Consider the following 144,179-nt stretch of genomic DNA (forward strand, 5'->3'; position numbering starts at 1 on the left):
TCGTCTCCTTTCAGCTCAATTTGATCCAAGGCATCCTTCTGGGTCAATTTCAGTAAAGGCTTTGCTAGAGTCGAGAAGTTGGGGATCCACTGGCGACAATAGCCCACCATTCCCAAAAACTTCCTCACCTCCCTCCTTGTCTTTGGTGGACTCATTTGAAGTACACTTGTTATTCTTTCCTTCATTATTCTCCGTGACCCTTTCTCTATCTGGTGACCCAAGTATTTCACTTTCTTCTGACAGAACTGCAATTTGGAAGGAGACACCTTATGTCCATTCCTTCCCAAATGGTTCAACAGAGCAATGGTATCGGCTGTGCAGCCACTTTCTGTCTTTGATGCAACCAGTAAGTCATCAATGTACTGTACTAGGGTTGACTCGAATGGCAATTCTAATGCTTCCAAATCTTTCTTTAGAATCTGATTGAAGATTGACGGTGTGAGAAACTGGGGCTGATTGCAGAGGCCCCATAACTTTTTGCCCCCATTTTCCACTTTATGCTGGTGTTTTCCTGACTCTGATGGTGCCCTGGGTACTGCTAACCAGTCCCAGGGCCTGTGCTCTGTGTAAAATGGATATGCAAATTAGGCTAATTATAATTGGCTAAGTAAACCTACCTATAAGTCCCTAGTATATGGTAGGGCATGTAGGTTTAGGGACCACAGCATAGGTGGTGCACACCTAGGTGCATTGCTGAGGTGCCCAGTGTCATTTTAAAAGCAAGCCTGCCTTGCTGGCTGCTTTTAAATTAAAGTTATATGCAAATTCGACTTTGGAATTAAAGGTACTTCCAAAGTCTTAAACTACCTTATTTTTACATATAAGTCACCCCTAAGGTGTGCCCTATGTGCCCCTAGGGCTGGGTGCCATGTAACTATAAGCAGGGACTTTATAAAAATAGATTTATAAGCCCTGGTGAGGTAAAAACAGCCAAATTTGTTTTTCCCTCATTGAAGTAAATGGCCTTCATAGGCTAGAATGGGCAGACTTTATTTAAAATTTTAAAGTCTCCTTAAGTGTTACATACCAAGAATTTGGTATCAAATTGATTGTTATAATAAATCCCACAACTTCCAGTTGTTGGATTTAATATAACTAGTGCAGGTAAAAAGTTTAGACTTTACCTAAAAAGTTGCCAATTTCAGCTCTGCATTGTTTTTGCTGCTGTGCTCTGATTGGCCAGCCTGCAGCAGCTTCTGCCAGGCTACTTTAATGAGGTGTGAAGTGGCCTGACTTCACACAAAGGAATGTGCTTGGGGGAGAGAATCTCCCCTCAGCAGATGGGGAAGCAGGAAGGGGGAGGGCTGCCAAACTGGTCTTCAAAGGCAGAGAAGGACATCTGGAGCACCCAGCAACACCCCCACATCCTGCAACCCCAGACAGCTAGGTGCCCCCTTGATTAGATTAGGAGAGGGCAGGAGAGGGGTGTGTTTATGATTTTTAGCCACACCAGTGGGTGGGCTCAGCCAGATCTCTCCTCTAAAAATCAGATTCATCCATTTTGGATTTTTAGAGACTGTTGCCTTCTGGGATGGATTTTTGCCACACTTCCCAGGAAGTGGTCATCACAGGGGGACGACCCTGTCCCTGATTGGAGGACCAGGGCCCCCCTGCTTTTCACCCAGGAGCAAGGATAAAACTGGCAGACCTGCACCCACGCCTCAGATCCCCACCATATTTCAAGAAGAAGGAACTACAAGGAGAAGAAGGACTGCCCTGCTGGACCCCTGGCCTGCACCTGGACCCTGCACTCAGAAAGACTGCACCAGCTGCACACTTGGGCTTCACCACAAGAAGGACTTTGCCTGGCTTCCACTGGTTCAAGGAGGGACTCCCTGTTTGCTACAGGTGAAAAATTGCTAACCAGAGTCCCCTGCACCAACTCCTGAAAAAGTGACCAGCTGACCACTGCCCAGTGGCCAAAAAGGAGTTTGCGCCAGGTGCACTCTGGGAGTTGAAGTCCGCACTTCCCAAGGACCATCACAGAACTTCTGGACCCTTGGGGTGAGCTGTGGACCCCAAAAGAACCTTAAAAGAACATCTGGGTGAAGCCCCAGAAGTTTGGAAAAGATTGGAGAAATTTTAGAAAAAAGCTCCATAAAGTGACCGACTCGACGCGGAAATTCTAGCCGGCTTGCCTCAACCGCGACCCGGCCTGACTTCGTGGTTCGTCCCGGTCAAGAAAAACATCCGAAAAAGAGACTAAGTCCGAACGTAAAAAGTTGACCGGGACCTTCCAGCCATCGTATCCGAGAAGGGCTCCACGGACGTCGGATCAAGATCCAGGTTTACCCCGGTCGAAGGATTTTCATCTCGAAAAAACGACTAAGTCCGAAGGTAGAAATCACCACCGAGGAAACCGACTTCGCGTATCCGGACAAGGGCTCCAGGAGGTCGGATCCAACTGGCAGGTTCGTCCCGGTGAAGAAAAACTTCAAAATAAAGACTAAGTCAGAAGGTAACTTTTTAACCGAGGCCTCCCGCGACCTGTAGCCGAGCAGGGCTCCATCGCGGTCGGCCTGAAAGTTTGACTTTGTCCCGGTCCTGGTGCAACCAGATGACCCGATTGGCGCTTTTTGTTTCTATGCGCTAGAAAAAATAATACTTTAAAAATTCATATCTCCGGTTCCCCTGAACCGATTTTAATCGTTTTTGTGTCATTTTAAAGATAAAAATATAAGCTATTTTTATAAATTGGTTTTGGATTTTTAAACTGTTTCCTGTGTTTTATTTAATTACTGTTTTGTGATATTTGAATGCTTTACACTTTGTCTCCTAAGTTAAGCCTTGACGCTCGATGCCAAGCTACCAAGGGTAGAGCTGGGATTAATTTACTGAGACCTAACTGTACTTTTGTGGAGGTTTGTGGCTTGTTGCTAGGTGTAGGTACCTACCTGCCCTATCAATAACCCATTTTCCAACATAATTGGAAGCAGCGACGGGATCCTGTACTTGTGTTCAATATCACGTTACAGTTTTAGATAAAACAAATTAAAAATCCTTTAAATTGTCCTAGTGCAAAAATTGTTTTTAATTTTTAATTTTAATTTTTTTTTTTAATTAATTTGGATTAATTTCAATTATTGAATTTTTGTAATTTTTCTAAATTCTTGTTTCCAATTTTTGCAAAAAGTTTTTGTTGACACAAAACTAGGGAACCATGGAGCTTGATCTGGCTAGCCTACCCACACTGACAGTAGTCCAGCTTAGGGGGTTGTGTATTGAGAGGGGGTTGCCTGCAACCACTAATCTCAGGAAGGAAATCCTGATTAAATCCCTGACAGCATGGGCTGAGGCCCAAGAGGTAGAGACAGAGGAAGCTCCAGAGGAGGAACCAAAAGAGGATGATGCTAACTCTAACCACTCAGGGGAGGAAAGGCATCAGACCCCAAGTGAGGAAGAGGAGGAACGGTCCTCACTGGACACAGTCACTAGGGGCAGACCCAAAGCTAGTGGTAGGAAGAGGGTCCTTTCAGGAGGAGAGAACCCATCCATCAGGGAAAGAGAGCTGGAAGCCCAGCTAGCCTACATAGCTTTGGAGGCAGAGAAGCTTGCCCTAGAAAAGAAAAAATGGGCAAGCAAAGAAAAAAAAGATGGAAGCAGCGAGAAAGAAACTGAGGTGTCCCTGGGTGGGGGTTTTGCCCCCAGATTACCCAAAGGGGTGGTTCCTGCCTATGTGGAGGGGGATGACATAGATAAGTGGCTGGGGGCCTTTGAGAGGGCCCTCCAGATGAGGAAAGTCAAGCCTCAGTACTGGGGTTCACTCCTTTGGGAGTTAGTTCCCAACTCTGGGAGGGATAGGCTCCTAACCATGAGTGGGGAGGATGCAGACTCATACCCCAGTATGAAGAGTTGCTTGACTAAAAAGTTTGGTCTAACCCCAGAGCAGTATAGGCTTAAGTTTAGGGACACACAAAAGACAAGCACCCAGTCCTGGGTGGACTTTGTGGACATTTCAGTAAAAGCACTGGAGGGCTGGATACAGGGCAACAGGGTAAGTACCTTTGAGGGACTGTACAATCTGATTATGAGGGAGCACCTTCTAACTAATTGTGTCCAAGAGAGGCTCCGCCAGCATCTAGTGGACTCTAAGCTGACCAACCCTAGAGAGCTAGGGGAGGCAGCTGATGAGTGGTTGAGAACCAGGGTGGTTGTCAAGTCCCAGGGGGGAGACTCCAAGAAGGGGGGGACAGGTCCCCAAAAACCTAAGGAGGGAGGTGGTAAGCCCACCACAGAGACTCCCTCTGTACCCCAGAACCCTAAGAAGGAGGAGAGTAAATCCCACTCCCACTCTGACATGCAGAGACAGGGAGACCCAGGGTTAAAAAAGCTCTTGGACAGTAGGGCTTGCTTTGACTGTCAGCAGACAGGTCACTTCAGAGGAGATGCAGCCTGTCCAAAGAAGGTGGTTAGCACTGGGCTGTCCAGTGTAGCCATAGAGGAGGATTCCTCAGATGATGAAGTCCTCCTAGCATTGTGCTGGGAGACAGGACCAGATGGTAAGCTGGTGATCCCTGAGGGTGGGAGTAGGCACTTCCACCACATTCAAGTGAATGGGATCCCTACCACTGGCCTGAGAGACACCTGTGCCAGTCACACTGTAGTGAGTGACCGGTTAGTGACCCCAGACATGTATGTCCCAGGAAAGACAAAGAAAGTCAGGATAGCCACAGGGGAGGTCACCTCCAAACCTGTAGCCATAGTGCCCCTAGAGAGGGAGGGTATCCTTGACTGGATTAGGGTGGTAGTCAGTGCTGACCTTCCCCTAGATTGTATCCTGGGCAATGACCTCCCAGAGGTGAGTCTGGTCACAGATGGGGTGGTCGCCCAGGGCGCCCCCCCAACCCAAAGTCCTGGGGAGTCAGTCCCTACAGTTAGGAGACAGGGGTCCCCAAGAAAAGGAAAGAAGAAAAGGAAGGGTAGGCCACTCTTAAAGAGAGTTCCAGGGAGCCAAAGGCCTTCTGCCCCAGTAGGGGGGGAGCCCAGAGTTGGCACTGGTGAGGCCTCACCTGACCCCAAGGAAGTCCTGAGTAGTCAGGCAGCTGTCCAGATGCAGGGTGTTGCCCCTGCACTGACAGAAGGGAGAGTGGAAGGAGGGTGTCTGCCACAGGAGGTGGTAGCCCCCCACTCTAGACAGCAAGAGGGGTGCCAGGACCCCAAAGATGCCCCTAAAGCAGCTCAGCCACCTGTCAGTGGAGAGCTTAGGGTGTGGTTCTGGGTACTGACAGCTGTCAGTAGCCTCTGCTGGGTGCTAGCCTTCCTGGCAGCACTGTACTTGGCCTGGGAGGCAGACCCCAAGGCCAATAGCAAAGTAGGCCCCCTGACCCTGTTGGTCATGGTGGGGTTGCTCAAGTGTTGGGTGACCTCTTTGGGTAAGCTAGGTCTTGCCCTAGCAAAGTTAGGAGTAGGGGAGGTGGGCACCTCACTACCCAAGTTGGCAGAGAGAGAGGAGGAAGACCCCCTAGAGGGAAGTTTCAGTTTGAGTTGGGTCCTTTTACTGTTGGGATGGCTTCACTACCCAGAGGGAGTGACCCTGACAGGGGGATATAAGGCAGAGTAGGCCCTGCAAAAGGGACAGCCAGTTTTCTTCACTGTCTTCCTCGCCTAACAAGCCAGGAAGACTCTCCCAGGGTTGGGCTGAGTCTCCTGGGCGTGTGGGCTGGGGGGGGGTTGTGTGAGAAACTGGGGCTGATTGCAGAGGCCCCATAACTTTTTGCCCCCATTTTCCACTTTATGCTGGTGTTTTCCTGACTCTGATGGTGCCCTGGGTACTGCTAACCAGTCCCAGGGCCTGTGCTCTGTGTAAAATGGATATGCAAATTAGGCTAATTATAATTGGCTAAGTAAACCTACCTATAAGTCCCTAGTATATGGTAGGGCATGTAGGTTTAGGGACCACAGCATAGGTGGTGCACACCTAGGTGCATTGCTGAGGTGCCCAGTGTCATTTTAAAAGCAAGCCTGCCTTGCTGGCTGCTTTTAAATTAAAGTTATATGCAAATTCGACTTTGGAATTAAAGGTACTTCCAAAGTCTTAAACTACCTTATTTTTACATATAAGTCACCCCTAAGGTGTGCCCTATGTGCCCCTAGGGCTGGGTGCCATGTAACTATAAGCAGGGACTTTATAAAAATTGATTTATAAGCCCTGGTGAGGTAAAAACAGCCAAATTCGTTTTTCCCTCATTGAAGTAAATGGCCTTCATAGGCTAGAATGGGCAGACTTTATTTAAAATTTTAAAGTCTCCTTAAGTGTTACATACCAAGAATTTGGTATCAAATTGATTGTTATAATAAATCCCACAACTTCCAGTTGTTGGATTTAATATAACTAGTGCAGGTAAAAAGTTTAGACTTTACCTAAAAAGTTGCCAATTTCAGCTCTGCATTGTTTTTGCTGCTGTGCTCTGATTGGCCAGCCTGCAGCAGCTTCTGCCAGGCTACTTTAATGAGGTGTGAAGTGGCCTGACTTCACACAAAGGAATGTGCTTGGGGGAGAGAATCTCCCCTCAGCAGATGGGGAAGCAGGAAGGGGGAGGGCTGCCAAACTGGTCTTCAAAGGCAGAGAAGGACATCTGGAGCACCCAGCAACACCCCCACATCCTGCAACCCCAGACAGCTAGGTGCCCCCTTGATTAGATTAGGAGAGGGCAGGAGAGGGGTGTGTTTATGATTTTTAGCCACACCAGTGGGTGGGCTCAGCCAGATCTCTCCTCTAAAAATCAGATTCATCCATTTTGGATTTTTAGAGACTGTTGCCTTCTGGGATGGATTTTTGCCACACTTCCCAGGAAGTGGTCATCACAGGGGGACGACCCTGTCCCTGATTGGAGGACCAGGGCCCCCCTGCTTTTCACCCAGGAGCAAGGATAAAACTGGCAGACCTGCACCCACGCCTCAGATCCCCACCAAATTTCAAGAAGAAGGAACTACAAGGAGAAGAAGGACTGCCCTGCTGGACCCCTGGCCTGCTCCTGGACCCTGCACTCAGAAAGACTGCACCAGCTGCACACTTGGGCTTCACCACAAGAAGGACTTTGCCTGGCTTCCACTGGTTCAAGGAGGGACTCCCTGTTTGCTACAGGTGAAAAATTGCTAACCAGAGTCCCCTGCACCAACTCCTGAAAAAGTGACCAGCTGACCACTGCCCAGTGGCCAAAAAGGAGTTTGCGCCAGGTGCACTCTGGGAGTTGAAGTCCGCACTTCCCAAGGACCATCACAGAACTTCTGGACCCTTGGGGTGAGCTGTGGACCCCAAAAGAACCTTAAAAGAACATCTGGGTGAAGCCCCAGAAGTTTGGAAAAGATTGGAGAAATTTTAGAAAAAAGCTCCATAAAGTGACCGACTCGACGCGGAAATTCTAGCCGGCTTGCCTCAACCGCGACCCGGCCTGACTTCGTGGTTCGTCCCGGTCAAGAAAAACATCCAAAAAAGAGACTAAGTCCGAACGTAAAAAGTTGACCGGGACCTTCCAGCCATCGTATCCGAGAAGGGCTCCACGGACGTCGGATCAAGATCCAGGTTTACCCCGGTCGAAGGATTTTCATCTCGAAAAAACGACTAAGTCCGAAGGTAGAAATCACCACCGAGGAAACCGACTTCGCGTATCCGGACAAGGGCTCCAGGAGGTCGGATCCAACTGGCAGGTTCATCCCGGTGAAGAAAAACTTCAAAATAAAGACTAAGTCAGAAGGTAACTTTTTAACCGAGGCCTCCCGCGACCTGTAGCCGAGCAGGGCTCCATCGCGGTCGGCCTGAAAGTTTGACTTTGTCCCGGTCCTGGTGCAACCAGATGACCCGATTGGCGCTTTTTGTTTCTATGCGCTAGAAAATAATAATACTTTAAAAATTCATATCTCCGGTTTCCCTGAACCGATTTTAATCGTTTTTGTGTCATTTTAAAGATAAAAATATAAGCTATTTTTATAAATTGGTTTTGGATTTTTAAACTGTTTCCTGTGTTTTATTTAATTACTGTTTTGTGATATTTGAATGCTTTACACTTTGTCTCCTAAGTTAAGCCTTGACGCTCGATGCCAAGCTACCAAGGGTAGAGCTGGGATTAATTTACTGAGACCTAACTGTACTTTTGTGGAGGTTTGTGGCTTGTTGCTAGGTGTAGGTACCTACCTGCCCTATCAATAACCCATTTTCCAACAGACGGTGACTCAGAAAACCCTTGAGGAATTTGACACCAACTGTATACTCTGTCTAGGAATTTGAAACAAAAGAGAAATCGGCTGTCCTCATGAAGAGGCACCGAAAAGAATGCTTGCGACAAATCGATGACTGAGAACCATTCGGCATTGCAAGGGACTTGAAACATTATCACAGCTGGATTTGGTACGACAGGGCAGCACTTGACTATGATGTCATTTATTTTCCTCAAGTCCTGCACGAGTCGGACCTTTCCACTCGGCTTTATTAGTCCCATTATTGGTGAATTACATGGACTGCTTAACACTTCTTTCAGTACTCCCTGTTTTACAAATTCGTCAATAAGTTGAGCAACTTTCATGAGGGTGTCTTGTGCCATGTGGTATTGTGGGGTCTGGGGAAAGATTGCATTGGGCTTTACAGTCACTTTCACTGGTTCCACTCCTTTCATCAATCCCACCTCTTTCCCTGTCATATCCCACACTTCCTTTCCGACTGTTTCCCGTAATTCGGCTGGAATATCTTCTTCAGTTATCATCGGGAAAAGACAAATCAGGGGATACTCTTCATCGACAGTTTCCATCTCATACCCCTCTACACTGTCCTCTTCTTCCCCATCACTGCTCGTCTGGATTGTTATTCCCTCGTTCGAACACATGATCGAACAACCCAATTTGCACAATAGGTCCCTCCCTAACAGTGCTATCGGGCTTGAGTCACATACCACAAACTGATGTACCCCTTGATAGTTACCGATGCTGACTGGTACCGGATCTGTTATCGGGTTCGTCAGGTGCCTGTTTGCTACTCCCACCACTTGAACTGTCCTCCCTGAGAGTGGCAAATTTGGTACTTCACTGCTCTTAACAGTTGAACGTGTGGCTCCCGTGTCAACCAAGAACGAGACACGATGACCCATTACTCTTCCCTCTACGTACGGACCCTTTTGATCAACTTCCAAGGATGCTGCAAGCACACAATCTCCTTCTTCTTCTGAACTTTCACTCTCCCATACATTGTTTATTCCACTCTCACTGTGTAGTGGGAACTGCTGTACGGTGCCATTTGTACTCATTACCTGACCCGAGACCTGTGGAGGAACCATCCCTTGCTGCTGACTCATTGGTGCCAAGGGTATTTGCATTTGCTGATTAGGTACCATGGGAAACTGCTGTTGCATTGGCTGCATTTGCGTCACCTGCATACGAGGCATCTGCATCTGCTGCGGCTGCATAGGTTGTAATCCCTGCAACTGATTTACGGTCTGAAAATTTGGGTTTGGACCTCTCATTTTCGGTCCCCTCATTGTCTGGAATGCATTGACATCATTGTTTTGCTGACCAACACCTGCACCTGCACCTGCACCTTCCTGCACCACCATCGGGCACTCGCGTTTCCAATGACCTACGATTCCGCACACGTGACATGGCATCACCTTCTTCATTGCCTGCACACCCGTCACAACAGTGTTTAAATCCGGACCATTATTCACAAAACCTCCTCTGCCTCTGCCTCTGGCCTGTGGCTGAAACGCCATATTTCCCTGCAACTGCGGCTGCGGTTGCGGTACCTGTTGTTGGAACCCTTGCAACCCTTGCAGACCTTGCAAACCTTGCAAACCTGTTTGAGCTGCCTTAAGCTGCATCATCATCACCTTCTCTTTCAGCCTTTTCTGTTTCACTTCAATTTCGTCACTACAGTATTTCGCATAATTCAACACCTCATCAATCGGTTTCGACTGCCAGCAAATCAAATGCGACTTTATCATCTGACTTATCTCCGGTCTCAGCCCTTCCACGAATCAAAACACAAAATGAAGCATGTCTTTCGCCTCTATTGTTTCCGTGCCGCTGTAGTTCTTAAACGCCTTCAACAACCTCTCATAATAACTATGAATCGACTCTTTAGCCTCTTGGGCAGTTCGATCGATCTTCTGCCAATCCACATTTTTCGCGGCTACCTTCGTCTTCAAATGCTCAATCACCTTATAGTACAGGCTCATCACCATAGGCGATGGTGCACCCGTCTCCCTGTCTCTTTCTGGTTCACTCGTCGGCCAACCTACAGCTCTTTTGCAATCCTCCCACAAATCTGCTGGAACCACAATCTCAAAGAGAGTATTCAGGTCTTCCCAGAGACATTTTGCAAGCTTTACAAACCTATCAGTCTGCTGATACCATTCAATCGGTTTCTCTCTCAGTTTGGGAAAATCATCCGTAAAAGACTGAATGTCGCTTCTGTGCCATGGTACATGTATTAACTTTCCCCCTGCTGTCTCCCTCATTGGCAACATTGTTACTGTATCACTACTCTGCGGTCTTTTCTCATTGTGCTCTGTAGCACTGTCCCTCCTCTTTTCCTTTCTCTTTACCCACCTGCTTTCCCACTTGTCTAAACACCTCCACACTTGTGCACTCTGCAGCAATTCTCTAAGGTGTGCCTTCATGCCTGCTGACCTCATGTGTTCAAAATCTGTGGCCCCAAAATCTACTTCTTGCAAGCTTTTGTGTACCTTGTTCACTTCTTTTGTTATCCTGGGACATAGATACCTCAGCTCTTCTTCCGTGTAGGACTCTAACCTATTCACACCCATAGTCCCTTCCACCAATTCTTGTGCTTCCATGTTCAACCTGACCCTATTCATATAGTCTTCTCCTTTCCCACTGGCTGAACTTTGTGTGGAATTTAGACTGTTGAACCATTGTGTCAGCTGTTGCGCATTCAACCCCATCAGTGTAGCATTCACATCGACTGCCATTGATGGTTGCGGCAACTTTTCAGTATTCGATGTTAGGGGTATTATCAGTGGGGGACTCGACCTCACCAGTGTCGACTGAGCACATATGGGACTAAACTCCATCAAGGATCCAGATCCATTTGGCTGAGCCGCTATAGGAGTTATCCCTGGAATGTTTTCTATGCACCTTCTTTCGGTCCCATTCTGCAGCACTGATCCCTGACCGCTCATACCCAAATTAGACTGACTGTACAGAGGTACCGGTGGACCTACAGTAATGGGTAGTGATATCGCATCTGGGTTTTGTCCATTCCCCATGTTCTGAGGCATGTTCATTCCCACACCATGGGTCATCATTGCCGGCATGCCCATCTGACTCCCCGTCATCTGAGCATGTGCTGTTCCCCCCTGCATCTGCTTTTGAGGCATCAAAAACTGGGTTGATTCAGCTTGTGCCAATGTTGGGTTGTGACCATTCTGTCCTCCCATTGTGGTTGGATCTAGAATCATTCCCGCACTGTTGTCACTGCTATAGTACCCTGGCATCTGCGGCTGATAATTTTCTGCTGGTTTCAACATGGGCACATCTGGATATATTCTCCTAACCTGCGGTATCTGCGGGGTGAACAGTAAACTCGGGTCCTTAGACCCCGATGATGTTCCTGAACTCTGAGTTTCACTGCTCTGTACCGGTGCCGGAGGGGCAGAACTGGTACTTGGACCTTGTCCACTCTCCGCATAAGGCTGTGGACGGTCGTTCAGCAGTTGCATGATTAACTCCTCATCCTCTAACTCCTCTTCTCTTCTCAACTTTTCCTCGTCCTCTCTATCCTTGGAACACCTCCTGTTTGTCTTACAGGTAGCTTTCTTACCTGTCTCCTCTTCTTCCTTAGTAATGGCGGGAAACAGTTTTATCCCCTGCAACACATCTGACCTCCACACCTTCTGTGCATTATCCCACCTAGCATCCGCTAGTGTCTTTTCTACCTTTCTCATCCTGGTCTCAAACTTCTTCTGCTGTTGCTTTCTGGCCATTAGTTCCCAAATCGCGAGAGCCTCAAACTGGGCTGGCCTTGGAGGTACCTTCATGTCGTACATTGTGAATCTGAAATTCTCCAGAATCCTTATATTGAATGTCCCATGTATCGGGAACGCTACGCTCCCATGTTTCTCTGTCAACTTGTGCCATTGCTTTAGCCAAAGGCACGGAGCTACCCCCTTGTCTTCCATTACAATGTAAGCTGGTGTACCTTCGGGTGGCGTCTCTTCTCCTACGCTCGCTTTAATATAAGACTCCCCCTTCATCGCACTCCTGAATGCTTTAAAGAATTTCATCTTCTCGTCTTTTATTTCACAAAGTTTGTAATCAATAGGTGACTTTAATTCCCGGAATACTCTTCGCTTGCCTTTCCCCTTCCAATCGAGCCCCACGGACTGCGTCCAATCCGTGCGCGACCCTTCCCTGCAACCAATCTATCCCAGCGCGGCTCCTAGTGACGTCACACTGACACACACTGCGGCTGACAAAGCCTCGCGGCTTGTCCTCCTTCACTCAGCTCCTCTCTTAACAACTTCTTGCATGTATCGCGAGCTACAAAAACTAAAACAGATCTGTCAGCTTACTACAGGAAGGGTAACACAATCGCTTCAGGACCTTAGGGACTTTTCACTAGCCTCGGCAGTTATTCCGTCTTTCTCGGTCCCCACGTTCGCAAGCAAATCTGACCCGCAGACCTACTCTCAACTTGTCAATGATCTATTCTAGTGCACTTAGAATCTTGTCAAAGCCCGAAGTCGAAGTTTCTTTCACTCCCTAACACACATACCGACCCGTTGACCACGCCCGATCAACCTACTAAACCGCCCAGACCACAACATAAAACAACATACTCCGGAGTCTCTTGACCTCGCAGGGCGCGTCTCAACAACAACAACCACGTGGACCTTTTTATGCACAAAGCGCCACACGCACATGAAGTTCGACGACTTCCCTACTCTCACACTCGGAGCCGCACCTCCGCTATTTCTATGAAGTTCGACGACTTCTCTACTTCTACACTCGGAGTCGCACCTCCGCTATCCTCTAGAAAAGAAAAAAATTCCTCGCAACCTTTTCACACACCCTGCGGCAATAAGCTGTGCAAGCGCAAAACCCTAACTTCACTCATACCATCACTAGTACCGCCAACGCTGATTCCACACCTCCATTCTCTTCATTCGCAAGCTCCGAGATCCCGGGAAAGTCGCGGTGGACCTAGCCCATCATCATTCTCCCAATCAGTTTTATCCAAGAAAAATCTAATTCAACTTCTCGAGTGGGGTCTCAAAATGTGTAACCGTTAATTCAACACCATGTACTCTAAGAGTACAGGGTCCCAAAAGACGAAACCGTCCTCTGCTACCATCTACTGATAGAGCGGTCCTTAGTAATAATTTACCTGTATTCGGACGCTCTTTAGGCCGATGAACCTTTTGACTAAGTGGGACTCTCCGTACTCTTAATCAATCAATTTCATTAAAATCAATAATCAATATCGAACATAAGCAATACCTTGATCAACATAACACTTAACAATTAATCCAGAATACATTTCGGCGGACCCTGACCTTTCAGTCAGGAATAAACACACCAGTTTATTGCAAAGTTAGTGAATTTATTTCCCTATATTAACAAAGCTAGCACAATATAAATGTGTCTCAACACCAAATGATAAACATAAATGAACATTAATAGCTGTCCATAGCGGCGAAACAGGTGCAATCTATGTAGCATTTGAATCACAAGGCATTCGATAATAGCAATGCAAATCACTAATACGATAATCTGTAACAAACTAATTGCATACATTTAGTCAGCATAACAAGGTCTCAAATTGCATCGTGCAACAAAAAGAATCCTCATCTAACCCAAATTAGCATCGGCATGTGGGACTTCATGCGAAAACAATTTAGCAACATTAATTTAGAAAAACTCCTAGCTAGGGATCTTATCAAAATCAGCAGTTGGTTACCTAAAAGAAACACAATGCAATTGTACAATTTCCTTTCATATTTACCAATTACGATCAGCAATCAAGGAAGTCTTCGTCTCACAGGTACCGTTTCTCGGTCTGCATGGGTACCGTCTTGGTCAGCATGGGACGGGGCTAAGGGGCAGGGGTGGACGGGGCAATTGCCTCACGGCGGCAAGGTAAAACTATTACTTCATGCAAAGGGACAGTTCAAAGTTAAAGTCTCTAGGGCCAGAATCATTTAAGTCTCTTTCTCTCGATTAGAGAAAGCAGCAAAGTCTCTTTCAAAATGGCGTTGCAGCAAAGTGGGCCATAATAGCTACGAAGTCTGCAAAATGGCGGGTATCGAGCTGGTAATGGCTGCAATGGCTGGTAATGGCTCTAATGGCAATAATGGCTACCTTCTTCTCGTGCACCTGGTTTTTATAGACAACAGTTCAAATCCAGTAGGGTCTTCCATTGGAGGGTTCATAGGTTGACTTCAAATTGTCCAATCAAAAACAACAGTTCTCAAGCTTTTACTTAAGCATACATTATCCTTGGAGATGGGTACGCAAGTTGCAACATTTTATACCAATTAGCTCACTTTCAGAGCCTCCATTGTCCGCACCTGCAGATCGACCTTGGAGTAAAGAGAAATATGCCAGGCTGGCACGGAACCTTAAGATAAGCATGTGAACGATCTCAGTGGAAAAGTACAGCTTCAAGCAAAAATACACGTTTAATAGCACAATGGAAAAATACGAGCATCTAAACCGTGAGACCAGGCAACTAGGCCAAAGCCTCCGCTAAAGTCATGCTAAGCTAAAACATTTCAAACAAGCAAATCGTAGCACACGTTCATGATTATGTCGGATTAGTGCAATTCTAGTACACCACGTTATATAAAGCACGCTTATAAATGTTGGCAAACTACTCTGAGGGCACATTTTGTCCCCGTACAATCTTTATTAGTTCGGTTAAAGTCACACATGATTATTTCACACTATGTTTATGCGCTAATAAATGTAAAACCTTCATTTTCTGCTTCATCAGTACCAACACTCCAAATGCAAGTCCATTTTGTTCATGACAATAAAAAGTAAACAGTATGGTTTAATCAGGGAGTCTTAGCGGGTGTGGTTAAAGAAGTTAGAGCTTCTTTAATTTTAACAAATGTGTTTTTGGTAGACCTGTGCTGAACTTTCAGTTCCGCTGGCTGAATCCGAGGAATTTTGGTATTTCCACATTAATCTTGTAATGCAGAATTACTGGTAAATTAAAATTCTGCCGATCTGCTGCCTTTTTAAAAAAAAATATGCAGTAGTTTCCAAAATTTACAAAGTACTGCATACCAATTGGCACGCATAATCTGCAGTGATTAAAACCTTTAAACACTGCAAATTATGGAAGAATGGCACTTTGTGATATTCAGTGGTTTCTAAAGTTTCAAACCACTCAGCACAAGTTTTCCATAATCTGCTGTGATTAAAGCTTTTAATCACTGCAGAGTATATAAGGGTGCAGAGAGATATGGAGTGGTTTCAAAGGGTTAGAAACTACTGCATACCATTCAACAACGTTACCCTTACATTCTCTGCAGAGCGTGCATGGTGCCGAGTGAATTTTGGCTGTGCTATTTCCTTAGTGCAAAATGCATTTGCTCATTCATTTTTGGTCACAAGGCTGCATTTTGAGCTAAGAAAATAGAGCCAAATGCCATCTCCACCCCTTTGTAGAATTCTGCAGAATATTGGGAATTCTAATGGAATTCCATAAAAATTCTGTGGAATCAAACCCCGCAATTTCTGCCCATCCCTAGTTTTATTGTTCAATAGACTACTGCGAGGCTTCAGAAGTATCCTTTCTAAGATACCTTTACAAATGTTTTACCTTTGCAGTGTATTTCAGTGTATCCCAGAAACCACTGTCTACAGTACCCAGCCATTGCCAAAAAGGTATTTTTCTGGGAGACAGTTACATGATGGGGCAAATTAGGGATGGCTCCAACTGTTCAGAATGCAAATGACACTTTTTTTATGGCTAGGTGCATTATTCTCCTAAAATCCTGCACCCACGTGCCATGTTTGGAAGCAAGACTGTGCTTCTTGGAAATGTGCAAATGTACAACTTGGAGTTACATAGCTTATGTCTCAACTTGAACCACGGAAATTAGCAAGGATATTCAAAGCTACTGAAAGCTCCAAACCACTACAAAACAATATCCATATTTCATTTCAAAACATTGGTATTATTTTCTTGATTGCATAAATAAACATGAATACTGTAATGTGTCGGAGCCTATGTGCATGATACAAATAGTATTTAGGTTTTCTCAGTGAGAAAGCTGGAGTGAAAGCCATGTGAATGGAAGTTGGATTGGTTTCGGGTAGAATCAGGCTTCATGTCTACTTACTTCCTCAGTGGAGGAAACGGCATTCAGTTGGGGAGAAAATAATGGTTTGGCAATGTCCATTAATTCTTGGACTTGAAAAATCTATTAGTTGAATACAGACATCTTTTCCCATCCATGACCACTCCTTCCACTCTTGAAAATGATCACCTATAGAAAATCATAAAGTGTGCTCCATGTACCCATTTAATTCCTGGCCCATTTGCCTAGTCATGAAGAATTAGCACTTACATTTACAATAGGACTAAAATATCTCATACTTGAGCTATCGATTACACAGAGCCGGATAAACAAAATATTGTGAGAGCAGGCATTGCATTTTGCAAACAGTAATCAACTGTGTTGGTCGAGCTGAGCTGAATGCATAAATTACCTGTGCCATGTTTTATTTTATTCAATAAAACATGCATTTGATGTATACTATAATAAAATTCACTGAAGTTGAACTTTGTATAATTCATTATTCTGGGCCACCAAGCATTTTTAATAGACTCGACTCAGGGTTTACTCTCAGGAGCACCGGGTGGTATGCTTTGGGGGAGGTCTGGGTGATGCGCTTTAGAAACAGAATAACATACTGTACTGGATGGCACTATTGGGAGCTGTGCATCGGAGTGGCAATTGGTGTTCTTCATGAGGTGAGCACTGTCTGTGGCACAGGAGAAGAGCAGTGAAAGATAAATAATGTCCCATGCAACATCTTTAACTAATCTTGGGATTCTGGCCAACAGCTTTGTGCATGCTTTGTAAGACTATATTTGTAAAGTTCTTGCAAAGTACTGTTGACTAAATCCTGAAGGTGTCACCCATGACATCAGCCACTTGACAGCAATGCACACAACACAATAGGTGAAAAATACAAAAATGCACAGCGCCTCTTTATGATGATAAGAACAATTGAACGTTTTACTATTTTCGCCAAAAGGTGAAATCTTAAATATTTTATAGACTGTGGCACAGATGTATTAATTATTTGTGCCACCAAACATTTCGGTAAAGCGGTAAAAAGTTTAGATAAAGATTTATATGCTTTCCAACATGAAACCTTTTAAGCTGGAAAGATGCTCTTAAAGCAGCACAAATGGTGATTTGCCCTGCTTTGGGCTACTTTGCTCCAAGGAGTGTTCTATAGGTGGTACTTCCGCATACCAATACTCCCACTACTAGTTTTTGGCACAATTCTATAAAATATTGAGTCCTGAGGCAGGTGCAAAGTCAAGAGAAATGTTTTAATTTCTCCAAACATTGGACATGTGCTTCACTGTACAACACTCATCCAATGTGTGAAATGTAAAAAAAATGTCTAACTATAGGAATTGGTTTCCAGTACAATACTATCAAAGAAGACACTGACACATTTGATTAAGGTATAAAAGTGTGTTTTGCAACAGGCAGCCTGTTTGTGTATTAGTGCCTGGGGTAAGAGAAAAGTAACACCATGACCCAAATTCTCAAAGGTTTAGCGTCGGTTTAGTGTTGCTTTTTTAACGTTAAACCGATGCTAAAATTTTTATGGCATTCACAAACCAATGCAAATAGGTATTTACTTTGGTTTATGTGGAAAAGTAACACAAAGCAGTGAGAAATGCTGCTTTACGTTACTTTTGTCAAAGGGGCGTTACATTGGTAGTACATGAGAGTACCCGTGCTACCACTCATTCTTTTTGATGCTAAACCCTATTCTGAATCATCAGAAGAAAGGGCTTAGCACCAAACATTTGTGCCTTTGAAAAGCAGGCGCTAAACAAAGAAATGTTTTCATTTCTCTCTGCTTTTCCAACTTTGTATGTGTGCTGCACTGTGCAGCACACATACAAAGCGGAAAAAAACATTTGCACTTGTCTAGCCATAGTGTTTTTTACAGGAAGGATATCCTTCCTGTACCAAACCTATGCTAGACTCATGCACACACCCTTGCACTATGGTGCTAAGGTCTGTGTGTGGCGCAAGGCAGCTGAAATCAGCCCCGGCGCAAGGGAGAGGGGAGGAGAGTGCCATTTCTATGAGAATATGGCGCTTTCCTACTCTCTCCTTGTCATGCAGTGCAGCACAGCATTTTTGGCTGCTTCGCTGGGTTGGATGACACGTATCAGAATCTGGGCCCAAATCTTGGTAAACATAATTCTGCCCTGGGCTCACTCCCAAGCACAATGCACTGCAGCAACTTTGTTTGCTGCTCTGCGATATGCCACTAATTTGCAATTCTGCATTGTGTGGAATGTGTGAGTCACTAAACTTTATTTTATTGCAAAGCAATACCTTGTGGTAATGGGAAGTGTGGTAAATAGTTTCCCTTCACAAATAGTTTCTGTAAGCTAAATGTATTTTCTAGCTGCTCCACCTCAATGAAAACATGACCCTCATAGTTCAAATAATCCAAGTACCAGGAGTTCCACGTGTGAATTCACAGCCAATGTTGGGCATATAGAAATTATACTTCATGATATTCACAAACTAGCTGTATGACTACACCTTTCTCTTGATGCTGTCACAATGCTTGATATAGTGGTAAGCATATCTGAGTGTTCTCTATAATGATTTATTTCTTTCAAAATAATATCCAACACATAATATGATGACAACTAATTGAAAGTGCTGCCATAATGGTAGAAATATGTGGTATCATTAATACCATACCCTTTAACAAATTCCTAAGTTTTAAGAAATGCAGCACTACCACATTGTTAACATGCTCGAATATTACTTTACATAACTCTTTTAATTTACCGGTTAACTCAAGTAAAAGGCTAGTGGTAAGCAAGTGGTAAAAAATGTGGAAAAACGTGGTAGTTTTACCACTGGAAATATTTCTAATACTAAGAGGAAAGTCCTGCATCACTTGTAGTAGTGTCCAAGAAACTTTGGCCCATATTTATACTTTTTGACGCAAAACTGCGCTAACGCAGTTTTGCGGCCAAAAAATTTGCGCCGGCTAACGCCATTCTGAAGCGCCATGCGGGCGCCGTATTTATTGAATGGCGTTAGCCGGCGTAAGGCGACCGGCGCTGCCTGGTGTGCGTGAAAAAAAACCACGTACACCAGGCAGCGCCGGCGTAGGGAAAAATGGCGTTTGGGCATCCACAAATGGGGCAAGTCAGGCTGAGGCAAAAAAATCGTCTTAACCCGATTTGCGCCATTTTTTTACGACGCCCATCCCCCATTGAAATGACTCCTGTCTTAGCAAAGACAGGAGTCATGCCCCCTTGCCCAATGGCCATGCCCAGGGGACTTCTGTCCCCTGGGCATGGTCATTGGGCATAGTGGCATGTACGGGGGCACAAATCAGGCCCCCCTATGCCACAAATAAAATTTAAAAAAATACTTACCTGGACTTACCTTAATGTCCCTGGGGTGGGTCCCTCCATCCTTGGGTGTCCTCCTGGGGTGGGCAAGGGTGACAGGGGGTGTCCCTGGGGGCTTGGGAGGGCACCTCTGGGCTCATTCTGAGCCCACAGGTCCCTTAACGCCTGCCCTGACCCAGGCGCTAAAATCCGGCGCAAATGCAGGTTTTTTAGTCCCGCCCACTCCCGGGCGTCATTTTTGCCCGGGAGTATAAATACGACGCATATGCAACGCAGTCATTTTTTAAGACGGGAACACCTACCTTGCATATCATTAACGCAAGGAAGGTGTTCACGCAAAAAAATGACGCTAACTCCATGAACTTTGGCGCTAGACGCGTCTAACGCCAAAGTATAAATATGGAGTTAGTTTTGCGTCGAATTTGCATCGAAAAAAACGACGCAAATTCGGCGCAAACGGAGTATAAATATGCCCCTTTAGGTCTATTGCTAATACCACACTTTCCCCCTAAAGTGATGTTATTGCAGTGTTGGACTGGGACAGAAAATAGGCCTGGATAGCAAAACAAAAGTGGCCTCATTAGCAGGTGAGACAGTTAAAAAAAAGTGGCCCAAATTAGCCTATTAGGGCACTTTTGAACGTGAAAAGATATTGCTTTACATGTTATAGAGGATTGGGTGCATTTTGCAAAGAATGGTGATGAGTGGTGATATCAAGGAAATCAAAGTAAAACATAAAACATGCCTGTCAAATGGCTCTTCTGACACAGCCAGTTTGCTTTATAATCCAGTCCTACAGTTTATCAAGGGGGACGGAAAATATTTTTCCCCAGCAAACGTTAAGCTATGTTACAGTATGTCATTAAATTCACTGTTAGTGCCTCCAACTACTTTAAAGAAAGACGCCTAATATGGACGTTATCAGATATGCAAGGTGCACACCCTAGAACAGAATCGCAGGTCAGCATCTGGCCTAACAGGCCCAGGCCGGTTCACGCGAATTGAGCATTTTTCTGCCATTTGAAGATTCAATCTGAAACTCGAAATGCGGAACTCAGTGCTCCTTTTACCTCAAATTGCTCTTGCAGCTGGTTCTAGTCCGGGTTGATCAGGATGTGACAGACACGTCACTACTCAAGCTGCCAGGAACAAAGTCATGTTCCATTCTGCCGAAGTGTGCAATTTGAACACAAGGAAATCCCCATGACAGGAAATCTGGACGGCACCGCAAGTCTGCAGGTTCTGGCAGATTAACCTAATTAAAGCCATATAGTGAATCGCCCGATTATCTCTTCTTATACCTACGTAGAAAATATTGTCAAATTTAGACTTAATCAACCAAAAAATGATTAAATCCAGGATTCTATTTTATTAATGTTTAAGTATTTGAAAGGGAGATATGCGAGAGCTTCTCAGGTGTTCTTCCGAAATAAAAACAGTAAAATCCTCAAACTTTTTTTGAACTTTTTAAGATTATTCAGTGGTATCTGAATGAGGCTCGTCTGAACCTTCAACTATGCAAAAGCAATTCGCCTTCTTTTCCTTACATTAGAGTTTTTTATTTTTATTTAAAAGGTGTGTTTTACAAACTACTTTGACCCTCAAGGAATAGAGAATTACTGCGTGGAAAGGGATTTGCCGGTTTGAAAACCACACAAAACCCCAAATTCTGATGCAATTTTAACTCATAGGGGGTCATTATGACCCCGGCAGTCGGTGGAAATATGGAGGAAAGTAATGCCAACAGGCTGGTGGTACTTTCCTCCATATTATGACACAGGTGGTTTGGCTTCAGCCAAACCGCCAATGTACCACACCGACCACCACAGCGGTAACGGCTGCCGGGCCGAAGACTTCAATCTCCAGCCTGGTGGCCGTCACTTGGCCATCTGCGGGATTATGACCCCGCCAACTGCCATGGTTTTCGTGGCTTCCTTACCGCTATGAAAACCATAGCGTTAGACACTATCAGTGACAGGGAATCCCTTCCCTTTCACTGATAGGGTTTTCCCAACACCCTCCCCCTCCACAGGTTCCCCCCTCTTCCACTTCCCCTCCAGACCCCCCTTCATACATGCCCCTCCCTTCACACACGTGCACACACATACACACACCCATTCCCACATTCATCCATGCATCCATGCATCCATTCACACACACATCTGCACACACTTACATACATACACGCACACATGCATTCACACAACTCAACATACACGCACTCACACCCCCAAATATGAAGAAACATACAAAACGCAACACACACCCACATTCATGCACGCACAGATATACACACACACACAACAACCCCCACCCTCCTCCCCTGTTGGAGCACCCGACTTACCTGTAGTCAAGGAGTCCTCCGGCAGGAGATGGGACGGGGCGCTGATGTCAGCAGTAGCATCTGCCAACAGAACACCGCCAGGCCATATTATTCTCATAATACGGCCGGTGGTGGTCTACAGGCGTGGCGCTGCTGCTGGCAGCAGCGCCACATTACCGCCATCCGCCTTCTTGCGGAAGTCCGGCTGTGGTCATAATCCGGCGGATGGCTGGTAGCTGCGGCCATGGTCTTTTGGCGGCTGTCGCCACAGCGGTAGGGAGTTTTTATCACCAGGGTCATAATGACCCCCATAGATTTACCACCTGCTCTGAGCCTAAATGTAGGACAGAAAATGAGGGCATGTGGGTAGTAAGATACGAAAGAGGCAGCTACGGTCAGAGAGAAAAACAATCAAGGGACGAGGCTTGGCTGCTTGCAGTGAAATGCTCATGAATTTTTATCGGGCTAAATTACCACTCCACAAAAAAGGAAGTTTGTTGTTCTAACAGCCTGAAAAATGGATACAAGAACACTGGCCCACTCAGGATCAGACAAATAGGAATTCCATATAGTAATTCAACTCTGCCTGACTCATAATCAGGGTCCAAGTAGTGAAATTACAAAACCTGTTGTCACTATTGCATGTGTCACTTTGACATGTAAAGTGTTATCTACTAGAGGGTGCTTAAATGGGGTGGATACATCAACTTTCCACAAGACTAGTTCACCTGTGTTGTGTGCCCAAGTCTCGTTCTCAATCCCATCAGCAGTATAACAGTTATGAAGTTCCTCCTCCTTGTGGTTTCACATGATACCAGTTACCTTCATTTACTTATAAGAATGTTGTCTGTTGTGTGTTGGTTTGTACATAAACAAAATGGATGTCTTTGCAAGAAGGTTTGACCTTGCAGCACTAATTCAACACACACTTTTGTAATTAAGGGGCACTGTTTTCAGAAAGAGGGTGGATGCCATTATTGTGTCGTCCCTTTGTGAATTGCAATGATTTCCATTCCTAATGCCCAAGTCCCACACACACACTTCACATGGGCCTCTGTGTAGACAGTCCCCATGCTTCAATTTCGAGGTAAGTGCTTTTCTTCCAGTCTTCACATTCTCCAAACCCAGCTGCATCCCCAGAGATCGACCCCCAGCATCTATGATCCTGCTCTCTCCACTGTCTATATTACTTGTTGTACCTTTCTGTGGTTGGGATATTATGCAGACAGAAATGAGACAAATTTGTTGCTGTGGGTGGAGTTGGCTGACTATCTGTTAAGTCAATAAGCCTCTTCTGCTTTCGCCAAAGAAAAAGGTCCTGACTTCACCCAACTTCAGCAGTGATAAGAAATCCTTTGACTGTCTCCTTTTATTTTTAGATAGGTGATCACCAAGGTCATGTAATAATTCATATTGACACTTACAGTGGTGTTATACAAAATAGCATTACTTACTTTCATACCTTAATTTTTCATCGCATCGACAAGCCTTGACCTATTGGCGGGTAGGGTGAGACTACTCAGCAAGTCAAGATTTCAGTCAGAAGTTCATGTGACCTCACAGTTGAGGTTCTACCTAGAAGACTATTACATTGAACAGGATTACCATATTGGGTTTCTCCCCCGCTGAAGCACCATGACAGTCCCTGTGGGCACACTGTGATTTATTCATGAACCATGACAACAGTGTCATTGCACTCTATTATTAGAGCTATCTTCAGCATTTGACATATTTTATAAGTCTCTTCTTCTTAAGACACCGCAGGATATAGTTTTTCCAATGAATGTAAGGCCAAAAATACCTTCCATCAACATATTTCATGAACATGAATCCAACATGTGGTATGCCTCAAATTTGTCCTATCCTGTAGCTCGCTTAACATCTGCATTCCACTTTTGGCCAAACCTTTTCAGTCCCTCTACCTTCTACTATATGTTGATGGTACTGAGATTATCCTCTAGCTGGCCAATGATGTGCATTAAATGGTGGATATATCTGGGGATGCATTCATGCAGTTTATAATTCTATTAGAAGTCAGCAGTGGAAATTTCAATCTTGGAAAAGAGAGATTATGGTAGTGAGTGAAGGGCAAAAGATATTCGGAAGACATTAGCTTAAGAGATCTTGGCCTCTGGTCTAAGCTTGTACAATGGCCTCTTTCTTTAAATTGTGGGTCTTTAATAATAAATATACTATCACACTTGTGAGCTTGACTGTTGTCCATGACAGCATTATTGGCCATCCTCTAGAAAATGGCAACACTCTCTGTTTGAATCTACTTGAGAGAATAATTTCTCCTATGCAGCTCATATAGAATGTGGTTGCAAGACTTCTGAGTGGAGTCCCCAAATGTATTCTGACGCAAGCACTCTTAAAGAAACTCTAAGGATATTCTTTTAAAGCAAGACTTGTAATCAAAGCCAAATGATAAACCTATCAATAAATTTGGAGGACCACCCCAGAGTTTCACAAAAAACAACGCTAGACACTGCTCTGCTACAGATCTGCGCTCCTACAATTTGGAGCTGTTATAGATACTTAGGATCAAAGAGAATGGCTGGTTCTTCTATGTGTTGGAATGTCTTGCAACTTCAGTTTGCCTCTACTTCGGACTGTTATCTTTTAGGAGGAAACTAAGAGCTAGATGTAGCAAATGATTTTGCATTTGCAAACAGTGCTTATTGGTAAAATCCACCGTTTGCGAATGCAAAACCGCCTTTCACGATGTATGAAAGGCATTTGTTGTGCAATTTTAAGTAATCACAAATTGCAAGTAGGTATTTCAAATCGCACACTACGATTCGCAAATACCGAATCTCAGTTCAATGCATCAAGCATTCACGAATTGCGATTACTCGCAAAAATAGGTTTTTGCATGTGCAAATTACCATGAATTGAAATCAGGTGGTAAACAGGTGCAAGCCTTTATAAAGAGGCCGAGAATGCATCAGCTCTTTTTGATAATGGCTGCACTCCACGCCATAGCGAGGAGGATGAGGATTCTAGCAGGTTTGAGGAAAGGGAGGAGGAGACAGGAGCACATTTTTAGAGTGCGCATTATCCTATTTGAGCAGAAAGAGGAGGAGAGTTTTGACAAGTACAGGTTGAACTCTGCCATAATACTTGACTTGATAGCTAATTTATAACCCCTACTGCAGCGACACATACACACAGAACCAATGCCATACCCACTCATGTGCATGTATTATGCTCCCTGCACCTCTTAGCTTCAGGAAACTATCAAGGGATCATAGCAGCAACTGGAGGTGTATCACAAAGTGTGCTTTCTGGCGTCTTTAATGTATTCCTAAACGTAATGTTAAACAAAATCCATCTGCACATAAAAGTCCCCTACACCGCACAGAATTAGCAGAACAACAAATTTGATTTCTACCAGGAAGCCCAATTTCCAAATATCATTGGCTGCATTGATGGGACACATGTAGCAATCTGTCCACCAACTGCCACAGACTATGTTTATCGGAATAGGAAGAGTACACATTCCATGAACATACAGGTCATATACAATGCCTCTAACTTATTAACAGATCTTGTGGCAAGATACCCAGGTACCACACATGATTCCTGCATCTTTAGGCACAGTGGAACACACACAAGACTTCTTGCTGGGGAGTTTGGCAAAAGATTCTTACTTGGTAATGTAACAGTGAACAATGTTGCATAACGTCAATGTGAATTCACAGATAACAATAACTCCTTTTACTCTCCTGTCATTCTAAGAGACAGTGCATATGCAGTGTGGCCTTCATCTTAACACCCTATCTCAATCCTGCCATGCCAAGTGAAAGGAGTTTCAATGCAGCACACAGAAGGACACAGCACGATTGAGAGGTCCTTCGGCCTGCTGAAGTGTCGTTTCAGAGTGGGGGCGCACTGCAATACAGTCTGGAAAACACCTGCAAAATCGTGGCCATGTGTGCTATGTTGCACAACATCACAACTATGAGTGGCATACCAGTGGAACTCACAGAGCCAGACTCCAATGAGGCAACACCACGTCTACTTTCATTTATTGCTGTAAGTATCACATTTATTGCCTTGTCTTCAGGTAAGACATGTGTGAATAGGACATAATTATAAAGAATACACAATCAGGTCCCAGTTACAGTGTGACACTATTGACATCAAAGTATCAATGAATTGCTACATGATATACAAGTCTCCTGTACTACTCCACATTACTTTTTACATCCACACACTCCATTTGAATGGAACTGCAATGCATAGGGACCATCACAGAACTGTGACACTGCTGAGGCTAAAGATTTCCTCACTATCCCCACCACCCAGTTCACTGTTTGTAGCACTTGGGGCTGTCTGCATTGTCTCCAATACAATGGTGATTTGCACCAATCCTCGTGCAACGTCCCGACTGCAATGTGCCATCTCCACTTGCATGCCCACAGCACGTCATGACACCAAAGCTGTTGTGGTAGTGAGCCGATTGACAGATCTGCTGAACCTATCCAACCTGCCCATTAATTGGTGATGGCGCCCACCGTAGGTGACATACTCCTGCTGCATTGCAGTGCAGAGTTCCCTAATGGCATTTGTCATCTCACTTATGTGTTCTGCTGTAGCTTGCTGTCCCTCATGCAACTTGCACATGTTGTGATTGAGAGACTCCAACTGCTTGTGCATTGATCCCATGTTGTGATCAATAGACTCCAACTGCCTGTGCATTGATCTTGTGGTTACATTGCAGGTGCTGTACTTTCAGCATGGATGTCTCAAGGCCACGAAACAGTGATGGGCCCTCACCTTCCTCTGTGCACTGTCTGCCTTCTTCTCGCGCCTCCTGAGGGGAGTGGACTGATGCTGGAACAGGGACTGCTGTCTGTTGGTTCTGCTAACCTCTGAAGGTGGTGTGGGTACTTCTTCTGGAAATTACTCAGAGTCCAGGGTAAACTCAGGGAGGGTTAGCACTCTTGTCCTGCGTCTAGTTGGCGCTTGTACAATGGACTTACTGGTGTTTGAATCGGACTGTGGCTGACTTTTGTCATTCCCCCATTTCCATTTCTGTGGCGCTAGGGCCCGGAACATCTGCAACAGCAATGTGCAGCCTGTCATTCATGATGTTTACCTTGGATTTGTAATCTCACAATTACTTTAATGGTAAACATTTCCCCTGGCATAGGGGGTCATTCCGACCCCGGCGGGTGGCGGAAGCCGCCCGCCTGGCGGGAACCGCCAGAAGACCGTTCCGCGGTCAAATGACCGCGGCGGTCATTCTGACTTTCCCGCTGGGCCGGTGGGCGACCGCCAGAAGGCCGCCCACCGGCCCAGCGGGAAAGCCCCTTAAACATTGAAGCCGGCTCCGAATGGAGCCGGCGGAGTTGAAGGGGTGCGACGGGTGCAGTGGCACCCGTCGCGATTTTCAGTGTCTGCTAAGCAGACACTGAAAATCATTATGGGGCCCTGTTAGGGGGCCCCACGACACCCGTTCCCGCCATCCTGTTCCTGGCGGTTTTTACCGCCAGGACCATGATGGCGGGAAGGGGGTCGGAATCCCCATGGCGGTGCTGCGAGCAGCGCCGCCATGGAGGATTCTTTGGGGCAGGGGTAAACCGGCGGGAAACCGCTGGTTGCCCTTTTCTGACCGCGGCTTTACCGCCGCGGTCAGAATTGCCCATGAAGCACTGCCAGCCTGTTGGCGGTGCTTCCGCGGCACTCTGCCCTGGCGGTTTTCAACCGCCAGGGTCAGAATGACCGCCATAGTGTCTCTACTTATTGGTTGTGTTATTTCTCTGTTTGATTTTACACTAACTTGCTATTTATGTAGTAGATGCACTTTAGGGGTATGGACTACCACTCCCATAAGGCTTTGTTGTGTTGAATGTAATATGTGGCATGGACTACTTATCACTGCGCATTGTGCCATTCTCATTTTCTAAGGGGCATTTGTACATGCACACATGGTGATTCTAATCATTACTATCCTTACCTTTGCTGGTGCCGGGTGTGCCTGAGGTGTCAATGTCAGTGACACCACTAACAGCTTCAGGCAGCAATATTGACTCCACCATGTCTTCCATGGGGGTGGACGGAGTCTGGGTGGGTGGTTCTCCTCTAGTGCTCCTTGCCTCCTTCAGCCTGCTTGCTACCCTCTCTTTGTCATGTGATCGCAAGCTGTACCAGCACTTGTGAATCTCCTCGATGGAACGCTGCACAACACCCACTGCGCATATTTTGGTCTGGATGTCAGTCCACATTTTCCTCTTCTCACTTTCTGGGACCTGTAGTGAGTGTTTGCCAAATAATTGGTCATGGTTCTTGACCACCTCTTCTGTGAGCACCTCCAATTCCGGCTCACTGAATTTCAGTTTACGCTTTCTCTCTGCTTTGTCCTTCCCATTCCATTCAGTGGACATAGTTTTTTCTGCTCCTGGCTGACTCTCCTGAGTGCTCTTCTGGTGCTGTGCTGGCTCTCTCTGCCTGCTCCTGTGGCTCAGGCTTCTGGAAACAGCATGCACTGACTCACTTCCTGGTTGTGATGTCATCAAGCTGCTTCAGAATACAAAAATGGCAATTTTCAATTTCAATATACTGATTCGCTATTTTAGTGAACTGCTATTTGCTACTCGCTATTTGCAATTGTGAATTTTAAGAAATCGCAAAAAAAGTTATAATGGTGTTGTTACTTTGCATTTTGAGAATCCCAGTTAGTGATTTGGTAAAATCGATATTTGTGCTAATTCGAACCTTGATACATCTGGCCCTAAAACCATATATTTTCTCGGAAATTCGTATAGTCCCTGCTTCTTTTGTCTCCTTCAGGCCTGAAGTCTGTTAAAAGTTGATAAATATAGTAACATAATGTGGTGCAGAGTTATTGTGATACTTGTTTTCCTGTTAGAGTGTCTGAATCACAAACTTTTCCTGTGAATAAGTGTTGCTTACACATGAAAATTCAGAAGTCATCACATTTAAGTCGAGAGTAAAGTGAACCTACTTACAGAAAAAAGTGGTTAGTTTTCTAACGTAAATTATAAATCTTGGAACCCAAAAACCCATTGAAAATGCAAAAACAGAACAAGGCCATGGGTACATGCTTCATAGGAAACTTATCAAAAACAGATTTCACACTGTGCTAACTCCATTTGAATGGATAGGAAAGAAGGTATTATGAGGCTCATTTACAGTTCATGGGCAGTCTAGTTGCCAAATGCATGAATCCTGTTTTCTTTAGAGTTGGGAGAACCACCATGTTTTAGGCAGCAGAGCCTATCATGACTGCTGGTGGAAACTTATAACCAAAGATCCGTTGATTATTGACTTATCAGCCAAAGTACCTCAGACCATCTGCTTTACCTATGGCAGATATTCTGAAGAACATCTTTCCTGTTCAGGACTTTCAGGGAAAGCTGGAAAACCATAAAATGAAATAAAAAAAATTACCCTGACACGCTGTGGGAAAAGTCTTAGCACGTCAGGTCAGAGAATATAATTTTTTCATTTGAATAGCAAAATCTGCTCTGAGAGTTTGCTATTAATAAAAAAAATATACTTTTGTGATCCGGTGCATTAAATATAGTGCGTTCTGAGCAAATCTTCAGTGGTCTTCAATAGACGTGATGCAACAGAGGCTTTGCTGAAGGCACAACGATTCCTGCTTGCCTGGTGAAGATCTCTAACTATGGTGGTGGGTCTTCTGCCAGGGCAGTGTAGTACATCCCCTCACTAGAGACCTATGGACAAATCGGCATACTAAAAGAGGGCCTATGTTTGAGTCAAAATCAGTTTGTTATATTTTTCATAAAATTAGTGGCTAAAATTGAGCATAATCAGTTTACACTTCTTCTAATCAAATGATTAGTGATATAATGTGATGTAGTAAACAAAGATGAGAACAATACATGCAATACCTAAGGTTTCAGTATGTGTTTCCTACATTGTTGGCTCAGTTCAGAAATCTTTCGGTACCATAGCCAGGTGCAACACGGGGTTGTCCCATATCACAATTTCCAAGCATTGAAAATGCTGCTAAATGTTTCCCAATTTGGCAGCAGTAAAGCATTTTAGTAATACTGACCATACATTTTATCCCTGGCTTTGATACTGTGAACACAAACCAGGTCATTCTGAGCAAATACCATCATCTTCCCATCAAAATTCAGGAATTCTGACACTATCGGCCCCTACCCTGCGCCATGGTGCGCTGTATTTTAAATACATGGGGCCTGATTTATACTTTTTTAGCACTGCATTTGCATCATTGTTTAACGCAAAAGCAACGCAAACTTACAAAATTAAATTATATTTTGTAAGATTGCGCCACTTTTGCGTAAAACAAATGACGCAATTGCAGCGATAAAAAAGTTGCACTTGGGGCTGGTAGGGGGGCACTAAGGGGCGCAAGCAAAGTGTTGCTGCACTGGGTGTAGTGCCACTTTTCTTAAATCAGTCCCATAATTTTTGTATTCTATTTAGAATTGTGAAATGTTTAAGGATGATACATATAATAATTATTACTTTATTTAGTGGTGTGCTTAGTCTATTTTTTTGTGTAATTTCTTTCATTAGCCACAAATATGTCACAACCTATGGGGGGCGTGGCCTGAGGTCGATGGAGCAGCACGCGTAAAGCGAAGCTTCCAACGGCCTCTAGCTTATAGGCAACTCATCCTGAGACCCGACCTCTGGCTCCCCACCCAAAAACGTCTAAGGATCCAGGGACACCCCCACAAAGATCGGAGCCCACTGAATGAACAGCAAAGCCTATACCGGAGGGGCAATCGGCCCGAATGGCACGGTGGCTTACACCAGCAAAATGGCAGCTCCAGTGGCACACAGCAAATAAAGCTGGGCCCTGTCGAACGGAACCGACACCTAGAAGCAGGAACATTGAGGGAGATGGGAGGCACTTTCTGCGCTGCATGCGAGAAACGATTGAAGGAGTGACGGACCCCGCACTTAGGTCGGGACGGACCCGGACTGTGAGGTGAAGCCGCGAGATGCGGTGACGGCCCTGGGATGTGGCACGGGATCAAGCGGGCTCGAGCTGCAAGGTAGGAGCCCCCTATAACGTGGCATGACGGCAAGAAACAGGAAGAACCTGGGCCCTGAGCGGTGAACACCAAAGACCAAACGAAGTGCTGGGAGCGGCGGGGTGGGCGCACATCCCAGGCAAGGAAGGAAGAGGCGGGGTGGACCGGAGGGTACCGGTGCTGCGGTTGGACACCAGGCGCGCTCCGGGCCCCAGGGAACCGGGGGGCCCGCCCCAGAGCCTGAATAAAACATTCACAACAAACGCATGGACAATATCTTGGCTGATAGATGCAGAAAGCCAGAACATGGGATTAGGCCCCAAACAGAAAGAGGCTGCAAAAACACATAGCATTTAAGTAGAGACTGAGGGCCGTAGGACCAATTTTGGGGCTCCTAAAGACGTAAACCATTTCCATCCCACAAACCACCACAACGTGTGGACCTCCAACCACAGACAGCGTAGAAACTAAAGCAACCAAAGCCCGCAGGGCAACAAACAGCCCAGGACCAAACTGAAAAGGGAGGAGAAGAAGGGGAAGGAAATATAAAAGAACCTAAGCACACCCAAACAAAACCATAGAAATATACAGCATGACAAGGGTGAAAACTTTTAAAGACCCAGCCTGGAAAAAATGGACAACTGAAAATGGGCAAATCAAGAAGGAAAGACGGGACTGTGGAAGAGAGCAATGCTCACAAAGAAGGAGGAACTGGGCAACCAGATAAAGATAAAGAGACCACCCTGGACACACTACTTCAAGCAATCCAAGCATCCAGAGAGAACTAAAAATAGACTCATTGTCAATAAACTTAACGCTTCTCAGGGATGACCACAGGCGACTAACAGATAGAGTAGTTGCCAACGAAAAATCACTGGAACACCTCACCCCTGAAAACGCGAAGATCTCCAAAACAGTAACCGAACTAGCAACACGGATCAAAACCCTCGAAGCACGTGCAGAAGATGCTGAAAACAGAGCGCGAAGGAGCAGCCTCCGCTTGGTGGGCCTACCAGAGAAAGCAGAACAAGAAGCCCCAGATATGGAAACTTACCTGGTACAATGGATATGCACAGAGATAGTCCCAGAAGGACTGTCACAGTTCTTTGCAATAGAAAGAGCTAAACTACTACACTTTAAGGACAAGACTTTATTTTAGCCAGGCAAGGAAAAAAGGGGAGATCAGGATGGGCGACCGGAAGGCCATTATCTTCCCAGACTTCACCAGAGATAAAGTTAAGAGCCACCTTCACAAAGATCAAAAAGCGACTCAGAACAATATCAATACACTACGCCATGCTGTTCTCGGCCAAGCTAAAAATCATCACCAATAACAATACGAACCCATGTTTGGCTTTTAGTTAATTTGATTAATACAGATGACCCTGCTCCGGGCTACACTATCCCCTTGACAGAGCCCTGGCCGTCGCATTACTAACAACATTTACCAGGAAGGGTCAGAACCCCCATTCCATCTACCCCTACATCTTATGGTTAGAGAGTCAAATTACAAGTTCCTCACCTGGAACGTTAGAGGACTGAACAACATACACAAGCGCTACAAAGTCTACAACCAACTTAAGAGACAGGGCATACATATAGCCATATTACAGGAAATGCATCTCATTCATAAAGAAGTTAATGCGGTGACGAAACGATGGAGAGGACAAGCATATGCCACTGAGTACTCAGCTTACGCACGGGGGGTCCTGCTATGGATCTGCCTGGGCGCCCCATTTCAGAAAGTAAACACATTTATTGATAGAGAGGGACACTATGTACTAGTGACTGGACGACTAGGAAGAAGAGACATCACACTAGGGGGCATTAACGCTCCCAACCATGACCAAATCACATTCCTAAACAAACTCTCAAATAAATGGGGATCGCATCTAACTCAGGCCATAATCATAGGGGGAGACTTCAACTGTATTGGAAACACCGAGATGGATAGATCACACCCACCTCTGTCGCACTTTCCCATACTTAGGACAGCCAGTGGCTTTGTGAAGTGGCAGAGAGATTGGGGCCTATTAGATTCCTGGAGACACCTTCACCCCCAAGAAAGGGACTACTCTTTCTACTCACACATGCACGACCTACACGTCCGACTGGACACTTTCTTGTCATCCCCTGAGGTGAATCGCACAGTCCACGGGGCAGAATACCTATGCCGAACCATATCCAACCACAACCCATTACTACTCACACTAGATTGGAAAAAAGAGAGCTCCCAAATACCTGACTGGAGGCTCAGGACCGAAACGCTAGAGGATAATGTCTTCCACCAAAACATAAGAGATACAATAAAAGAGTATTTTGAGCATAACCAAGACACTGCATCCACTCGAAGCCAAGAATGGGAAGCATTCAAAGTCCCAGGGAGCCCCCCACACATACCAGATGCCACAGCATATGCACAATCGGCGGAGATAAGAAAGTGATATCAACACTCTATAAATCACTACAAAAAGACACACTACATCCCCTAGTTAGACTAAAGACCTAATGGCAAGAGGACATCCAGGAAAACATAGACGACTCACTATGGGAGAAAATCATAGCACATATCTACAAAGTCTCCCGAAACGCCCGATTCAAACTGATCAATCTGTACATATTCCACAGAGCATATTTAAGCCCCGCAATGGTAGCCTCTATCTATCTAAATGCAAGCAGTAACTGTCCCCGCTGCGCGACACCAGAAGCTGATCTAATCCACATGGTATGGATGTGCAGAACAGTGAAACACTATTGGGAGGAGATATTAAATACCATCACAACAATATCAAATAGGAGACTCCTGCCCACCCCAACAGCGATAATACTAGGGGGTTTCCCCAGACCACATAGGAAAAAAAGTACGGATAAATTCATAGACCTAGCGCTGATACCAGATAAACGAGAGATCACAATGCACTGGAAAGACCCTAGTGGCCCACAGATACTAAGATGGAAAGAGGCACTAGTTAAATGGGCTGAAGCAGAAGGAGAGACGCTGCACCAAGAGGTGGCGAGAGGGGCGGGGAGTGTGGAGCGAGCCCAGTGATGGGATGACCTGCTCGATCGCTTAAAAAATCATCCACAAGATGATCTTGAAGATCGTAGTTCATCAGAGGACTAATCATAAAAACACAAGCATATACCATTTATATCAAAATAGCCTTGATGAGACTATGGCGGGCAGCGGCCAAAGGAGAAGCAGAACAATCTCAAAGAAAAGTCATCCCAGGGGGGAACACAGCTTAACAAAAGACCAGAGCAGGCACAAAGGGGGGTTGGGGGAGGGGAAAGTTGGGTCAAGTTATGTACTTTTCATTGGATAGTAGGAAAATCACAAAACATATTTAAAAAAGAAAAATAGGTCACAACCTATTGCTCGCGATTATTGACAAATTTGGCAAATTTTTGTAAAAATTTGAAATATATATATATACTCATGTTGTAGTAAATGTTTGAGGTCATTATTTTACTAATATGATGTATAAATATGTTTTTGTGTGAGTAATTGTATTCTAAAACACTTTTTTATTTCTTTTCCATATTCACAATAATGTGGTTATTCATGATGGCATCAGTGTTTGCGAATATCACATGACTTTGAAAAAAAAGGGTTTGGATTGGACAAGACTGTATTCAGTTAGCTTTGAGGAAGACCACACCCAGCTTTCTCTTTTGTTTAGTAGTAGTGCTCAGTTAGGAAGCATTTCATGCCTTCTGCTTTCACTACTGGTGCTAGTCTCTTTTGTGATAATTTTTTATCTAAATTTTATTAATATGGCATCTGGAGGTAGTCAGGATCCAGAACCACACCCTATTGAAGATAACTCTTCTGAAGATGAACCTGCACTAAAAAGCAATTCATTGCTTGGGATTTTTTTACAATCCCCTCTGGAGAGGTGAAGACAGTTGCAAGGTCATGAAATGCTCCCTATGTGAAAAAAAACCTTTCAAGTGGTACATCAAAGAAATATGCCTGCCCAGCATCCAGTATGTTGTCACATCTAAAGACCTTTTACCAAAGGAAGTATATGAGAGCACAGAGGGAACAAACATCCGGTGAACCTTCCACGTCTTCCACAGGAACACCTAGTGCAGGAGAAACTATTCCACCTGAAGTGGAGAGATGCCTACCAGAAATCCCTCCTGAATTAGGAATAGTGGGATCCTTCTTCTTGGACTGCAAAAACATTTTTGACAACAGAACAGTCTTTTTCTGTGCTGCTGAACAAATTGAGGTGGCATGGTGAGCAAAAGAACAATGAATTAAACCAAGATCTATGACTGGGGGGTGAGTGTTTTCTTTGTTCAGCACTCCGTCCATCATCCTTTTGTTTTGCTAAAGGTGCCCTAAGTGGGAAGGGTATGCCCAGATGTGGGTCCCATGCTCACTGTGCCACTGGATTCAAGCTAGCCTGGCTGATGCAGGGTGATACCCTAAAACTGGAGGACCTGACCTGGCTATTTGGGCTGGACTGTTCCCAAGAGGAACAGGAACAAGACTGATTTCCATATGGCTGGATCCAAACTGGGATGGCATGGAGAGCAAAAGAACGATCGATTAAACCCAGATCTGTGACTGGGGTGCATCTTTGCATTGTTCATCAGTCTGTCCATCATCCCTTTGTGTTGCTAAAGTTGCCCTATGTGGGAAGGGTATACCCAGACGTGGGTCCTGTGCTCACTGTGCCACTGGGTTCAAGCTAAACTAGCTGATGAAGGGTGATACCCTAAAACTGGTCCCAGAATGCTTGTTTCTGATCCAGGGAGGATCTGACCTGGCTATTTGGGCTGGACTGTTCCCAAGAGGAACAGGAACAAGACTGGTTTCCATATGGCTGGATCCAAACTGGGATGGCATGGAGAGCAAAAGAACGATAGATTAAACCCAGATCTGTGACTGGGGTGCATCTTTGCATTGTTCATCAGTCTGTCCATCATCCTTTTGTGTTGCTAAAGTTGCCCTAAGTGGGAAGGGTATACCCAGACGTGGGTCCTGTGCTCACTGTGCCACTGGGTTAAAGCTAACCTAGCTGATGAAGGGTGATACCCTGAAACTGGTCCCAGGATGCTTGTTTCTGTGACAGGGAGGACCTGGCCTGGCACTTCTGGATAGACCGTTCCCATGAGGAACAGAGTCAAAACTGATTAGCATATGCCTGGGTCCAAACTGGGGTGGCATGGTGAGCAAAAGAATGATGGATTAAACCCAGATCTGTGACTCAGTGAGTGTTTGCATTGTTCAGCACTCTGTCCATCATCCTTTTGTGTTGCTAGACAAAGCGAGACATCACAAGTGTTTATTTTGTTTCTCATTTTTTATTACCCTGTTTTTGTGGTTTTGAGCACTATATTTTGTTTTAGTCACCATTTTACTTAAGAAAAATGCCAAGAAAATTACAAAAGTTTAGAAAAGTTAAATAAATAAAAAATCAGTACCACACAAATAAAATCAGCTCTTGTTAGAACCACCTTTTTGGTTTAATAAAAGGTAAACTACATGTGTGTATGTGTAGGAAAGAAAGCCTGTATAAGTGAGACAGTGGCTCAGTGAGTGACAGTATGAGTGAGTTACTGGTAGTGTGAGTGTCTGCATGGGTGAGTGACTGAGTTTGAAAGTGTTTGGATAATTGAGTGAGTGGTTGTGTGAATGGCTGAGTGTGTGTGTCTGCATGATTGGATGAGTGATTGTTGAGTGGCTGTATGGGTGAGTGAGTGTGTAAGTATCTGCATGATTGATTGAGAGGTTGTCTGAGTAGCTGTATGAGTGAATGACTGAGTGTGTGAGTGGCTGTATGGGTGAGTGACTGAGTGGGCAACAGAATGTATAGGTAAGTTGCATTGTATGTGAGTGCCTGTGTTATTGAGTGAGTGGTTGTGTGAGTCGGTGTGATAGTGAGTGACGGAGTGTGTGTCTGTATTATTGAGTGAGTGGTTGTGCGAGTGGCTGTATGAGTGAGTGACTAATTGTGTGAGTTGCTGTATGGATAGGTGACAGAGTGTGTGAAAGGCTGTGTGGGTGAGTGGTGCAGTATGTGAGTGTCTGTGTTATTGTGTGAGTGGTTGTGTGAGTGGTTGAATGAGTGAGTGACTGAGTGTGTAAGTGCCTGTATGATTGAGGGACTGGGCGTGTGAATGTATGGGTGACTGAGTGAGTGTGTGAGTGTCTTGATGATTTAGTGGTTGTGTGAGTGGCTGTATGGGTGAGTGACTGAGGGTGTAAATGTTTGCATGAGTGACTGTGTAAGTGGTTGTATGTGTGAGTTACTGAGGGCCTCATTATGACCCTGGTGGTCACCAGACTGCCAGGGTCACGGTTGCAGCTGGACTGCTGCCAAACTGGTGGTCCGAACACAACATTACAACCATGGAGAAAGTGCCACGGTTGGAACGCTGGCACTGGCAGGGTGCCACCAGTCGAGCGCCTGGTGGTCTCAGTTGGGTGCACTTGACATGGGCAGTGCAGGAGCCCCCATGGACAGCCCTTTCACACTTTCCACTGCCGAATTATGGGCAGTGGAAAGCGTTACTGGCGCTGCTGCACTGGCCGCACAGCCACATTGGCGCCGACTCGATTTCGAGCCAATGTCGATGTTAAGGCCGTGTTCACCACAGGGCCGGTGGGTGGATATGGTGTGGTGAACTCCTAATTGGGCTGGTGGTGTTCTGGCCGCCCAGGAAGGCTGATGGTGGTACAAGTTTGGCGGGCAGCATCCACCGCCCGGCAAACTCGTAATGAGGGCCTGAGTGTGTGAGTGGTTGTATGGGTGAGTGACTGGGTGTGTGAGTTTATGTGAGGGAGTGATTTAGTGTGTGAGTGTCTGTATGGGTGAGTGAGTGGGTGTGTGAGGGTCTGCATGATTGAGGGACTCAGTGTGTGAGTAGCTGTATGGGTGAGTGACTGGGTATAGGAGACTGGCTCTCTATATAGAGTATGAAAATGACAGGCACTGGGCAGAGAGTCCAGGCAAACCCACTTTGGTATCCAGAGGTAAAAAGCAGACCACCTAGTGCTCTGCTTTTGAGGTAGTGAGGGCAAACAGTGACGCTTTTCTTGGAGATGTGCTAAGCAATTGTTGTACTCACATGATGCATTAATGTGGACACACACTCGAAAGAATAACTGGAGACTAATTTACAAAATTACTTCAGATTTTTCAAAAACGTTTAAGTCCAAGATCATCAATATAAGGTAAGTACTTTTTTAGTTATAATTTTCCAAAGTTAACAAAATATTTTCTTTTTGTGCGTAATTACGCACCATTAGAATGAAACAGAAAATCTTTAAAAATGCATATAAAACCAGGCAAGGCTTTCACAAGTATCACCTTCTCTTTTTAGGTTGAGGTCCTTGAGATGTCCTGTGGGCTAGCTAGAGAAGTTCTGGCACTTCCTGGTTCAAGCAGGAGCAACTACTGAAAGTCTTGGAGCTGGTGCACAACGGAGAGGGGGACCACTTGGAAACACACTGCACAGGTGGACTTAAAGGTAAGCCCTGTGGATCCCCTTGGAGGTTGAAAGGTGTTAGGGACCCCTAGAGCACTACTGGTTTGTTGATGCAGGGGTCAGGGGGACCGGGTGCAGTGCAGATAAGTCACCCAAGAGACATGCGTCTTGCTGTCCTTGGAGACAGGAGCAGGTCACTTGGAGGGTAGATTGCATGTGAGCAGGGCCACTCTGTGGTCGTTCTTAAGCATCCTGAAGTCCCTCAATTGGTGCTTGCTTCTGGGCTTTTGAGAGCTTGGAGTGGACTTTGCTTCTGGGTGTCCGATGTTGGGGGTGCAGCACCACAGGTAATAGTATGTCTCAGGCTCACGTCTCACTGACATGGTTGTGCCACAACTGTGATCCTATCTGGAGACTGGCAACTGCATTCACTGCAGGTGGACTAGAGGTGTTGTGCTTGCTTTTATAACAAGGGTCTCCAGTTTGTAGCCCTCTGTTTTTGTAATCATGGCATCAAGCCTTGTTGGGATCAACATTCCTACCTTTGTATACACACTTAGGCTGTGAGGAGTCTCGGGGCCCACCCGACTGAACTGGTTTTTGGGGGCCTGAAAAAGACTCTTTGTTTTTATTTTGGTTCCCATCTTTCCCTGGGAGAGGGATTTTTGGCCTCTCTCTTCTGGTCACCCAGTGGTCCGCCTTCTTCCCCAACTCTAGAGGAGAAAGTGGACCTATGTCTACCAGGAAATTATGTAGTTTCTCATTACAACAATTACTCAAAAGATGTTCTTTCATAATTAAATTATGAAGCTGATCAAAATCTTATACCTTTTTACCTTCAAGACAGCCACCCAGCATTTTACTGAATAGTCCATAAATTCTACATAGGACTGGCTCTGGGTTTTTCGAGTCTCCCCGACAGAACTTACTGCTGAGAAAGTTCCCAGGACAGAAAAGGCTTTTGAAACTCAGAAGGATGCCATCTGTTCTGCCCCAGTCCTGAAAGTTTGAGATTACTCCAGGCAGCTTATTGTCCACACAGACGCCTCAGAACTTGGGATAGGTGCCATCCTAGCCCAGATCAATGATGAGGGACATGACTAGACTGTTGCTTTTATAAGCAGAAGACTACTCCACAAGGAACGGAAATGGAGTGCCATAGAGAGGGAAGCCTTTGCTGTGGTCTGGGATCTGAAGAAGCTGAAGACATACATGTTTGGCTCTCACTTAATTGTTCAGGCAGACCACAGGCCTCTCTGGTGGCTTCAACAAATGAAAGGTAAAAAACCCAAACTGCTGAAGTGGTCCATAACTCTATAAGGAATGGACTTTAAAGAGGAGCACAGACGTGGGACTGCCCATGCCAATGCAGATGGATTTCCCAGGTTCTTCCACTCCTCAGAGGAAGGGTAGTTTCATTCCCCTTTGTTTGGGGTGAGGTAGTGTGAGAAAGGTTATCTTTTGAAATTTTAGCCCTCCACATTTTACCTGGAAAATGATTTGGTTTCATAAAGTAAGTGCCCTGGCCCCTATCTAAACAGGATCCCAGGGTCAGATCTCTTTTCCCAAAGCTGTACTATGTTTGGCACTTCATCCACCTTTATAAGTCCCTAGTAAATGGAACCCCTGGTAACTAAGGCATGGGTACTGAAGATGGACCCCAAAGAGCTGCAGCACCAATTGTGCCATTTTGAGAGGCCTCACACCACCCTCATGTAGACTGACATTGCAAGTGCATGACAAGGTGTATCCAAAGTTGCAAACCCGACATGGCACTCACCAAGATAGCCATGTCCACCAACATTGCATGCAATATGGGTAAGCTACCCCTTCTTAGACATAGTAAGGGTACAGGGAACCCATAGCAAATGCATGTGCTGGACACTGCTCATTATGAGTTCCCCAGTTACATAATGGCCTCTCTGAGTCCTGGGCTGTTTGGTGTCAAACAAATCACAATAGTAAGCCCACACTGATGCCAGTGTTGGCTTTTTTATAAAATGTACACAGAGGGCTCCTTAGAGCCCTGACGTGGTGGCTGACTGGTCCTAACCAGCCTGGCACCACCAGGCATTCTGGTTCTATTAGGGTGGGAGCCTTTTGCTCTCAGGAACCAGAACGCAAAGCCTTCCCTGTGTAGAGGTGTTACACCTCCTCCCCCAGGCAGGCACCCTGCACCAGTGGATAGATTAAAATGATTTATCACCTTTGAAATCTGACCTCTTCCTCTGCTGCTAGCAGCAGATGGATATCCAATGGTTTTTGCCCCCACTTTTTGCTGGAAAACTGGCAGGAAACCTAGCAAAGATAGTAGGAGTGGCCATCTCCAGCCTGCACCACCCCTCAGGAGTGACAGGCAAGGTGACCACTCTATTTCATTTTCCTCCATTTGGATTGCAGGAAAATAGCCAAACATTGTTTGGTATGTGACCCCTTTCCACTAAATTCCATTCAACAGCCTTAAGGACAAGGCCTGCCACTGTGCTCAATTTGTTTGTACTACAACTCTCTTGGGCTGTGGCATACTACTACCCGGGGTACCAGTACTCCAACGAAAGACACCTAGAAGGAAAGTCCACTTTGGACTCACAAAAATCCAGAAGGAAGCACCACTTGAGGGACTTGAGGACACACAAGAGCCATCCACCCTCAAAGATGCCTGCTCCTGACTCCAAGGACTCCAAGATGCATGACTCCTTTTCTGACCTTTCTGTGATGCACTCGGTCCCCTGCATCAACAAACCATCTGTGCTCTAGGTGCCCCTAACCCCTTGCAACGTCCACCCTCCAAGGGAACCCACCAGACTTACTTTTAAGTCCAACTTTGCAGTGTGTTTCGAAGTGGTCCCCTTCTCCTTTGGGCGCCAACTCCAAGAGCTTTAGCCACTGCTCCCACTTGAACCGGGAACTGCCTGATGTTCTTCAGCTTGCCCAATGGACACTTCAATGACCTTGACCTAAAAGTAGAAGGTGACATTTGTGAGAGCATGATCTGAATTTATATGCATTTTTAAAGTTTTTCCTATTGATTCCTATGGTGCATGATTACCCACAAATACAGAACATTTTCTAAACTTTGAAAAATCAAAACTAAAAAGGTACTTACCGTATACTGATGATCTTGGTCTTAAAAAATCTATAAAAATCTGAAGTATTTTTTAATTTGGTCTTGAGTTATTTGTCTGAGTGTGTGTCCACATTTGTTGATACTGTAAGTACAACAAATACTTAGCACATCTCCACGATAAGCCTAATTGCTTGCCCACACTAACACAAAAACAGCATTTAGTGGTCTGCTTTTTACCTCTTGATACAAAAGTCGGGTTGCTTTGACTCTCTGCACATAGCATCTCGTTTTTATACACTATATAGAGAGCTGGCCTCCTGCAGGCATTGCTTGGATTGACCAGAGAAGGTTAAAGTGGCATCAATTGCTGCCTTTGGTAAAAAGCATTAGGGATTCCCAACCCCCTCACCTCATGATTGTGCATCATTGTGGCAATGACCTGGGCACACTTGCTGGGGTAGGACTGGAAATTCTAATGAAGGATACATTTGCACAATTAGTGGCATTTTTCCATCACACTGCCTTGGTGTTCTCCAACAACTCTATAGAAGTGACGGAAATCACTTCACAGACAAAGACAACAGGGTGTTTTTCAACAACTTGAAACACTGTGTCCTGTATTATGTGTAGTTATGATCCACTGCGCAATAAACACAAAGGTTTTTGTCAGAGTCATCCTATTTCCCAAACGCTAGTGTATTTTTTTAAGATCTCTTTTTTTCAACTTTTAAAAATTCACAAATATGTTGTGAATACACAAAACAAAATCAGATATTCAATGCACACAACCACATTTAAAATTCAGAAGTACTTAAATGATTATTTTTCTTACAATCGGTGCAACTTGGTCTGTGGGTCTCTAAATGTGTCCACGGATCTCTTAGTAGGTATATGAGTGTGTGAATGACTCTCTGAGACAGTCTGTGAATGTGTGCATTAGTTACTGAGTTAATGTGTGCGTGAATGACTCTCAGAGTAAGCTTGTGAGCCAGTGCATGTGAACCTCGGTTGTTCTGTAAGTGTGTGCGTAAGTCTGTGAGTGGGTCTGTCAGTGGATTCATGAGTGTCTCACTCAATGAGAGAGTGCATGGGTCTCTGAGTGGCTCTGTGAGTGTGTCCATGAGTATCTCAGTGGGTCTGTGATTGGGTGAATGAGTCTCTAAGTGGGCCTCTGAGTGTGCGCATGAGTACCTCAGTGGTGTGTGAGTGGTTGCCTATGTCTCTGGGTTGATGAGAGCATCCATACATCTCTGAATGGGTCTGTGAGTGTGTGCATGAGTACCTCACTGGCTTTATGAGTGAATGCATGAGTGTATGAGTGGGTTTGTGAGTGCATGCATGAGTGCCTCACTGTGTGCGTGAGTGATTGTATGAGCCTCTGAGTGCATGCATGATTCTCTGAGTGGGTATATGAGTGGGTGCAGGAGTACCTCAGAGGGTTTTTGAGTGAATACATGACTCTCTGAGTGTGTCTGTGAGTGTGAGCATGAGTACCTCAGTGGATCTGTGAGTGGGCACATGAGTCTTTGAGTCTATGAGTGCATGGATGAGACTCTGAATAGATCTGTGAGTGTGTGCATGAGTACCACAGTGGGTCTGTGAATGCATCTATGCCTCTCTGATTCTATGAGTGTGGAGTGGGTCTAGGGTGTATGCATGAGTATCTTAGTGGGTCTGTAAGTATGTGCATGAGACTATGAGTGGATTTGAGAGTGTGTGCATGAGTCTCTGGGTGGCTCTGTGAGTCCCTGCATGAGTCTTCAAGTCCATGAGTACATGCATGAGTCTCTGAGTGACTTTGAAAGTGTGTCCTGAGTATCTTACTGGGTCTGTGAGTATGTGTATGAGTCTCTGAGTGGGTATGTGAGTGGGTGCATTGAACTGTGAGTGGTTCTATGAACGAGTGAATGAGTCTCTGTGTCTATGAGTGGGTGCATGAGTCTCTGAGTGGATCTGTGAGTGTGTGCATGACTACCTCAGTGGCTCTGTAAGTGGATGTATAATGCTCTAAGTGAGTCTTTGAATGGGTACATGAGTCTTCGAGTCTAGGACATGCATGCATGATCTCTAAGTGACCTTGAAAGTGTGTCCATGAGTACCTCAGTGAGTCTATGAGTGTGTGCATGACTCCCTGAGTGGTTATCAGAGTGGATATATCAATCTGTGAGTGGCTCTGCAAGTATGTGCATGAGTCTCTGAGTCTATGAGAGCATTCCTAACACACTGAGTTTGTCAGTCTGTGCATGAGTACCTCAGAATGTCAGTGAGTGGCTGAATAACTCTCTGAATGAGTCTGGGAGTGGGTGAACGTGTTTCTGAGTCTATGAGTGCATATATGAGTCTCTGAAGAGTGTGTGAGTGTGGGCATACATACCTCAGTGCATCTATGAAGGTGTGCATGAGTCTATGAATAGGTCTTGGAGTGGGGGCATGAATCCCTGAGAGGCTCTGTGCATGTGTGCATGAGCACCTCAGTGGGTGTGTGAGTGGGTGCATGTGTCTGTGAGTGTGTGCATGAGTACCTCAACGGGTCTTTGAGTGCATGCATTAGTGTATGAGTTGGTTTGTGAGTGCATGCATGAGTAACTCACTGGGTCTTTGGGTGCTTGTATGACTGTCTGAGTCTATGAGTAGGTGCATGAGTCTCTGAGTAGATCTGTGACTCATGCATGAGTACCTCAGTGGATCCGTGAGTGCTTGTATGAGTCTCTGAGTGTGTACATGAGTCTCTGAGTGGCTCTGTGAGTGTGTGCATGAGTACCTCAGTGAGTTTGTGAGTGCATACATAAGTCTCTGAGTGGGTCTTTGAGTACATGCATGAGTACCTCAATGGGTCTGTGACTGGGTGCATAAGTCCCTCAGACTATGAGTCTGTACATGAATCTCTGAGTGGATCTGTGTGCATGACTACCTCAGTGGGTCTGTGAGTGGGTGAATGAGTCTCTGAGTGGTTCAATGACTGCGTGTATGAGAACCTCAGTGGGTCTGTGAGTGGGTGAATGAGTCTCTAATTCTATGAGTGTGTGCATGAGTCTCTGAGTAGGTCTGCTAGTGTGTGCCGAACCACCTCAGTGGGTCTAGGAGTGTGTGCATGAGTCTATGATTGGTTCTGTGAGTGGGTGCATGAGTATCTGAGTGGGTCTGTGAGTGAGTCAATAAGTCTCAGAGTCTCATAGTTTGTGCATGAGTCTCTAAGTGAGTCTGTGAGTGTGTGCATGACTACCTCAGTGGCTCCGTAAGTGGGTGCACAAGTCTCTGAGTGGGTCTGTCAGTGGGTGCATGAGTGTCTCACTCTATGAGTGCATGCATGAATCTCAGAGTGTGTACCTGAGTGGATGAGTATCTCAGTGGGTGTGTGAGTGGGTGCATGTGTCTATGTGTCTTTGAGTCTATAAGCGTGTGAATGAGTTCCGAAAACAATATGAATAAGAGTAGGATATTGGAAATATGAAAAAGGTCCAATGATTAATTAAGTGTAGCACTAAGCTATAATTGATACCATAATGAAGACAAGGATATCAATTGATTTTCATTGAAGCACACAATTTAGGGTACTAACAAAATGATTACATATGAGAATTTTAGCTTGTATGGAAGAGAGGGGCGTGTTTTATAAAATAACGTGATATGTGTTAGAAAAAAGGTTTATATTAGCTGAAGAATTACAAGGCAATTTTTTCATTTAAAAAGGGACAATGTTTAGAACAGTTGTTGAACAATGAAGAAAATTGCAAGTATTGACTTTGTTAGATAAGGGGTTAGCATATGGCACTAAGCTAGAATGTCTATTATTATATAATTGTGGACCTCTCAAGCTATATGTTGAAAATATTTTCTTAATACACATGGACTACCAAGACCAGCATGCCTTATGAGTGGATGTAGTATATAATGTAAACTGATGAGGGACAGCTTTATCCGTGATCGAGACCTTAGTGGTTGAAATGAGTCATTGGTTGGGGCACAAGCACTTTTGAAATAAAATATAGCCATAATAAGTGGATCCTGGAGTGCAACGTATAATTTTCTTTGGATTCAACAATATTGATTTTTGGCCACAACCCTGTGTTGCCACTGGCAGTCAGAGCGTGCTGACTGTATGGTGGCTGTATGTTGTGAAATATATATATATTGATATGTGTATATATATATATATATATATATATATATATATATATATATATATATATATATGTATATATATGTGTATACATATATGTCTATGTATGTATATATATATATATATAAAACCTACTGCTGGTTGCCAGTAGGTAGTTATAGTTAGGACCATGTTTTCACAGAAAGAGTGTTTTTTGACGTGCCTATATCTTTAGCACCGTTTGATGAATCTTTATGAAATTTTCCAAAAAATGTGTGCCGGTGATACTTGTTGTGCATGGAAAGTTCGGGGTGATCCGTTAAGTGGGGGCTGAGAGAAAGGGGGTCAAAAAAGTTGTTTTTCCCATGTTAATTCTCATAGGATCCTTAGTCATGTCTACAGCTTGAACCGCTGGACGGAATGACACCAAATTTTGCAGAAAACTAGCTTTCAGTATGCAGATTGATCTCTCACTTTTTGGTGTAAATGCATCTAATAGTTCTGGAGATGTTAAAGGGAAAATACATTTGTATATCTCTGCCCACAAATAAATCACGAATATTCACACATTTTCGCAAATGCGCGTCCAAATAGAAACACTGTAATTGGGTGACCACAACCTGAATAGAAAGTTGCGGCCACCATTTTATTTCATCGGAGATCATCCACGGGTCTGAAAATAGAAAAGATAAGTGATATAAGTGGTCAGGGTGGAGGTACCCTGATCCCAGGGGTGTGATATAGAGGTGGTTTAGAGTCTAAAAATGGGGTTTAAATGATTTTTCTTCATCATGCGATATATCCTCGAATATCGTTGAATATTTGAGGATATTCAAGGATATACAAAAAAATATTCACAGAATCATTCATACACTAATTCATTTACTCATGCATGCACTCAGAGACTCATGTACCCACTCACACACACACTCATGCACCCACTCAGACCCACTCACAGACTCACACACCCACTTTCAGACCCACTCAGACACTCACAGATCCACTTACAGAGACAGGGCCTGTGGCCAACCCCCACTGGCTGGAATGTTTATAGGGCCTGGCTGCATTGCCCGGCTTCAGGCCAGACCCTGTGGCCAACATCCACCACACGCATGGCCTTTAGCCGTTTATGTCGGTGGTTGGATTAATGTATAGTATTTAATATTACTTTCTGTTAAAAAATAGAAATTCACTAAAAAAAAAGGTTATAGGATCGTTATAGTCACTGAATTTACTCATACATTGCCATAGAAATTTAGCAGTTATAGTTAGAGTTATTACAAGTAACTGTAGCTCGAGCCCTCAGGGAACTATAACTCGCACCTTCGCCAATCACTTCTCATATATGTGCAGCATTTTCACTACTTAATCTCTCCGATAAAGCACCGATCCTGACTAAGAGTGCTGACAAAAAATCGAGTACACTTCTTTCGATGAAGTTCTCCTCAGATGGAGGACCATAAAGGAGATGCTACCGTTCTCCTCAGGAATCTCACTTGAAGTGCACTGCGCTTTGCTTCACATGTGGATTGGTTCCAATATTGTTCAACAACTAGACCACTGAAGTGCTTCACCATAGGTCATGGAGGCTATTTTGAATTTCTTGCGAAGTTAGTTTTGCACGAACTTCAGAAAAATGTGAGACAATAGTTTCATACATGGGCAGAGTTTTTTCCATGATGGATACCATCTACTTAAAAGGTATTTAGCCTTTTTCTGCTTCTTTATGATAATCATTGTATTGCAACACAATGGCTCATCTCAAAACCCTCAAAAGAGGATTCTTCATCTTAGGTTTGTTTGGATTATTTCTATGAAAGGCTCCCACTAATCTGGATGTATGATCTTTTGAACTGGGTGCCCATGATCTTTCCTTTTTACGAAACCCCTTCAAGTCAATTAACTAAAATAATTTACCATTCTTAATCTTTGATTCCAGTATCTGCTTGATTTCAAATTCCTCCTGAGAGTTCATCTGGATCGGAGCCAGAGGGGAATTTAACACAATCCTAGTGGACTTTTCTTAAGCAATGACTCATGAACGACTGGATGTACTTTGAAATGTGAAGGGTACTGTAATTTCATGACCACTGGGTTTATTATTTGATCTACTTTAAATGGTCCCACAAATTTTGGCTGAAATTTTTGGTTTCCCTTCAATCATAGATGATGTATAGGTAACCAAACTCTGTCTCCTTTTTAAAAGTGGGATCTTCTCTTCACTTTTTATCTGCCTGAACTTTGTATGATTCCTTAGCCATCACTATTTTTTTCTTGCTTGTAAAAAGGAATACTGTGAATCTATTCCCAATCTTTATGTGAATGCCTTCCAAAAATGTGAAATGAAATGAGAGCCCAGGTCTGAAATTAGGATTTTGGGACCCCATGGGCCCAGACTATATGCTGTGTGAATAATTGTGCTACTTGTAGTGCTCTTGGGATTCCTTTTAAAAAAGGGAATACCAAAATAGTGTTGTAACCTTTACTGGGAGGTAGGTCTACAATAAGGTCTATCGTGACCGTGTGCCATGGATGTGGTGCAATGGGTAATGGTAGCAAGAGACCTTGAGGTGCCATTCAGTTTGACTTCCCTTTTAGACACTTCTCGTAAACTGTAAACTTTGCACTTGTATAGCGCACTACTCACCTGTTAGGGTCTCAACTGTGGAACCCCTCCTGGCTTTTCCCTGTGAGGCACCCACTCCTGGACAGCCCCAGGGTGAAGCCAGGCATCCAAGTGCTGTGTGGGCCGTTGTGGAGATTAAGCAAGCTATTGCCCAGAGTTACAGAGTGGGACCCATTAATTAGATTAGGCACCAAGGTGAGAATTATCTGGTCCAAGGGAATTGAACACTGGCCCTGGGCCAGATCTCTGCATCAGGGTCTGCTGCTCTAACCATTGTGCCCCACTTCTCACTCGTAGGTTGACACATATTGTCTTATTTGAGCATCCATATTTAGCCACCAGAATTCTCTTTTCACTAATTCTTGAGTCTTTTTAAACCTTTTATGACCAGCCATTGATCATCATGACAAGCTTGAAGAATTTTCCCTCAAAGTTCCTCAGTGGGTATTTTCAATGTTAGATGATGAAAAGTTAATCCAGCCTTCTTTTCTCTTTTCTTAACTTCTTTTGTCCAATTCCGCATTTCTTCTTCTGTCAGACTTTTTTGCATGCCTGTTGTTAAATCTAAGTAATGGATTGCCAAATCAACCTTTTCTCTTGGAATTATGGGTTTCATTTCTGGAACCTTCTCGGCTATTTCATTTTTGATTCTTAAGAGAGCATCTGCTTTGCCATTTGCCACACTGTTGAGCTCGAGGCTCAAGCAGATTTTAAAAATTGCAAATTTCTATGGCCCATATATACTGTGACCTTAGGGTGGGCACCTATGAGATAAAGTCTCCACTCTAGAAAGGCTTCCTTATCAGCTAAAATTTATTTATTTGCAATGGAGTAGGGCAGGTTTTTGTGAATAAAAAAGCCACTGCATGTAACTGATTGGTGTTCATGTGTCTTTGGGAAAAGATCCCTCCAATCGCTGAATCAGAAGAAGACACAGGTGATTGAGAAAGTTGTATAAATCCATTGGCCAAATACTGATCCAAATACTCCTTACGATAATGATTTTCCGATTCTGTCAGGGCATAAATCCGACTGCATGGTAAAATCACTCCTGGCTCTAATTGAATTTTGCATTCATAAGGCCTGTGTGGAGGTAAATTCTCTGCCTCCTTTTCTTCGAACACCATAAACATATGTCGATGTTCTTCATTAATTATTTTTTTCTCAATGGCACGAATTGTTAACGGAACTGTTGCTAAACAAACTGGCTGAGAGATTTTAGACCTTTCAGTATGTTCAAGAAAACAATTTTCTTTACAATATGATGAATTCATAGCAATTGTTATTTTACTCCAATCAATGCTACGATTGTGCTTTGTGAGCCAAGGCATTCCCAGGATTAGTTTAAATTGAGCACATTGATGAAATTAAAAGTAATTTGCTATTGATGACCATTCAAACCTTTTAGGAGTTCTGTTTCATGAGTAGTGGGGCCCGAGAAGAGTTTGGTACCATCTACTGCATGGACTGCTTCAATAATTCTTTTCCAGATAAACTGTATTCCCATTCATTGAGCATACTTTAAATCACAAAAATTGCCAGTGGCACCCGAATTGATCATAACTGAAACTCCTTGAATTTCCGTATCCTTGAATCTCACTGAAAAAGTTATCACTAAATGTGGTGCTGCTGACTGCAAGGTATTTGCCACTTGTTGCATTGTGGGAGTTGACTTGAGATCAGCTTCCATCAGAGCAACAGCTCCTACTGCTGGATCTTGCTTTTTCCCGACTGCCCAATCGTTGGTCTCTTTAAACATTCACAAACAAAATGTCCAGATACTTCACAATATAAACACAGCTGATTCATTCTTCCTGATTCCTTATCTTCTTTTGAAAGAGGTCCACGTGTAGTGCCAATCTGCATTGGTTCTTCAGTTTAAATGGTTTCTGTAGCTTTGTTACTCTCCTTCTTGATTCTATCGAATCGAGGTGGAAATGAACAAGAATCTCCTCTTTTTTGGGGTTTTCGTTTATTTAGTTGCTGATCAGTCTGTACACAAAGTCAATTAATTCGGAAATTTCTGTGGTTCTTTTGGGTACTTGGGATAAGGCATACCTCAGATCATCTTTTAACCCTCTATAGAATATGGCTGCTCATTTTGGATGTGGCCAATTTATTTCTACAATTAGTTTATTAAATTGAGCTGGATAGGCCACTACATCTCCGTTTCCTTGTCGCAGATCCAGCAATTCATTGTCTGTGGTCTGAGACGCAGTTCTTGGATCAGAAATTCACAAAATCTCTTACTTAAATTCTTGGAAATTATATAGAATTGGATCCTCCCTGGTGCCTAGTGGCATCAACCACGCTCCAACATCCCCGGTCAGATAAGACAAATATAAATGGCACCTTTGACTGCTCTTCGGAGAAAATCATTGACCGGTACAAAAAGTATAAAGAACATTGTGTAAGAAATATTTGCGCTTTATGTGCATCTCCTTCAAACCACTCAGGTTGTGCTAAAGGGATTATCGGACGATTGCATGAGTGACCCGTGTAGATGCCCCAGGAGTTTGTGATATGGTGGAATGATCTTGAGCTCCTCTAACTTGGGAATCTGCTGCAGTTACTAACTCTTCCATTTTTTGTTTGATTCGCAAAGATTCCTCACTAGATTTTCATAACTACTCTCTCAAAGCCTTATTATCTTCTATGGTATCATTCAATTGTTTTTGCATGGTTTCTAAGATGGTAGATAATGCCTTCATATCTATTCTCTCAGCCATTCTTCTCTGGTGAAAATCTGTTCTTTCCTAATGAAGGGGTAAGGCACTTCACTCTGTCGGACACCTGATAATGATTTACTCAGGAGCAGAAGATTTTTCCTCAGTCCCCACCACTGCTACTAGCCACAGAGATTATTCATATGTTTATTTAACATTGCATCAATCAATTGCTTTGTTGATTATTCTCTGCAGAGTACCTGAGCCCAATTGAGTATTTCCTTCTCTCTTTTCTAAATAGGGAGCCTTAGGTTGAATAGGAATTCAGTGTGAATGAAGACGACTATGGTAATGATATTTTATCACACAGACTAATTCATTGTTTTTTTCTTATTCGTTTCATTTGTTTATACAGTTGCTATATCTAATATATATAGTAAGTACTCAGTTAGAGTCTTCACCTGAGTTGAAATGGTAAGGATTTGTAAGAAGGAATTCCTGAACATTAAAGTGGTTAGATTAATTGGAATAGTTCCTAAATAGATCGCTTAAGATTCTCTCTGTTTCAATTATATTGAGTGTACTATCTTAAACTTCCATCAAACGACTAATCACTTCTTAAATATATGCAGCATTTTCACTTCTCACGATCCTTCTGCACATGTGCCATAAAGATTCACTCTCTGTTATACAGCACCCATTCTAACTATGAGTGCTGACGAAAAATCAAGAACACTCCTCACAACTAAATTCCCCCCAGATGGATACACATGAAGGAGACGCCACGATTCTCCTTAGGAATCACAGTTGAAGTGCACCACACTTTGTGTGCACCTGCACATTGGTTCTAATCTTTTCAATAACTGGACCGCTGATGTTCTTCACAATGGGGTCATGGTGGCCATCTTGAATTTCTCACGCTGTTGGTTTTGCAATAACTTCAGAAAAACATGAGACAATAGTTTTCTACATGAGGGAGACAGTCTACTTAAAAGGTATTTATCCTTTTTCTGCTTCTTTATGATATTCATTGTATTGCAACACAATGGCCTCTTGACAGGCCACCATCCAGAAACCAAGCCAGGAAGGGGCCCCGGACCCCATGCCGGGGTCCTGCAAAGAAGGGAAGCTGGGGGATGCCATTGCATCCCGCATGAAGACGGCTGCTGGCTGTGGGAAGGTCTGGAGGGAGAAAATTAATCGGGGTGGTGCAGTCAAGCCTCATGACGATTACCCCAGGGGCCCCGGACCCCATCCTAGTGCTCCACAGCAAAGAAAATGCTGCGGTGCACGGTCGCAATCCACATGAAGATCCCAATGGAGGCTGAGCTGCCCTAGAGCATCAGGAAGGCTAGAGGGAGTGCTGGCAGACTCCTCCAAGTGGTTCGCCATCCCCGTTCCCAGTGCTCGACACTTGTGGGAGCAGGAAGGACAGGACCACAGTGACCTGTGCCCTTAGGAACGGACAGACTGGAGAGTGGCTGCCGGCTCCCATGGCAGCCTGGGGAGCCAGAGAGGGGAGGCAGAGGAGGTCTCCTCAAGATGCCCTCCAATGAGACAACACCCCTGAGGATGAGGGCAGCTGGGGGCGGGCTCCCCGTGCTGTTATCCCACGAGGCAGCATGAGAGGGCAGCTGAGGGTGGGCCCCCCACCCTGCCCTCTAACAAGGCAGCAGTATGGGGGACCAGGTGGGACCGTACAGCCCGAAACAAAGAGAAACATGATGTGAGGCTGCAAGATGACACAGATAGAAATGGCAAATTGCAGCAAAGCGTCTCTCCCTTGCACAGCGGGTGTGCCGCTCATCAGACATGCATATTGCCCAGAATGCCTGGCAAGGCACAACATCTTCCTGGGCTCCGTTCCCTGTTTGTTGTGGCCCTGGGAAGATGGGGTCACCACCAACAGAATGCCCATAGGTAGGGGGATCTGCAGGATCAGGACAGCCTCCCCCCAACAAAAAGTTTTGGGTCCTCACCCTAGGTGGGATGGGACAAGAGAATTATAACACTCCAAGGGTGCAATGTGTCAATCAAGCTATTCCTGACAGAATGTTTGTTTTTTGTTGGTGGAACTGTTTTCTCTAGGGCAAAAGGTTGTATTTGCAAGTGTTTACAGCCCTGGTTGAAGTGCCAGCTTGTTATTTTGAATGTATTTTGAAAATGAATGAACCCAGTATTGAGCCCAATGGTATGAATGTGATAGTTCATATAGCCAGGCACCTTCAAGGGGTGCAAGGTGGTATTACACAATGTTAATCAAGAGTAATGTAAGAGTAATCTGTGTAATCATAAGTGTACAAATCATTCCAACATGCCTATACGTGTTCTTTTTCTTCCTTATTTGAGTAATGAGAATGACAGCCACCACTGATCAAAGTAGATGTACTTTATTGAAAGAATTAGGTGGTCTCACTCCACATCACAGTCTAATATCGCATTGGGATACAAGTAAATGTTTTGCCATGTGGGTTGTTGGATTTTATTTCCCCTCGGGGCAGACCAGAATGATTACGCCATGTCATCCAAAAGTAATTCCATCAACTTGTGTATATTTGCAAATTGTTGCATAGTATTGAGTAGTGCGTGTGTAATAAGTGTACTTTTACTTTATCAAAAGCAAAAGCACAGACTGGACAATCATTTATTGAGTGTTAATCTTGTGTGCTTGTGAATGGTGATTACTAGCTCACACCACCTTCCTTGAGTAGGCCTTGGACTGCTCTGCAAATCTACCGTACGAAAGTCAAGCGCTACAGTGGGGTGTTTGGTTCCAAGTGGAGGTCGAGTGAGGACCCATTACTTCTGCAGCCCACACAACTAATGACTCACCTTCCAACAACCTGTTTGCAGAACCTGTTTTTCCTCCTATAGGACAACATTTGGAGAAGTCAGACATTTCACAGAGTCCACTTTTTAAAGTGAAAAGAATTCCTATTTAAAAACGTACTTACTTGAACACATTTTCTCTGATGCCTAAACATATATAAAGGTACTTGCTATTTTTATAAATTGGTGTGGCTTTCCTTTTTGAGTCATGTGTCTCATTTATTTACTATTGTGTTCATATGTGGATGTCCTGCATTCCTCTGTGTTAAGCCTAAGGCTGCTCGACCACCCTACCTCCAAATAGAGAAGTTTGGGATTGCACTGCTAGCCATGTGTGCTCATTAGGGGAAACCCTGGACACTTTACAAATTATTGACATACCACATAAAGGGCTAGCTTCCTACAAACAGGCAGTTGTTATGAATTTATTGAACCTTTACTGGAGCCTTTAATGACCAATCCTATCAAGGGCAAGTACACTACAAAGTCAGGATTTGATTTCCCCTATGAACAATTATATTGGTGTCAATCAGCACCTCCTGATTTTACATGTACAAAATAGGTTATGTGTAGTAATAACAATATCACAAGTTTCTGTGCATTTCCACAGAAGTGTAGAGACAGTTTATCAATGCCATGTTTTGCTTTTAGCACATCACTGATGTGGTATTGCTCCATCACTCATCCTCATTTAACCTCTTAATGGCTGGGCCTACCCCAACCCCCCCAATGCTAACCCCTTTTTTGGCTATTTGGGGTAGTTTGTGCTTAGACATCCATAACTTTTTGTACACATAAACTATCCACGCCACATTTGAGTCCTTTTTTTCCAACATTCTGGGGATTGTAAAGGTGTAAAGGTACTCAGAGTTTGTGGGTTCACCTGGAGGAGACCAAGAAATTAGCTAAAATGCAGCATTTTTTTTTTTTTTTAATGGGAGAAAAGTACTGTAGTAGGAAGCATCTGTTTTTTTTTCCTGTAAATGGCATCAACAAAGGGTTTGCGGTGCTAAAATCATCATCTTCCCAGCTTTCAGGTACAGGCAGACTTGAATCTGAAAAACACATTTCTCAACATAGTTTTGGCATTTTACTTGGAGGGACATACCCCATTTTTACTATTTTTTGTGCTTTCAGCCTCCTTCCAGTTAGTGACAGAAATGAGTGTGAAACCAATGCTGGATCCCAGACAGCTAAACATTTCAGAAAAGTAGACAAAATGCTGAATTCAGCAAGGGATCATTTGTGTAGATCCTTCAATATTTTCCAATGGAAAGGAGCAGTTGAATTAAAAAAATATTGAAATTGAAGTTAAACGTTTCAGATTATGTTTTCTTCTGTAACCTTTTCCTGCTATGATAGATTTTTTAAAGCAATATACCGATATGTGTGCTCAACCCTCCTGGCTACGGGGATATCTAGGTCTTGTAGGTTCATCAAGAACCCAAACTACTAGAGCCAAAAAATTTGCTGCACCTTGCAATTGGTTTTCATTGTATACCGGGTCTGTAGTAATTCATTTGGTAAAATATAAAGAGTAAAAAATAGTTAGCAAGGAAACCTATGTGTTTCTGAAATGGGCACAAGATAAGGAGTTTAGAAACAGTGGTTATTTCCCATCACTGAATTTAGGGGTCCTCGTACTAGCATGTGAATTACAGGGGATGTCTCAAGGCAATTTGCAATAACACATGTTCTTCTATTCTGTGTTCCCACAAGTCTACTGATAAAAATGGTACCTCACTTGTGTGGATAGGCCTAGCGCCCGCAACAGGTAACGCCCCAAAAAGCAACATGGACACATCACATTTTTCTATTGAAAAACAATGTGTTTTTTGCAAAGTGCCTAGCTGTGGATTTTGGGTTGTAACTCAGCTGGCACCTAGGAAAACCTCCCAAACCTATACATTTATGGAAATTAGACACCTAGGGGAATCCAGAATGGGGTGATTTTTGGGGCTCTCACTGGGTTCTGTCACCCAGAATCCTTTGCAAACTTCAAAATTGTGTTAAAAAACAAGTTTTCATCACATTTCGAGCCTGCAAAGTTCTGGAATCTGAGGGGAGCCACAAACTTCCTTCCACCCAGCAAGTCTCCTGATAGAAATGGTGCCTCACTTGTGTGGGTAGGCCTAGTGCCCGACAGGAAATGCCCCAAAATACAACGTGGACACATCACATTTTTCTAATGAAAATAGCCGCCTTTTTTGCAAAGTGCCTTGCTGTGGATTTTAACCTCTTGCTCAGCCGGCACCTAGGGAAACCTACCAAACCTATACATTTATGGAAGGTAGACATCTAGGGGAACCAGAATGGGGTGACTTGTGGGGCTCTCACCAGGTTCTGTTACCCAGAATTCTGTGCAAACATCAAAATGTGGCTAAAAAAACATGTTTGCTACACATTTCAGCGATGGAAAGTTCTGGAATCTGAGACGAGCCACAAACTTCCTTCCACCAAGCAATCCCCCAAGTCTCCCAGTAAAAATGGTACCTCACATGTGTGGGTAGACCTAGTGCCCGCTGCAGGAAATGCCCCAAAACACAATGTGGACACATCACATTTTTCTAATGAAAACGGACATGTTTTTTGTGGCTTTTGGCTTGTAGCTCAGCCGGCACCTACGTAAACCAAGCAAACCTATTAATTTATGTAAGGTAGTCACCTAGGGGAATTCAGAATAGGGTGACTTGTAGGGCTCTCTCCAGGTTCTGGCACCCAGAATCCTTGCAAACTTCAAAATTTGTCTAAAAAACACTTTTCCTCACATTTCAAGCAAACATCAAAATGTGGCTAAAAAAACATGTCTGCTACACATTTCAGCGATGGAAAGTTCTGGAGTACGAGAGGATCCACAAACTGCCTTCCACTCAGCATTCTCCCAAGTCTCCGGATAAAAATGGTACTTCACCTGTGGGGGTAGGCTTAGTGCTCGTGACAGGAAACATCCCAAAACGCAACATGGTCACATTAAAGTTTTTGATTGAAAACAGATGGGTTTTTTTGGAAAGTGCCTAGCTGTGGATTTTGGCCTCTTGCTCAGCTGGCACCTAGAAAAACCTACCAAAATCTAGACACTTAGGTTCCCCTTGGTGTCTAGTTTTTGAAAACTAGACATCTAGGGGAACCCAGGAATGGGTATCATGCGGTGCTCTCACCAGGTTATGCTCCCCAAAATCCTTTGCAAACCTCAAAAGTTGGCAAAAAACACTTTTTCCTCACACTTCAGTGATGGAAAGTACTGGAAGCTGAGAGGAGCCACAAACTTCCTTCCATCCAGTATTTCCCCAGGTCTCTCTATAAAAATGGTACCTCACTTGTGTGGGTAGGCCTAGTGCCCATGACAAGAATGCACCACACAACAATCAATGTTAGTCCTTACATGAGAGCAGCTGTTGGCCCTGGGGTGATCCATTCCTGATGCAGGCACTAGGTACAGGCAATCAAGTGGGGTAGTGTTTTTATCAGGACAAGTGGGGAAACACTGGGTGGTAGGAATTTTGCGGATCCCAGCATATTCCTGTAGTTTGTGTGACAAAAATGCAAGAACATTTCACTTTGCAGGGTATTCTGGGTAAAAATGCCTTGGAGAATCCACACAAGCCACACCTCCATGGACTCCCCTGGGTGTCTAGTTTCCAGAAATGTCTGTGTTTGGTAGGTTTTCCTATATGGCCGCCGAGCCCAGGACCAAAAATGCAGGTGCCTACCTTACAAAACCAGGTTGTTTTGTGATGGATAATCTTGATGTCTCCACAATACGATTTTGGTGGTAGAATGTAGGGCTGAAATAAATTGGGGAACTCCCAAGAGAGCACTTGCTCTGTGCTTGCTACCGCATACACCTGCTCACTGGGTTGGACTAACCCGTTATTGTTCTGCTGCACAGACTGTGCTTGCAAAAGGACAGTATGACTGTCCTCACCAACTCCCTCAGAATCACTGGAAGAGGAGTTGTCAGATGGGACTCCTCCAACTGAAAAATAATTTGCAGAGTTTATCCCTCAGATTCCGTCTCAGTATCTGATGTCTCAGCCTCCAATCCTATGTCAGAGCTGTCCTCCATAACACGAGTTAGGGCTTGAGCAGCAGTCATCCAATGAGACGCCAACTCAGCTACTGGCTAAACTGTCCCTCTTGAACACTAGCCTACATAGACAGGCACAAAACTGCTGGTGTGTGTGTGATGTGTGTAACAGTAAAGGTCAGTCACCTTACCTTCACTTCTTCCCTCAATTAGCACATTCTCTCAAGACACTAAAAAAAAAAGACACACTATTACTTCACGCTGTGACATACCCATCATCACAGTCTCTAGCTCCTGTGGCGCCCAGTCCGACAATCACTATTGGTGCTCCCACTCCGTTGACCTCCTCTTCGGATTCCTTCACTGCCACCCAGCAAAAGTGCCCTTCATCTCTCCATAGCCCCCCTAGCACATACATTTAATTTGTATTATAGCGCAGGTAATGGCTGGCTTCATTAATCCACTCAGCTATTCACATAAAATTAAGATTTTATACCTTGCAGCAGGCATATAAACCTTCTGCTTTACTTTATGACATCAAAACATCAAAACTGGCACTAGACAAAATTCTGATCCTTCTGTAGCAGAAACATAATCAGAAGAGTTAGCCTAACTTTTTTATTGCTGCCTAAACGCGTTGATTGGAGTATGAGCAATGCTTTAAAGACGCGCGCTGCAAGACAACTTGTGATGAATATATATATATATATATATATATATATATATATTATATATAAAATATATATATATATAAAACCTATATACATATATATATCTCCAACAACAACAATTGTCAAACAATTGATTTGTTTGCACTCGAGGAGAGTTTATAGTAACAGAAAAGTTTAGTGAATTTTGTATTATGTTTTAATTGTCACAAGTTTTTGTAGGGGACTACGTGTCCCAGCATGCACTTGGGTGGTGGTAGTAAGATGAACTATAAATAGAGATTCATGGGAAGGTTTTCTTTGTAAAACTGTGATAAAGACCGAGAGGTTGAAACGCGTTGGTGGTGTCTTTTTATATTTTTCTTGAATAGAAGCAATTAAACTCTCCTGGAGTGCAAACAAATCAATTGTTTGGCAATTGTTGGTGTTGGAGATTGTGGAGGAATGGTCCTTTCCTCACGTTTGCACCCATGAAATCTGCGCGCCATAAGGTGGACCTTTGGATGGTGTAAATACATATATAAATATATATATATATATATATATGTATGTGTGTGTGTGTATATATATATATATATACATATATATATATATATATATATATATATATATATATATATAAAGAGATCACTTTTATATATGAGTGTGGGCCACTTCCCTGAGGGCTGATCGCAGGCCCCAGGGAAACCACAGTCGCATTGACAAAGTGATCTCCATATATATATATATATATGTATATATATATATATATATATATATATATATATATATATATCTGTATATACAGACATACATAGATATATATCTATATATAGAGAGAGCTATAGCTGTATATTTAGATATTTTTAATAGCATGGTTTCTCTGGGGGGAGATTGTGGCCACCAGGGAAACTATACATCTATTTAAAAAAAAAAAAAACTTGCCCCCATAGGGGGCCAGCCATGCTCATGGCTGACCCCCCTGTCAGTCTCATTGAAAAAAAAAACAAAAAAAACAAATATATATATATATATATATATATATATATATATATATATATATTTATCTATTTTTAACCCCTGGTGGGTGCAATTGCGCCCCCCTCCCCCCTCTGGTAAACTAACTTCTTTTTTTTATATGTGCCCCGGGGGGACCCATTTACAGAGGGGACCAACCCCCCCCCCAAGTGTAATCCCTGGTGTTGGCAAGGAAACCCTTTCAGGAAGGCCTTGTTTGAAAGGGGAGAATCTCCCCTTTCAAGCAGGGCCTTCCTGAAGGCTGGGGAGGCCCTTTCTGGCCTGTTTTCCCCATCGGAAAAGAAAGCAGCCTTATCTGCTACTTCCTCCTCCTGTGGGGAAAACAAACTGTGATGTCAGCACGCCTCCTGACACGCTGACGTCACAGAGGGGCGGGTGAGGGGGTGGGAGGACACAGAAGCTCTTCCGTGTCTTCCAAGGGGGTTTTAAAAAAAAAAGATCCTCCAGTGCGATGCACTGGAGGATTTTTAAATCCCCTCCCTGGTGTCAGCCACTGGTAGTGACCCGCACCAGGGAGGGTGTGCATGGCCGACACACACCCTGAAGAGTTTAACATATGGTCATAAATGGGGAGAAATATGCAGCAATTAAAAATACTGCAGATATTGCTTTTTTACACACCTTTAGAGGTGGATATGACTGTGTTTCATGATTGCTATGGTTTCTGGCAGGTTATTGTTATTGGTTACGTTCAGATTGGGGCCTTGGTTTGTACCACATGGCATGCTACAGGCACCTTCAGCCTAACACTTCCTTGAGCAGGGCATGTTTTTGGATACAGAGCAAGCTCCAAATTGTCATTTGATCTACTGTACTGTCTCAAACCTCTGTTTTACCATTCATAGTTGAACTAAGCTTTTCGGCCCCACAGACCTTCTTCACAAGGCCCTCCACGCAGTCAGCACTCCAGACCACCAGCTGTTCACCCCGTGCCACATTTAAGATCACCCACATCTGCCTCCCAGTAAAGTGCTCAAATTTGTGTTCTCTGAGAGGTATGTTATTCTTCAAAGCCTTGTGCATGAAAAGAAAAAACATACCTTATTTGAAGCTACACTGAATATAGATTTTGATTCTGGAGTGGTTGTGCTAAATCTATTGGATTCACAACTATTACTCAAATATGTTGCTGTTGGTTCATTTTTGAAAATCAAAAAAGTGTCCTTCTTCAAAAATTACCCTGAGTTCCAGAAGTCATGGAGTGCCAAATGTACATCTGTATTCCACATAGTTTTGCCAGAGAACCATGTATACATGGCAAATCCACCCTTCAATTCACAGGCTTGTCATTGGGAAAATGTTATTTTCTTTTAGGTCGAGCCTAGACAGTGTGCATGCACTGTCTGCAATACCTGTTGCATGAATATAGGACTTTGCTTCCGCCTGCCATCTGCCTGCCGCTTACCATAGGTTGAAGGTAGTGTCGCTTTTGTTTTGCTGCCTCCTAACTGGTCTGGCAGCCACTACATCACGTCCTGTACTTGGCTGAGGCGCACCGGCCAAGGACAGTTTAATCACTCATGGAATGCTTTTCTGTTATTCGTACACTATTTTTTTTTGTTTGCTGCCTCTTGTGTTTGTTAGTAAGCACTCGTGTTCATGTGCAAGGTTCATTTTCCGCATTTGCCCTTCTCTTGATCCTTATTTGACATAATCAGTAAATGCAAGTAGTTGTGTCGTGCGTGTGTTTTCTATATATTTTTTTGCCTTTATATAGCATGAACTCGACCCAGGAATGAATCCTCAACAGCGGCTCTCCCAGCACAGCTGGACAGCCAATACTACAATATTCACTACATTTGGGGAAACTCACCCGATAATGCTTTGCAGGTTTGGGTCACACTAGATTAAGAGTGGCCTAAAAATCATAACCTCTTCCACCATTCAATGCATGTTTAAATGTATTTCGGATGTCTGGAGCTTTTGTTTTTACAACTGAGAGGAGTTAGTGTTATATGGTTCCTGTTTGTAGGCACTTGTGTTCAAGTGTGTGTTTTGCTTCCACATTTGTTCTTAACTTGGTCTTTACTTTACATAATCAGTAATACAAATAGTTGTGTCATGTGTGTGTTTTTTCTACATTTTTTGGGGGGGTTGATATAGCATGAATTCAACCCAGGAATGAATCCTCAACAGCAGCCCCCCCCTACATAGTGCAGGAGCTGATACTAGAATATTCACTGCACTCAGAGAAACTCACCCCATACTGCTTTGTGGGCATTCTTTTTGCAACACATTGTTGCCCTAACTCAACCTGTGGTGGTTCTAGGGTAATGGGTGGGACCACCACCAAAGCATTCAGAATGCTGATCTTTCTCTGTCCAGGCCATCTTGTGAGTCACACTAGGTTAGAGGGGCTCAAAATCATAACCTCTTCCACCATTCAATGCATATTTAAGCATTTTTGTTTTGTTGTTGAAGATTGTGTTTTTACAACTGAGAGGAGTTTGTGTTATAAGGGCCTTGTTTGTAATAATATTCTGACAGCCTTGCTCAGTCTACAAATTTTAATGCACTATGCTCTCCAAGGGCTGAAGGATGATAATTGCCCAAAAACACTACTAACCAGAGGTACATCAAGCTGCGACTAGTTGTTTTGCACCTTCTGCTAATGCACAAACACAGTTTATTCTGACAAAAGTTGAATGTATGGTATGGCTAAATATTGCAGCCATTTCACTGAGGACCTGGTACTTCTTCTGCCATTTCCAGGTTTGGGGGATATTCTGAGCTTCTGACATCAAAAGAAGTTCTGCCAGCCTTCTGTGACACTGTACTATGAGAGCTTTTGGCCCCACAGGGATATCTAGCCATGGCCAGTGGTACTGCATCTTCTCTTTTGACTCTACAGGGACATCTAGCCATGACCAGTGGTACTGCGACTTCCGCTGTTGACTCTATAGGGACATCTACCCACGTTCAGTGGTACTGCACCTTATGCTGTTGACTCTAAAGAGACATCAAGTAATGACCTGCGGCACTGCACCCTTGTGCCGCTGATTCAACAGTTAAATGATATTCAAAAGGCCAGCTATGCCCGAAAATGTGTGATACACTGTGCCCCTGAGGGGCTCTTTATATGGTTACATGGTCATGTTCTTTATAATTTTTTTTTATGTGAGTATGCTCCCTTGGGGTTGAATATATGGTTACATGATCGTGTTTTTTCCAAATGCTATTTTTACTGTGGTGCTCTGTAGGGGCTGTTCAGACCATTACAGTATTATGCCAAGAGTATGAAGGAATGCACCCACACAGCTTATTTCTGATAAAGGTTTAATGTACTGCATGGCTAAATATTCATAAGCTCCCAAATGTGAGGTGGCTATTATCATTTAAAATGCCAACATCTCTAACTCTTGCTAGACCTATTGCATTGCAAATGCTTGTTTAAAGTGCAGTTAAGAGTGCAGAAAACCATAAACTCTACATACAGCATTTATGAAATTAGGGTAGGAGCGCAGTTGTGGAAATTTGGTGGTTGAAATGACCCTGAAAAATAAAAATAATTGCCCCAAACACATATAGTAATGGGCATTTTGAATCCATCTGCACATAGTTTGTCACCATGGGTAGGCAGGAGTAAGTGCATTTCCATGGTTGGTGCTGACAATGTCCATGTTGTGCTAGAATCAGCAAACAGAGGCCTTTTCCATTGTTTGTCAAAATGACAGTGTCATCATCACAATTTTGTAGTACCGCACAACCTTTTATAATCTAATAACAATCACTGTGAGAACTTCTTCTGTATTTAGAGACCATAATCATAAATAAAGCATACTGAGGTTCTCGTTGTGTTTAAACATTTAACCTCGCATCGAAGGTGGTATTTGGGGGAATCAGTGTATTTTGTGCATAAATAAACATAGATTTGTTTTGTTTTGCATTCCACATATGCCTACTATTATGAATGGAAGCATACCCACAGGCATATGGAGAACCTCTTCTGCATAACTAAACATAAATATTTCAGCATGTTAGATTCTACATGGATGTTAATGTATTTTTATTTATTCATATTTAATTTGTTAGTACCTTAATATAATGCCATATGCTGATAGAAAACATGAAGACAGCCTTATCTGTATAACCAGACTGAAATATTTTGTCATATTAATACATAGGCATATACATTATTTTACATATTTTCTCAAATATTTAATATATTTGAATCCCCCTATTGAAAGCATGAAGAACAATATGTTTAGGTAGAGGTACCTATAATCGTATATACATAATTTAACAAATCTGTTTTATCATACAAAAAAAGCATAATCTCATATAGAGAGACTTATATGTTATCTGCATATTTTAACATGCATATATCTGTAAAGCATACACATATATTTATTGTTTGCATACCTTTATTTATGTACATATTTATAAATATAAAAATGGGATATCTTTCTAAAATATTTAATCCCTTGTACATAGATAAACCTCATTTACATGCATATAAACAAATTTATATACTCAGATATGCATGTCCATACACTGCATACACATGCATGGATTCTTTTGATCATATTTGTCGTAATTATTAATAATTTATATTAACACACACGTATATTGAGTACCAAATGTTTCATATTTACATACATTCGTACACACATGAATAGGTACATTCCTACACAGTGGCTAAAGCCATAGGCACAAATGCATATGTAAACAGATAGGCATAATTATTTTGGTGCATTAATAAACCTACATGTGTGTGTGTATATATATATATATATATTGTTTGCGCTGAATCAGACAAAAAAAAATGACGCTATTTCAGTGCAAACTGAGTATAAATATGGGCATAAGGCTAAAAGAGCAGGCATTAAAACAAGGCACTCTATTTATTTATAATGGGCCTCAGTGTGCTTTGCCCCCAAATCTGCCCCTCAGTATTTATGGAAACAGTGAGTCTGCACCTGATGGCCACATATGTATACATTATTTTGAAGGATTTTTTAAACAGTGTGATCAGTTGTTGTTATAACATTAATCAAACACTTCCAAATGATGAGCTTGGTGATAGATGGCTGCTTGATGAATCTACTATAACGTATGGCCAGTATGTTCACATGTTACTACAATGTACTTTTCTTCCTAAGTGACAGTGCTAATTATCAAATGGCAAATGTTGGTCATTTCACTGTATTTTGTCCCTCCACCTGAAAGGAGCACAGGTACAAAGATTGCAATTGAGTGGACATTTGGAATCCTTAAATCCACATTTAGGTGTCTATATATGTCAGACGAGGCATTAAAATTTGATGGTATCATATACTATAATATCATAGCTAGATGGTCCACAATACAAAAATGTGGAGGTGCTTTGTGGTTGAGAATGATGATGATATGAAAGTAGATGACAATGAAACTGCTCAATAGTAGCACTGAGTCAAAGCCCAGAAAGGATATGCTGTAAGGAATGAGGTGATAGAAAATTAATTGTGGAATATGAGGCACACAGTGCGGTAACAATAGTTCCAGCACACATTCCCGATATGCTCTAAAGGTTACTGCTTTACTCCAAGAGATAGAGAAACGAAAATTGTGAAAAAGCTGTTCAGTTGCAGTGTTGTCTGCAAAGAGTAAAATAACTAGCAATAGTAATAAAAAAGGAAAACACTACAATATAAAAATGAAAGATGATAAAAAAGTGTACTAAATATCATTAATGCCTCTTTTGAAATCGGTTACATTTACTAGACCTACATTGCTTGCATGACTTTCTCTGTTTAGTGTAGTTAGAGAATAGTATATTGATACTGTGTCTCATCTCTGGTTAGAGTATATGCTAGGGAGCCTGAGGAGAGCTCAAAGAAGACAGGAGAAAGGATCAACAAATGAGCCAGAGCTTGAAATCTTTTTGAAAGTGGACATAGTGAGTTTCTTGCTGCAAGTGAATTTGTAATGCATCCCAATATTTAGGATTGGGGCAGGAAAAAGCTAGACCTCCCAACCGAGCCCTTGTCATGTGATGGACATTTGTCAAAGATACTTCAGCCACATTTGACTTGCACCTAGAAGCATACCATGTGATTCTGGAGTGAATCAAAGCAGTGCCAAGGCCTTGTAATGGTTTGTGATCATAAATTTGTTTTAGGAAATCACACACTTTTCCACTTGGAGTCAATGGAGATCCCTAACATGAGCGGAGATAGAACTTCAAAGTGGGAGACCTAGAATATGCCTTTCAGCAAGCTTCTGTAAGCAATGGAAGAAATAATAGTCAATATGAAATAAGATAATGGTTTAAACCACTGATCTAACTCGAATAGACAACTATCTGAAAAATAAGGGTTTTAGTATAATAACTTGCCATTGTAAATTTTATTGATTAGTTAATAAAAACCATAACAAACAATTGCTAAAAGAGCATGAAAGCTCAAATACATCATGTTTGAAGCGGATTAAGATAACAATCGGACCTACCACTGCAAGATAGGGGAGTCAGGCTTAGTCACCCAAGTGCTGCACAAATAGTGACCATGACCAGTGTCTAAAGTGCTGTATGCGGTGATTCACCCCTGAGTCTAACATATTAATTGGACCTTAGAGTCAGTTAGATCTTAGAGAAATAATCAGTTTGAGTTTCTGACTGTGGTTGACGCAATTTAGGCTCTTTATAGGAGGATGCAGGAGGACCCTGAGTTTCTTCACATATTTGACACATCTAACCAATGATGTTGCTTCAGTTTGGGAGAAGCAAAGCAGAGAGGCCTCCCAGCAAGTATGCACCCCCATTGCTCAAAAATTCAGTTTTAAAGGGGCTACCATCTGGTGTCCAGAGCGGGCAGTAGCACAGAAGATGCCGCCATGATTCTTGTTTGAAATTGCACAGCCTGTAAGCCCTTCCCTATCCTGTACTTGCCCAAGCGGGGTTGAAGTCAGTTATGGGTAGCCCGAGGAGTATCATGTGCAGTATGTCGATATGCACCCGGCTGTTGATTGAGTCTACAAGGTAGGGTCGAAGTCTCCCTACCATGTATGAGGAGTTCAAAGGAAGTAGTATGTCCGAAGAGAGTAATGAAGCAATGTCTCATTGAAAAGAAGTTAGATGCAGTTGCCAGTTGATCACCCTTTTCCAGGACACAAAAGGGATGGAATACATTGGGAGAGCTGAGTCTACAATTTGGAATGTTCCCAAGGCCTTCTGGAGTTACTCTGATCATAGGTGTCCTGGGTTTTCAAATATTCCCTTGAAGCAAGCATTCAGTGAGTTCCTGGGTACCATCAGAATCCGAAAATAGTATTTTAAAAAGTCAACTTCTCAGGTTAACCGTTGCAGAATTTTAAAGAAATGCAGGATCTACACAAGTACCTTGGTAGATTAAACATATTTTTATGGCCTCAAGACTCAAGGTAGATCGGCAGGCCCCCGGAAAGATCTAGTGCCCAGAATGAAGGGTAGGACAAATGGTGGCCTTGATAATTTTAAGCATTGAGCACCTTGTGGAATTTTCTGTTAAGACAAGCGAGACCATATGTAATCACAGCAGCTTTCTTGTTTAGGGAGGCTATCTGGGCCAGGGTTTTGGCAGTGTCTGAGAGTCAGACCCCCAGGTAGTTGTATTTTGATGCCGATTTGATTGTCAATGGGCTCAGGCACCAGACAAGCAGTTTCTTGTTCCTTTGCTACCCAAAGATTACCACTTTGTTATTGTTCTGGTTTTCCATTATATAGTTTATATGGTTTTGTTCATTGTATTCGTGAAAGCTACGCAACCTTGCTGCATTCCACTTATTGTGTGGTCCAATATCACAATGTCATCTGCATATTGCATAATGTTCACCGGTGACTGGCCTAGGTGAGGAGGAGCCACGCATCTGTTTGCCAGTACTCTGTCCACATCTGCATTATACAAGTTAAACAGCAAGGGGACAAGGACACAGCCTTGCTTCAAGCCACCTTGGGTGGGAAATGTTTTAGAAACAATAAGTGGCCTTGTTTTTATGCATACCCATGTATGAGAATAGAGGGAGATGATGGCACTCTAGAGGTTTCGAGGGATTCCCCCACATTTTTAACTTTCTGCATAACGTGGGGCGGTCCACTTTATCAAAGGTGGCACAATAGTCAATGAAGCAGCAGAAGAGTAGTAGGTGCTTGCAAGATGCAGCTCACTGGCTGAGAACAGCCAGTGAGACAATGTTATCTATGGTTGATGCTGCAGCATGAATCCTGGCTGAAAAAATTGTAAAATATTGTTGTCATGAACCCAGCCTCTAGCTGCTTCAAAAGAAGGCGTGCATATCATTTTGCCTCTAGGTTCAGTAGGGCAATCAACCAGTAGTCGGATGGCTTTGTGGGATCAACTTTCTTGAAAATAGGGCACAAAAAAGAACCCCCTCCATCTGCCTGGGATCTTGGCTGAAAGGAAGGCGTGGTTAAAGAGGGGGGTGATAATCTTTGCCCAGTTTTCCAGGGCGCATTTGAAAATCCTTGCAGGGAGATCATTTGGTCCAGGCACCCCCTCCCATTAAATTGCCATGATAATTTCCATGACCTGTCCTGGGGTGGTGAGGATCTGCTGCTGCCTTAAGGGTTGATTGGCTCACCCCTGACTGATCTCATTAACGGATGCAACTATGTGACCAGAGTACAGTGCAGTTACTCATTTAGTCAGTCCTCTTTGGAGGCTCCATTGCTTCTGACTGCAGTCAGAGATTTTAATTTATTAATGATGTTCGCGAACTGGGCTAGACTTCTTTCCTAAAGCAACTTGTGTGTCTCTAGCCATTGCTTGTCTTCTAGTCCTTTTTGTTTTCCCAAGCTAACTTTTTATGTAATTTCCATAACATTGGTGATCTCTTTAGCAGATTTAAGAGTAGGGATTAGCTTATGTTGCAACAGGAAGGATCATAGTGCTCTCTGTGAACAGACAATGGCCCTATTGTAGTGTGGGTTAGGTTCCTTATAGGGTTTCCCACACAGGTGTTGCATGTGGGCGATACTGGGCTGCTGGGTGGATGCTAAATCTGTGGTTGGGCAGCCCCCCTGAGTCCAAGGGCCCACCTGGTGCCATTAGGGTCCCTGGTCACTTTTTTAAGCCAGTTTGTCACTTTTAGGGTGTGCATTGGTCTCCCCTTGATCCTCCTGACTAACTTTGTTCTTCGGCCCAGGTTGAGGACCCCACAGCTAGTAGCCTGACCGCTGGAGAAGCTCCAAGATTTACAGGTAAGATCAATGGATTGTGGTCACTTTCAAACCTGTTAGGGATCTTGAGGATGAGGAGTTGGCTTATTAAAGGTTCCGACATGAAGATATAGTCAAAAGTTGAGATACCTTTGAATGTGGTAATCAACTGACAGTTAGGATCTTTGGCTTTGAATGCCTGCTCAGCTGACATTAGTTTGAAGATATTTAGGAAATCAGTCATTATACCTTGTTCTCTGCCAGGTCTCAAGCTGGTACAAAAGTCCCCCAGTAGCACAACTTCAAAGGTAGCGTTTTTGAGCAGAATGATTTCCAGGCAGTTGCAAAGGTTGATGGTTGCCCTACGTTTGTGAGGTTTCTGTGGGTTGTGATAACAATTTATCAGAAGTAGCGGTGACTTCGTGTGCCGCAATGTTAACCTGTAAATCAGTGTTCCTAGGCTGGCTGGATAGGATTGAATCAAGGGTCTTATAGTGACTTTGGCCGTTTGCCGAATGAATACTGAGAGATCTCCCTAAGGCCGGTCAAACAGTTTTGTGCGTATTGGTGGCTTGAAGACCTCATAGTAGCCATGTAGCACTATGAGGGTGAGTGCCCATGTTTCTTCCAGGCAGATTGTGTTGCTGTTGTTCAAGAGTGCCACCGCAGGTTTAATTGTCACTATTGTCTTGAGACCGGCCACGTTCCACAATGTAATAGTGAGCCTAGGCACCAAAATGGGTATCTGGCAAGGGGGCGACGTCTTCGCCAAGTAGACTAGGTATAGTCCCTTATAGGGCTGCGAGTAAAATTACCCCAATAGATTCACCCCACATTGCTGTTGTTTCTTGCCATGTGGAGTATGTTTCTCATGCTATGGATGCTTTTGTTGCACTTGGGAGCCAGTCGTGGATGGTACCCCATGCTCCCCTAAGGACACTTATGTGTGGTCTGGGGGTTTCGGGCAGCAGTAGCTTGTGTGGAGATTTTGGTGCAGATAGTTTTAGCAGTTTGATGCCCCAGTTCTCAAAGGTCCTAACGTCACTCAAGATGGTGCCTTTTGCCTCTTTGTTATTATGGCGACCGATGTTCCTCTTTCTGGGATACAGATGAATTTCACTGAGATCAGATCAGCCGAGGTTAGGTGTTTCAGAGGTAAATTGTGTTGAAACAGACACATTAGATTGCCCCTGTGTAGTATGTGTTATGTGCTCTTAGGGGTTAAACTTGAATGGATGCCATCTCAAGCAGGTCAATTGAGTCTGCATGGCTAATTTCCCCTAGATCGTTAAATTGGGTATCCATTGTTTTCTGGGTGACAAAGAGTGTCGCTCTGTCAAGTCCATCACCTAAAGGCGGGGAATGCTTTGAGGTGTTCTCCCTCTGAGTACATGCCTGTTGTTCCTTTTGCTGCATTTGGCTGACTAGCTTCCTGCTTAGCCACCAATTGTTGGCAGTTTGGGCTTGGGGTTGATTTCTGTGCTCCGTAGCTCCAGTGTTGGCAGGAAATCCACTAGTCTCTTAGTGCCGGGTCACAGTGTTCCCTGAGCGGTGGTCCATCTGACTGAGGCAGGGGATGCCCAAGGCACCTTCGTCTGTGAATGGGCCGGAGGGTAATTTGGTGTGGTAAAAGCTTGGGTCCCTGCTTGGCGCTCACAAACATATCCTGGCAGAGTCGCTGGTACAGAAGACCTCCTCTTCTTGCCACAGGGGGATTAACTGAAATGACCCTTTAGGCACTTAACTGGCTGCTGATGGTTTAGATGTTGCTGCTGCAGGACTTAGTGGAACTGCCTCTGTACGCTGGCTGGACTAACCTACAGCAGGGGTGGCATTGTCTGTTGTAGATTTGGGAATCTCACCTATTATGAGCGCTGTCTTCCTGGCAGATTGGGCATATCGGTGACTGGGTCACATGCTCAGGCGACTGGAGAGGCCCAAAGTAGTGAGCAATACATCTAGCGGTCTGTACGTGATTGTGCCCTGTGGGAGTCCCGTCTGATGTGTTTTTGATGTAGTTGGCTGTCCTTGGTGCAGCGACTCCTTTTGGAGCATCCTCCGGGTTGGGTTCCGGGAGGATGTGATTGACTGGCAGGATAAAGGCAATGCAAGGGCCTACTTGTGGATATCTGCCAAATATAATCAGTGTTGGAGAACAGAATGTGAGGCAATGTCAAAGACAGTGTTAGGGTCTAACAGAACTAGCACTGCACTTCTGACTTTATCCAGAACAATGTGGATATCCTCCCTAACAATAATAAGGGACATGTCAGTGCTGTGAAAGGGACAATGTGTCCCACCTGGGTATGCTCATGAATGTTATGCCTTCTATTAAAGTGCATATTTGTTTGTAAACCAAATGCGGTAAGTGTTTTTTAAAACTATTTTTTTATTAATTTCCTTCCGCCCCCAATCCCCTCGTGCCCCCTGCACCTCCCACCCCACCCAGCCACAGCCGCACGAGAAGCTCCTGATATTAGAATCAGAAATCTGATACAATTTGGTAATCTTGTCCTTGAAATATAGAGGCAAGATCCACAGAAGCCAGTGGAAGGTGAAACTGAAGTTAGATAAGGGTTAAAACATATTTTTATTACAGTTCTAAAAATTAATTTCAGGAAGTTAAATGTAGACTCTAGTAGAACTATAATAACATGATCTGTCTTTTCTTAATAATTGTGTGCAGTGTGTAGGCCCTTCTGCATAAGCTTTTGAAAACCATGGAGGATTAAGAGTTGCTCTGAGGAACCATTTATTCCAGAGAGAGGAGATAAGATGGAGAGAAGATGTGATCCTATTACTGTAATATTGGACATCAGCAGACGTATCTGGACCAGAGATAGCTGAAGTATAGAAGGCCTACAAATAAATGAAATTTTAAAAAGTAACTTTGCAACAGCAATGTGAAGTTTGGCGGCAGGCACTTTTGACATTATGATATTTTGAGGAATGTTCCCTAAATGGTACCCAATAAGGATTAGAGCATGCAGGTCCTATTTTCTATTTTTGAACTTAGTCTTAACTCCTCTGGCTTTCGGGGAGCATCTCTTCTTGGCAGTACTTAATTTGTAAATAAAAAAGTGTTGATGCCCAAAGACCTCCTCTTAAATGCACAGATGCTGCAATTAAATGTGGGAGCATAGAATACTGAGGCAGCGTAATCCTGAAACCATCTTGGGCCTCTTCAATCCATTTACAGCTGCTCCCTGTCCCTTTGGCTCACTCCTGCAGCTTTATGCTTTCTTACTTTGTGACGCATTTTCATTTTTCTCTTCCTCTGTCTTCCCAAGTATATCTTTTGCTTGCAATTAATGCTTGAAGCACAAAATTAAGCACGGGCCCTAAAAAATAATAGCTGGTGCTCTGCACTCCAGGCAGTTCGACAGCCACATTACAACCGCCAGCCAGGGGTCTGCCATCCCCGCCAGGAACATCGTACCTGACGGACTGACGGCAGTCTGAGTTTTATTCAGCCAAGGCAGCGCTGAACTCAGCGCTGCTGTTCTGATTACAACTCAGCTTTCCACTAGCCCCTCCATAGAAAGGCTGATGGAAAGCCAGTACTGTGGGACACAGGGGGACCCCTGCACTGCCCATGCCCATGACCATGGCATTGGCAATGCAGGGCCCCCCTGACCAGCACTATCAGAATGTGTACTGTTTGCTTTGAAGAGAGTGCGCATTTCGATAGTGCAGGTTTGCTTAGGGAGCAGAGACCAATATTGTAGTACTGTTCCCGCCTGTCAGTCAGGCGGGAACGCTAATACAATGTTCCCGACGGTCAGTACAGTGGGATCATTGTAATACACTTAGGGGGGACGCTGCTGGTATGATGGTGGCGTCCTTTCCATGAGTTTGGGGGTCGGCTCGTCTGACCGCCAAACTCATAATGAGGCCTATAGTCTACCACTTTAAAATGTACTTACTTCGCAAGTAAGAAAAATATGCAGCTTCTCTCATGCATTATCAATTTTCAAAATGAACTGCTGCCTCCCCCCTTTTTAGCCCTGTCTCTTTTCAGTAAGTTTTTCCTGACACTTTTACAATTGGGGAAGGGCAAATTTAAAACTGAGATTGTGAAGTTGGTGGAAATGTGAAAGTCTGCACTATGTATAGTAGCCATTTCCTTCACAATTATGGACACTTCTATTTCTCAATAAGTGGAAGATCAGAAGTAACTGCTAACGTGGGCACTGCTTTTCGGGTCATTGTGGTACGGTACAGTGGTCTCAATGCAGACTTGGCTATCTCCAGTTGCTCTAAGCTGCCCCTCCTTTAAATTTTCCAAAAACTAGAAATATATGTATGCCTTTTGCGTACGACCCATAGTCAGGTCCACTTAAGTTATGTGGCACTGGAGCGCCAAATTATGTGACAGGTTTGACTAAATTATGCGGTTCAAACATGCAAATGATGCTGCATAATGTGGCACATTTTTTATGGTATTACTTGACTATTATGTATATTTTACACATAATATTATACTGTCACTGACAAATATGTAATCTAATTCGTATCAGTTTAACAACCATTTGCAGAAAAAGCATTTACAGAACAGTTTAGAAACCGTTTTCGTAAAGATGACCAGTTGACTTATGCAAAGGGCCATCCACTATCCGTGAACATGTGCTAACTATTTAGTAGCATTTGATCCATTTGAGTTAAAAACAATGAAAACAGCTGTAGATTATGCCGAAGATAATGGATTATGTGACAAATGCAGCAAATTCATAATTAAGTGGAAAAAGCTGTGACTACAGGCAATATCGTTAAAAAAAAAGATAAATGGAGTTGTGAGCCGTGAGGCAACCCAATTTCACGCAACCAAATTTACAATCCATTCTATTGCGTCAGCCTTTCTCAGTTTTAACGACCCCCTCTTCTTTTAGACCGAGCACACGCGTTTTTGTTTATTCTAAGATATGGTGTTAATTCAATGTAAATGTTATCAATTTAAATCAACTAGTGTAAACAATATATACCCAGTCTCCAGTTTTTAAGTAATTTCAGTAATAAAACATGCTGTTGCAATCTGACTTTTTAAACACTTAAAGCTTTTAAACTCTAAATATAACTTCCTGGTGGAATACTTATGCAAAGCTGAATTTTCAAAGAATTTTGGATGCCAAAGTGAACCTGACAATTTTCCTTTTATCTCCTTTCACACAACGCCACATTCGGTAGGTAAAATAGAGCTACAGAAGTGCTGATTTTAACTGTTTTTGTTGGCCACGGACTTCAGGCCAAGAAAGGGCAACGACTATAAAGGAAACGCTGACAGGATGATTAGTGTGCTGGCTCGATTCACCATCTGATACTAAGGCCAACTAATATGGAAGTGGAGGCAAGCTGTCTGCAGCCTCCCGGGAACATTGTTGATGGTAGTGCACGTGGAGACAGACGCAAGATAATGATCGCAGACAATAGGCAATGCTTCCTCACTTCAAGGATAAAGGCACAGTCAACGAACTGTAATTTACATGCAGATAACCTTTCCCTTTCACAGTCTTTTTGGCTCCTACCTAAGAGTTATTATCCACGTTATTGAGCTTTACTGAACTTTACTCACCGCTTCAAATATAATATCACAAACCTTAAAATCAAAGACCAGCCTGTAATACGTATATCAGCAGTCCTGTATACCAGTAAAAAAGCTTTCGAAAAGTATGGAGGCACAGGGCAACAATTCTTCGTGTGTGACTGGAGTAAAGCACTTATATGTGCCTGAATTTAAGCCTTAATTGTAAGCATTAGTCTCTGTTAGAACTGACAGCCTTAGGGTGGCCATCCCCCAAAGTTTTGTCTGCCTCCCTCCACTTTTCTGACAATGTTTTTGCTAGTTTTAGGACTATGCACAGTTTACCACTGCTAACCAGTGCTAAAGTAAATATGCTCTCTCCCTTAAACATGGTAACATTAGTTAATCTCCAATTGCATATATGATTTTCTTATAAGGCCCGATTAAAGTGCACTACATGTGCTCAGGGCCTGTAACTTAAATGCTACTAGTGGGCCTGCAGCACTGATTGTGCCACCACCATAGGTAGCCTCTTAACCATGTCTCAAGCCTGCCATTGCAAGACATGTGTGTACAGTTTCACTGCAACTTCGACTTGGCATTTAAAAGTACTTGCCAAGCCTTAAACTCCCCTTTTTCTGCATATACATCACCTCTGAGGTAGGCCCTAGGTATTCCATAGGGCAGAGTGCTATGTAGGTAAATGGCATGACATGAATATATGTATTTTATATGTCCTGGTAGTGAAAAACTCCTAAATTAGTTTTTCACTGCTGTGAGGCGTGCTGCTATCATAGACTAGCATTAGGACTTCCCTCATATACTTTTTGAGTGGTAGATTCTGATCTGAAAGGGGTAACCAGGTCATATTTAGTATGGCCAGAATGGTAATGGAAAATTCTGCCTGTTGGCGAGGTTGGGTTTTATATTACTATTTTAGAAATACCACTTTTAGAAAGTGAGCATTTTTCTACACTTAAAACCATCTGTGCCTTACAGCCTGTTTCCAATCAATGTCTGGTCTGTGCTGGTTGACAGTTCCCTTGTGCATTTCACCCAGACAACCACAAACACAGGACACTCAGCCACACCTGCATTCATCTGAATGGGTCTTCTTGGGCTTGAAGGGTGGAGGGCCTGACACTTACATTTCAAAGGCCAGTGGACTGCCCTCACACAGTGGACTTCTAAACCCCCTACTGGGGCCCTGGCATGCGGGACTGAACTGAAAGGGGCACTTGTGCACTTCAAAAGCACTCTTTGAAGCCTCCTCTACTTCAAAGGCATTTTTGGTTATATAAACTGGGTCTCTGACCCCGCCAAACAAGACACTTCTGGACCTACACCTGCATCCTGTCAAGAGTAACTGTCTGGCTGTCCAAAGGATTCATCTGGACTGCTTTGCTGAGAAGGACAAATGCCCTGATGGTGCGCTTCTCCCTGCTAGCCTATGACTTTGCTGTGAAGGACTCTGTCTTCCCCAAACGTGCTCTCCAAGTGCTTGCCTCCTGTTTTCTGATGTCTAAGGGCCAAAAATACTTTGGGCCTCGTTACGAACTTGGCAGCCGGCGGTAAGCTGGTGGTAACACCGCCAACAGGCTGGAGGTGTTCCGCCAGCTATTATGACCGTGGCGCATTAGCCGCGGCTATACCACCGCCCCCCCCAAATTACCGCCAGGCTTCCGCCTGACGGTCATAAACCCCAGGGCAGTGGTGCAAGGACCGCTGCTCTCGGGATTATGAGTCCCAACTGCCAGCCTGTACACGGCGGTAAACACTGCCATGGAGAGGCTGGTGATAAGGGGGACTCGGGGTGCCCCTGGGGGCCCCTGCACTTGGCATGGGCAGTGCAGGGGCCCCCAGGCACAGCCTCGATGCGCATTTCGGGCAGTGAAATGCGCGGCGGGTGCTGCTGCACCTGCTGCATATCAACATTGCCGCCGGCTCTATTACAAGCCGGCTGCAATGTTTATGTGACTTTTCCACTGGGCCAGCTGACGAAAACACTCAACTGAATTCCAGGTGTTATGATGATGTGATGACAATTCCCCAATCATGGTGAGGATTGAGATGACTGCGATGAAGAGTACATTGCCCTCTCACAGGTCCCCAAGGGGAAAGGGTTTTGGGAAGTGAAAAAAAAGAAAATACTAGCTTCTGCTTCGTGGACTGCAGAATTGCAGTGCTGGACTCTGACTGCGTGTCATGTTGAGCATCAGGAGTTCTAATTTATTAAAATATTGAGTTCTTGGTTTTTAGAATTCTGGCCTGCAAATGAATTACTTCATTAATACATTGAATTTACATAAACTATTGCAAAATGTCAATTAGTGCTTATACATTGTGCACATGGTTCTATAAGACTGAACAAGTCTCTTCCTCTTTTAACAAAAGGGTCTCTGAAGCAATGTCCAAACTCAAAACAATAAACTTGACTAAAGGGCTTCTTTGTGTCTGGCGTAATCTCTTGCCAATAATAGTTTTGATAAACTTGCTCTATTTCCGATCCCCCAATTCTCAGGGGAGAGCATCTTACAGGAAATACATCTTTCCTTAATGTCTGTTTAGCTGTATCTTGGATTCCAACTCAAACGATAAATCACACTAGTTCTTCTTGTCATACATTATTTTCAAAGGCAGAGCTCTGTCCTGTTTCAGTTAAGTGATTAATTTTTCTTTACCTTGAAATGAAGTTACTTGCTTAAAAATTTCAGAAGAACCCGATCTGGGTCTTTTCACCTTTCTTATTGGCTCTCTTTTACACGAAATACTGGATCATAGGCAGAAGACGGAAGAGGGGAGGCAGGACTCCACAGGAAGGCGACCAGAGGGCGTGGATCGCTGCAACTCGACTGGAGACAGGCCGGAGGAAGAGAATGGTGGAACTTGACTGCAAGCAGGTCAGAGAACAAGGAACACTGGAACTCGACTGGAGGCAAACTGGAGGACAAGGAACTTGACTTGCACTGGAACTCCACTCCAAACAGGCTGGAGGACAAGGAACTTCACTTGACTTGAAACAGGTGAGCAGAGCAATAGGTACAAAGCCAAGCAAAGCCTCAGACTCACAAGCATCCTTAAATAAGCAATTGTGCACACACGCTTTTTGGCAGTTGATTGCTTGTTAACAAAATGAGCAATTATCCTCCTGATTGGGGAACATGTTCAATACAGATCACATTGTGAAGAGCACATGTTTAGGCTGTTACAGTTGGAGCAGGTGGAAAGGCAGTTGGTTGCTTGTTAAGGAAATGAGAAATGATCTTCCTGATTGTGGCACATATTCAACACAGTCCACATTGTGAAGAGCACATGTTTTGGCAGCTACAGTTAGCACAATTTTACCAGGTAAAATACAATGGGTATTATCAATAAGCATTGGTTATAATAAATGAGGCATTTAACAAGGGTTGGTTATTGAAAACTTGATATGCAAGCATGTAATAAATAGACCAAAATAAGTCTGAAAGTTGCAAGTAGCAGCACCTTACTGTAATCGAGCTGTTGGATGTGCTAGTGTACCCACAACAGTATTACTATTTTAGTACTACTAAATGTACTACAAATAGTTTGTGAACATGGCCCTGAATGTGGATTTGACTATGAAAAAGAAGAATGCACCTGTGCTTGATTCACACTGCGTCCTTGCTAGACCAGTCAGTCTTAGGGCGGTCTTCCCCCAAAGTTTTTGCCTTTACCCTCCTATTTTTCTCAGTTTGTTTTTGCCGACATTAGGACTCTGCACTGTAACAATGCTAATCACTGCTAATGTACTCACTCCCCAAAACATGGTAAAACTGGCTGACACCTGATTAGTATATTTAATTTACTCATACATCCCTTTTATGGTGACCCCTGGTTCTGTAAAGGAAATGCTGCTAAAGGGCATGCAGCACTTATTGAGCACCTTACAACATGCCCCAGGTCTGCCAATGCAATCTGAATGCAGTTTTAAACTGCCATTTCGACTTGGCAAAGTAATCTCTTTGACAAGCTTTAAAATCCCCTTTTACTGCAAAAGTCACCCCTAACGTAGGCTCTTGGTAGTCCAAAGGGAAGGGTGCATTTTAATTAGAAACAGTGCACATGTACTTGTAAGTTTTACATGTCCTGGTAGCGAAAAACTCCTATATTCGGTTTGCTTTTCCCCTACTCTGTGGCCTCCCTATTCCCTAGGATATCATTGTGCTGTCTTATTACATTGAATAAGTGCCAGCCTTTGATTGTGAAAGGGTAAACATTTCATGTTTAGTGTGTGTGAATTTGCAACTTAAACTTTAGTGGTAAAGGCGGATTTGAAGTTACAATTTTCAAAATGCCACTTTTTAGAAACTTAGCATTTCCCTGCCCTAGCAATTTGATGCCTATAGCCTGTTCCTGGATCACATGACTGAGTGTAGCTAGCAGTTGGACTTTGTTTATTCCACCAATTACAGTCACATAGTAGAGGGATTAGATGTGCCTGGATGGGCCATGAGTGGCAGGATGAAGGATCAGATCTGGACAAAATCCCATTTGTAACAGAATAGGCCATGCAAAAAAGGGGTCCCCAATGCAATGTTCATGCAGCCAGCTTGGACCCACAGCTAGGATGTCTGGGACCTTCAAGGTCTTTAAAGGGAATTCTCTAGAAACGTCTCCTATTTCAAAGAAGGTACCATGTATAAAAATGGGACCCCCTCTCCCACTCTTCAGTTCACTTTCTGGACCTGTGGAATGACTATCAGAGGACTGCTTGCTGCTGTGGCCTGCTGTGTACTTCAGAGGCTAGCTTTACTGTACCTGGAAGGACTGAAGTGCAACCTGAAGCCTCTCTTTAACACTCAAAGGTTTGTCCTATTCAACTGCCTAAACATAAGACTTCCTGAGAGACTCCAGGGACTAGTTGGCTGGCCCCTTATCAGAGCCTCAGAGACAGAAAAGGCTTCAGCCGTCATGAATACGCACTTGGAGCCATCCTGAGTAAATCTGCTCAACAACCCTTGAGTGATGCCCCTCCTGTCCTAGAGCCTTGGTAATGTTGTTAAATGGTCCCAGATAGCCACATTCCAGGACTTAAAGAAATTTCTGGATAAAAACCGCTCTGAGAACAGAACGGAGACCAGGACTAACCTTTTGTCTATCTGCCCAAAGGTGTATTTCTGGTCCGCCTCAATTTGTGGTAGCTTCTTCTACGTTTGTCTCCACAGGGTAGCATAGAGGAGCAGTCACAGCTTTCTAATATAGGTAGTATGAAGAGCTTGACTTCAGCACCCAACAAAAAACCAACAGATGCAATAATTACAATATCCGGCCCTTTGCTTATCTTTAGAGAGCACAGTACTTTTAATTAGACAATTGCACTACATACTTCATAATTACATTTGTCATATGTGTTAGTGTCTTGGGTGAAATTATTTATTTATTTGTTTCTTACTATTATGCCCTTTACATATAAGGCATGAAATGCTGCAGTGACATGGGCCCTGAAAAGAGTGTCTTTTAATTGTGTGTAATTTGTTTCAGTTGGAGTATTTATTTGTGGTATGGGATATGTTACTTTGAAGGTTCTTGTGTGGCATTTCTTTTTTGTGGTGTGGGTGTTCATTTTATATTTTCATTATTTATGTCCATTAGCTTTTAGTAGTGAGGTGCTAGAGTGATAGTGTTATATGGTTCCTATGAATGAAGTGGGACTCTGTAGGAGGCCAACATAAACACCAGAGTACATGGATTCAGTCCACATGTACCATCAGAAAATGTTAACATATTTACTAGCTAGTTCAAAGTTGCCCTTATGATCCCCCCAAACACACCAGGGTACCAGATGGGTTGTACAACCTCGAAAATGACTATTCAGATTTGCAAGCCAATCATCGAAACAGATCTACCCTATTGTTGTCTCTCAGCATACCCAAGATTAAGTACAAGAAAGATGTGAAAATGTATTTTGGGGCATTTATTGCAGCAATCTTACTCTTGCCTGAAAAACATGAGATGCCATCATTAGACAAAGCTGGTAACCAGCCTTATGAACATGGTGAAAAAGATAGACAGTTCAACCATGGTAATGCTATTGTATTGGTACACTCTTATCTGTCACTTCCTACTCTAATGAGAACACAGTGGGAGTACCCTCTGCCAGATCAATTGGGGTAGTTCAACCCCCATACTTGGGAAAGATGTAACAGGAAGTCAGTCTGGTTTAGTGCAGGCTATTGCTCTGTGTTGAGTAGAGGCCAGAATCAGGATCATGTTCCAGGATAATCCCAGGAGAAGTGCTCCTCTGCTGAATGTAGTGCAGAGGCAGTTTTTATACTACAAGCACTATTCGTGTCACACTGTGTCAGTGGTGCAGGCTTAATGTTGTGATATGTCTGCAAATGCGGAACTGTCTCCATGGACAATCAAAAGACTTATGGCATTGCGTTCTGTGTGCTTAGCTTTGGACAGATTGTACAGACTAGATCGCATCAACACTTACAAGAAACAAGCAACATGTACAGTAATTTTTCAGTATGTTATCACATGAAGTAAAGGATCATCAGAAAAAAATTGCTAACTCAAAATGTGCATTTTAAAATGGATGTACAAAGCAGGCCCTATTGTGCTTTACCACAATAGAGGCCCTGTGTGGGCAGTATTTTAAATTTTGGAAATATTTTATGGTGTGAGGCTATTCATTTGGGTAGGTGTTCCTTTTATTTTGGGGGCTTAGAGAGTTAATAACAACTATGTGGTTTTAATTGTATTTTTGATTAGTTGTAGTATTCATATAATTTCTCATGAATATTTTTTAAATTATTACATAACACATTTTCAATATATACATATCCCCCATATGTTTCAATGTTTTAATATATATTTCCATTGTAAATTAAACAATACACGTTTTAAATAAATATTTTGTATTAAAAATGTTTAATATTTAAAAAAATGTATCAATTATAAAAAAAAATATTTTTATTTTAAATATTCTACTCTTATTTTGTGTAAGATTCATTGCCCTGTTTAAATTTGTACTGGTGCCATTTTTTGGCATCTTCATAGTTGTCTATCTCTTCTGTGGGTGGAGGGTGACAGTCGAGAATGAATGGATGTTGCAGCACGAAACAGGGCATTTAGAATGGGTAGTTTCATTGGAAGGGTAGAGTAAAGGAGGTCTGTATACTATGCAACTGTTGTTGCTTTTAGGGCTTCCATTTTTTAAAAATTCACCCTTATTCATGTTGTCAGAGAATGTGCCTGGCAGACCATCTCTGTTGTTTTTCATGTTGTTTTGTGTGTTTATAAAAAAGTAGTAGTGTTTGCTTATTTTTCTTTACTTCTCTATTGTACTCCATATCATTTTGGGTTTTAATTTGTTCAGTTTTTTTGCTTTTGTAACAATTTTTTGAATTTTGAAAGAGGCTTTTGGATGCTTTAGACCTCATTGTAAGGGATGTTGAGTGTAAATCCTGGGTTTGTAACAACTTCTATTGTTTTCAGGTTATTGAATGGTTATTGATTTATGCTGAAAGCCTCCTGGCTTTTCTTTCTTTCACATTTTATTTTTAAAAAAACAGACACTGTCTTGTAGAGAAGTTAAATCTAAAACAAGCATTCTGTTTAAATGTGTTATTTTGTCTTGTTTTCTGGGAGTGTATTTATAAAAAATTATGTATATTCTGCAGGTGGTGTATGGTTTAAAAGTGGAGAAGTGTGGCTCAATGGTTAGAGCAGCAGACCCTGATGCAGAAGTCTGGCCTGGGACCAGGGTTCAAGTCCCCCCTCGGCGTGTCTTGGGCTCAATTTCCTCGAATGCATCGGTGCCTGATCTAATTCATGGGTCTAACTCTGGGCAATAGCTTGCTTAATCTCCACAACAGCGCTGGCATGCCTGGCTTCACCTTGGAGGTTGCCCAGGAGTGGGCCCCTCACAGGGAAAAGCCAGGAGGGGTTCCACAGTGGCATGTGTACAGCACTTTGAGACCCTAACGAGTGAGCAGTGTGCTATACAAGTACAAAGTTTAAATAATGAATTGTGGATGTCTGATCTATATTACTTTGGAGGGGAGGTTTAAGGAGTACAGAAACATTACTAATATTTGAAGAAAGAAGACAGCACCTTTTTTGTATTTTCTTAGTATTGTATTAAGCATTTAGGTGTTCTTATTTTAGGGGGAATGGGGAGACAATTGCAAGAGTTCATTTAGACAAGACAGGAGAGTACAGAAAGTTAGTTAGGATTCATACTTGTAGGTAAAGCCAGTTCAATTTTAATGGTGAGGAATGCAAGAAATATTTTCCATGAAGTCTGAGACATTGCTGAACCACTGAAAGGAATATTTTGATCCATTTCATTTGTTTGTTTATTACATTTGAGATGCAGACCACCTGAAAATTATTTTGATTTATGCATTTTCTATAAGCTATGCTACATTTTCCGAAATGTACAGGAAATGGTAGAAGAGCGGGTGTGCCTAACCAATAGATGATGAGGAATTATGACGTCCCTCAATGGCATTGTCAGTTTTTCTTTCTAACTTTAAACTAGTGGAGTCACAGTTCCATAAGTCAACATGTAATTGTGAAATCCTTCTGTGACCTGACATGTTTACATGAACAGCCGATGTTAACAAAATATATTAGCAAAGTTGCCAGCTTTGCCTTGTGTGAAAACTGTTTTCCTCTCTTACAAAGAATAGAATTAGCTATAGCAATGAATGTTATAATTGTGAGCTAGAAAAACAGATGTGTAAAAAGGATTTGAGAATTTGCTTTACACTTTTTCTTACTTTCTTACACTGTTTAATTCTGAAAACTGTATACACAGTTTGATTCTCTTCTGTAGTGTGCTCTGCCTTCCTTCTTTATTGTTAGTAAGTTTTTTGATGGAAATCTGCAGAATATTGAACAAGTTGTTTTAATAGATTAAAAAAAAACAAAAAACTTTCTCTATTGATTTTCAACCATAAGTAACCAAAGCCACTCATCACATAGAAAGAATAACAATCCCAGTACAGGACAAATAACATGATGATTCTGACACAGAAAAACATGAACAGATTTACTGATGTAACCAACATTGGCTAACAATGGCAGCAGGCCTGGCCTGCAAGGGAATGCAGTACATTATTATGCCCATGTTCTTGGCTATGAGGAGGAAATACGTGATAGGATGTACGCTGCAGTGGGAGGCCGAGCCTGGTCCGTGGGATAGCCATGATCATCTATGCCCACCAAGTTATGGTCATTCAGAGTCAATAATTAAGCATGGAAAGGTTGCCATACATCCATTGGGTGAAAACCGGGTGGCTATAAAGAGGCGAAGACCTCAATAGTGGTATTGCAATATTAGAGGCTGTGGAGCCACACCTTCATTGTAGGAAATATTTTAGACCCCTAATGCAATGCTATCACACATTTGGCTAATAACAAGGCCGTTGCTGTAAATCATCACATTGGTTTAGTGATTGCTTCTACGTATCCCAGGAGTGCCATCTGAGGATCCGGTGCAACAGTGTTATCAATCATGGAAAGAGTATGGCAAAAACATCCCTTCAGTACTCTGACACCCGACCACAGGTCCATGTCAGGTGGGCAAAGTCAGCGTGTTCACCATTACATTTCAAACAATTAGAGGGTCGGGGTAGGATCAAACTTGGCTAAGGCATTGAGTGTCACATATGTTCTGCAAAGAAATTTGTAATGCAACAGATTGTGCCTTTGTATGATGGATACTGTGTGTGTCTGTGTGCAGCATGCATACCACACCCTGTCCAAGGCATCGTGCCCCAGGTCTGCCTCCCAAGCCACCTGCACCCCCTGGTCATTGGATGGGAGCTGTGCAAGGCAAGAGTAGTAGAGCTTGGAAATGAGACCAGTACTGAGTCAGCAGTAATAATCAAGGAAAGTGAGGTGAAATCTATGGGTGCAAGAGGGTAAGTGTTAAGCACTGCCCGTAGTGTGATCTGTAGGCGACTAAGGACAATGTGAGCCATTTGGGTAGCAGTCATGAAGTGGAAGAGGTTGTCCATGGTAAGCAAGTAATGGGAGCAAAGGGTGTGGTGGACTAGTTTTTCTTATGTAAGTGAAAGGCACGGATTGTCTTTCAGAAAAAGCGCAAATGAATATAATATGGGAGATGCCAGTAGGTGTGCTAACCGCCGCCACGTCCAGCGAATTGCGGCTCGAGGTTGAATGTGTTGTGATATCGAACATGATGCCTGATGGGAGCAGAGCCTTCAAGTGAGTGGGAACACTAGGGGGCTTATTTATACTCTGTTTGCGCCGGAATTGCGTCGTTTTTTTTTTACGCAATTCCGACGCAAAACTAACTCCATATTTATACTTTGGCGTTAGACGCTTCTAGCGCCAAAGTCCATGGAGTTTGCGTCATTTTTTAGCGTGGACACCTACTTTGCGTTAATGAGATGCAAGGTAGGCGTTCCCGTCTAAAAAATTGACTCCGAGGCATGTGCGCCGTATTTACACTCCCGGGCAAAATTCACGCCCGGGAGTGGGCGGGTCAAAAAAAATGACATACGGCTGCTTTTGCGCCGTTTTTTAGTGCCTGGAAAAGGCAGGCGGAAGGAGCCCAGAGGTGCCCTCCCATGCCCCCAGGGACACCCCCTGTCACCCTTGCCCACCCCAGGAGGACACCCAAGGCTGGAGGGACCCATCCCAGGGACATTAAGGTAAGTTCCGGTAAGTATTTTATTTTATTTTTTTGTGGCATAGGGGGGCCTGATTTGTGCCCCCCTACATGCCACTATGCCCAATGACCATGCCCAGGGGACAGAAGTCCCCTGGGCATGGCCATTGGGCAAGGGGGCATGACTCCTGTCTTTGCTAAGACAGGAGTCATTTCTATGGGGTTTGGGAGTCGAAAAAAATGGCGCAAATCGGGTTGAGGCGAAAAATTTGCCTCAGCCTGACTTGCCCCATTTTTTGACGCCCAAGCTCCATATCCCCCTACGCCGGCGCTGCCTGGTGTACGTCGTTTTTTTCCACGCACACCAGGCAGCGCCGGCGGCTAACGCCGGCTAACGTCATTGATTAAATACGGCGCCTGCATGGTGCTTCAGAATGGCGTTAGCCGGCGCTAATTTTTTTGACGCAAAACTGCGTTAGCGCAGTTTTGCGTCAAAAAGTATAAATATGGCCCTAGTTCTCTTTCTGGAATGTTGTATGACAAGTGGGCTTCAGGGTGATACCAGTGATAAGTGAAGTGGCACTGTGCAGTTAAATAATATAGTTGGAATTGGTGAACACCAAATTCCCCCTCTCGTAAGTGTTAGTGTGAGAGTTTCCCAGCATATGCAGGAGCGACTTCCAGCCCATATCAGTCATGTCAGATAGCACTGGAGCGTTCTGAAGAAGGAGTTTGTGAGAGGGATTAGGATGTTAACAAAGAAGTATAAGAACTGTGGAAGTACCATTTTTATCAAGGCACTACGCCCTGTAATGGGTAATGGAAGGCTCATCCAGTGGTCTATCTGTGAGTTCAATTTGTCCAGTGTAAAACGAAGTTGAGGCAGATTATTTGTTCATGGTCTCTGTGGATGCCTAGGTATTTAACTTATCATTACATTAGGTGAGGGTAAACTCACAGGCCACTGAGCTGGTTACATCTGTAAGGGGGAATAGTTCTAATTTATTCCAATTTATCCATAGCCCAGAGAATGTATGGCAGTGGGTTTTCCAAGTAAGCACAGGACTTAGATTAGTGGCAGGATATCGAAGGAAAATAAGGATGTTGTCAGCATAAAGGGAGACCAGCAAAGGTCCAGTCTTGAACTGAAGTTCTCTGTGCAGATGTCTCTCTTATAAATGATGTATCAGTGGGTCCATTGCGATTAAAAATAGGAGGGGAGAGAGGGGGCACCCCTGTCTTGTACCCCTAGTAATAGAAAAGGCAGGGGTCAGCGTACCATTGATATGAAGGCGTGCTGTTGGAGAAGCGTACAGTATTATTATCATAGTGGGAAAGCCCCACAGTATCCCAAGTTTGTGGAGAGTGGCCTCCAAGAACAGGCATTCATGCGAATTGAATACCTTCTTCACATCCAGCAGGGCTATCATCACGGAAGCCCTGGATGACACCCTTTGAAGACTCATGAAGACCGTGTAAAGGTTGATGGATGTGGATCTGGGAGGCATAAATCCAGATTGGGCTGGCTATATAATCGGGTCTACCAACAAAGACAGTCGATTAGTGACTAGCTTTGCAAAGATTTTATTAGCAAACTTTAGTAGTGACAGGGGTTGATATGAACAAAGCGTGGGGTCTTTGCCAAATTTCAATAGAAAAGTAATTGCTGCATCTCTAAATGTGGGTGGGTACGCCCAGTTCCAGTGCCTCCTGATACATGTCAAGCAGGTCTGGAGTCAAGAGACTCATATACGTCTTGTTAAAGCCACCAGTAAAGCCACCTGACCCGGGTGCCTTAGAGCCATCCAGTGCATCTATGGTAAGTAAAATTTCCTCCTCAATATAGGGCTCACTGAGGAATCGTTGTTGTGCCAAACATAGCCAAACCATAGCCACCTCCTCCAGGTATTGCAGTATAGCCGGGGAGCTAGAGGTAACCGGGCAGTGTACAGCTGTTTGTAATAGTCAAGGAATTGCGTCTGAACTTCCATAGTGGAGGAGGCCGCTTTTTCTAGGGGCTGTAGAAGGTGGACTTGGGGGGCTGGACCGGATAGGCCAGCATTTGGATGGGCCTTTCGCCCTCATCATAGTGATGTGCCCTGGATTATTTACCCATAAATTTGTTTTCAGTTTCTGCGAGTTCCCTGAATTCATTCATGAGGCAAAACCTATTCCACAACAATGTTCTTGCAGTGTTAGCGGCATGACCACTGTCCATTTCAGTCAAGGGGGTCTCTACCCAGGCTATATTCCAGCAGAGAGCCCAACACTCCTGAATGTTTAGTTATGACTATTCCCCTAATGTAGGGCTTAAAGACCTCCCACAGCACCAATTTAGAGGGGGAAGTGGGTGTGTTGTTAATGAAACATTTGGTAATTGCTGAGTGGACCTCGTTGCGGAAGGCATCGTCATGTAGGGCCATTGCAGGAAAGCCCCATGGGTGCTCCGTATAGTTCATGCAAGGGATATGCAGTTTAAGGCGAGCAGAGAGTGCGCATGGTAAATGGACTGTGCTGCCTTACCATGTCATTGCCATGGACAACAGCAGCGAAAAATCTATCTGTGACCAAGTGTTATGTTCGACAGAATAGAAAGTAAATGGAAGTGTGGTATTGGTGGATAATCGCCAGGGGTCATGAAGTGGATGAATATCACATATGCCTCAGAGAATCTGCAGGGACTGTGATCTGATGGAGGGATGAGGGGGGTAATGTAATGTTTAAGGTCTTGTGGGAAGCTAAAGTCACTCCCAATTGTAAAGTGTTCAGCAGGTTCTTTATCCAAGTATGATTGTCTTGTGGGAAAGAACTCTGGGGAGTAAGTATTGGGGCCATATATTCGAAGCAGTGTGACCTGGCGGCTAGCCAAGATACCCCTCACCAGGAGAAATCTGTGTTTAGAATATAGTATGGTGTGTTGGTGATAAAAACATAAGGTTTTATAAACTAGGATGCAGACCCCCGTGAGTAGGAGCTATAGTTTGAGAAATAACAGTGTGGTGGTGGGGGCAAGTGGGCCTCCTGCAGGAAGGCAATCTGCATGCCGTGCCTGGTCAGGTACTGTTGAGCCTGCTTCTCTTTAGGGGGATTATTGAGGCCCCTAATGTTCCAGGACAGAAGTATTGCATCCAATGTCAGTGGTGGCTCTGTCTGTGTATCAGTCATCTAAGTGATGAATGGTGGTGCATAATGGTAACTTGTAAGCACAATGATTAGCAACATATAAGCATATCAACATTGCAAAAAATGAATACATATAATCATCCCCAAAGCCCCACCCACAACTGGTGAGAGCATGTCAGGTGAGGCGCAGAGATCCATCAGTATTACAGTGGCATTGACAGTCAGTTCAGTATGTTCTTATTTGTGAGCACCCTGTTCCAACATTGTGAGCTCCTCTTGTTGTTGCACTTGGCCTCGCAGTGTGACAGGAAATGGTCCCCCTTGTTTATAGGGTGCAATGGATGGAAACAAAATGTGTCTCTGAGGCGCTGGTAGACGTGTGGCGTTAGTGCAGCAAATATTTAGTGATGGGCACATTCAGAGCAGAAGCTGTCCAACCACTTACATTGGTTCCATACCAGAAAGGAGGTGCAGGATGTACATAGTGGTCTTGTTGTGTTTCCACAGTCAGCCAAGCGAGTCAGGCAGTACTGCTGCTGAGGAAAAGTATGCCTCAGCATGATCAGTCAAAGTACAGCAGGGGCCAGGCGCAGGCTATCCCACCCAGGCTTCCCCCCGCATTGCATGCGGTGGCATAGGGAAAGATTCCAAGAGTGCCCTAAGGTGAAAAAGGTAGGGGCGCAGTGGCACCAGACAGCAAGCGTGGGCCGCTGCACTCAGGTGGGCAATTCACTGCAATGTCCATATCGCTTCTCCACAGCATCCCCCACCCACTGTAAGCAGCAGTGTTGGGTGAAGCGCTTTGGGGCAGACCCATGTCAGTTGAAGGGGGTGAGCCCAGGTTTGAGTGGGCCACGCCTCAAGCCTGTCCGCAGCTGTCAGGGAGACCAGATCCTCGGGCATGCACACGTTCCCAACATGTCCACCACTAAACAGCTCCAATAGATATACCACAGAGCCTGAAAGAGTCCAAGTGGGAGAAAAGGGGATTAGGTAGGGAACAGCTTTGAAGGAGACGTGTAGGAAGCAAGAGGTTAAACAACACAATGTCAAGAAATAATCACATTGACTTTTAATAGACTATGGTTCTAAGAGTTCTTATACTGTAATCATGGATAACCTAAGAAATGACTATAACTAGACCTCAAGAAATCTAGGTACCTGGAAAAATCAAGAATGGGTTAATACAATGTTTTTTGTGAGCTTTTCAGGAAATATCACATACTGTCTAGAATACAAGAACCTTCTTCAATAATGTTTCAGAATAAACATTGCATTTTTACATGAGGACAAAGGCTATCTGAACATTCCCTGGAAACAACAGGAACTATACTAGGAAATTAATATGCACAAAGAATGTCACACTTTGAATTAAGCATTTCAAAGAAATCCAAAAGCTCAGGATAAATGTGTGCACCTCAACAAACATGGCACACCAAAGTTTCCAATGTCATGAAATGATCGCGCACACTGCTGATCTAAAAGCCAAGCATTTTATGCCAGGGTTGAATCGTGCACACTATTGCCGATTCGAAATACACGATGCACATGTCAGGAAATGATCGCGCACACTGTTGATCCAAAAGCCAAGAGTTTTATGCCAGGGATTGAATCGCGCATGCTGTTGCCAAATCGAAATACATGATGCAAATGTCAGGAAATTATCGCACACACTGCCGAACTAAAAGCCAAGCATTTTATGCCAGGGTTGAATCGCGCACACAGTTGCTGATTCGAAATACACGATGCACATGTCAGGAAATGATCGTGCACACTGTAGATCCAAAAGCCAAGAGTTTTATGCCAGGGTTGAATCGCGCACACTGTTGCCGATTTGAACAAGAATATGCAGAGGCCATGAAATGATCGCGCACACTGTTGCCGATCTGAATGCCAAGGGTTACATGTCAGAAATGAATCACGCACTCTGCCGATTCGGACAAGCATATACAATACCATGAAATCACACTCACACACACAGTTTCACAACTAGGCCCAAAACTCGAATGTCTTTGAGAGCGGGGAACGGGGGCCCAGCCCGACCTCCGCCTTACTGCCCTGCTCAAGGATCACCAATATAATGAGGGTAGGCCTGGAATATCAAAGTAGGCTGCCGGAACAGGAGCTCAGGAAGTTGCTGCTGCTCTGCACTGGGACCTCTGAATAGTGAGCACGTGGAGCTGGGCTGGCTCCCTTATATAGAGTCAAGCCCAGCCCACAAACCACACCCAGTCATGCTGCAGGGAAAGCTTCTAGAAGGTCCTAGAAAGGGACCACACCCTAACACACTCAGTAAGCCTGCAGCAATACCTTGCAAATGAACAGTTATTGCAAACATCACATAGCTGAGTCCTATACCATAACACTGCTCCCACTGGCCTGACCACCGGGAACGCTCTATTACAATGTTCCCACCTGTCATCCCGGTTTGACGGTGGCATCCTCCTCGCTGCACTGACCGTTGGAGCCGACCGTCAATGTTGTAATCAGGCGATTAATGTTATTAGTTTAATTGTTTAATTCAACATTTATGTTTGTAAAATTCAGTTGTATTTGTCTCATTGAACTGTTCTGAAAATGGTTGATAGTTTTAGTCTTTATTTTAGAAAAAATAGTATTCTTATTTGTTTATGTATATTTTTGTTTTCTGGGTCGACTTTGGAGTAATATTTTGGATACTATTCTAATAATCCTCTCGAAAGTATTATTCTGAGGCCCAATTTTCCCTTAGATAATCTGTATGTTGGTGACAAAAAAAGAGTGGAAATCTTTAGAAAATATTACCTTTTTTCTTTGGTACTTTTAGTAGAGTTAATAATTTGTTTTCAAGACTTGCACTGTTCAGTCTGATAGATGGCAGTGTGCAGCAAAACTGTCTTTCCCCTCATCCTGTTACATAAAATGCCCTCAGACATGTGAAGTTTGCCGACAGGGTACTGCATTCAAATGTGACAGAGTACCCTGCCTCCCAACCCCTCGGTCCTCTCCTTAATGTGACATTGTAATTAGGTATTGAAATGGGATGCAAATTAACATATGAAAACCAAACAATGAAATTCACCTATTATTATTTACTGATCTAGCTACACTCTGTGACATGCTCCTTGCTTATTACGGCACACATTACACGTATTACACAACACGTGGCATGTTAAATTACATCATTAACATTACTGATGACGTCTGAAATTACACCTGTGATAATACCATAGTCATATACAGCATAGAGTTACTGTGTGTGCACAGGTGGGTCTATAGAATGGAAATAGCACAAGCTTGGGATGCAAGAATGGTTAAGTATGCTGAAAATTGTATGGTGCACAGTTTGCAAATCTCAAATGTGTGGGGTGCAAGTAGCACTCCATGTAAAACAAAGTAAAGGCTGTGGAGAAAGAGACCTGCTGGAACAGTGAAAATAGGTATTTAAGTGGACTTGTTACTTTGATGAATGTGTGACTACAGGAGCAGCTCACATGAAGTAAGGTGTAATACTAAATATGGGTGCAAAGCTGAAACAAGGAGAGATTGTAAATACCTGTCTTTCCAAGATATAATTATAATGTTAACACTAACATTACTTTAACAAGGGTTCATTTGACAGCCCTGGGGAATGCGCCTGACAAAACTTCTGGCACTTTAAGTGGTCAGAAACATGTCAGCATTTTCAAAGGATGGTGGGGCTATGGTACCCCTAAACATCTAATAATTTGTTTATTCTATAATTATAATTAAGGTACCACTAAATAAAGGATCTATATGTGGGATTTTTAGCTTATGCTGGATCCTGGTTGTGTACTTAATATATCTTAAGAACTTCCCTACCGACTGGGGTTGAGTCCACCTTGGTAGTACTATCTCACAAGGTTGGGATAAGGGTGGCCAATGATGAAACGTGTCACATCATGTGGGTGAGACCACCTCATTCAAATCTTTTTTTGCCCAGTATGAGAACCTTGGCACAAGGAACTAGGAACTGGAATCTTCATAGCAGATCCTGTGGTACTCCCACATTACCTCACAGAAGGGGTGCATTTGAGCCCTTGGGAGTACTCTGGTATTTGCAGTCCACAAAACAACAAAAAATAAAAGAAGGAGGGATTTGGTCCCATGCACAAATGTCCCTACTCTTCCCTGCTCTACCATTTTTAACACTTCTTCAGAAAATGGTGACTGGGTCATTGAGTCCTGTAATGGCAACCACAACATTTTCTTGACAGTTGTGGGAAGCTACTGAGATTGCACAGTCCTGTAATACTGGTCTTGAGGTACAAAAAGGGCCAATGAAAGAGAAAGCACTCTCTGACAATCCCTTCCAGACATATCTATCTTCTTAACTCCTTAATGCCCAACCAGAGCCTCACTTTGAATGATAATTTCCCTGAAATGGTGAACAGATCTATACCAAATCAAACAAATCAAGCTTTCTGAATAAAGTTCTACCTTTCAACCAGATTAAAAAAATTACATTCAGTTGTTTGTTGGCATTGGAGAGCAATGCTTTCTATGGGAATCTGTAGGAAAGTACCATCCTTTTTGGCATGTTACCCCCAATTTCTGACTGTTTGTCAGTGTGTTTTTACTGTTTCACTGGGATCCTACTATTCAGGACCCTAGTGCTCATAGTTTGTGGCCGATATGTCAGTATGTTTTACTGTGTTGTCAGTATGCTTGACTGTGTCACTGGAGTCCTGCTAATCAGAACTCCAGTACGTATGCTCTCTCTGTTTCCATATTTGTCTCTATAGTCTAGTGACCACATATTTCACTCCAGATTGGCATACTCGACCCCCCTTATAAGTCCCTAGTATATGGGGTACCTAGGTTGGGGCATTGGGGTTTCAGGAGATCCTTTTGGGCTGCAGCATTTCTTTTGCCACCCATAAGGAGCTCAAAGAAACACTTCTTCAGGACTGCCACTGCAGCCTGAGTGAAATAGTGCAAGCACTATTTCACAGCCCTTTTCACTGCACAGGTAACTTATAAGTCACCCATATGTCTAACCTTCAGTTCCTGAAGGCTAGGTGCAAAGTCACTGTGTATGAGAGCACCCTTCCACTAGCAGAGGTGCCTTCACATTGTCCAGGACCAATTTCCCGGACTCCGTGAGTGCAGGGACACCATTATGAGTGTGCATTATGTATAGATCAATACATATATGTAGCTTCACAATGGTAACCCTGAATATGGCAATGTGAGGTGTCTAAGATTGAGTCATTGTACCCCCAATCTGATTCTGGTATTGGGGGTCCAATTCCATGCACCCTGGGGCTCTTCCCTGGACCCCCAGTACGGCCAATCCAGCTCTCTGAGGTTTCCACTGCAGCCCCAGCTGCTGCCACCTCAGAGACAAGCTTCTGCCCTCCTGGGGCTTGAACAGCTCAATCCCAGGAAGGCAGAACAATGCATTTCCTTTAGGAGAGGGGTATTACACCAACCCTTTGGAAATAGGTGTTTTAGGCATGGGAGGGGTATTCTCCCAGAGCCTCTGGAAAGGCTTTGAATGGCACAAATTGTGCCATCCTTGCATAATCCAGTCTACCCCATTTCAGGGACCCCCAATCCCTGCTATGGCATGAAACTGGACAAAGGAAAGGGGAGTGACCACTCCTCTGTCCATCACCACCCCAGGGGTGGGGCCCAGAGCTCCTCCAAAGTGTCCCTGGGTTTTGCATTCTTGGATTCCGAGGTGGTGGGGCCCTCTGGGATCATCTGAGTGGCCAGTGCCAGCAGGTGACGACAAAGCCCTCCCCTAATAGGTGCTTACCTGGTTAGGTGATCAATCCCTCTGGGGGCTACTTAGGGTCTCCCCTTTGGGTGTTTCCTCAGACTCAGATTACAAGAATCCAGCAGGAATCCTCTGCATCCTTTACTTCACCTTCTACCGACGAAACTGCATCTGGACCTTCCAGGAACTCTACAAACTGCAACAAAGAAGCAAAGACGACTTCTGTAACATTGTATCTTCATCTCCTGCCAGCAACTGCAACAGTTTTGAGGTTGTGCATCCTCTGAGGACTGCCTGTCTTCAGCCTGCACCAGAAGAACGAAGGAATCTCGCTTTAAGTGAAGGAGTCACTTCCCTGCTACAGCAGGCACCCCTCTGCAGTGACAACCGATGGTGTGGGTCCCCTCTCCTGATGAAGTGCATGGATCCAGAAACACCGTGGTGGGCTGAAGTTGTCCCAACAGCCCTAAGGTCCAGCTGTCCAAGTTTGGTGGAGTAAGAGCTTGCCTGCTCATGCAAGACAGCACCCCATGCACTGTGTGTTTTGCAGATGTTTGTGTGCAATATTCCACAAAGTTGTTTGTGCACAGTACAGCTCTGGCTCCCAGCACTTTTTCCTGTGATGCACAGCTTCCTGAGTGGTTCTCTGGCGATGTGGGATCCCTTTGTGTCATGCTGCGTGGGCCTCCATTTGCCCCTTCTTTGTCCCCATGCGGTGGGACTCCTGTGCGTGCTGTCTGGTCTTCTCAGAGGTCTCTCAGTTGCTGAGAGCTCCCTCTGGCTCCCCTTCTGGGTAGAAGCCACCAGGCCCCTCCTGGTCCCGGGGGAGAACCATTTTCCGCTAACCGCAAGCTTTGCATGTGCCAAGGCTTGTTGGTGGAATCCAACGACATGAACCACCCTGGAAAACCTCAGATGGCTGGTATGGCATTACTGGGGGTCCACTGTGGAGCCCCCAGAGTACACGGATTTGTACAACCAATACTAGAATCAGTATTGGGGTATAATTCCACATCGTTAGACACCTTACATGGCCATATTCGGGTTTATCATTGTGCAGCTGGACATAGGTATTGACCTATGTCCAGTGCAAACGTAAAAAGGCGTAAAATGGCATCCCCGCACTCATGAAGTCTGGGAAAAATGGTCCTGAACAACTTGGGGGCAACTCTGCTAGTGCAGGGGTGTCCTCACACACAGGTACTTTGCACCCAGCCTTCAGGGTTGGAAGGCCAGACATATAAATGACTTATAAGTGACCTGGTGCAGTGTAAGTGGCAGTGAAAGGGTGCATGCACCATTTCATGCAAGTTGCAATGGTAGTCCTGCAGAAGCCTTTGCATTGGCTCCCTATGGGTGGCAAAAGTAATGCTGCAGCCCATAGGGATCCCCTGGAACCTCAATGCCCTGGGTACCTAAGTACCATACACTAGGGAATTATAAGGGGTGACCAGTACACAAATTTGGGATGAAATACTGGGTTACCAGTATGCAGTGACAAAATTGAGAGAAGAGGAAGCAGAAGCACTAGGGTCCTGGTTAGCAGGATCCCAGTGACACAGTCAAACACACTGACATCAGGCAGAAATTGGGGGGTAACATGCCAAAAAGGGTACTTTCCTACAGCCCTGTATTTCTATGTAGGCCAGAGGCCAAGTGGTTTCTAAATTTCATCTCAACTCTGAGACTGTTATATGGGACCATATTACACATGTTGCGCTTCATGAATTGTTTATGTTATATGATGTACCCACTTGGTTTAAGTACACTTTAGAAAGACAACATTCATTGATTGCCCAAGACTGCAGATATGTTGAACAGTGTTGCAAGAAATGTGAGTTTTTGTTGGCGGTAATGTGCTAATATTTAATATGTGTTCTATGTGTGTAATGTGCATCAATCCCATTTTAAATGAAAGTGCATTGTAAGGAAATTAAAAACGTGCTCTTAAATGTGCTTTTCTTTTGTTGTACAGTGACACTATAGTGCAAGTTTAACAAGATGTTTAAAAAGAAAGAAAATTATGTGCAACGTGGAACAGTGCAACTTGTTGCTGAGAGGGTTCTGCATTTATAATGTCTTTTTCACATACTCAGCATGATTCATGTGAATATGCTTCCATCCAGCTGGGCCTGCAAGTGTGAGCTGGTCAGGTGTGGCGATTGATATTCTAAGAGGAGCACTGTCATTGTGCAAGCATGTTCTTACATACACTGAAAAAACAGAATTGTTGTGTTTTATTTTTTTATTTATTTAAAGAAGCTAAAGAACCTGCAAATAAATTCAGCACTGTAAATTAACAGTTAGACCCCCCTTTCTGCTTAATATGAGCTTTTAAACAACTGGCAAAAATTCAATAAGATTGCATACCCATATAAATTCTGATATATATATCAAACTTTTTCTTGTAACCACAAAAAAGGTCAGGACACTTCATGAACAAGGCTATAGCTGAGACGCGTTGGGAGGAAGACTCTGTGTGACAGTACATTTTTGTACCTAGACTGGAAGTGTCCTGACCTTTTTTGTGGTTACAAAAAAATGTTTGATATATTTCATGGAAATTCCCGAATCCATGGTCGGACCACCACAATTTTGAGCTTCAGTATTTCGCGATCTTTTTTGGCAAAGCATAAATATATATATATATATATATATATATATATATATATATCTCAAAGAAACAATTGCATCTCGAACGAATCCTTCGGCAGACAGAGACGGGGTCGTGACCCCCACTATATTAATCCAAAACCATTAGTCTGTCCAGGCAAAGCATCATAACACACCACAGACGTAAATAAAAAGTCTCCATCACAAAGAAATAATTGAAGTGAAGATTTAATGGGCAAAGCAAACCCAACATGTTTCGGAAACAAAGTTTCCTTGTTCACGGGTAATTGACCATTTGACAATTTCATTTTTAAATACTCAGTGTACAACAAAATACAATAACATTGAAGACTCTAGGTCAAAGAACACAAGATTTAGCAAAACCATGTTGGCCATTTTTGAATGGCTAATTTCTCCTGATCAATGTACGAAATACAATCTTACAATTACATGATGGAATGAAACATGAATAGCAAAATACAGTTGTAATTTATCATCATTACAGCTTAAAATTTTAAGCCCAAAACGGGCTGTTCCACATTATTTCATCTAACCATCTGATCTTAATAACCGGGTTTAACATAAACTGTGTTGGCCATCTTTAAACAACTGTTACGGATAATTTGAATTTATATCAATATTTTGATCATAACACATGCAGCCGAAGTGGGAAAAAATATAATTCAAATTTCAAACTATCCCTACTATCATTGATATTATGTTCATTACACATCTAACCATCAAGCCTCAATATACCATTTAAAAGGATTCAATAGCTCTTTCTGCTTTCAGTTTTAGAAATTCTGATACTTCTTTTAAATCCATCTGTCTACACCCAAAATATGACCGCCTGTCAAAATAAAATAAAACGTATACAAAATGTTAAAAACCATTCTTGAAAAACTTCACTTTAAAAAACATTATAAAGACAGATCACTATTATATTGGAGATGGCAAAAGCTGACACTCAAATTGACTCAAGATTCCTAATCACCTATATGAATCGCTAATTCCTCACCCATATTAAGACCAATAGGCTGTATTGTGTTATATAGCATCAATATGTGTCTGCCAATGGCAGGTGACTTACTTTATTTCATGGAAGCACTGGCGCTGATGAGACCTCCTTGGAACTGAGATAGTAAGGTTGTTATTTCTCCTGATTCTCAAACTCATTAAATGGAGGCTACAGATTATCAATTTAAATCACTTGGATTTGAAAACTAAGGTCTTTGTCCCATATTTATACTTTTTTAGCGCTGCATTTGCGTCATTTTGTGACGCAAAAGCGGCGCAAACTTACAAAACATAATTGTATTTTGTAAGTTTGCGCCGTTTTTGTGTCAAAAAATTATGCAAATGGGGTGCTAAAAAAATATAAATAAGGGCCGTGGTTCTCGATGAGTTTGATATATGTTACTCCTGGTTTACTTCCTATTTTTAGAAGTAATCTTGACTTACCTGTTGCATTCACTAGTAACATAGGGTGCGCAAGAGGAAGTCACTCCTGCTCAGAGCAGAATCTTTAGGGTCATGCTCTATGTACTATTCCGTCTTGTACATGATGTTCAATTATGCCTTGAGAAGAACACTTATTTGCTTTATTTAGGATTTATTTCATTTTTGCAAAGCCTTAAAGTGCTAAATGGAACAGGAGAATCAGCTTTCATGCACTACTCTATTATTCTGTACTTTGGTCAACGTTAGCAAACAAAGCAAATAATGATCATTACAGTTTAGCACATGGGTTTTTCATTTCGCAGGAGATGGGAATAGTGCCAACAAATAGTGTCCTATTTTCTATCACTAATGACTTGACCCTTGATGTCTGCACTGCAGTAAAATAAATCTCATGTAGTCCCACTCAGAGAACGCCAGTAACATAGCCATAATCGAGAATGGCAGATCAGTGCTGCAAATCTGCTTGCTTAGTTTAAAATGTATGGGTGACTCAAATCCACTTCAAGCCTGACGCTTTGTTATGCATGGGTAAGGGGTGGGAGAGCCCCAGGGCCATGACAGCCACAGACGCCACCACCACAGACAATGTCAACACAGTATCAAACAGAGGCCTTGTGCTGTCTCGTGTTTGCCATCTCCCACGGTACAGACAAAGACACTGCTTCTTTTAGCCTCATGTTGTTTACCATAAAATAACACTCTTGTCATTATCGCAGGCATCATTACAGTCCTGTAAGTTTGCACCCTGTCATTAACTGCCCACGATGCTTTGCTGTATTTAAAAAAAAAAAAAGTTCTCCTATTAAATATTTAGTAGTTGCACAGTATCCTCTTTCTAGAATACCCCTCCACTACCCTTGGTTTCTTGTTCCATGCTCCTTGCACAGCACCCTGCAGAGATCTCGGGGGATCCGTGCCTTATCAACTTTATATCATTCCACAAAATGCACACAATCTGATTGTTGTGTTCTACTTCCATCACACCAAACCATTGATAAGTGTATTTTGAGAGGTACAGTTTCACATTTTACACCGTACACTGAATCTTTCAAATAAACCCTTCCTAATTCACATCCCCTTTGTTTACATGTCAAACTGGACACAGATGGTGGCTTGGAAGCAGAAGTTTTTGACTGAAAGAAATTCTTAAGTCTATGTCCTACATCCATTTCCAAAATTGAAAATAAATTGTGTAATAAACAAATGCAAAAAAGATGATATGTATTTGTTTAATGAAGTAGTATTTTATAATTTATATATGTATATATATATATATATATATATATTTATATATATATATATATATATAGATAGATAGATAGATATAGATTAAACATATAAAGCAAATACAGCCCAAATGACATGCTTATAATGAGGAAGACATTAGGGGCAGAGATGGTATTATAGTGCATTCAGAAATGGGAGGGGGTGCTTTGTAGCAAAGGCTGCAAATTGAAATGGGGATTGGTCAGGTGAGAGATGTTAGCGTTATAGAGGCCGTGTGATAGGCTGCAGTAAAAGTGGAATGCCTGTGAGGCAAATTGTGTTATGGTAATGCAGGTCAGTGCGGTTTGCTGAGCACTGTTAGAAGTTTACAATGGATATCGTGTATTTTTAAATGACCATAGAAGAAAATCTGATTTAGTTGAGGCCAGGAATGAATGAATGGGTGGCAGAGTAGATGGATGGCAGATTGTATGAATGGATGGGTGGATGGATGATTGGATGGGTGATTGGGTGGATGGGTGGATGGATGCATGGATGAATGGATGGAAAGGCAAAGAATGAATGACAGATGAAAGAATGAATGGAAGACAGACTGTCAAGGTGAAATAGTGATTATCAGCAGGTTGAGCAATGGTGAAAGAATGAATGGATAGATGCATGGATGGAAGCTGTTCTAGCAAGGGTTCGGCTCACTTGTGTCACTTGCTTGGTGGCATCAGTGCTTTAGTTCAAAGTGGGGGTTATTTAAAATTTCTGTCTACTTCCTTGGCTTTTCCTGATAATCTACACAGGTAAATGTGGGTTCAACATTCAGAGTCATACAGTGAAAATGAGAAACTAACAGAACGACACCAGAACGACACCACTTTTCATTGTAGAATTTGTCGTTCTCTCTCTCTCGCTGGAAAATCCTCTCTAAACCTCTTTTCTACTGTTAACTTAATCAATATTTTTTCTCTGTGCTGGCGACACCACTGGGTGGGATCTGAGAGCCTAGTGGAAAACTGACGTCATCCTATGGAACATTAGCTCCTAATGCTGACAAATGATAGAATCGTTACCATGATATAGAATATGGCTTAGTCTTAGATTTCATGGTATGTTACCGGGATCACCTTTCCCTTTTGAAGCAATTACATTCGTATTTTCCTTGATGATTATAAGAAATACATAATCTCCCGACGGAGGGAAAAAGTCACCCTCCTCTGAGCAATGGGCCAGTAAGGCAGGGAGTAGACAAGAAGGTGGGGCATTCGCAGTTGGTTAGTGGTGGCAGTAAAAATGAGGTTTTGCGTTCCGTTAGGCAGAGGTACTGTCTGTTGAATGACTGCCCATATGTGACTGTTGACTTCTCGCTTATGCTTGAGACAAATGTTAGCATGTGTTTGAGTGAATGAGACAGCTGTAAAGAGGAACTCATTATAGCAGGCGTGCTAAGGTTACGAATGGAAGGGTAGCTCGGGAGGACACCCTAGACAACCGATAGCGAGTGTGAAGGCTTTAATAGGTTGTTCTATGGGTCATAGCTTCATAGGAAGTAATAACAAAATTAACTACGAGGGCAATTGAAGAAATAGCCTATGGATGGTAGCAATGGGTATAACTAGCTAATACATTTATAACAATCGAATGGAAGTGAAAGGAGGGCCAACAAGACATGATCACTGGCACAAAGATACAGCTGAATAGTTACTACCGGCGGACATGTGAAAACTTGAAACAGCTTGAGAAATGGATCGAGATATATAGAAGTATTTGTATTCTGTATGAATCTCATTTCGCTAACAGGTTTCATAGCCACTGTGCATAAAACTGATATTTCATGAGTGTCGCAATGCATTGTGTATCTATTTTGAGATGTAGTAAATAATAAGTTAATTTATATGCATGCTGTTACAGTACACGAAGGTTGCAATTTGTGGGTAGATGTCTGTCTCTACATTCCTTATCACATGCTAGTTTGATGTCTCTATTAACCTGTAGTAATGGCATGTAATAACTACTCAAATGGTATAAATAATTGCTGTTGATTTCTGACAACATAATGCCTTCTGCTAGAGTCACAAAAATGCTGAAAGGTAGGTAACAGAGCATCATTGCAGCTGTGATTTAAACAAGTAACACTGAAAGTGACTTTCCTTCTTCTGAGACACTTTCTAAAAGGAACAGTGATCATTATAATGCAGATATTAGATTTTTACAGGAAATGACCTCGCTGCATATTTGGACACATTCTTAGCTATAGCCTTTGTTTAATTTGACTGACTTACATTAAGCAAATTGATGCATTTTAATTTTGCCCTACAAATTCTGCTTTTATTATTCATGCCTGCAACAATATTATCTCTTTCATAAGAAAGAACGAGACACCAAGAGACAGATTTACTAACAAAAATGGCTCAAACAGGTGCAAAAAGTTTATTCTGAATTCGCTTTCTAGCGCAAAACCCCTGTTTTGTGCTGGAAAGTTGCCTGAAATTAACCAAAGCAGTGCATTGCACTGCTTTGCATTACTTTGCATCAAGAGGGCATTCTGTGAGTGGTAAATGTGTGTTCTATGCAACCACCGAGCGTTTGCTGATGCAAAAACCCATCTACCAAACATAGTAGACAGGGTTTTGTCCTGAAAAATATTACCTCTTTGAGGAAGGCGTAAAAAGGGAGATGTGATTTTATTTCTCAAAACATTTACGACTTTGCATGTGTGCTGTGCTATACAGCATGGCTCCAAAGGGGCGTTTTAAAGTTTGTCTAGGCCAGGGGCGTAACAAAGGGCCTGCAGCCACCGAGCTCCAAGGGGCTCCCTTAGCACAGCACTTGCACTAAGTGAGTCTGGAGGCAGGCCCCTCCTTGGTCTGTGCAGGGTGGTCCTCTTCAGTTTGGTTATGCCACTGGCCTAGGTATAGCATTTTGTACTGGAAGAATACTCTTCCAGTACAAACCTAGAAACGACGCAGGCATTTTTGCACTATGGTGCAAAGGTGTGTGTGGTGCTATGCATCCTTATTGGGCAACAGAGCTAGATGAGAGCAGGGCAATGCCATATCTAAATAAAAAGGGCACTTTCTTGCTCCCTCTCATGCAACACAGCAACTTTGGCTGCTGCCTTGTGTTGCATGACATTTCCTAAATCGTGGCTCAAGGATTTGAATGGTTCATAGAAATAGTGATGGGTTGATCATGCCTTATAAAGTACAAAATATGGAATACCGTACAATAAAGAATATTGCAAGTCACCGCCGAGTTCCAAAATGTTAAAAAGGAATGCAGCGTTTGTTTTTGTTTCTCCGTTCTGACATGGAACTCCTTGGTGACTTGCAATATCTTTACAATTTACTGAAGGGGGTACTTTATCCCATATTTATCCTTCTTATCGTTATGGTCTTATAGCCATTGTGTTTCATTACAGTATTTTTGAATGGAAAATAATACAATCTTTTAACAATCACTATGAGGGCATCAGTGAATGATGGAGAATTTATAGGAGGTTTGGGTCTCTAGCAGTAGAATGTATGAAGCTTGTAGTGCACTGTATTGTAATGTATTGCTGCTATATATAAAACGCAAACAGTACTGGCCAAACCCCCTTTAAAGTGGTTAAAAAAATTAAACACACCAAAACAAATTCATAAATTACATTAAGGCCCATATTTATACCTTTTTTGCACCGCATTTGCGTAATTTTTTGACACAAAAGCGACGCAAACTTACAAAATACAATTGTATTTTGTAAGTTTGCGTCGCTTTTGCGGCATAAAGCGGCGCAAATGCGGCGCTAAAAAAGTATAAATAAGGCCTAAATACCCACATGCTTAAAATCAAAATTGACCTCTTAGGCTAATAAATACACGTTACACATCAATAATAAACATTTAACAGAGGAAAAAGACCCCAAACAATCATTACACCCTACTCAAAATGAGCTAGACCTGAGTGCAGTAAGAGAGCATGAATATTCTAAGCTAAGAGCATTTGGCCTCACTGATCTCCTCTGAGTTGACCTCTGCAAATAGTAGTTCATTTGCACTTTCGGTATAGACCACTATCTACCTAGAGTCAAAGATTCCTACTTGCATTGCTGAGCTGAATTCGGCCAGCCATGTAATTTGGCTTTTGCAAAATTATTTTAGCGAAGAAAAGCAAGGCCCAATTAATATTAATTTGTTTTGCAACATTTAGTCGGCCAAATTGTGATTGTCTTTTGGAGACATACTCGAATTTACTCAAGCCAAATAAGTCACAGATACCTCAGTTTTAGACTCGCTGTAGCTACATCAACAGATAGTCTGACACAATAAAGCAAATTGTGTTACAATGTTGAGTCTGCAGGCCAACAGAGCTTGTACTAAACATGTACAATGGATGGCCTAAACAGAATAAAATGGCGGTCTTCAATATCATGCTTATATGATAATGAACCATCTTGGCTACCATCAGAATCTCTAATGTATTTCAGGCTCCAACCAAACAATTTTAAGTTTAGTCTGGGACCCATCTGCCCCTGCGCTCTCGATCTGCAGATCCCACATTGACCTGGGCAACAATCGTTATTGCTCAGACTCAACATGGACACACCTGTGCATGCACATGGTGAGGCGGACCCTTTGTAGAGCCCCTTATCAAACTACACAGCAGCTGATCATATTTTAAAAGGTCGGCACAGACGTTACAGCTCAAAATTGGTTTACCTAGAGCACTGCAGTGTGCAAAACTCCATTAATGGGGGCTAGGTCACAGCACAGGTCAAAAATCCAGAAGCCCAGCAATAAAAAATCTGGGAGTGCGACTTTGTACTTTAACAAACGGTGCAGTCATGCAACACACCAACATACATCATACAAAGCCTCAGATAGTATCAGAATATAATACACTCTCATACGCACATTGCATCACAATTGCATCACAATTACTTAACTAGATGTGGGTGCATATGTAGAAAATCCTTCACTTGAAAGTACCAAAGGACAAATGTCCACCTAACCAAATGAAAAACTGAAAAGCCACTCAGCAAAGACATTCATCACATGACCATCAAAACTTGGAGGGGGATAGTCACAAACTGCATTTTGTAGTACTACAAAGTACTAGGCATTGTAAGAAAGTAGATTATTGGTTGGGGTAGATGGGAGTCCACCACAAGCAGTTGTATGACAGAACGGCGCATGGCAGAACCACGAATGGCTTAACAACATGGTCGGAACCACAACCACGTCTTAACCCTGCATGCCTTTACCATGCATGCCTTTATAACAAATTTCATAGTAAAAGCATGCATAGTAAGGGTATATTTGGTAACGCCATGCGTGGTTGTGTGATACACTCCCCGCACACAACCCCCTCGCCTCTGTCCTAAACCCTACACTGTCCTAAAAACTACCGCAAACCCACAGTCCCCATCCTAAAAGCTACCGTACCCTGTTGGAAAACCCGACCCACCCTGTCCTAAAAACTACTCCAACCCCATGCCCTGAACCCTAAAACCTACCCGTCCTGACCTAAAAACGACCCTGATCCCCGCCCCCTCTCAACCCTAAACGATACCCTGCCATGTCCTAAAACCTACCCAGGCCTGTGCTAAATATTATCGGACAACCCACTGTAAATGCTAAATCCTACCCTGTCCTTAAAACTACCCCACCCTGTCCTAAAAACTACCTGGCCCCCCACCCTAAACCCAAAATCCTACCCTGCCCTTTCCTAAGAACTACCCGACCCTAAACCCTAAAAGCTACCCTGGCCTGTCCTAAAATCTACCCCACCTTGCCTAAAAATAACCCCCACCTCCCACCCTAAACCCTAAAACCTACCCTGTCCTAAAAACTACCCCATCCTGTCCTAAAGACAACCTGACCCCCCCACCTTGAACCCTAAGGCCTACCCCGCTATGTTCTAAAAACTACCCCGACCCCCTGCTCCTGCCCTAAACCCTAAATCCTACCCTGGCCTAAAAACTCCTCCACCCTGTCCTAAAAACTACCCTGACCCCCTGCCCCCACCCTAAACCCTGAAACCTGCCCCACCCAGTCCTAAAAAATACCCCACCCTGTCCTAAAAACAACTACCACCCTCACCCGCCCTGAACCCTAGAACCTACCCGTCCTGCCTAAAAGCTACCCGACCCCCACTCCGCCCTAAACCCTAAAATCTACCATGTCTTTAAAACTCCCCTACCCCGTCATAAACTACCCCAACCCCCTGCCCTAAACCCTAAAACCTACCACACCCAGTCCTAAAAACTTCTCGACCCTCCACCCCCACCCTGAACCCTAAAACCTACCCCTCCCTGACCCCCTGCCCTAACCTAACAGCTACCTCACCGTGCCCTAAAAACTTCCCAAACCCCCAGCCCTAAATTGTAAAACCTACCCTGTCCTGAAACCCCCTCCATGTCCTAAAAACTAACCTGACCACCTGCCCTTAACCCTAAAACCTAACCCACCTTGTCTGAAAACTACCCCAACCTCACCCCAAATCCTAAAACCTACCCTTTCCTAAAACTACTCCACCCTCTCCTAAAAACTTCCATGGCCCACTCCCCCACCCAAAACCTTCAAACCTACCCTGCGCTGTCCTAAAAACGACCCTGACCCCCCCACCCTAAACTCTAAAACCTACTCTGTCCTAAAACCACCTCCACCCTGTCCTAATAACTATCCTAACCCCCCCACCCCGCCCTAAACCCTAAAACCTACTTCACCCTGTCGTTAAAACTACCCTCACTCCTGCCCCACCCCCACCTTTACCCTAAACCTAACTCGTCCTAAAACCTAACCTAAACCCTAAAACCTGCCCTGCCCTATCCCAAAAACTACCCTGTCCCCCACCCTAAAACCTACCCCACCCTGTCCTAAAAACTATTCCGCCCGGTACTAAAAAGTATCCCCCAACCCCCACACCCACCCTAAACCCTAAAACTTACCCACCCTGTTCTAAAAACTACCCCAGTCCCCTGCCCTGAACTCTAAAACCTACCCCACCCTGTCCTAAAAACTATCCCGATCCCCAGCCCCACCCTGAACTCTAATACCTACCCCACTCTGCCCTTAAAAGTCCCCCACCCACCTTAGCCCCACTTACCCGGCAGCCTCATTCCTCTTCCGGCTGTTCCTCCTGTGTACCTGAACCACGCAAATGCATGGTAACTAAACCACAAATTTGCGTGGTTCAGGCAAATGCATGGTTCAGGGCAAGCGTGGTAACTCTTCCATGCTTACGGCCTGTGTGGCTCTGGCCCCGTTGCAAATGCCGTTTCCCCCACAAGCAAAATGGCTACAGACCTGTTAAGGTAAAACAGAGCTTCAATAAATTAAACCTGGCCTCAAGCTTCTGGTAGCAATGGCACAGGGAAGACAGACTTAACTTAGGAAAATATGTAGTATTTAGCAGTAACAAAGTACCCAAAAAGTAAAAATGCAACCAAATAAAAATGCCACAATCCATTTAGAAAAAGAGGGAACATGACACCAAAATAACAAACATTATTAAGGGGAACCAGAGATATGATTTTTAATTGATATGAGGCAAAAAGTGCCAAGAAATAGCAAAGCGCCAATCAGGAGTGACTGTTTGCACTTGACCATTAACAAGAAATAATTACAGTCTGATCCCTTTGGAGTGTAGGTCAGATACACCAAGCATGTTTGCCTCAGTCAAGGATTAAATATTTAGACTTAAGACCTCATTACGAGGCTGGCGGTCCAAAGACTGCCAGCATCATGGTGACAGTCGGACCATTGCAACTGTGGCAGTCTGACTGCCACATTACAACCCTGGCAGGCTGACCCTCCAGGAGACTGACATTCCTGCCGGGAACATTGTGCCCGATGGAGTGACGGCAGTCTGAGTTGTACTCAGCCAGGGCAGCACTGAACTAAGGGCCGCCTGGCTGATTACAACTCATCTTACCACCAGTCTTTTCATTGCAGTCACCCGCCATGAAACAGCTGGCAGTAACGGTGTGCTGGGGCCCTCCTGCCCAGCACTGTTGGAATGCGTACTGTCTGCTTTGCAGACAGTGAGCATTCCAAGGTTGCTGGGGTGCTACGGTATTGGCTTCAGCTCCCTTAAGGGAGCCAAGGCCAATACCATAGCACTGTTCCAGGCAGTCAGCCTGGCGGGAGCACGTATTACAATGTTCTCACTTGTCAGCCTGGCAGGAACATTGTAATACGCTTGGGAGGGATGCCACTACCACTGCAATGGGGTCCTCCCTGCGAGTTTGGCAGTTCTGCAGTGGGACCTCCAAGCTCATAATTAGTCTTTAAGTCTCTAAAAATGAAAATTGAAATCCTCCAACAAAACAAGGTTCTCGCTGTATCTGCTGAAATTCTTTCAGAGCCAGAAAGCCACCAGGCAAGACCCTATTGAAGCTTTTGGTTTCTGTGGAAAAAGCTTATAGCAAGAGAAATTAAAATTTCATGACTGAGGAAGTTCTTTCATTGAGAAGATACCTTTCAGTTCTCCAGGCCAAGATTTCTACCTTCAGACTTAGGGCCTCATTACAAATTTAGAGGTCCGACCGTCAGACTGCCAAAGTTGCAGGGATGAGGCCGCTGTCAAGCCAGTGGCATGACCCCCTTTGTATTACAATGTTTCCACTGAGCTGACCAGCAGAAACATCAAATTATGGTGCTTCCACTGGTCATCCCGGTGTAAACAGTGCAGCAGCATTGGCCCTGGCTACCTCAAGATAGCCATGGCCAATTCCGTTGCGCACCAGCATAGCAGACAGTGCCAGTTACAAGGGAGCTGGCTGGGGTGACACTGCACTGCCCATGACATGACATGGTCATGGGCAGTGCAGGGCCCCCCCTGTGGCCCTCAGCACTGGCTTTCCACCAGCCTTTACATGGCAGTGAAACTGTCATGGAAAGACTGGCAGAATGTGAAGTTGTGGTCAGCTCGGCAGTGCTGCCATGGACATCACCATGACGGGCCACAACTTTGACTGGCACCATCCGGTCGGGATTAATGATCCCGGCGGTGGTCTCCTGGTGGTCGGACCGTCAGGAGTACGGCGAACCGACCGCCACTGCGAGTCTGAAGACCCCCAAATGTGTAATGAGGCCCTTTGCCTTTTTTACAGAGCTCAAAATCCTCCAGTGGGGTAAGCCTGAATCCTTATCTACCAAAGTTGCTTCAAAATTTGCTGTGACGTCAACTGACTCACTCAAGCTTTTGGAAGTCAACAAATTTTCCAAGTCCCACCTTTTCTAATTTTCAGGAGCAGTTCCTCTTAGTCATTTTTTGGGCTCTCAAGACCTCAGGGACAACACTTAGGTGCACAGACATACTCCAGCAGAGCCCACCAGCAGTGTCGAGTTGCTATCAGATAGATGGGTACTTCAATTAAAAGGTCTCTTAAAACTTGTTCTATCCTTGTAACCACACAGGAGGTCAGCCAGCTGACATTAGAGTCCACTTTTAGTTGTGGGTGCAAGTGGTTGAAGGTCTAGCCCTCTATGGTAGAAACAGGTCTTACACAGCATGTCTAAGCCTCTTCTATTCTGCAGGTCCAGAGAGTTTTCTGATGAGCTGTGGGTGAGGTGCCAGATGTGTGGAATTTTCTGGTCAGTGGGTTGGGATGGCTCTTGGACACTCCCTAGCCAATGAGAAAAAAATCTTGTCCCGAACTGCAGATTGTAGGTTTATGATTCTATTCTGAACTTTAGTTTTTCACATAGGGCAGCTAGACTGCCAACCGTGGCATGGATAGGACTATATTAGTTGGATTTTGCATCCATGTAATGGGTTGGAAACACTGCATTGTTTAAATTTGGAATACACATGGAAGTTTAAAAAACTGTTGTGTCATTACTCATGCATGAAATATTAGACATTATCGCCCTCATTAAGACATAGGACGTAAATGCCGCATTCCGCCATGGCGTCTGCCAAAAGACCGTCACTGTGGCTACCAGCCGACCACCATATTATGACCGTAGCCGGAATTCTGCCAGAAGGCTAGCGGAATTCCGGCTACGGTCATGGCCGCGGCACTACGCCAGTAGACCACCGCAGACCGTATCATGATACGACCTGGCGGTGTTCTGCTGGCAGACGCTGCTTCTGGCAGCAGTGTTGCGTCCTGTCTCCTGTCGGAGGACCCCCTGCAAGCCGGTAAGTCGGGCCAGGTCCTCCCTGGACCGGAAACAGGCATCCTGGGACCGGTTTCAGGGTGTCATAATATGGTGGTATGTACCGCCAGCCTGTTGGCGGTACTACCGCCACTATAACATCGACTGCTGGGGTCATAATGACCCCCTATATGCTAGGTGTTTGATCTGATAATGTGAAATAAATTACACCCAGTGTTGAGGGTGTCACAGCAACAAAAGCTGGCAACTTGACTTGAAGACGCATGGAAATTGGTATGAAATAAATAAGTGTTTTTCCACTGATAATTTAGGGATCTTTGAAAGAATTTGATAAAAGTTATCCTCCATGTTCCCATTTGTTTTGCTTGATTTAATAGTTATTAGCCCAGGAATTGGGGTTTATATGGGCATCACACTCATTTGATGACATACAGCCTTGAAGTAAGTCAAGCTTTAAACATGATTACTCACACATACTGCAACAGACTCTTGTAGGAAATAGTGGATACAGACATATAAAATAAAACCCCACAGGAATTAATCTTAAAATAATTACATATATGTCTTGCTGTTACTGTATTTTCTGTATTTTCCAGGAAATGTTTCCTATTTGTTTCAAACACTATGGAGGTCATTACGACCCTGGCAGAAGGCGGAGAACCGGCGGTAAGACCGCTTACAGGCTGGCAGTCTTACCTTGTGGAATTATGACCATGGCGGTTACCACCATGGTCATCCGCCGGTTCTCCGTTCTGCCCGCCAGGGCGGAGGCGACCGCCGGGCTGGAGACCTGGGTCTCCAGCCCGGCCGCCGTCACTATACCGGCGGCGGTATTTGGACCCGGCTTACCGCCGTGGATTTCCAGCGGTTTGAACCGCCATGAAATCCATGGCGGTAAGCACTATCAGTGCCAGGGAACTCCTTCCCTGGCACTGATAGGGGTCTCCCCCACCCCACGCCCCCACCCGACTCCCTCCCCTACACCCACCACCACCCCTGCCACCCCCCAAAGGTGGCAGGGCCCCCCTCCCCACCCCGAGCCCCAACATCACATAACTCACACACACCCGACACGCATACAGGCACCACCAACACACACACGCACACACCCCGACATACATGCCAACATCCACACACACAGTCAGACATGCATATGCACATTCAAACATACAGACACACATCCATACAGACATACCCACAGACATACACACACTCATTCCCAAACACGCATCACCCCCACAAGCATACACGCACTCACACACCCCCTCTACATACTCAGACGCACACCCCCATGCACGCACACAACACACAACACCCCCCTACCCCCCTCCCCTAACGGACGATCGACTTACCTGGTCCGTCGATTCTCCGGGAGGGGACGGGAGCCATGGGGGCAGCTCCGCCGACACCACACCGCCAACAGAACACCGCCACGGCTAATCACAGGACGTGCCTCCCACCAGTATGGCTGTTGGCGGCTCTCCGTCCGTAAAGGGACGGAGAGCTGCCAACGGTCATAATAGGCCGAGCGGCAAACCGCCTGCACTGGCGGTCTTCCTCACGGCGGTCCCTCAGCGGTCTTGCAAAAAGACCGCCGAGGTCAAAATGACCCCCTATATATTGTGCACTCCAAACTAGAAACTGCTTTCATAAATTCCTTCAAGTCACAAAAATGTTGATGCCTCACTGTGATTCACAATAAGCTCTACAGCACTACTAATAGTAATGTGTGAAATAAGAACCCATCCATTTTTCATCTAATCTGTTATTACAAATTGAAGCATCCAGGATACTGAAACACAGAATAAGATCCCTGCTTTACATCCCACTTGTTAAGAAAATAACTACCCTATCCAGATCCTTCGGAGAACATTCTCACACAATCTGGAATGCAATCCTAGATCACATTAGAAATTCTCCCTTCATCCTCATTGAAATACCTTCTTGAAGGAAAATACATGAACACCTGATTGTGATGGATTCCCTCTCCAGTCTTGAAACTTTTATATTCAAAAACATGTTAAAGGGTGATTTTATTATTACAAACATACTCAACTTATACTGTGGCAACTGTACTGTAAATAAAATCATACCCACAAAACGTAATTGAGGGAGAATGATACAATAAGAAAATGAAATTAAAATGCTAATGGGTAAATGAAAGATCTATTTGCAAATTGCATCATATATTGAAATTAAGGGACAGTGCAAGACGATTTTATAGCATTTGGAAATTTGGGGCCAGATGTGGCAAATTCCGGCATTGCGACTCGCAAATTGTGAGTCGCAATGCCGGATGCAGGATGGGGTCCCTGACACCATCTGCGAGTCGCAAGGGGGTCGCAAAGGCCCACCTCATTAATATTAATGAGGTGGGTTGCAATTTGCGACCCCTTTGCAAGTAGCAGCACTCACACGGATGGTGCCCTGCTGGAGACAGCAAACCACCATGTCTGTGACTGCTTTTAAATAAAGCAGTTTATTTTTTTGTAATGCAGCCTGTTTTCCTTAAAGGAAAACGAGTTGCATTACACACGAAAAAATGAAACGTGTCAGTTTCATATTTTCAGAGCAGGCAGTGGTCCATAGGACCACTGCCTGCTCTGAAAATTTTTTTTGAGGGCCATTCACAAAGGGGTAGGGGTTCCATGGGGACCCCTTCCCTTTTGCGAATGTGTTACCACCAGTGTGACACTAGTGGTAACTGCGTATTGCTTTGCGACCACGTTCACAGTCACAAAGCAATTCTGCATCGCAATGCGACTTGCAAACAGGAAGGGGAACACCCCTTCCTATTTGCGACTCGCATTCCCATTTTGTGAGTCAGTAACCAGGTTACCGACTCGCAAAAAGGGAATGGGCATCGCAATGTGGCGCAAAAGCCTTGCTACATCCGGCCCTTACTGTTTAACAGAAAGTGAAGTTCTGGTTTAAAGTGCTCTGTACAATCATTTTTTGTATGAACATTATAACATTGTAAGTCAAGTCGCACCCACTCACTCAATGCAATGCTCTGGACACCACAAACCTTAAGTCTGCAAAAGTACACAATAAAAATAAAAAATAAACTACCATGGAACAAATGACTCCATGTGGAAATAATAATTGTCATGATTGTTTCCTACCAATAATGTACATTGGGTTGACTACCAAGATTTGCCAAGTGAGTTTTTAGGTTGAGCATAGCAGCAAGCAAGCGCTGCTTTTCTGACGTATTGTTATCTATACAGTCTTTTAACCACGCCTACCTCACCCCCATCACTTTCACTCATTCCTGGGCTTCCCTTTCAAAAATCCTTTGATGACATTGGTAAACGCTTTACATTTGTCCGGCCCTGGGGTTGTTTTGTTACTGCCTTGGGGACCGACCCTGTTACATGGATTACAGCACGATCGTCAATATGTTTTGCTGTGAGCAAACTTTTTATTTTATTGTGTCTCTCATTCACTCTACATTTGCTCTATGTGGGATCTCTGCGCAAGTGGACAGTTCCTGAAAGTAGGAGGGAGGAGGCCTGCTTTATTATTTCATTAATAATTTTGAGGCTTTACATGAGTACCAGCTAAATAATTACTTTTTGAAGGCACCAGAAGATTCATTGATGTTGAGCTGATGCCATGACTCTACCACGGGTCCTCAGTTCCAAATTCGGCAGCTCTAGTCCTTGCGACACACCTTTTCCCTGTTTGAGCAGGTTTCCGTGGAGCACATGAGTAATTCCAGCTCCTATAAGTGTTGCAGCTCAGCACCCTGTGCTTTATGTTTCTATATTGCGGGTACCTTTTTTTTTACCTGTTTTTAATTGCTTATTAGGGTCGAGCCTGCGAGTGCATGTGCTTTCACATGCATCTCACATGTGAGACACTGTTGTGTTCAGTAAAGTGCTTGAAGCCTGCCTGTCCTTCACAATTTGCTGTTTTACGTGGCACTCTTCTTTACTGCTTCGTAATTCATCAAGGCATGTCTGCCATCATTTCCGTTCCTTGATGTGGCACAGGGATCAAGCACTAATTAATTTCAACTTATTTAGTGCCCGTCCACTGCTACCGTCATGATCGAGGTACTATTTTTTTTTTAACATCCATTGTCCAGCAAACAGAAGGCTTGTGACTCGCAAAAACGATCTCTACAAGACAAACAATATTGCAAAGTTTTATTGTTTTAAATCAATTTAATTTTATTAAGTCGTCTCTTCTCAATTTCCACACTTTTTTTTGTTTTTGCTCGTGGATGCTGTTGTCAAAAAATAACAATTAACTTGTTCAAAATATGCCTGACCTATTGCATTGCAAATGCTTGCCTCTTATTTCTGGTTCCTAGTAATGGGAGCCTGGCCTGGCTCACTGTCCCCTGCCTCCATTGGACTGTCTGTGATTGACACCACCCACAGTGCTTCAGTTTCAGGGTGGGTGTAAGGGTAAATTAGAGGAGAGCCACCTAGCAATTTGTTTTAAAGAAAAAGTGTGATGATATTTTTTGAAGTCAGGAAATTAAAGACCTCCATTTGACTTATCTTTTTTTATAAGAGACAGTGCAATACGGGGAGTTTTGCCTTTCCATTTAATTTGGAAAGTAAAGAGTCTATTTTTTCAAAATAGTAGTGAGGAATATGGACAGGAAACATTGCAATCATATATAATACCATCGGGGGAAGCATCATTTTAATAGAGTCAAGTCTGCCCCACCAGGAGAGAAAAAGTGCATGGCAGCGAGTAATATTATAATTTAATGTTATCAAGATGCTTTCAAAATTTAATTTGATAGTGTCACAAATAGTTTGTGAAAACCATAATCCTAAATATTTTATTTTAAAGGGATGCCAAGTAAATCCAGTGGAAACAAAAAGCTGCTTATGACACAGGGCATTTAAAGGTAGTATCTCACATTTATCCGAATTCAGCTTATATCCAGAAAGTTGGGAGCAAGTATTCACCTGCTGGAAAAAGGAAGGCAGAGAGGTAGTGGGATTAGAACAGTATAAAAGATTATTGTCAGCATAGACCGACTTTTTAATTTGTTGATATCCTAATTGAAAACCTGAGATATGAGTATCTTGTTGAATTTTTGTGAGAAAAGGTTCAAGTGCTATGATAAACAATAAAGGAGATAATGGGCAGCCTTGACGCACCCCTCTAAATAAGGGAAAATAATCTGAGAGCAAACCATTAACAAAAATAGTAGCTTTAGGGCCTGAATATAATAAGGATATTAAGGGGCATATTTATACTCTGTTTGCGCCGAATGTGCGCCAAAAAATTTGACGCACAATCGGCGCAAACCCTGCCCCATATTTATACTTTGACGTCTGACCCCGCGGGCATCAAAATTCCACCATGTGCGTCATTTTTTGGAAGGGGGAACCAGCCTTGCGTTAATTATATGCAAGGTAGGCGTTCCCTTCTAAAAAATGACTTTAAGGCCTGTGCCCCATATTTATACTCTGACGTCATTTTGACGCACAGGAGGGGGTGGGCCTTAAAAAACGGCGCACAGCCTGATGGGTGCCGCTTTTTAACACCTGGGTCAGGGCAGGCGTTAAGGGACCTGTGGGCTCAGAAGGAGCCCAGTGGTGCCCTCCCCTGCCCCCAGGGACACCCCCTGCCACCGTTGCCCACCCCAGGAGGACACCCAAGGATGGAGGGACCCATCCCAGGGAAGTTGAGGTAAGTTGGGGTAAGTATTTTTTTTCGGTTTTTTTAAGTGTCATAAGGGGGCCAGATTTGGGCCCCCCTACATGCCACTATGCCCAATGACCCTGCCCAGGGGACATATGTCCCCTGGGCATGGCCATTGGGCAAGGGGGCATGACTCCTGTCTTTGCTAAGACAGGAGTCATGTCAATGGAGGTTGGGCGTCAAAAAAAATGGAGCAAACCTGGTTTGAGGCCTGAATTTTGCCTCAGACCTGACTTGCCCCATTTGTTGACGCACAACCCCCATTTTCCCATACACCGGCGCTGCCTGGTGTGAGTCATTTGTTTTTTACGCACACCAGTCCGCAGCGCCAGCTAACGTCATTCCATCAATAAGGCACCCGCATGGCGCATTGGAATGGCGTTAGCCGGCGGTAAAATTTTGGATGCACAACTACGTTGGCGCAGTTGTGCGTCAAAAAGTATAAATATGGGCCTAAGTCAATTAGTTTGGGTGGAAGCCCACTCCACTTTAACGCCTGAAACATGAAGCTCCATTCTATCCTATCAAATGTTTTCTCATCATCTAAGGCAATAGCTGCAATAGGGTGATTTAACGTAGAAGCCTTGGCAAGGATATTAAAAAGCACTCAGGCGTTATCACAGGCCAATTGACCTTTAACAAAACCCGGCTGTTCAGGGCCTATAGGATGAGGCAAGATTGGATCAATCCTTAGAGCCAAGATTTTTGCAATTATTTTATAATCCGTATTGACTATAGAAATGGGATGATAATTTTTACAAAGTGTGGGATTCCTTACTATCTTTTGGGATTAAACAAATCATGGCCTCCTGAACGGTACCATGGGAGGAGCCGGTTTTGGCGAAATAATTAAATAATTGCAGAAGGTTAGGTAAGAGAGATTTTGCAAAGTGACTATAAAATTCAATAGTAAACCCATCAGGACCAGGGGCTTTCCCCCTGTGAAGAACGGAGATTGAGTGGGATAGTTGAGAGAGGGTAATGTCTGAACCAAGTGAGTTTAAATCAATATGTTGTGAAGAGGGAGAGGCAATGGATTGAAAGTATGTTGATAAATCTGGTTGTGATGAGTGTGTATCAGACGAATATAAATTAGCGTAAAAGTTAACAAAGTCCTGCATTATATCTTTATCTTTATAAATAACATTTCCAGTTGTATTTCATAGATATTCTATTTAGTCCTTTCTCTCCTGATTTTTAGATAATTAGCAAGTAACTTTCCCACTTTTGTTTTAGCCCCCATAATATCTTGCACTACTTTTTAAGAGATATGAGGAGGCCACATTTGTAGTCAATCTATTAAATGTAAATTTGGCTTCAATAAGAGACCCTAATGATGCTTCACTATTAGAGTGATAATAATCATACTTAAGTTTTTTGATTTTTTTAAGTAATTGCGTAGTTTGGAATTCTATATGTTTTTTCTTGGAGAAAACAAACTTGATTATAAAACCTCTGGCTGCTGCTTTAAAAGAGTCCCAAATGGAAACAAAAGAGGTGTCACATACAGTATTTAAAGTATAGAATTCAATGGTAAAGGTTTTAAATTCAGAAGTGAATTTAGTGTCTAAAAGGAGTGTATTGTTAAAACGCCATCTTCCTTCATGAGGTGAAAAGGAATAAGGTCAATGCTTGTCTAAACTAGAGCATGATCTGAAATCAAAAATGAGCCTTTGCCTAATTGGAGAACATTTTGGGTAAGAGAATTACTGAAGAGGAGGTAATCTATCTGAGATTGTGAGTGATGTGGGTGTGAATAAAAGGTATATTCAGAGAGGTCTGTATGACATAATGTCCAAATATCAAATATCAACTAATGAGTTACAGTTAATGCAAGATTTAAGTTGAGAGTGCATCTTGGAATGAACAAACTTAACTGTTGAGCGTCGATCCAGTATAGGATCCAGAATATGATTACATTCTCCACCAAATATAATATATTCCTTATATATTAGACCAAAATATATTGTCTACCGAAACCGGACCATAAACATTAAAAATAGTCAGAGGTATATTATTTATCAGGAGTTTAACAGTAATCCAGCAACTCTCAGAATCAGTTTCCTGATGAACTAACGTGAGATGCAACTTTTCATGAAAAAGAATTACTACTCCGTTTTTCTTCCCCAGAGCATGAGAAGCAAATACATTACCTATCCAACATTTTTTAATTTAATAACTTCTGCCTCAGAAAGATGCGACTCCTGAAGAAGTGCAACATCTGTTTTTAGTTTAACTAAATGAGATAACACTCTTTGTCGCTTGATAGGATCACCTAGACCTTTGATATTCCATGTAGGAATCCAGAATGTAACAGAGAAACTTTAGTAAATGCACATTTTATGTTTACAGTATCATAAAAATTTGTGAGAAAAGAATAAAAGGTTGATGAAAAAAAGGGGAAAAAGAGGAAAGGACTGAGGGAAAGAAACTAAGAAAAGGTGCGAAATAGGGTAGAAACATAAAGTAAAAAAAGATAAAAAGCTGCAAAGGTCAAAGAGACAGTACAAGTCAAACAAATGACGACTCAAAGACATACTTACAAAATACAGAAAAGAAGGGGAGGGTGACAACACCAGAAGATGATGACGACAGCCGTCAAGATCCACAGAAACGAAAGGACGGCCTCAACTTTGGATGAAGATGTCACATGAAAGGTGATAAACAGGAAATGAGACGTGAACATATACCTATGATAAAAGATAAAAGAGTATATTGAATGAAGATTACAGCAATGGGAGAAAAACAATAAAAACCATTAATACTCTTAAGAATAAGTCAAGTTAAGTGACTTTTTAAGTGTCCACCTCCTCAGCCCTATGGTGTTGTAAGAATTGTTTAAGTGTGTACGATCTTCGAAAGTGGTTGTTTTCTCTTAGTATGTCACCTTGAATAAACACGGATGAAGAATTCGAAATCTGGCATTCATCGCTCTCAATTGAGGACGCATGTCCAAACATTTCTTGCGGCGATCAGCTGTAACTTTGACAACATCTTGAGAAAAATAGAGTCTGTGATCATTCCAAATAATTTGTTTTTAAGCCTTTACCACAGACAGGACCTGAAGTAAATCTGTGTATTGCAAAAAGAAAATAATGACTCCTCGTGGTTTATTAGAGATTTTCGAAACCAGCCTGTGAGCCCTCTGAATAGTAAAGGAACTGGTTGATGACAAATCCAGTAGCTTTGGAAGAAAGGTTTGAAAATAGGTAGTTGGATTTGAGCCCTCGGCATTTTCAGGAAAACCATGTAAGCGTAAATTGTTCCTTCAATTTCTATTTTCAAGATCCTCAGTATGCTTCTTAAGGAGTGAAATTTCAGATTCCAGGTTTGAAATACACATAGCAGCTTGTTGAAGATTTTCTGATTTCTGCTTTACCAGCAAAACTCGCAATTCCAAGGAAGAACATTTATCATCTTGGTTCTACAAGGTTTTGGTGGTCTCTGCAATAAAGGGTTTCAACGCACGGATTTCTTCTAAAATCATATCCATGGAGGTTGATGAGAACTTCACTTTAGGTCTTTTGTTTGAACCTGGTGGTAATTTGTTTGAAGAGGTCGTTTTCGAAAGGTTCCTAAGTGGGGCTCAGGTTTCAACGAGGCCGTGTCATCCAGGTTGTCGCTGTTAGAGTCCAAGTCTGACTGAGGAGTAACTTGAGGAGTGTTAGAAAACGTTAGAAAACGTAGTCCTCCTTGTTTTTCCCCATAAGCTTCAACTTCGATCAAAAGGATATGTAAAAACAAGAGCAAATTCACTTGGAATCAACGTTGTACCTTAAAACAAATGTTTTGTGACCAAGACCAGTAAAAATAGTGAATGGAAAATCAGCCGCATATTAACAGTCACTGAATATAGAAGAAACAACACCTCCAAGAAGAAGGGGAAAACAGGAAAATAATCCTTTTCTTATTTCGCAAGCAAAATAAAGAAAAAACAGATGACTAAGTGCATTTACCACAAGTAAAAAGTAAAAATAAATCAAACTGAAGCAGTTCTGAGGAGAAAACATGTTTGTCAGCATTTAAAATGGCGGACATGTCTGCATTCATGAAGAAAATCTCCCAGGGCAGTCCACACAGGCAAATGTAAATAAATAAAAGTCGCTCCTGCAACTCACCGATACATCAGAAGGAGATGTGCGTTTGTCTCCTTCATGAAAGAAATGTGTAGTAGCATCTATGGAATGGAAGGCCTGCTCTATCCTCGGAGCCTCCACACTACGCCGCCATTTTGGTCACTGCTGTGACCAAGCCCCCTACTATAAGCTTTTTTTGTACCCCCTTATGACATCTGGAGTAATTGTCTGTCCACTGCAGCACACTTAGGGGGTTATTACAACTTTGGAGGAGGTGTTAATCCGTCCCAAAAGTGACGGTAAAGTCACGGATTTACCACCAGCCGTATTACGAGTCCCATAGGATATAAAGGACTCGTAATACGGCTGGTGGTACATCCGTCAATTTATTGTCACTTTTGGGACGGATTAACACCTCCTCCAAAGTTGGAATAACCCCCTTAGTTATTTAAAAAAAGTAGTTGTTCATTAAAATGAATGTTAAATGTGTGCTTCTTATATACACCCCAATTTCTTTAATTAGCTAGGCCCGTCTTTTCCAGTTTGTGTTGGTGCTTGTGTATTCGTGGAGCACTGTCATGTGCGTGCTTGACTTGAGTGACTTACAAATCACCTGCCAAATTGAGGTAAGGACAACAGGTGTTATGCTGTTTTCACTTGCAGGTCCAGGGTGGAGCAAAGATATTTTGTTCTTATAAGTGAGAACTGTAATTATTGTGTACGAGAAATGAGCTGCAATTTTGAAATTTTTAGGTTTATTGTTGTTTTGACTCTCTTCCTACCTGGTCTGTGACGAAAACCTCAAATCTGTTGAGAAAGTTATACTTGGTCCACTTAAAGTACAGCAATGTCATACTTGTGGTTGTTTCTGTGTGAATTAAATGCCAAATAATAAGAATAACATCAGCTATTCCAAATACTGGTGGATTTTATCAAAGGAGTGCAGCAGAATCATTTGGCAAAATGGAAGCCATTCATTCATGATATTTCTATTTAAACATACAAAATCAGACTCTGTAACGGGTCCTTTCATATGATCTCACAGGTCCCCCATTACGTCATCCCATTTTTATATGGGCAGGTGTACTATTAGTCTACTATTAGTGTGGTGCTCAAGTCGATTCTGTAGTGCTTTGTGTGTTCAGATGTGTCTGACGAAGGAATTTGCAGTTATATTGACAGCACGGTGATCCAGGTAAAAAGCGGAATGCAGTGTTTTGCGCCTGAGGATGTGGTGTATTTAAACAAACTTTGAGGCTTATTTATACTTGTTTTGCGCTGAATTTGCATCATTTTTTTTACACAAATTTGGTGCAAAACTAACTCCATATTTATATTTTGGCTCTAGACCCATCTAGCGCCAAATTTATGGAGATAAAGTCATTTTTTGGATGTGGAAACCTACCTTGCATCAATGAGATGCGAGGTAGCCATTCCCATGTAATAAACGACTTGATGGCCTTAGCGCCATATTTATCCCCGTGCTAAAATCATGCACGGGAGGGAGGAGGGGTCAAATAATGGTGCAAATCTTGCTTTGCACCATTAATTTAATGCCAGGGCCGGGAATGGAATAAACCCACAGGTGCCCTCCCCAGGCCCCAGGGACACCCCCACCCACACCAGAGGGACAGCTGAGGATGGGGGACCCCATCCCAGGTAAGTATAGGTATGTTTTTATTTTTATTTTTAAATGCCATTGGGGGCCCTGAAATGGGCCCCCTTCATGGCACTGGTGCAATGGCCGTGCCCAGGGGACCCTGGTCCCCTTTGCTGGCCCTTGGGGTTGTGGACATGACTCCTGTCTTTTCTAAGACAGGAGTCATGTGGTATGGATAGTTATGTGACAGAAAATGACGCTAGGCTGGTTACTCCAACCTGCCCAACGTAATTTTTTGGTGCAAACCTATCTTCTCCCATACCGCTAGCCCCACCCGGCTAATGTCATTTTCTAACTCTAGCCTACATTTTGCACTGGCATGCACTATTCCATAAACATGGCGCCCGGCTACTGCTCAGAAATGGTGCTAGCCAGTGATAAACGTTTTGGTGCAAAACTGTGTTAGTGCAGTTGTGCACCAAAAAGTATAAATATGCACCTTTATCTGTTTGTCAAAACCTTTATAATGTGCTTTATTTGTGCAGTGCATTGACAAGGCATCAGACATATTAAATTCCCCCTTGGTTTCTTAACTTTGTGATAGCCTCATGCCTCTGCTGTCACAAAGGACAAAGGAAGGTAGCATCAAGATGCTGCTGTTCAGAGGCAGTGTTCGTCATTTAGGACGTACACAGACGGAACCGATACTAAACACTTTCAGAGAGTATTTCCATATTACTCCAGGTCATAACAACTTATATTGTCACAGTGGCATGCTCCTCAACCTTTCTTGTCTGGCTGAGTGGTACCACGGAGGTCAAGGGGAAACATTTGCTTATTTCAAGAGTATATATTAGGGTTGCTCAGGTAAAGGATTTTTTACACTACAGATATTTACAGTGAAATAATGCCTGTTCTTTGCTACCAATGTTTTAACTTCTTACGGATTCCCGATATTTTCCATAACAATCATGCTTGAGTAGCAACTCTCATTTGTTGGGCGTTTTTCTACTCCTGAAATACAAAGTGGCATCAGAGGAGTGCAGTGTATGGAGTCTGCTCATCCTTAAAGCTGTAAAGCAGAGCATGTGTTTCTATGTCATTTCTTACTCAGAGATTAATACAATTGATAATCCTGTACCCCATTGACCCTAAATCCTACTCCCTCTCCACATCGAATGGCTGTGCACGGTCCTACCCCTTACTCACACACCTAAATATCACTATTAATGTAATCTGTCTGTTAGGTGCAGCAGAATTTCTAAATCGGCCCTGGCCAACTCAGTCTGTCTTTCTTCATAAAATGACACTGATCTGAGTATTAATAACAAAACGTATTTATTTATGGTGCTTAGACAGTAAAAGTTTAGTTAGCTTTTGTACAGCATGTAATTTTTAGCTCAAGCGTGCAAGCGCTCTGATGTGTTGTAATCTATCTGTGGGCTTTTAACCACGCCCATTGCACGCCCATCACTATCACTAGTTCATGGGCTTGTAGTTCAAAAATTCTTTGTTATCATTGGTAAATGCTTTACCTTTGTCCCTCCATGGGGCAGTTTTGTTAGCGTCTTGACCATAGACCCTGTTACATGGATAATTGCATATTTGCCGATATGTTTGATTGCGAGCGAGCAACTTTTTCCTTTTGTGTCTCTCCTTCGCACTCACACTCATGGTGGCCGTGGCACTTGGAATTGACTTGCTTATGTCAACTGCTTTACTTTTCATTTTCAATTTATGTGGCAAGAAAAGTCCAGTTAGGAATTTACAATGCTAATAGTTCTAACTCGAGCAAACGCAAGACCCATTGCATTGCAAATGCTTGTTTTTTTTATTATCTGTATTTCGTCCACCCATGGCTGACTCAGCTTCGTTTAGCTCAGATTCCTAAATCAATGGAAATTGCAGGAGTATTGAGAGTTGGAGAGAAAGAGAGAAGTACAGGTCCGTTAGTATGAAAATGCTCATGTTTACATTGCGGCTGGCAGAGTGTACTGCTCAACCACCGGTGAAGGAAAGATAGACGCCGAGGGCTTGTGAGGAAGGTTGGGTGATAGAAAAGCCACGAGACAGGGTAAACTGGGGGTCCAGAAGGAACGGAAAAGGAGAAGCTAGTTGAGGTGAGATTTAGGGGCATATTTATACTCCGTCTGCGCCGAATGTGCGTCAAACATTTTGACGCATATTCAGCGCAAACCTTGCCCCGTATTTAAACTTTGACGCCCGAGCCCACGGATGACAAAATTCTGCAGTGTGCGTCATTTTTTGGATGCGGCAACCCGCCTTGCGTTAATCATATGCAAGGTAGGCGTTCCCGTCCCAAAAATGACTTAAACGTCTGTGCGTCGTATTTATGCTTTTGGGCAAAAATGACGCACGGCCGGGAGGCGGATCCAGACAAAGATGCACAGCCCGATTCGCGTCAAAATTTAACGCCTGGGTCAGGGCAGGCATTAAAATGGGGCAAACACACCTGTATTTAATCAGAACACACAGAAGCAACAGCAGAGAAGCAGAGCAGCAAAAGGGAGACCTGGAGGTGATTCTTATCCAGCGTGCACACAGACGCAGAGCCCAGCAGCTACAACAGCAGCTAACACCAGCAGGTACCCCAAAGGCAGTGCAGAAGGCAGGAGAGGTTATTCCACCCCAGAACAAACCTTTGTGGCCTCAGGGAACACGACATCATCCAGAGGTACAGGTTGAACTGGCAGGTCATTCAGCAGCTGCTGCGCAACGTTGAGCCGCAGTTGGCACCCACCTTGCTGACACCCCGGACCATTCCAATAGAAACCAAGTTGCTTGCCGTACTTCACATGCTGGCAAGTGGCTCTTTTCAAACAACTGTTGCCCTGGTTGCCGGAATATCACAGCCATCATTCTCTGCCTTTTTGCCCAAAGTACTGTATTCCATCATTGGACTTATACCCCGCCACATCTGCTTGCCTAACACACTGCAGAAGCAGCAGGAAACAAAACAGGGGTTCTACCTCATTAGTGGCTTCCCACATGTCCTTGGTGCAATCGACTGCACACATGTACGCCTTGTGCCACCTGCTGCAACTGAACACCTCTACCACAACAGGAAGCACACACATTCCATCAATGTGCAGGCCATTGTCGATCACCAAGGATTGATCACCAACATCATGGCCAAATATCCTGGGAGTGTCCATGACTCATTCATCTTCCAATACTCTACCATCAATCAGCACTTCCAGGATGGACGGTATGGCAATGGACTACTTGTTGGTAAGTACAGAAACCTACTTATAAACACACTTCACAGCAACCCTCTAGGATACACAACACATTCTCCACAACAGCAATATGTCGACAGGAACACACTGAGGTCGTTACACCGCTAGCCATGTTTCTTAGGTCACCATTGAACCTGTCACACATCTGAAATTACTGTACAGTCTAATGTTAAGACGTCAAAGATCACAACGTTTGGAGTGGGTTGCCTAAATGTCACCTTGCAAATTGTAAGTGTCTCAATGACGTTTACATTAATCCATTGCATAAGTCTAAAGGTATGGGATGTCCATGTGATGTGAACATGTTAACAACACTGTAAATTTTAACCTGTGTATGGAACTATCCTCTCACCCCCAGTGAAGACACAGGGACACCTGTATCACAAGTCACAATGCTAGGGAGTGCACACTGTACTGCAAATCCCAAAACATACTGCTGACAACCGGTTAGCAGCCAAACATTCATTCAGCCAAGGAAACAACACAATGCAGATGGTACATCCTACATGCCTAGGATGTGACATAATAACACAAAAGAGTCACAGACAACACAAGACAACTACTGTCATGAAAGGTCATTTCAATAGGGCTAGCTACATCAACACGATCCCCTTCATTTTCTCTTGCAGCTGATCAGGGGTATGGCATCCAGCCATGGATAATGACACCTATTGGCAACCCGAGTACTGCAGCAGTGCGTGCCTACAATGACACACATAGGAGGACATGCACCATAGTCGAGAGGACCTTCAGCATCCTCAAGTCAAGGTTCTGGTGCCTCGACATCACTGGTGGTAGCCTCCTACATTCCCTGGAGATGGTCTGTAAGATCATCCTAACATGTGCTATTCTGCACAACATTTGCATAAAAAGGAACATTCCCCTCCTGGAACCAGAGCCACACATGCCTGAATAGGAGGAAGAGGAGGATGGTGGCCTGCAACATGAGGGGGAACAACAGAACACGGCCGCTGGTTTATGCAGGCGGCAACATATCGTCAACAATTTCTTTTAAATATAATCACCATCACCACTTTATGAACTAATTAAAATAAACATATCATGTTTGGCTATTCATTTTTTCACACCTTCATCTCTAACTATCAGAATAAGAGCGTTGCCTCATGGAGCATTGCTGATATACCGATTAGGACACTGAAAATCCCAGAGCTAATGTGATGCGTATCATACAATGGTCACATACACACACACTGTAAATGACATATATCCTGTACATTTCAACTTTGAAGGGCAATAGCAGAGGACCACACCTATTTCACACATACATGTTGAAATCATGGTCCAACGCAGCATATGGCACACAACTAAGACACCATCACTCAATAAGGGGAAAACAAGACTCATACATGAGGCAGTGGATGTGCTTTAGCATCAGTAACAGGAATGTCTGACCATACCCTTGACAGCAGTAAGTCCAACTGCATCCAATATTTGCAAGGACTATCTGTGACCAGAGTTCCATAGAAGCAGTACATAGCACAAGTGCCACACATATGAGCAGCATTGCTCACATGACATTCCATGTACATGTCAGCCCATTCCCTAACTCCTGACACACCCATGCACCTGGTCACAACCCACCTGTCTGAAGAGGTCCCTGGAATAGTAAGATGTGTACCCTGATATTCCGTCCTCTACACATACAGCTTGTCAATAGCAATCCAGTATGCTACACCCTTTCCTATGGTATGCCATTGTCATAGAACATCTGACTGCATGGACATCAGGTCAATTAATACACTGGCTTCTAGTTTCCAAGCCCTGTTAGCACCTGTAGATTGCTTCCTGTGTGAAAATGCCTGTTGGCCATTAAAATGCAAATCTCACCCAGAGGACTTGTGAGAAACAGATGCAGCCCACACCTGTGATACACCTCAATGCACACCACCCATTTCAACAAGCACTGCCCCTGCTGATGCCTGGAGCAGCATAGGAGTTGCCATTTTGTCAAATCCACCGCTAAGCATTGATACTAATTAAGCCGTGTTACACAGCCCTTGGGTTCATTTGTCACCTTCAAAAACACAGGACATACACAGTTTGACATGTCAGCTGTCCAGTTCGTCCTCCAAACAGTCTTAGTCAGAACACTGATTATGTAACTTGTCAAATTGCTGGATCCTGATTCACCCTGCAGTCTGTCAGCCTGACTGGCATCTGTTTGTGCGTCACACTAAAGTATCCCTGTGTCTACATATGTACCACACTTGCGTTAGCAAACCTCTCATTCATAAGAGGGTATTTGGGCATGTGCTTCTTCAATGCATACCCAAATACATCGTATAGCATCATCTGCCTTTTAACTGCACCATATGAGTTAAATCCTCTGTGAAAACCAAAATTCATGGCCCATCCCTTGTCTGGGTCTCATTTATGCATGAATGACAAAGTGTGACAGTGTCCCAGGGCCGTATGCAGGGATTGGGTACGGGGCCTTCAGCAGAACCAGGAACCTCTGATAATGTCCATTAAAAATCCACACATGTCAGGACCCTGACAGTTCACACACAGAATTACATTGCTCACAACATATTGATGGGCAGTGTGTGGTGAATAGCTGTGAGAATAATCAGCACAGAGGCTATGATGTTCCCAGATGCAGTGGGAATTGCAGAGGCTAACCTGTGTACAAATGTTGTAATGACACCTGCCGGAACATGACACCTGAGACATTATCTCACTCAGCACACCAAGGTTGCCCTGTTGACTGTCTCATTACACATCTTTAGTGACAGGGTGGGACCATCCCCATGTTGGTTCTTATGTCCACATCCACTTTACTCACATTGATCAACAAAGGATACTCAGTAGATACAGGAATAGCTGCCACTGACTAATGATGAGTCCTGGACCTAAGTGTGACAAATTACACCCCCAAAAATATACAGGATCAACATTGGACCACACACATGAACAAGACACCTATGTGCAATTGATCAGTGGAAATATGTTGTCACGTGCTGCCTCGTCTGCTGGTCCACCACAGCCACTTGAGAGTTGTGGCTCAGTTTTATGACCTCAACTGTGGTTTCATCATAGATTTGTGGTTCACCTTTGTCTGTCTGGGCAAACAACATGGTACCCACTTCCTCAATGCATGTGTATGACTCACTGTGGGATTCACCAACTAGTGCCTAGGAAGCTGTTACCAAAACTCTAGGACATAGGATGTTGAAAATGTGGACCATTGACATAAACAAGCGTCTGCCATCTATCTGGTGCATGCTGTGTCATTTGTGGTGTCTACGTTACCCTAAATCTTGGAAGTGCACATAACAGATGTTGCTCCATGTATGACTAACACATGTCCTCTCTCATTTCCACAATGACTTGCATCTAGGATTTGGACACATGAACTTCACATTCATATAAGCATATGTGCAATAATGCATCATGTGATACACACACACCAGGTCAACAAATACATTAGTTGCCACAGCACAAACATTGAGCCAAAGGCATTTAGGTATTGTACATATGTGCATCACATTGCTATCCTCTCCTGATGCCAAACATGCCCAATTTCTGCAATACATATATGTCGGCTACAAATATGGCCATCTAGTGCGACAGCCAACCGTCAAAATACTGTGAAGGAAGTAGTGGATCATGGTCCGCTGCAGTATGATGTCACACATGTGAACATACACCATCAACACCATAGTGGGTGCCGTCAGCCTATCTCTGATGTGTCCCAAATGTAACATAACATAAAAACAGAAAAAAAGCCCCGAACCAGTTCATGCACTGAAATTTTGACGTTGCCAGCGTGATGCGTCATTTTTTGTACACAAATACAGAATTTGCGTTATTTGTTTTGACGCACAGGAGTGAAAATTAGGCTGCATCCAGATGATTGTACAGACTATTTACTATTATTTGGATGCGGGCTAATTTTCACTCCTGTGCGTAAAAAAAATGACGCACAAACTGTATGCGTGAAAGAAAATGGGCGCATAATGCGAAAAAGGGCGGACATTTTATTCAGGAAGTGATGGAATAGGATATCCTGTTTACAGATCATGTACAGTGGGTGTACTATCACTTTCCCTTTGCAGTCTGTGATTCTTCTAGACTGTGTGGCTGTGTTGAGAGTGGTGTCCATTGATTTTGTGCTTTTGTGTCCTGTGTGCTGTCTCTATTGTCAATTTGTGAAATAAATATTGGTGTATACTGTCCTACTGTATTTTGTGTACATTTGTTTATTTTTTTAGTGTTTTTGTTGTTTGTGGGAGTCTGTTGTGGGTAGTGGTAGTTTGGGGATAGTTGGGCTCTTTACTTTTCTTCTGTATTTGTACACCTACTTTACCCCTTTTCCCCTTTCTATTTCTTTAACCCCTATTCCCTTTCACATTTCTACAATGTCTGGTAGGCCACGTCTTGGCAGGATGGGTGAAGAGGGGTTGGGGGGCTTCATATGGCTTGTGTGCATGCCAGCCAGAGGAGTGACCACCAGCTGAAGCACCGGTGGGCTGACCTCATCACCCGGGAGCAGGATCTCTTGGACCACCTGGGAATCGTGATTGGTGGCCCTGTTGGTGAGTACTAATCATGTAAATGTGCACGATTAAATGCTCTGTAGTGACATCAGATGATTTGTACAATATCTGCCAGATAAGTTGCTGACTGTGTTTAATGCTGGGGAAGCATACTGGGTAATTGATGCACTATGGGAAGAATCACAATTGCTAGCTGTCAGGTAGCACGTGCTCAGCAAATTTACAGGATACTTTTCTGGTAAGTAAATTGGGGCCGCCTTTGTGTCAGACAACCAAACAAAATAGGAGCCAATCATGTCTATATAGGCCACATTTGCCAGAGAAGTAAAGATGTACTAACATATTGGCTAACTTTGTTGACGCAATAGCTAGACTGACTTTAGAATCACTACATGATGCAGAAAATGAGTGCTGGCTTCACGTCAATTGATGATAGCAAAGTGGCCCAGATATATGTCTCATGTGAGTCTGGTGAGTGTGGAAGGAAAGCGTTCACGGAAGTTCTATGAATGTTAGGGATTAATGTGGTCCTTTAACTTTTTGGATACATGTCAGATCTGGATTTGAAAACATCGTGAAAAGGTGTAAGGTGCCCTCAGCTACCATCTTAGAATGGTTTTTGGAGTTAGTTGTGCCACATTCCAATTAGGGATGGCAGTCCAAAGGTATGCACATGGGTTCACATCTCCATGGTTGGTGCAAATCACCATAGCTGGGCCACATCAAATGAACAAACTCTAACAACATGAGGGCTTACAAAAGTCCCTGTCCCTCTGTACATTGTACCTATGTGTAATAACTGTGTCATGGCCACATATGCTGTTTGACTGGTAATGCAGTCCTCAAGTAACCAGGCTTTGGATGTCTCTCTTGGATGCACGTGATGAGACGATTACACTCCATGTTATTTTCTGGTCACTAATGACGGGGCATGTTTGCCACCACATGATAGTTAGGGCCACTGCATGTGTGCAGATATGTGTGTAACTGTCTCAGGAGACTCATGCTATGTACAAGTTGGCCGTGATATATCAGTTGCAGTATCATCATGTCTGAATGGCAGCCATTTCCTTATTCAGCCTACACATTGTATATGTTTATGAAATTGTTGGTCAGTGCACAGATTTTGAGAACATTTCTTCCTTCCATGCCTTACAGGTGGACCGGCACCCTACACTGTGGGAGAGGTGGCTACATTTGAGGACCCTGACCACTCCAGTAATTGTTGATATGTCTGTTATGTGTTGTGTTTGCTGGTTATGGACTCCTGTGTGTTGAACACATAGCAAGGTGTGATGCATTGGGCAATCATTTGTATTGTTCCATGAGTGGGATTTCAGTTTCTCAAATGTTTTGAGTTTGCCAATGCGTATCCTATTGTATTATCTAGGGATTGTAGGCCATTCCAGTAGGCACCACAGTGAGTCTTGGGGTGAGTCATGTCGATGACACTTGTATCAACAAGAGTCGCACTGGAAGTCAGCTCAGATTTAGTCAGCCTGTCAGACCCACATTCTCCAAGATTGGTACAGCAAATTGCTTTCCAACAGCCGTCTGCTTCCCCATTAACCAAGGTAGAACTTCCTAGCAGCATGTACTTCCACATGTAGTGCTACAAGTATGTGGAACTTGAGTACAATGCCCTAGGTGTGCATGCTAATCATGATCATGGGTGTTCTTGCAACTCTGTGTCTGATGTAAGTCATGCCTTACTGGAAGTATTTGTTGTGTACCAAGCTCTGCATTTACTGACATGTGTGGCGCTATGATTAGTCTAGCATTTGCAGACTCCTAATTGTTGATAGACCTTACCTGTGGTGTGTGTGTAGATCCAAACACGTGTGGAGTTTTCTATACACTCCTCGGTGTCCATGTTGTGTGGAATTGATAGTTGTTTATCCACCCCCCCACCCTCAAACACAGGCATGGGTTTGTGAATAGGGTACCTAGGACTGATACTACCAGTATGTTACACATACATGTGAATAAGTGACTGTTTGGTTGGAACCTAGTATACACACTCAGGTTTGGCACATGGGTACTATACTGGCAAGTCCTGTTACAACTTGCAGACCATGTGGCTTTAGTTTTGCATTCTGTACACTGACATTTGTAGCCCAGGTATTGGCAAAGGAGATGCAGCATGATTGTTAGCTGATAACTGGCAAAACTCAGATGGCAAGTCAATGCCAGTTGTTACCCATCTTGTAGGTTTTGGATGTGCTATGTGTGATGTGACATTTCTAGGCTGGCCTGCCATGTACTTACTCAGGGACATTCAATGATCTGTATTGTGATATGACCTGTTACAAGTACTGTAGATGTATTGTCTGATTGACTTCTTGTGCCATTTCACACAATGTAGTTCCTAATGTAGATTATTTGCATTTGTCTTCACAGCTGCAAACATGACTCCAGACCAGGTCCGTGAGTTCCAGCGGAGGGCCATGAGATACCAACACATCCTGCTGGTGGAGTCGGGGTTCAGGAGGATGCCCCATTGATACCGCCATGAACGGGCCTCCGGGGCATGGAGGGCCTTCCCACAGGGTGGCCCTACTTTGCCCACCACAGCCACCACCAGCACAACCACCACTTCAAGCCAGGTGGCCCCACCCACAGCAGGGACTGTTGTCCCTATATCTGCCGGACTTCCAGGCCCCAGCATTGCTACATGTGCAGGACAGCCCACTGGCCTTGGCTCCACACACACACAGACCTCCTCCACCGGTACCCAGACTGCCCCAGCTCCATCTGTTGACCCTGCAGCATTCCACAACATGGAACGGAAGATGGACCATAATGAGTAGTCAGGGCAGCTTAAGGTAGGTAAGACTTTTCCCTCATTTTCCTCTTCTGTGATTAGCATTTAATAAATATATAGTTAACCCTTAACAGTATGTGTTAAATGCTACTTGATCATGGGCTTGGAATTAGTGTACATGAATGTTGTTCTATTACATTTGTGTCCTATGCTACAAACAAATCCCAACTGAGCTGTAAGATTGGCAGCTACCCCAGAGCTACCTTGCAAAGTTTCCACCATTCGTTGAAACCACCAATCACTGTTAATATGGATCCCAATGTGTTTCTGTCGATAAGTATGTTTTCTAAGTCACAAACAGTGCTTCCAGACTTGGTATTGGGGGAACAGTTTTAGGTCTGACTGCAGTGTGATGATCAAGGACACCCTTATGAGATGAGTTCTCATAGGCACTCTTGTATTCTTGTCTTCATGACTCACATACGTCATTTGTGACACAGTCAGCATGAGTACCTATTTGTATGTAAACTCAGACAGCTTCATTCATGCAGTTTTTGTAGTGTTTGCTTAGATTTGTATGCACTGTTATATGTGTTAGTATTGCATGGTGACAACATTTTGCTGCCACTATTTGATGACCTAGATATCCCATGAGGAAGCATTATTCTGTCCAACAGAGCACGATGGTGTATGGTTTTGTAGTGTGGTTAGTTTTACGTATTCATTGCGCTTTAGCTTCAGGCTTTAGGCCTTTGTGCACTTTGCCCTGAATATATTTTATTCATTTGCTGACAGCTTAGAGCCTCTGTACACTTTGCTCTACATGCTTTTTATTAGGCTTCGTACTGTTATTTTTCAAATAGCCAGTTCTACGGTGTTGTTTTTTTATCCATATCACACTGTTTTGCCTACTTCAGCACTGAAGTTCTCCATAACATATTTACTCTGTGCTTCAGTCAAGGATACAGTCTGGTACATTGCCGATAGACGTGGTAAGAGTTTAGACTTGGCATTCCTGCGTAGGGACATTTTGTGATCACGATGACATGTTAGTTATAAAATCACTTCCTTGTCCCTATACACGCAAGAGGGAGATTCCGACCAGGGAACCACAACTAGACGCGGACTGCCTCGTTGCAGATGCTGAACCAAGATCACAGGTCTTTGCTCAGGTATGAGGGCTGATGTCTCCACAGTGATTCTAATAGGCAAGCTAGAAGCTTAACATGCTGTGCTCTAAATAGAACAAGCAGAGGGAGAGTAGAAACTGTTAGACAATATGATAGCTTTGTTCTTATGTTTTACTCTCCTGGTGACTATTTCAATCCTACTGTGTTGTATCGTTCTGGTTATTGCGGCTCACGCCTTAATATCTAAAATACAGTTGTTTTATTAAAACATTATATAAAACTTATACTGTCTTTGTCATTTGTATATGAGATCATATTGGAAATAAGAGAGTTGGTTTGGATCTGAGTAACCACGACTTCCCTGAGAAGTTCCAAAGATGTCATGCGCTCGGCTGCCGAATCATTCCTTCCACATGGGAGAAATGAGGCACTGCTAGTTAGCCGGAGCAAAAACCGGATTTAGGGTGACAGAGTTCTTTACACGTGGGTCAGACTCAGTCCCCCACACCGTTATATATCCTGCTACCTAGAAATCCAGTAGTCTCATTTAGAATAATGAGAGCCCACGCGACAGTTTCTCACTTCATCAGATATGTTCCTCAGGATGGGCAGAGTATGATGCAATCATGGGAACTGTGCAGAATTATCTGACTACATAATATCAGGACAGTTGTATTGACAAGCTACGTAATTTGACAGTAGGCACATTTCAGTTATCTACTGCACAGTTGATATGTCACAGTACCCAGAGACAGATTTGTTGTGTAAGTGCTATTTATTGAAAAGTGCTGTAGTGCTATATGTACATTGTCCGTGATTGTGAGTCCAGTAGAGTGACATCTTACATTGTGAACCTACACAAGGGGTTAAGAAAATGCTTTTGACATGCTGGGGTGATGTTTCAGACAGTGCAGAGGGACAGGATTTGCCAATGTTTAAGAGAGAGACAGTCACTGGGCAGGCTGACAAGATATACAGTGGTAAGCAGAACAGTCATTAAGTAGAGTTGTTGTAAGACTGGCATGTTACAAAGCACAGGACCTTGGTAATAATTGGCCAAGTGGCAGGGACTAGTGCTTCTGGGTACTTTTCCGTGTGAATGTGATCTGTTTCATGTCTTCTTCTTCTGATGTGTGTGATGCCTCCTCTGTTCTTAGAGGTGGTGGTTGTGAAGGGGCAACACACACCTCAGTGTTAGAAGACGTGGAGTCAGACATCCCGGTCGCTGCTACCTGTGAAGGTCTTAAGGGCAGTGCTGCAGCAAGGAGGATCTGCTGATTCTTAAGAATAGCAGCCACATCACGATGGTAGGCAGCCAGGTCGGCCCTTAGGGGTTCAATGTTGCATTCGTGTACACGTTGACAGGATTGCTATTGTAGGTGTTGGGTCAACTATATTACAGCTGTGCTGATTTCCTTCAGGCTTTTTTGCTGTTCCTGCAAGATAGATGTTAGTGCTTGCATAACTGCTGCCTGATCTGCAGATGACATCATGCACGAACGTACCCCCTCAAGGTGGCTGCCATAGTTTGCATCCCTACCCACACCTCATTGGCCAGCTCCCGCTGTACCCCAACTACAGTTCTCTCAAAGCTGGTGCCTGTGTCGTCTGAGTCCTCAGCTATATTGGAGCTGGCAGGTCTTACAATTGGGGTGGTGGGAGGATCCTCTGCGATGGCTGCTTGTTCTGTGCTCTTCCTTGTGACTGAAGGTGGGGTCTGGAGGGTTTCCAGGACCTCTTGGATGGTCTCCTGGGGAATATTTATCAGCTCTTCATCCATGTCATCAGGGTACTCTGGGACAGGCATATCAGCTGGAGATCCATTGTTCTCTGAAATGAAATGGGGTACAATTAGTGTGCCTGTGTTGTGGCATTAGTGATGTGACATGCCTGCCTTGTGATGAATTCACATTGTGATCTTTTTTCGTGTTTATTGCTCCAGTCTTTCAGATGTCCATTCTCCCAGGCCTATGGCCCACCTGCATGTCACATGTATGTTATTAAGTTATTAGACTTGTCGGCATCATCTCTTCTAGGTGTTGGTTTTGGCCAAAATAGTGAATTGCCACCTTCTTGTCTTACTCAACCCTCCGTCTACATCCATTCTCATGGTGAGACCTTTCACTGGCTGTGGGTGTTCTGATGGCACTGGCAGCACACATGACAATCTGGACCTGCTCCAGTCTCTGATCTTTCACATCCACTTAAATGTAGTTGACATGTAGCATATCCTATGCATAGCAATGTTATGGCACAATAGGGATGTTGGCACTGGTAATGTGTACAGCTGATGTTGGGAATGTATAGTACATTGGATTGGCCTGATAATCGTATCAGTGTCCTATTTCCTCCTCTGACTGTGCAGGTGTATTTCAGTGACCAGTTACATGTGTCCCCCCCTCAATGCTGTTCTCTGAGCAGTATGCCATTTGGGATGTTACATTGTGACCCAGGCACAGGATGGACCCTGACATATGCAGCATGGGTATGTCCTTAGTGCTGTGTAGCTCCTATTGTTGTTGACATTGGCTGATGTTTGCGACAACTATGAGCATTGACATTTGACAGTACTGGGGCCTTTGTCCTTTTTCAGGGGATTTTTGAAGTTGTCTTCCTCAACCGTCTAATTTAGGTGTGTATGATCCATGGGGAGGTAACTGCCATTCGCTACTTGAGCTGCACACAGAGCGGAGGTGGTAGTGGCAACTGTTGTCGCAGTTACATTCCAGTTGTCGGTATGGCTAGAGGTAGTTAATAGGGCCCAATTAATGTAGGGGGTATGGTGGCTGACGTGTGATGGGATGTCAGTTTGACGTTGTGCCCTTCCCTCCTGGCGTGGCTTTCCTTTTGCTCCATCGTTCGCATGGCAGCATGCCCCCATGGGACTGTTCTTGGTGTAGTGTAATGGTGTGCCCTAGCTTCTGTCTGTGCAGGCCATGCCCCCATGCCGTGCCCCTTTATCCATGCCACTCCATGTATATGATGACTTACATGCAATGTGTAGTAGGTATTCCCCCCCCGCTGGCAGTTAACATTAGTGCATTTTAATTCCCCATGTGACTTACCCTGCATGTGCCTTGTCTCCTGGTGGTCTGCGCTGTCCTGTCCTTGAATCCCTGTGACGATCTCCTCAGGGATGACGGCTGCGACCATCTCCTCCATGTGGTCCACGGCCACCTGGTGTGCTGGACTCCCACCTCCAGTCTGCAGTGCTGCCTTCCTGGTCCTGGCCATCTTTCCATTGGTCCTGCACTTGCAGTCATGCCAGTGTTTCTTGCACTCAATGACTGTCCAGTGTACTTCTGCCACACTGTTGATCTTGTCAACAATTTGTTGCCATATTGCCTCTCTCCTACTAATTGGCAATTTAGAGGTGACAAACAGTTGGTGCTGGTGTTCAGTCACCTCTTTAACCAGAATTTCCTGCTCCTCTGCACTGAAGCGACACTTTCTTTTCTTCTTAAAAGTGTCCTGGTTCTTGTGTGGGTCCTCCTGGCTGGTTCCTGGTCTGTTGTCATCTTCCAGGGGTCTGTAGTGGCATCTGGGATCCATTTTGGCTCTCCTCTGCTGAAATGGCAGTGTTCGTGTTTTTTTTATGCTATTGCGTCAAAAAATGGCGCATATCCGGTTTGCAGGGTCGGAAATCGACCCACAGTCATTTCCGCCAGGTTAACGTCGTTTTGCTTTATGACTTGATGCTGCGGTGTGCGTCAAAATAAATGACTCCCACCTGTGGTTTGCGCTGCCGTGCGTCAAAGTATAAATTTGACGCACGCACGGCGCACCAAAATGGCGTTAGCCGGCCGTATTATTTTTGACGCAAAACTGCGCCGGCGCAGTTTTGTGTCAAAAAGAATAAATATGGCCCTTAGTGAATAATGCGACAGAAGCATAGAATGTACAGCGTGTTTATTATACTTTCTACTTTTAAAAGCTACTGAATTCAAGTTACCTGTACGAAAATATATACTTCGAATTATATACACACATTTGCTTAATATTCAAAGCCCCTTTTTTTACACTAACAGTTTCATGGTAACATTTACTTTAGTTTGTCGTTGCATTATCTGAGAGCTGTCGGTGCTTCAATCTCTTCCTCTGAAGGTGTGAAATTGCAAAGCATGAGCCCTTTCCAGAAATGTAATTTAGCTACCGATAAGTGGTTCCTGAAGGTCAGCGAACTGACAGGAAGCATGAAAAATCAAGTCATACTTAAACATATATCAGTGTACTTTAACAATTCCTTTTTTTTTCATTGTTTGTTTTGTATGTCATGAATGGGGTTAGGAAGAGATTGCTGAAAGATATTCCTTGCCGTCGGAAGTTTGATACATCCTAACTCGCACTCTTGCTCTTATGCCATTTACATTATAATTGTAGTTATGTTTGCCAACCCGCCATTTTTAAGTGGGGCCTAGACATGGTGCTTGAGCTGTCTGGAAGACCTGTAACATGGACCAATGGCATTTGCTCCTGCCTGCCGTTGCCTGCCACTTCCAATAGGTTAAAGGCAGTGTCGCTATTGTTGTGCTGCCTCCTAAGTGGTTTGGCAGCCGATACGACACTTCATGTTCTTGGCTGAGGGGCACCAGCCAAGTACAGTTTACTTACTCCTGGAATGTTTTTCTGTTGTTTGGAAGGAATATTTTTATTTGTTTCCTGTCTCTTGTGTTTGTCAGTAAGCACTCGTGTTCACACACATGATTCACTTTCCGCATTTGCCTATCACCTGGTCCTTACTTTACATAATCAGTAATTACAATTAGTTGTGTTGTACTTGTGTTTTGTACTTTTTTTGTTGCTTCATGTCGCATTAAATCAACCTAGGAATGAATCCTCAACAGCGGCTCTCCCGGCACAGTGGAAGAGCTGAGACTACAATATTCACTGCACTCGGGGTGCCGTGTAGCCATTTTAGCTATAATTGGACACGTTATTTTAGCAAACTAGTCCTGCCGGAGTGCACTTTAACCTAGATATATATTTTATTCAGCTTTGGTATATTATTTTAACAATAGCCACATTTGTGGTCTTGTTTTATTTTCTCTATCTAGCTGTTCTTCGACTAGCTCAGCACCATATTCTTAAATAAGTCATTTCTTTCACTCTGAGCTTTTTTCATGGCTGCAGTAAGATAGGTTGCCGGCAAAAGTGGTACAATTTGTCTTCAATGTTCCCAGAAACATACACACTCTTACATGCAGATCCTCTCTTGGAACATAAGCTGTTTTGTTATAAAAACACTACTTTGACCCATGTACGTTAGAGAGAAATTCCAGCCAGATGACCACGGCTGTATGCTGATTACTGATCTGGATTAGGCCTACAGGTGTCACATGGTGCAGGATCAGACTCAGTCCCCGCAATACAAGTGATTCTGCCACCCAAATCCAGTAATCTCATTAAGATATTGAGAACCTATGCAACAGGGGAAACTCACCCCATAATGCTTTGCAGGTATTCATTTTACCACACATTTCTGCCCATAATTCAGCCTGTGGTGGTCCTAGGGCAATGAGACCACCACCAATACATTCAGAACAATGTACTCTTTCTGTTCAGGCCATATTGTGGGTCACAATAGTTGAGAGGGGGGCCAAATATCATAACCTCTTTCACCAGGCAATGTGTGCTTAAATTCTTTTATAGCTGAACATTTTGGTTATTTATAGTTGAGAGGAGTTTTTGTTATTAAAGCCTTGTTTCTAATAGTATTCTTACAGTCCTGCTTGGCCTGCAAATGTGCAATGTGCTATGCTCTTGGTTTTGAAAGGATATTTGTTGAAAGACCCTACTAACTTAGTTGGTGTGATACAGACATCTATCTACCACCAGGGGTATTGCACCTTCTGCTAAAGAACAAACACAGTTTATTTTTGATAAATGTTTAATGTATTCACGGAAACTCACCCTATAATGTTTTGCAGGCATTCATTTTACAACACTTTTGTGCCCATAACCCCGCCTGTGGTGGTCCTAAGGCAAAGGGATCACCCCCAAAACATTCAGGCCCATACTTATACTTTTTAAATACACAAACAGTTTATTTCTGATAAAGGTTTTATGTATGTACAGAATTTCACCCCATAATGCTTTGCAGGCATTTCTTTTAAAACAAATTGTGGGCCGTAAGTAAGCCTGTAATGGTCCTAGGACAATGGAACCACCCCTAAAACAATCCAAATGATGTGCTCTGTCTGTTCCAGCAATCGTGTCGGTCACTCTAGGTGAGAGGGGGCCCAAAAATCATAAACTCTTCCACCATTCAATGCATGTTAAAAAAAAACATTATGGCTAAAACATTTGTTTTTACAGATAAGAGAATGTTGTGTTACTATGGTCTTGTTTGTAATTGTATTGTGCGTGGCCTGTACTTTACTCTCTAGGGGCTGGAAGATGATAATTGCTCCAAGACACTACTAACTCATTAGGCTTGACAAGCACATATTGTCACCACCAGTAGTACTGCACCTTCTGCTGTTGATTCTACAGAGATGTCTATCCGTAAACAGTGGTACTGCACCTTCTGTTGTTGATTCTACAGGGACATCTAGCCATAACCAGTGGTACTGCACCTTCTGCTGTTGACTTTGCAGGGACATCTAGCCATGACCTGCTGCACTGCACCCTTGTGTCACTAACTCCACATTTATTTAAATGATATTTAAAAGGCCCCCTAGGCCTGAAAATGTGTAATACACTATGCCCTCATTCTTTTTAAGTGATTATGCCCTCTGTGGGCTGAATATATGTTTGCATGACCATGTTTCTTCCAAATGCTATTTTTACTGTGGTGCTCCGTAGGGACTGTTCAGACCATTACAATCTAATGCTAATTGTATGAAGGAATGCAGAAACACAGTTTATTTCTGATAAAGGTTTAATGTGGTGCATGGCTAAATATTTACAAGGTCCCAAATACAAGGCTGTCATTATCATTTACAACGCCAACAGCTCTAACTCTTGCTAATGTGAGAACTATTGCATTGCAAATGCTTGTTTTTCCTGACAGGCTGTTTACCCAAAGCTCCAGTCTGCTGATTTTCCACATGGCCCAACATCTTCCCCATCACAAATTTCTGAGTGGAAATGTGAATTTTGGTGGTTAGCATATAACATAAACATTGAACGCTGGATTTAATAAGTAATTTCGTAGACTTTTGAGCTTTGCTTAACTAGAATCAAATGCTGGTGTAAGCACTCAAATTGGGGGTAAATATTTTACTTTTTTATAATACAGTTTAGAAATCAAACTTGAGAAAACATTTTAAAAGTATATGCATTCTGTCATTTTATGAAAATGTGATTTAGTGAGTAAAGCTTTGTTAGAATTTCTGGAAATTGTGCAGTAAACCAGCAGACACCTTCAAAAAACTATTTAATTTGCAAACAGGAAAAATATTGTTTATTCTGTGAATTCGGTTCAGCTAATGAATCCTTTGTGACAACAGCACTGTAATGAAAAAAATGCATCCTGAACCTAAAGTGAATGGTCTAAATGACTTCAGTCTCCAAACAGGGTATAGATTTTAATACACTTTGTGGTTGTGCTGAAAATGCATTGCCACACACACAGTTTTAATGTCCTTGAAAGCCCACCAGTCTCTTCCCTACCTCCTTTCCATGCTGCACTGCAGCACACAGCATGTAGATTCAGGCTGTCCTTCCGCATCCCTTAGGATCTGGAGTAAATGGCTTTTCCTACTTGGAGCATACCCTCCACGCCCTTGCATTATTCTTAAAGCTGAACCATTTAGTACTCATTTATGGAGTATATTGTGTTTTCATTTATTCACAACACATATGAAAGAGCTGCAGAGAGGTTAATTTTGACTTCCTCACCCCTTTCTTGTTTGGGATTCCCACTTGTTTATCAAGACTATGTGGCAAGGAAGGTCCAGTTATGAATTTACAATGGCAATAACTCTAACTCAAGCACACATGAGACTTATTGCATTGCAAATGCTTGTTATTGTGGGTTGTGTTTTCACAGTTTGCAGGCCGACACGGCTAAGCTTCAGGATCCATCAGGGCATGTTGCTTTGGACATGATGCACTGCTGGAACTCCTTCGTAACAGGGCGTCCTTTCATACCACCTTTGGAGTACATGCATTATGTCTAGAACATTGAGTCATGAGGCACTTAAATAACCTATTTACACTGGTTTTTGAAGAGCATTACATTATTTGTGTAATTGACCATGACGCGGATCTTCAGTAGAATACGCCTTAGCATTTTGAAAAGCCTATCTTTAAGTGGAATTTATGCCAAGAATCCTAAGCATGTGTGAATAATTAGATAGTTGGTCATAGTAATATCATACTGGTTTTGTCCAATCAGCATAGAAACCGCTGTGCTAGAGACTCCACTTATGTAATCACCAAATAGTAATTAGCGTAGAGGAAAATGCCTTATATATTTGCTAATAGATGTATAACGAATTCCCTGTCACCAAGCACAACGTACAATTTGAAACAATTTTGTAAACAAAAAAACATTTTTTTTCTACATATCACACATTTCCAGGAAAAAACGTAAAAATATTTGCACCCATTTTATGTTAAGTTAAATTTATCAGAAAGGTGCAGAAAAGTACATGAGTAAAAATGTCAGAGGCGGCAGAAGGTCGGACAGGCACCACGGGAGCGGAAGGGGATCAGTTCTCTTAGGAAAAGGGAACTGTCCAACCTTCTACCTCCTCTTCCCCTCTGTTCCTTTGTCTGGAATGAACTGCATACTCTGGTTATACACAATTGATTGCATATGAACACTTTTGCTGGACTTATACACACTCCTGGTCCCTTTTTTTTTTTAGATATTATACATTTTTAGATGGTACCTTCCAGCCGAAGTATCCACCAATGACATGCAGCATTGATCAGTTCTCTTTGAATGACATTACAACAGCAAATTTCATAATGACTTTGGTGCTCACCCTACCCTTTTCTCCAAAAAACATTATTACTGAGGTGTAGATTAGAGCATTGTATAAATATACTATGAGCTTATACTTTTGCATGAAAACATATATTTATGTGTATTAATCATAATGTAGGTTTTACTCATGCTTAATCTGATAAAGTTTTCTGTCCTGGAAGACCTGATTAGAATGTGCCCTCTGGGACCTGTGGAAGCAGATGTGTGCTTTTACTGTCTGCACAGCACTAGTAATCACATTACTTCTCATCACAAGTGGCCTTTTTATATGGTGCAATTGTGTATGCAGGTGACCACACAATTGTAATGCACATAAAACCTGGTATTATAATGCATATTTAATGTGGATTACATTATGGAATTATTCACCTGCTGGTGTTGCTTCATTATACTAAATGAAACTATTCTCACTTTTCTGCACCATTCCACACTCAATCAGTGCTTTCATCAGAAACTAGAAGATCCAGAAAGAGTCACATTGAACTTTTGGGAAATGTTAACACATAAATTGCTCAAGGTAAGACTGCTGCAGGTAACCAAAGTGAAATGGAAAGACTACTGATACTCATCAGCTCCCTTTCTCATTCAAATTTTGGGCCAAATTTATACTTTTTTACGCAAAACTGCGCCGACGCAGTTTTGCGTTAAAAATATTACCACCGGCTAACGCCATTTCTTTGTGCCATGCTGGTGTCAAATTTATACTTTGACGCACGGCGACCCAAACCACTGGTGTGAGTCATTTTTTTTACGTACACCACAGCGTCACGTTGTAAAGGAAAATTACGTTAACGTGGTGGAAATGACTGTGAGCCGATTTAGGACACCTCAAACCGGATATGCAGCGATTTTTTATGCAAAATTCACTGCAAACACAGCCATTTCAGCAGAGGAGAGCCAAAATAGATCCCAGATGCCTGTACAGACCCCAGGAAGATGACAACAGACCAGGAACCATCCAGGAGGACCCACACAAGACCCAGGACAGGGAGAAGAAGAAAATAAAGTGTTGCTTCAGTGCAGAGGAGCAGGACATTCTGGTGAAAGAGGTGACGGAACACCAGCACCAACTGTTTGTCACCTCAAAGTTGCCAATCAGTAGGAGGGAGGCAATATGGCAACAAATTGTTAACAAGATTAACAATGTGGCAGAAGTACGCAGAACAGTCATCGAGTGCAAGAAACGCTGGCATAACTGCATGCGCAGGACCAAGGAAAATATGGCCAGGAACAGGAAGGCAGCACTGCAGACTGGAGGTGGGAGTCCAGCACACCAGGAGGCCCTCGACCACATGGAGGAGATGGTCGCAGCCGTCATCCCTGAAGAGATCGTCACAGGGATTCAAGGACAGGACAGTGCAGACTACCAGGAGACAACGCACATGCAGGGTAAGTCGCATGGGAAACTAAAATGCACTAATGTTAACTGCAACCGGGGGGGGGAAATACCTACTACACAATGCATGTAAGTCATCAAATACATGGAGTGGCATGGGTAAAGGGGTACGGCACGGGGGCATGGCCGTTCAGAGAAAAGCCGGGGCACACCATAACACAACACCAACAACCTTTCCATTGGGGTATGCTGCAATGCCAACAATGTTGCAAAGGTAAAGCCACGCCAGGAGGGAAGGGCACAACGTCAAACTGACATCCCGTCACACGTCAGCCACTATACCCCCTACATTAACTAGGGCCCAATTAACAACCTCTAGCCATACCGACAACTGGAATGTAACATTGACAACAGTTGCCACTACCACCTCCGCTGTGTGTGCTGGTCAAGTAGCCAATGGCAGTAACGTCCCCATGAATCATACAAACCCAAATTAGACGGTTGAGGAAGACAACTTCAAAAATCCCCTGAAACAAGACAAATGTTCCAGTCCTGTCAAATGTGATGCCCATAGTTGCCACAAACATCAGCCAATGTCATCAACATTAGGAGGTACACAGCACTAATGTCATACCCATGCTGCATATGTCAGGGTCCACCCTGTGCCTGGGTCACAATGCAACATCCCAAATGTCATACTGCTCAGACAACAGCATTGAGTGGGAGGACACATGTAACTGGTCACTGAAATACACCTGCACAGTCAGAGGAGGAAATAGGACACTGCTACGACAATCAAGGCAATCCAATGTATCACACATTCCCCAAAATCAGCTGTACACATTACCAATGCTGACATCCATATCGTGCCATAACAGTGCTATGCATAGTATACGCAACATTTCAACTACATATAGGTGGATGTGAAAGATCAGAGACTGGGGCAGGTCCAGATTGTTAAGTGTGCTGCTAGTGCCATCAGAGCACCCACAGCCAGTGAAAGGTCTCACCATGAGAATGGAAGTAGGGGGAGAGTTGAGTAGGACAAGAAGGAGACAATTCACTATTTGGCCAAAACCAACACCTAGAGGATGTGATGCTGACAAGTCCACTAACTGACCACAATACTTGTGACATGCAGGTGGGGCATAGGCCTGGGAGAATGCCCATCTGAAAGACTGGATCAATGAACAGGAACCAAGATCACAATGTGAAATCATCACAAGGCAGGCATGTCACATCACAAATGCCACAACACAGACACACTAATTGTACCCTATTTCATTTCAGAGGACGATGGATCTCCTGCGGATATGCCTGTCCAGGACCACCCTGACGACATGGATGACGAGCTGACAAACATCAGTCAGCAGACCCTCCAAGATGTCCTTGGAACCCTCCAGACCCCACCTTCAGTCCCAAGGAGGAGCACAGAGAAAGCAGCCATTGCAGAGGATCCACCCACTACCCCAATTGTACAACCTGCCACCTCCAATACAGCTGAGGACTCTGACAACACAGGCACCACCTTTGAGAGAACTGTAGTGGTAGTACAGCGGGAGCTGGCCAATGAGGTGTGGGTGGGGATTCAAAATATGGCAGCCAGCCTTGAGGGGATGCGTTCGTGCACGATGTCATCTGCAAATCAGGCAGCAGCCATGCAAGCGCTAACATCCATCCTGCAAGGACTACAACAAACTGTAAAGGAATTGACCACTGCAGTAAGGGAGTTGCCACAACACCTCCCACCCCAAACCTTCCACTGCATGCATGAATGCAATCATGACCCCCTCAGGGCCGACCTGGCTGCCTACCATTGTGATGTAGCTGCTATTCTTAAGAACCAGCAGATCCTCCTTGCAGCAGTACTGCCCTTAAGACCACCACAGGTAGCAGCTAGCAGGATGTCTGACTCCATGTCTACACACACTGAGGTGTGTGTTGCCCCTTCACAACCACCACCAACAAGGGCAGAGGAGGCAACACACACA

The sequence above is a fragment of the Pleurodeles waltl genome, chromosome 11, assembly GCF_031143425.1.
Source record: "Pleurodeles waltl isolate 20211129_DDA chromosome 11, aPleWal1.hap1.20221129, whole genome shotgun sequence".
NCBI lineage: Eukaryota > Metazoa > Chordata > Amphibia > Caudata > Salamandridae > Pleurodeles > Pleurodeles waltl.